The sequence below is a fragment of the Protomyctophum parallelum genome (genome assembly GCF_964188405.1).
Source record: "Protomyctophum parallelum genome assembly, chromosome: 4".
Lineage (NCBI taxonomy): Eukaryota > Metazoa > Chordata > Actinopteri > Myctophiformes > Myctophidae > Protomyctophum > Protomyctophum parallelum.
In genome coordinates, this window is record NC_139700.1 from 22,880,603 (window position 1) to 23,024,781 (window position 144,179).

The window sequence follows — 144,179 nt, forward strand, 5'->3', positions numbered from 1 at the left end:
TGATTTGCCGGCAGTAAGTGACATCACTTACTGCAAATCCCATATATGTCAATGGGATTTGCCAGCAGATGTCACTGTTTCACTGTGTTGCCTGTTTTCATTGTAGCTCAAAAGGCCCAAAAAACCCCAAAGAAAACTTCAGACCACAGAAAATCCACTGAATGTTCAAAGTTCAGGTTTTTTGGGTGTAATTGAGGTCATAAAACCTAAAAGAAAAAGAAAAATAAATGAAAATGAATGTCATAAAACCTTTAAGTAGAGAGAGAGAGAGAGAGAGAGAGAGAGAGAGAGAGAGAGAGAGAGAGAGAGAGAGAGAGAGATTGATTGATTGAAGTATTTATCAACAGATTGGAGAATTACAATACAGTGTATTTCAAGCACAACTGTAATTCTCAAAACCGTTAACTGGACGAGACTGTGGATGAGAGAGAGACGATAAAAAAAAATACAATAGGCCTACTCCCAAGTCTGCCCTGCCCTTATTCGCATTATTTTCTAACAATAAATACACATTACACAAACAACACAAAGTTAAAACACCAACAGTATCAGTTAGGTTATTTAGCTATCTATGTCGAAGACGCACCTTGTCATTGCAGCCATGGCACGTTTAGCAAACGTTCCACTTTTCCAAATTCAGGACCGACGTCTAACCGCAGTAACTGTATGTAGCCCGCCCTATGCTACGTCTGATATCGCAGCCTATAGAGCACCGAAGTCCTGACGTAACTCGCTCATCCCGACGATTCCCCTGGTTCACGGAAGTAGTTTCTCTATGGAGAATAACATGGGGTGATCTTAATATCGTCTACTATAAGCGTTGTGGTCCAAAAATAAACAAGCTGTCTCGGCGTTATTGTCAGGGAGGTGTCTCTGTATCGTTTGCAACAGTCAGTCACTCATATATGATACAGTCTGCTTCTAGCGAAAATCTAACTAATTCAGCAGCAGTAACATTAGCGTTTTCTCTCAGTCAGTTGATTCTTCATATCCATGTGAGTGAAGCGGCCGGGATGACATGTTTATTTTTCAAACACAGTTCTTATATGAAGCGATCTAAAAATCCTCCTATGGTGATTTCAATGCAACTAAACAAATACATGAACCTGGGGACTGACGCCCTCTACTGAAAGTGACGTCAGACTTCGGTGCTCTATAGCGATCACTGAACTCTGTAGTAGACGGCAGCGTCTAGTGAGCTAATCTAGTGAGCTAATTTAAGACTTCCGGTGGACGATCTCTTCAAAATAAGAGTACCCTCTAGAGTATTGAAAAAAAGTTTAATTTGCACATTAAAACTACAAATTAAGCATTTAAATGATGCTATATGATGCTATAAGACACACATTATGTTTCTGTGTAAGAATAAGTAATTAAATCCTTATAATAATAATAATAAAGTTATCTAAATGGATAAATGCTATTCACTGGAGTGCATGGACTTTATAAAGTGGACACTGGACAAAAGACGGCTCCGCAAGGCAACTATCTGGACATACCCACGTGTTCGGGGAGATGTCCTATACCACACCCCACTCTCCGCTAAGTGGGAGAGGTGTAAAATTCACAGCAGCAGACCTTCTACTGGGGTCAAGGCTGACAAAAAGTACCGTTTCCGGACCCAGAATGGACACTGGACAAAAGACGGCTCCGCGAGGCAACTATCTGGACATACCCACGCGTTCGGGGAGATGTCCTGTACCACACCCCACTCTCCGCTAAGCGGGAGAGGTGTAAAATTCACAGCAGCAGACCTTCTACTGTGGTCAACGCTGAAAAAAGTACAGTTTCCGGACCCAGAATGGACACTGGACAAAGAGGCCTCCGCGAGGCAACTATCTGGACATACCCACACGTTCGGGGAGATGTCCTCTACCACACCACACTCTCCGCTAAGCGGGAGAGGTGTAAAATTCACAGCAGCAGACCTTCTACTGGGGTCAATGCTGACAAAAAGTACCGTTTCCGGACCCAGAATGGACACTGGACAAAGAGGCCTCCGCGAGGCAACTATCTGGACATACCCACACGTTCGGGGAGATGTCCTCTACCACACCACACTCTCCGCTAAGCGGGAGAGGTGTAAAATTCACAGCAGCAGACCTTCTACTGGGGTCAAGGCTGACAAAAAGTACCGTTTCCGGACCCAGAATGGACACTGGACAAAAGACGGCTCCGCGAGGCAACTATCTGGACATACCCACGCGTTCGGGGAGATGTCCTGTACCACACCCCACTCTCCGCTAAGTGGGAGAGGTGTAAAATTCACAGCAGCAGACCTTCTACTGTGGTCAACGCTGAAAAAAGTACCGTTTCCGGACCCAGAATGGACACTGGACAAAGAGGCCTCCGCGAGGCAACTATCTGGACATACCCACGCGTTCGGGGAGATGTCCTCTACCACACCACACTCTCCGCTAAGCGGGAGAGGTGTAAAATTCACAGCAGCAGACCTTCTACTGGGGTCAATGCTGACAAAAAGTACCGTTTCCGGACCCAGAATGGACACTGGACAAAGAGGCCTCCGCGAGGCAACTATCTGGACATACCCACGTGTTCGGGGAGATGTCCTCTACCACACCCCACTCTCCGCTAAGCGAGAGAGGTGTAAAATTCACAGCAGCAGACCTTCTACTGGGGTCAACGCTCAAAAAAGTGCTGTGCCTTGGGGCATTGAAATGAAATCACTTTCTCTACGCAAGCTAAGTCAGGTCAAGGAGTTACCTCTAGCTTTGGAATGGGTGTCACTTGTGTGCGTTGATTGCATCTGTCTGTGCATTTATGCATTTGTTTGTCCTGACGAAACTTGATTATTTCTCGACTGTTTATTTTCTCGTATGACACGACATAGAAACTACCTGTGACTACTGTCTTTGTGTGCTGTCGAGCGGATGTTCTTTGCATCAGCTCAAAGGTATAGCCTGCTGTGTCATTCGATTCATTTGTCCAGATATGCCATTTATGATCTTTAAGGATGTACAATGACGCATATGGTGGCCTGTCGAAAAATACACACATACTGGTCAAAGCATACTCATTTTGGTGGTACAGACATAGTCCAGTACCTGCCTGTAGACCCTATCGCAATTTGGTGTTGGGGGAATTTCTCACTTGAACTAAGTCAATGGGTCCCTAGACATGAAAGATCAATGAGGTGCTTGTCCGCCATAGTGCCACGAATGGCGCAATGGCCACATCAAAAATGGCCGCCATCGGCTATGATGAAAATCCAACCTTTTTGTTTTTTAGTGTTTAAGCACATGTAATACATTCATTTTGACTAATTGTGGTGTGTGGAATTCATTTCTGATATTGTTTTGATGATTTGGGGTGATTTTGACCTTGAAAGGTCATAGTCAAGGTCATTTTGCTATTCCACAGACCTTGGCCATAACTTGTCCATTTTTAGGAGTAAGAACAGGAACAATAAGTCTATTTCAACTAAATCTGACTCTTAAAATTAATTTCTGATATTGTTTTGACCATTAGGGATCATCCTGTCATTGAATTATTGATGTTAATGTCATTTTTCAATAATTCGATTATGATTCTTTAGTCGCTTTTACTATATATTTTCATGATTTGTTTTCTTTACATAAACAAAATACATGGGCATGAGAAAAACAACAACAGCACCATATGTGCTGTGTGAATAAGCCCATTGTACAAAAGACTCTGTCCATGGCCCAAATGAGCCAATTCATTGCTATGGCAACCCCATAGTGGAGGTAAGTCAATATATCATAAGAATCGTTCACTTGATGGTACAAGCACCAAATTTGGTACACAAGTGCTTCAGAACCTACTCTCTCAGAAAAGTACGTTGTCCACTTGAAAAAACTAAATGGCCACCATTTTTCAAGATGGCCGCCAAATGAAAAGGGCCTTTTGTGGCAGTTCTGGACAACCGTGGGTCCGACCAACTCGAGACCGGGCACTGCACTCCCTGTGTGTGTGTGGAACGTGTGTGTCGAATTCGGTGAAGTCGGTGGGGCAAACGGTTCTCGGGTTACATGGATTACAGATGTACAGACACACACACAGACTTGAATATATGTCAATGGGCAATGCCCATTGGGTTTTTTTTTAGATGATGGGTAAGAAGAGAGAGATGTGATGTCAGGTGGTGTGGGCTAAGAAGTGGTCAGGGCTAAGATAAAGTATATGAGATGTACAGTAAGTGCAAAGAGAGATGGTGAGGGAGGGAGAAAATGATTTGTACCAATTGACCAAACAGTAGACAGTAGTGTATCACGTTGGTAAGTGAGTATAGAGATGGAAATGTTCTAGCAAGTGAAGCCAGTGTATTGAGAATATGGGACATATGTGTCAGGAGTTATTTGTGACAGAAGGCTACCAGTGAGAGGGAAGATGTATACGATGGTAGTGAGACCAGCCATGCCGTACGGTTGGAAACGGTGGCACTGATGAAAAGGAGGCACAGCTGGAGGTGGCAGAATTAAGGATGCTATGGTTCTCATTAGGAGTGAAAAGGAAGGACATTATCAGAAATTACTGAATTAGAGGATCAGCCCAGGTTAGAAGGTTTGGGGATAAAGCAAGAGAGGTGAGGTTGAGATGGTTTAGACATGTGAAAAGGAGGGATGAGGGTACATTGGGAGAAGGATGCTGAAGATGTAGCTGCCAGGTAAGAGGATGGCCAAAGACAAGGTTTAAGGATGCTGTGAGAGATGACATGAAGGTGGCAGGTCACAGAGGAAGATGTAGAAAACAAAACCAAAAGGGGTCCTCCCCTTTTCCCTGTGCGTGCACACACACACACACACACACACACACACACACACACACACACACACACACACACACACACACACACACACACACACACACGGTACTCTACAGTACACTACAGTATGTTACAGTACAGTATGGTAAAGTACAGTAACGTGCGGTACGGCATGGTACAGTATGATACCATAAGGTATGGTACAGTACAGTATGATGCCGTACAGTACAGTAAGGTACAGTATGATACCATACAGTAAGGTACAGTATGGTACAGTATGGTACCATGCAGTACGGTACAGTACAGTACAGTACAGTATTGTACAGTATGATACCATACAGTAAGGTACAGTATGGTACAGTATGGTACCATGCAGTACGGTACAGTACAGTACAGTATTGTACAGTATGATACCATACAGTAAGGTACGGTACGGTATGGTATCATACTGTACCTTACTGTACTGTACGGCATCATACTGTACTGTACCATACCTTATGGTATCATACTGTACTGTACCATACCTTATGGTATCATACTGTACCATGCCATACCGCACGTTACTGTACTTTACAATACTGTACTGTAACATACTGTAGTGTACTGTACAGTACCGTGTGTGTGTGTGTGCACGCACAGGGAAAAGGGGAGGACCCCTTTTGGTTTTGTTTTCTACATCTTCCTCTGTGACCTGCCACCTTCATGTCATCTCTCACAGCATCCTTAAACCTCGTCTTTGGCCATCCTCTTACCTGGCAGCTACATCTTCAGCATCCTTCTCCCAATGTACCCTCATCCCTCCTTTTCACATGTCTAAACCATCTCAACCTCACCTCTCTTGCTTTATCCCCAAACCTTCTAACCTGGGCTGATCCTCTAATTTAGTCATTTCTGATAATGTCCTTCCTTTTCACTCCTAATGAGAAGCATAGCATCCTTAATTCTGCCACCTCCAGCTGTGCCTCCTTTTCATCAGTGCCACCGTTTCCAACCGTACGGCAAATAACTCCTGACACATATGTCCCATATTCTCAATACACTGGCTTCACTTGCTAGAACATTTCCATCTCTATACTCACCTTAACCTGTTACACTACTGTCTACTGTTTGGTCAATTGGTACAAATAATTTTCTCCCTCCCTCACCATCTCTCTTTGCACTTACTGTACATCTCATATACTTTATCTTAGCCCTGACCACTTCTTAGCCCACACCACCTGACATCACATCTCTCTCTTCTTACCCATCATCTAAAACAAAAGCCAATGGGCATTGCCCATTGACATATATTCAAGTCTGTGTGTGTCTGTACATCTGTAATCCATGTAACCCGAGAACCGTTTGCCCCACTGACTTCACCGAATTCGACACACACGTTCCACACACACACAGGGAGTGCAGTGCCCGGTCTCGAGTTGGTCGGACCCACGGTTGTCCAGAACTGCCACAAAAGGCCCTTTTCATTTGGCGGCCATCTTGAAAAATGGTGGCCATTTAGTTTTTTCAAGTGGACAACGTACTTTTCTGAGAGAGTAGGTTCTGAAGCACTTGTGTACCAAATTTGGTGCTTGTACCATCAAGTGAACGATTCTTATGATATATTGACTTACCTCCACTATGGGGTTGCCATAGCAATGAATTGGCTCATTTGGGCCATGGACAGAGTCTTTTGTACAATGGGCTTATTCACACAGCACATATGGTGCTGTTGTTGTTTTGCTCATGCCCATGTATTTTGTTTATGTAAAGAAAACAAATCATGAAAATATATAGTAAAAGCGACTAAAGAATCATAATCGAATTATTGAAAAATGACATTAACATCAATAATTCAATGACAGGATGATCCCTAATGGTCAAAACAATATCAGAAATTAATTTTAAGAGTCAGATTTAGTTGAAATAGACTTATTGTTCCTGTTCTTACTCCAAAAAATGGACAAGTTATGGCCAAGGTCTGTGGAATAGCAAAATGACCTTGACTATGACCTTTCAAGGTCAAAATCACCCCAAATCATCAAAACAATATCAGAAATGAATTCCACACACCACAATTAGTCAAAATGAATGTATTACATGTGCTTAAACACTAAAAAACAAAAAGGTTGGATTTTCATCATAGCCGATGGCGGCCATTTTTGATGTGGCCATTGCGCCATTCGTGGCACTATGGCGGACAAGCACCTCATTGATCTTTCATGTCTAGGGACCCATTGACTTAGTTCAAGTGAGAAATTCCCCCAACACCAAATTGCGATAGGGTCTACAGGCAGGTACTGGACTAACAGGATAAATTGAACGTTTTTGGAATTCTTGTGCCAGCTCTTAACAGGAGAAGTAAGGTCTGTGGGCTGTTAATTACTTCATATGTTGATAAGCTCTTTTCCTGCTGACATGTTTCACATTGTTCAGATTGAGCAGGTAATATTTGTGCAATAGTGTCTAAGATGCCTTTTTGTGACACGTCAAGTGGCTGCACTATGAATTGTGACATGTTCTTTGTAGATGGTAAGGCCTTGTCACCACATTGAGTACAACTATACAGACTAAGACTTTTCAGGCAAAGCAGGTCATCTCCAAGGAAAGGAGACCGAAGTGTGTATTCTACAAATCTATTTAATATGGTGCATACTTCTGTCCTAGAACATTTCTGAGACACTAATGACACTGATGTGTTGGCTAGATTGAATTTCTCAAGTTTCCGTCTAAATGTTGAGTCCTGCGCTGCTGCTTCTTCAAGCCGTGTGTGACATTTTTTGATAGCAGATGTCTGTTGTAGAAATGTTAGAATTGGTAATGGTATAGCTTCACACATATTGTCATTTAGACTTTCATTGCATAAAACCACATCATCATCATCTTCTTCCAAATTGTCCTCCGTTATTGTTCTGTTAATTGCTTTCAACTGTCCAGGCACAGAATGTACAGATGTCTGTATGTTTTGCTTGAACAACTGTGTGGACACCACACATACTCAACCAAACTACTAGTTTGTGTATAAAATCTAATGGGTCATTGTGCATTCCTAAGGCCAAGTAAGATGCTATTCACTAGTTGTTGAGTGACACCACAGATTGTTTTGCAATCAAATGTGTGACCTGGATTTTGAAAAAACGCTTGAATGAGAGCTGCTAAATTCCCCGGCATAGATGACAACTGAACCATCGAAGTAGGTGTCAATGGTTTCAATTTATCTTGTACTACTTGTAGATGCAGTATACCCACGCGTTCGGGGAGATGTCCTGTACCACACCCCACTCTCCGCTAAGTGGGAGAGGTGTAAAATTCACGGCAGCAGACCTTCTACTGAGGTCAACGCTCAAAAAAGTGCTGTGCCTTGGGGCATTGACAATTATTTAATTAACGAATTAAATAACCTTATTTTATTCTGAAGGCAACCGGATGTCTTAAATTAGCTAGCTCTCAGACAGGAAGTTCTAAATTAGCTCATAAGACGGAGCCAAATATCTGTCTGAGAGTGGAGCCTGCCTGGCAAATGACATGGGGGGTCCTTTTTGTGGGCTTGGCCGAAAGTGGGCGTTACCAAAAGGTGGGCGTGGCCATGGCCGCCAGAAGTCTGTCAGATTTTGACAGCTTCAAATTAGTGTTAAACATAATATAACCCAATTGACTCCAGTCCTCTCTGTTTAATATATCTATAATGAAACTATATAAACTATGCATATACCATGAAGTGCTATGACTACTAGCTCTGGTCCATAGCTCTAATGCGTTTCATTTAGAGCTATGTTACTCTAAACTTCCCCGCTCGCATGAATGCAGACCAGCCTCTACTCTTTGGCGTAAATAAAAAGAACGTTTTTGCTACACATAAAAACAAAGGCGAGTTGTGTCATTAGAAAGCCTACTTTGGTAATTGGTTCTAGTTCTAGTGAACAGAAATAATAAATAAATAGACTTGGTAACCTAACTGTAGGGAGTGCAAACACATTAAAGAACCTGGGGGTTATCATCTATGAAAAGGCAACACAATGAGCAGAAAATAAAAATGAACCATGTAAATACAACAAATTGAGCAGAGCACTGCAGGGAGTTGAACCCCATTCCGGTAAACCAGAAGTACCACAACCAGTGCCTTGGTTTTTGTTTTGTTTTACGAGGTCCATTCGTTGAAATGTAAATTTTGCATTGCAACGGTAAAGTAATTTCACAATTGACATTGTAGGCAATAATTAATAACGGTATGGCACCAGGCCAAAGCCATGGGGATAGAGTATGTTTTGCACTCTGAGTGAGTGTGTGTGTGTGTGTGTGTCCGTCAGTTTGTTAACAGCTAATCTCCAGCACCATTAACCCGGTCGATGCCAAATTTTGCACACACACTCCCTGGATAACAACGATGAACCTCTGTCCCAAATTTTCCAGAACGGCCTGTATAGCACCACACATTTTTGTATGCCCTCCGAGACTATGGACTATAGCCTTTCGCTTTTCCGCGATTTAACCTTTTTTCAAATTGTGAACAATGATGAAGAATCGCGCACTATAGCATGCCACTTAATGACCTTGGGGTCATCAAGGTCATTGATATTGATCAATAACCTTGAGCAGTATAAATGACCTTCAATAAGACTAGTAAATGACCTTGACCAGTATAAATGACCTTGACAAGTACAAATGACCTTGACCAGTATAAATGACCGTGACCAGTATATGACTGACCAGTATAAATTACCTTCATGAGACTAGTAAATGACCTTGACCAGTATAAATGACCTTTAGAAGACTAGTAAATGATCTTCACCAGTATAAATGACCTTTAGAAGACTAGTAAATGATCTTCACCAGTATAAATGACCTTGACCAGTATGCGGTCCGTGACCATGGACTATAGCCTTTTGCTTTTCCTTGATTTTCACCTTTAAAAAATCCTCAACAATGATGAAGAATCGCACACTATAGCGTGCCGCTCAATGACCTGAGACCATGGACCAATGAATGAAATACAACACATTGAGCAGGGAGTTGAACCCCGTTCCGGTAAACCAGAAGTCCGACACCAGTGCCTTAGTTTTTGTGTTGTTGTTCATTTAAAGGTCCAGGTGTGCATACACATGTGCCCCTGTGTGTGTAGGTGCATGTGTGCATGTGTGTGCACGCTTCAATGACCACTGTTGGACCCAATGGCGATCAAGGACCTCAGGGAGCCACCCATAATTCACAACGGTCACAGCGAACTCTGTTGCATCACAACTGGTGGCCAACAGTCGTAACCAACACCGCCACGACCCACAGGAGAATACCATCGCACAGTGGTATCAGACCAACCACAATCAGCCAGCCCTCAAACCAAACCCTTCGACCTAGAAGAACTCAAAACTGCAATGGGAAAGTTGAAACCCGGAAAAGCAGCAGGGATTGATGACATACTGGCAGAAATTATACAGCACCTGGAACCTAACGCAAAGACCTGGCTCGTGGGGATGCTGAACACATGCATGGCACAGAAAACCATCCCTTCTGTCTGGAGAAAAGCCAAAGTGGTTGCAATCCCCAAACCTGGCAAAGACCCATCATCCTCAAAGAGCTACCGACCCATTTCCCTCCTCTGCATCACCTACAAGAGAGGCTGCTACTCCAACGCCTCATACCACTCATAGACACCAAGCTGACTAAAGACCAAGCTGGTTTCCGTCCCGTCCTGTGCTGGACAGAGCTCAACCTCACCCAACACATTGAGGATGGGTTTGAGGGAAAACAAATAACTGGAGCAGCAACTGGAGGGCGAAGCAAGCACGCAGGCAGCTTGTGCCTGCCTGCGTGCCTGCCTGCCTTCCTCATGTGGAAGCTGCATAGTTGAGTTTGTGTGTGTGTTTCTTTTTCTGTCTTTCTTTCTTAGGACGAAGATCAAGGTAGACGCCGTTGGAAGGCTCAACACAAGCCGATGCCCCTAGAGATCCATCCCAAAGCTTCCCTCAGGGAGTCCAGCAAGCCAGCTAGCCAGCAAGCCCGCCCAGTCAGCCAACGCAGCCAGCCAGCTCCGCCAGTCAGCCAGTGTAGAAAGTCAGGCTGCCAAGCCAGCGCACATCAGCCCTTGCAGTCAACCATTGTAGCCATACCAGCCTTGCTCAGTCAGCTCAGCCAGGCCTCTCTCGAGGCCTGGCTCTCTGTCTGCCTGGCCCGGTCTGCCCCGCCCTGCCTTGCAGCAACAGAACCAGCCTTGCTGGCAAGCCAGCCAGCTCAGAATACGAGCTCAGCAAGCCAGCGCAGCTGGCAAGCACGCAGTTAGTCTAAACCAGTTTCAGACTGGCAGGCCAAGGCAGACAGACAGGAAGACCGAGGCGCCTAGGCAGGCAGACAGGCCAGGAAGGCAACAAAGTGCAGGCAGGGGGACTGTCCGGCCTAAGGCTGCGCTGCAAGGGTTGGAGCCTGGCCAGCTCCTGCTGGTCTAGACTGAGTGGCTGTGGCTGCACAGTAAGGCTGCGGTAACCTAGTCTGGGCTTGCTGCTGCACTGGCTTGCTCAGCTCGCATTCTGAGCTGGCTGGCTTTCCAGAAAGGCTGGTTCTGTTGCTGCAAGGCAGGGCAGGGCAGACCGGGCCAGGCAGACAGAGAGCCAGGCCTCAAGAGAGGCCTGGCTGAGCTGACTGAGCAAGGCTGGTATGGCTGCAATGGCTGACTGCAAGGGCTGATATGCTCTGGCTTGGCAGCCTGACTTTCTACACTGGCTGACTGGCGGAGCTGACTGGCTGCGTTGGCTGACTGGGCAGGCTTGCTGGCTAGCTGGCTTGCTGTGCTCCCTGAGGGAAGCTTTGGGATGGATCTCTAGGGGCATCGGCTAGTGTTGAGCCTTCCTATGGCGTCTACCTTGATCTCCGTCCTAAGAAAGAAAGACAGAAAAAGAAAGACACACAAACCCAACTATGCAGCTTCCACCTGAGGAACCGAGACGCGAGAAAAGAACTGAGCGTCACTTGGGATGGTCACAAACTCTCCAACCATACCCACCCCATGTATCTTGGAGTTACACTGGACAGGACACTCTTCTTCAAAAAAACACCTGGAGAACACAAAAGCCACGGTCAACACCCACAATAACATCCTGTGAAAACTAGTGAACTCCCAAGTGGGGCGCAGACCCACAAACAATCCGTGCAACTGCCATGGCCCTGTCTTTCTCTACAGCTGAGTATTCCTGCTCAAGCTGGAGCCGATCACGTCACACCAAATTGGTCGACACAGCCCTAAATGACACCTGTCGCATCATCACGGGATGGGTCAAGAAAACACCTGTCCCGTCCGTGCCTTTATGCGCTAGCCGGCACCTCCCCCCGCACATCAGACGACTGTGTAACGCTCAAGATGAATGGAAAACACAGGAGATAGACAGTGAAGTCTGGAATGAAATGATAGAGAACACCTCACACACACAGTTTCCTTTCGTGGCTGTTTACATTCGAGGGTCGCCGGTCCTCTCAAACGGAACAGTTTAACGTCATGCCCAGGACGAAAAGATATAGAGAACACCATAATGACAAATGACAAATAACAGCAGGAAGGCATGGGCCACAATCCACCGTCTTGGCAAAGACCACACCACCCATAATTCACAACGGTCACAGCAAATTCTGTTGCATCACAACTAGTGTAGGTATTGGATGGAGCCCGCACACCACAGGTATAAGAAAGACGTGATGCAGAGGAGGGAAATGGGTCGGTAGCTCTTCGGGGATAATGGGTCTTTGCCAGGTTTAGGGATTGCAACCACTTTGGCCTTTTTCCAGACAGAAGGGGTGGTTTTCTGTGCTGTGCATGTGTTCAGCATCCCCACAAGCCAGGGCCTTGAGTTAGGTCCCAGGTGCTGTATCATTTCTGCCAGTAGGTCATCAATCCCTGCTGCTTTTCCGGGTTTCAACTTTCCCATTGCAGTTTCAAGTTCTTCTAGGTCGAAGGGTTTGGTTTGAGTGATGGCTGATTATGGTTGGTCTGATACCACTGTGCGATGGTATTCTATGTGGGTCGGTGGCGGTGTTGGTTACAACTGTTGGCCACCAGTTGTGACCAAGACCGCCACCAACCCACAGGAGAATACCATCGCACAGTGGTATCAGACCAACCACAATCAGCCAGCCTTCAAACCAAACCCTTCGACCTAGAAGAACGTGAAACTGCAATGGGAAAGTTGAAACCCGGAAAAGCAGCAGGGATTGATGACCTACTAGCAGAAATGATACAGCACCTGGGACCTAACGGAAAGACCTGGCTTGTGGGGATGCTGAACACATGCATAGCACAGAAAACCATCCCTTCTGTCTGGAAAAAGGCCAAAGTGGTTGCAATCCCTAAACCTGGCAAAGACCCATTATCCCCAAAGAGCTACCGACCCATTTCCCTCCTCTGCATCACCTACAAGCCTATCCCGTCACACCAAATTGGTCGACACAGCCCTAAATGACACCTGTGGCATCATCATAGGATGCATCAAGACAACACCTGACCCTGTCCCAACACCTGTTTACATTCGAGGGTCGCCGGTCCTCTCGAACGGAACAGTTTAACGTCATGCCCAGGACGAAAAGATATAGAGAACACCAACATGACAAATAACAGCAGGAAGGCATGGGCCACAATCCACCGTCTTGGCAAAGACCACACCACCCATAATTCACAACGGTCACAGCAAACTCTATTGCATCACAACTGGTGTAGTTATTGGATGGAGCCCGCACACCACCAAAAAAAAGAAAAACAACATACTATAGTATGCCCTCCGTGACCATGGACTTTAGCCTTTCGCTTTTCTGCAATTTAACCTTTTTTCAAATCCTCAACAATGATGAAGAATCGCGCACTATAGCGTGCCACTTAATGACCTTGACCAATATCAATGACCTTGAGCAGTATAAATTACCTTCAATAAGACTAGTAAATGACCTTGACCAGTATAAATGACCTTGACAAGTACAAATGACCTTGACCAGTATAAATGACCTTCACCAGTAGAAATGACCGTGACCAGTATATGACTGTGACCAGTATAAATTACCTTCATGAGACTAGTAATTGACCTTGACCAGTATAAATGACCTTTAGAAGACTAGTAAATGATCTTCACCAGTATAAAATACCTTTAGAAGACTAGTAAATGATCTTCACCAGTATAAATGACCTTGACCAGTATGCGGTCCGTGACCATGGACTATAGCCTTTTGCTTTTCCTTGATTTTCACCTTTAAAAAATCCTCAACAATGATGAAGAATCGCACACTATAGCGCGCCGCTCAATGACCTGAGACCATGGACCAATGAATGAAATACAACACATTGAGCAGGGCACTGCAGGGAGTTGAACCCCGTTCCGGTAAACCAGAAGTCCGACACCAGTGCCTTAGTTTTTGTGTTGTTGTTCATTTAAAGGTCCAGGTGTGCATACGCATGTGCCCCTGTGTGTAGGTGCATGTGTGCATGTGTGTGCACGCTTCAATGACCACTGTTGGACCCAATGGCGATCAAGGACCTCAGGGAGCCACCCATAATTCACAACGGTCACAGCGAACTCTGTTGCATCACAACTGGTGGCCAACAGTCGTAACCAACACCGCCACGACCCACAGGAGAATACCATCGCACAGTGGTATCAGACCAACCACAATCAGCCAGCCCTCAAACCAAACCCTTCGACCTAGAAGAACTCAAAACTGCAATGGGAAAGTTGAAACCCGGAAAAGCAGCAGGGATTGATGACATACTGGCAGAAATTATACAGCACCTGGAACCTAACGCAAAGACCTGGCTCGTGGGGATGCTGAACACATGCATGGCACAGAAAACCATCCCTTCTGTCTGGAGAAAAGCCAAAGTGGTTGCAATCCCCAAACCTGGCAAAGACCCATCATCCTCAAAGAGCTACCGACCCATTTCCCTCCTCTGCATCACCTACAAGAGAGGCTGCTACTCCAACGCCTCATACCACTCATAGACAACAGGCTGACTAAAGACCAAGCTGGTTTCCGTCCCGTCCTGTGCTGGACAGAGCTCAACCTCACCCAACACATTGAGGATGGGTTTGAGGGAAAACAAATAACTGGAGCAGCAACTGGAGGGCGAAGCAAGCACGCAGGCAGCTTGTGCCTGCCTGCGTGCCTGCCTGCCTTCCTCATGTGGAAGCTGCATAGTTGAGTTTGTGTGTGTGTTTCTTTTTCTGTCTTTCTTTCTTAGGACGAAGATCAAGGTAGACGCCGTTGGAAGGCTCAACACAAGCCGATGCCCCTAGAGATCCATCCAAAAGCTTCCCTCAGGGAGTCCAGCAAGCCAGCTAGCCAGCAAGCCCGCCCAGTCAGCCAACGCAGCCAGCCAGCTCCGCCAGTCAGCCAGTGTAGAAAGTCAGGCTGCCAAGCCAGCGCACATCAGCCCTTGCAGTCAACCATTGTAGCCATACCAGCCTTGCTCAGTCAGCTCAGCCAGGCCTCTCTCGAGGCCTGGCTCTCTGTCTGCCTGGCCCGGTCTGCCCCGCCCTGCCTTGCAGCAACAGAACCAGCCTTGCTGGCAAGCCAGCCAGCTCAGAATACGAGCTCAGCAAGCCAGCGCAGCTGGCAAGCACGCAGTTAGTCTAAACCAGTTTCAGACTGGCAGGCCAAGGCAGACAGACAGGAAGACCGAGGCGCCTAGGCAGGCAGACAGGCCAGGAAGGCAACAAAGTGCAGGCAGGGGGACTGTCCGGCCTAAGGCTGCGCTGCAAGGGTTGGAGCCTGGCCAGCTCCTGCTGGTCTAGACTGAGTGGCTGTGGCTGCACAGTAAGGCTGCGGTAACCTAGTCTGGGCTTGCTGCTGCACTGGCTTGCTCAGCTCGCATTCTGAGCTGGCTGGCTTTCCAGAAAGGCTGATTCTGTTGCTGCAAGGCAGGGCAGGGCAGACCGGGCCAGGCAGACAGAGAGCCAGGCCTCAAGAGAGGCCTGGCTGAGCTGACTGAGCAAGGCTGGTATGGCTGCAATGGCTGACTGCAAGGGCTGATATGCTCTGGCTTGGCAGCCTGACTTTCTACACTGGCTGACTGGCGGAGCTGACTGGCTGCGTTGGCTGACTGGGCAGGCTTGCTGGCTAGCTGGCTTGCTGTGCTCCCTGAGGGAAGCTTTGGGATGGATCTCTAGGGGCATCGGCTAGTGTTGAGCCTTCCTATGGCGTCTACCTTGATCTCCGTCCTAAGAAAGAAAGACAGAAAAAGAAAGACACACAAACCCAACTATGCAGCTTCCACCTGAGGAACCGAGACGCGAGAAAAGAACTGAGCGTCACTTGGGATGGTCACAAACTCTCCAACCATACCCACCCCATGTATCTTGGAGTTACACTGGACAGGACACTCTTCTTCAAAAAAACACCTGGAGAACACAAAAGCCACGGTCAACACCCACAATAACATCCTGTGAAAACTAGTGAACTCCCAAGTGGGGCGCAGACCCACAAACAATCCGTGCAACTGCCATGGCCCTGTCTTTCTCTACAGCAGAGTATGCCTGCTCAAGCTGGAGCCGATCACGTCACACCAAATTGGTCGACACAGCCCTAAATGACACCTGTCGCATCATCACGGGATGGGTCAAGACAACACCTGTCCCGTCCGTGCCTTTATGCGCTAGCCGGCACCTCCCCCCGCACATCAGACGACTGTGTAACGCTCAAGATGAATGGAAAACACAGGAGATAGACAGTGAAGTCTGAAATGAAATGATAGAGAACACCTCACACACACAGTTTCCTTTCGTGGCCGTTTACATTCGAGGGTCGCCGGTCCTCTCGAACGGAACAGTTTAACGTCATGCCCAGGACGAAAAGATATAGAGAACACCATAATGACAAATAACAGCAGGAAGGCATGGGCCACAATCCACCGTCTTGGCAAAGACCACACCACCCATAATTCACAACGGTCACAGCAAACTCTGTTGCATCACAACTGGTGTAGGTATTGGATGGAGCCCGCACACCACAGGTATAAGAAAGACGTGATGCAGAGGAGGGAAATGGGTCGGTAGCTCTTCGGGGATAATGGGTCTTTGCCAGGTTTAGGGATTGCAACTACTCCAGCCTTTTTCCAAACAGAAGGGATGGTTTTCTGTGCTATGCATGTGTTCAGCATCCCCACAAGCCAGGTCCTTGCGATAGGTCCCAGGTGCTGTATCATTTCTGCAAGTATGCCATCAATCCCTGCTGCTTTTCCGGGTTTCAACTTTCCCATTGCAGTTTCACGTTCTTCTAAGTCGAAGGGTTTGGTTTGAGGGCTGGCTGATTGTGGTTGGTCTGATACCACTGTGCGATGGTATTCTATGTGGGTCGGTGGCGGTGTTGGTTACAACTGTTGGCCACCAGTTGTGACCAAGACCGCCACCGACCCACAGGAGAATACCATCGCACAGTGGTATCAGACCAACCACAATCAGCCAGCCCTCAAACCAAACCCTTCGACCTAGAAGAACTTGAAACTGCAATGGGAAAGTTGAAACCCGGAAAAGCAGCAGGGATTGATGACCTACTGGCAGAAATGTTACAGCACCTGGGACCCAACGCAAAGACCTGGCTTGTGGGGATGCTGAACACATGCATAGCACAGAAAACCATCCCTTCTGTCTGGGAAAAGGCCAAAGTGGTTGCAATCCCTAAACCTGGCAAAGACCCATTATCCACAAAGAGCTACCGACCCATTTCCCTCTGCATCACCTACAAGGCTATATGAGAAGCTGCTACTCCAACGCCTTGTTGCCACTCATAGATACCAAGCTGACTAAAGACCAAGCTGGTTTCCCTCCCAGCCGCTCCTGTGCTGGACAGAGCTCAACCTCACCCAACACATTGAGGATGGGTTTGAGGGGAAACAAATAACTGGAGCAGCATTCAGAGATCTCTCTGCTGCCTACGACACTGTCCAACACCGCACAATGGTCAGGAAAAGCCTCCTCAACAACAGGCGCTTCTATGTCCAGTTAAATGACCAGAGGAGTAAATGGAAAGCCCAAAAGAACGGCCTCCAACAAGGTAGCGTGCTCGCCCCCCTCCTTTTCAATATCTACACAAACGACCAGCCACTAGGGGTGCAACGGTTCAGTTAGACCACGGTTCGGTTCGAACCTCGGTATGGGGGCCACGGTTTCGGTTCGGTTTCGGTACAGTAAAATAAAAAAATCACACATTTGTGAAGTGAGTGGTGCAACTCTGTGTGGGGGTTCCCGGGGGGGGGGGGGGGGGGGGGGGGGCAGGAACGCGCCCAGGGTGCCGGGCCGGTTCCGAAATGCCGCCCCGTGTCCGAAACGGCTGAGAAATGACAGAGTTCTGTGTGCCGGTCCCTCTACTGTACCCTCTACTGTACTGTACTGTAGCCTCCTGGCACACACAAAATCATCATATATACAGTTAATATGTGCGTGTGTTTGTGTGTGTTAGGTTGCAGGTACAGGTGGAAAAACAACCATGCTGCTTTCATGCTCATACCCACACACATAAGTCCAGGGACTGGCTTGCACCAAAAAAGTTTATTTATAGCATTTTCTTTTATTCTTTTTTTAGCATATATTATTTTATTAGGCATTTCTGCCTTTTCATTATTTTAAAGGGGGGAAAAAACCTTATATTGCTATTTTAATGTGCCTCATCAATATTATGTTCAAGGGAAAAATAATGCACCTATGCACTCACACGTGGTGCAGACTCACAGCACATGCAGGGAGGAGAGTGGGGGAGAGAGGGGAGGAATTCACAGCAGAGTGCCGTGTCGCACAGAAACATTTACAAAAGTTTACAATAAAGATCTCTGCATGCGATATTATGCTTATATTATTAGAAGAAGGGTTTCTATCTACAGTCATGGATTGGACAGGAGTATTTTGTTGGGACTTTTCAGACGGAATATTCTTCTCCTGCTCCGAAAAAACAACGAGTTGTTTTTGCTCTCTCTCTCCCTTTTAGCACTCAAACAGCGAGTGCAGATGCAGAAGCAGATCTGAACAAACTTAAAAAGATGCGTGCTTAGAAGCCTGTTCATTCGAGGTTACTCCGCTGTGTGTGTGTCTCTGTGTATGACGATCAATAATTATTCCACAGAGAGGTCTTTTCAAGAAGTTGTTTAAAGACGAGGGCTGGATTCTCCTCATCATGCCGTCTCTCTCTCTGTGTGTGTGTGTGTGTGTGTGTGTGTGTGTGTCTGTGGGGGGGATAGGGGGTGGGCCGACAGAGTGCTACACTTCTGTGACCGAAAGAGTGCTAGACTTCTTAGTAGGACGGTGTGTGACCGATAGAGTGCTAGACTTCTAAGTAGGCCGGTGTGTGACCGAGAAATACATTCTTCGCAGCTGTAAGAAATTAATTAATGCAAACCGAAATAGCGCGGTTCATTAGAGCGTATTGAACCGTGCATGCCGTACCGAACGGTTTCGGTTTTAAACCGAAAACCGTTGCACCCCTACCAGCCACTACCCAATGCCTAATGCCAGCGTTTCATCTACGCCGACAACCTCTGCATTACGACCCAACAAGCAGACTTCCAGAAGATTGAGTCTGTCCTTGAAAGTGCCCTCCAAGAAATGTCAAGCTACTACAATACAACCACCTGAAACCCAACCTATAGAGAACACCTCACACACACATAATTTCCTTTCGTGGCCGTTTACATTCGAGGGTCGCTGGTCCTCTCGAACGGAACAGTTTAACGTCATGCCCAGGACGAAAAGATATAGAGAACACCAACATGTCAAATAACAGCAGGAAGGCATGGGCCACAATCCACCGTCTTGGCAAAAACCACACCACCCATAATTCACAACGGTCACAGCAAACTCTGTTGCATCACAACTGGTGTAGGTATTGGATGGAGCCCGCACACCACAGGTATAAGAAAGACGTTCTTTGTTGAAATACTGACAGCGTTTCGATCCATTTGATCTTCATCAGGTCATGTGTACACAAAACATACACTTTTATACTAAGGGAGTGCCCCCATTAAACAATCAAAATACCACATTTTGGTGCCCCTCCCATCACTGCAGGTGTGACACGTCAACCCTGAGTGAGTAGGTGGGGACCCAGACATATTGATGTAAATATAGTCTGTTCAGAAATTGTAGTGCCTCTCATAGAGCTTGTAGGTGATGCAGAGGAGGGAAATGGGTCGGTAGCTCTTCGGGGATAATGGGTCTTTGCCAGGTTTAGGGATTGCAACTACTCCAGCCTTTTTCCAAACAGAAGGGATGGTTTTCTGTGCTATGCATGTGTTCAGCATCCCCACAAGCCAGGTCCTTGCGATAGGTCCCAGGTGCTGTATCATTTCTGCCAGTATGCCATCAATCCCTGCTGCTTTTCCGGGTTTCAACTTTCCCATTGCAGTTTCACGTTCTTCTAAGTCGAAGGGTTTGGTTTGAGGGCTGGCTGATTGTGGTTGGTCTGATACCACTGTGCGATGGTATTCTATGTGGGTCGGTGGCGGTGTTGGTTACAACTGTTGGCCACCAGTTGTGACCAAGACCGCCACCGACCCACAGGAGAATACCATCGCACAGTGGTATCAGACCAACCACAATCAGCCAGCCCTCAAACCAAACCCTTCGACCTAGAAGAACTTGAAACTGCAATGGGAAAGTTGAAACCCGGAAAAGCAGCAGGGATTGATGACCTACTGGCAGAAATGTTACAGCACCTGGGACCCAACGCAAAGACCTGGCTTGTGGGGATGCTGAACACATGCATAGCACAGAAAACCATCCCTTCTGTCTGGGAAAAGGCCAAAGTGGTTGCAATCCCTAAATCTGGCAAAGACCCATTATCCACAAAGAGCTACCGACCCATTTCCCTCTGCATCACCTACAAGGCTATATGAGAAGCTGCTACTCCAACGCCTTGTTGCCACTCATAGATACCAAGCTGACTAAAGACCAAGCTGGTTTCCGTCCCAGCCGCTCCTGTGCTGGACAGAGCTCAACCTCACCCAACACATTGAGGATGGGTTTGAGGGGAAACAAATAACTGGAGCAGCATTCAGAGATCTCTCTGCTGCCTACGACACTGTCCAACACCGCACAATGGTCAGGAAAAGCCTCCTCAAAAACAGGCGCTTCTATGTCCAGTTAAATGACCAGAGGAGTAAATGGAAAGCCCAAAAGAACGGCCTCCAACAAGGTAGCGTGCTCGCCCCCCTCCTTTTCAATATCTACACAAACGACCAGCCACTACCCAATGCCTAATGCCAGCGTTTCATCTACGCCGACAACCTCTGCATTACGACCCAACAAGCAGACTTCCAGAAGATTGAGTCTGTCCTTGAAAGTGCCCTCCAAGAAATGTCAAGCTACTACAATACAACCACCTGAAACCCAACCTATAGAGAACACCTCACACACACATAATTTCCTTTCGTGGCCGTTTACATTCGAGGGTCGCTGGTCCTCTCGAACGGAACAGTTTAACGTCATGCCCAGGACGAAAAGATATAGAGAACACCAACATGTCAAATAACAGCAGGAAGGCATGGGCCACAATCCACCGTCTTGGCAAAAACCACACCACCCATAATTCACAACGGTCACAGCAAACTCTGTTGCATCACAACTGGTGTAGGTATTGGATGGAGCCCGCACACCACAGTTATAAGAAAGACGTTCTTTGTTGAAATACTGACAGCGTTTCGATCCATTTGATCTTCATCAGGTCATGTGTACACAAAACATACACTTTTATACTAAGGGAGTGCCCCCATTAAACAATCAAAATACCACATTTTGGTGCCCCTCCCATCACTGCAGGTGTGACACGTCAACCCTGAGTGAGTAGGTGGGGACCCAGACATATTGATGTAAATATAGTCTGTTCAGAAATTGTAGTGCCTCTCATAGAGCTTGTAGGTGATGCAGAGGAGGGAAATGGGTCGGTAGCTCTTCGGGGATAATGGGTCTTTGCCAGGTTTAGGGATTGCAACTACTCCAGCCTTTTTCCAAACAGAAGGGATGGTTTTCTGTGCTATGCATGTGTTCAGCATCCCCACAAGCCAGGTCCTTGCGATAGGTCCCAGGTGCTGTATCATTTCTGCCAGTATGCCATCAATCCCTGCTGCTTTTCCGGGTTTCAACTTTCCCATTGCAGTTTCACGTTCTTCTAAGTCGAAGGGTTTGGTTTGAGGGCTGGCTGATTGTGGTTGGTCTGATACCACTGTGCGATGGTATTCTATGTGGGTCGGTGGCGGTGTTGGTTACAACTGTTGGCCACCAGTTGTGACCAAGACCGCCACCGACCCACAGGAGAATACCATCGCACAGTGGTATCAGACCAACCACAATCAGCCAGCCCTCAAACCAAACCCTTCGACCTAGAAGAACTTGAAACTGCAATGGGAAAGTTGAAACCCGGAAAAGCAGCAGGGATTGATGACCTACTGGCAGAAATGTTACAGCACCTGGGACCCAACGCAAAGACCTGGCTTGTGGGGATGCTGAACACATGCATAGCACAGAAAACCATCCCTTCTATCTGGGAAAAGGCCAACGTGGTTGCAATCCCTAAACCTGGCATAGACCCATTATCCACAAAGAGCTACCGACCCATTTCCCTCTGCATCACCTACAAGGCTATATGAGAAGCTGCTACTCCAACGCCTTGTTGCCACTAATAGATACCAAGCTGACTAAAGACCAAGCTGGTTTCCGTCCCAGCCGCTCCTGTGCTGGACAGAGCTCAACCTCACCCAACACATTGAGGATGGGTTTGAGGGGAAACAAATAACTGGAGCAGCATTCAGAGATCTCTCTGCTGCCTACGACACTGTCCAACACCGCACAATGGTCAGGAAAAGCCTCCTCAACAACAGGCGCTTCTATGTTCAGTTAAATGACCAGAGGAGTAAATGGAAAGCCGAAAAGAACGGCCTCCCACAAGGTAGCGCGCTCGCCCCCCTCCTTTTCAATATCTAAACAAACGACCAGCCACTTGAAACCCAACCCATCAAAAACCCAAATATGCAGCTTCCACCTGAGGAACCGAGACGCAAAAAAAGAACTGAGCATCACAAACTCTCAAACCATACCCACCCCATGTAACTTGGAGTTACACTGGACAGTTTAACGTCATGCCCAGGACGAAAAGTTATAGAGAACACCAACATGACAAACCCTACACTTAAACCCTCTATATTTAATAAAAAACAATTCTGGACAGGAATCCTGTATTGCAGGGGTGCCCAAAAGGTACATCGTGATCTACCAGTAATCACAAAGGCTGTGCAGGTAGACCATATGGCATGCCCCTGTATATAATCTATCACTTGAATTAAGGTGACTTGACACCAGCTCAAATGTTGCACACAAACATCAGTAGCAAAAGTACAAAGTTATTGTGACAGTAATAATTGCTATAGTGTGTGTTCAGTAACAGGAATATTCCTGTCTCTCCAGCTCTTTAATAAATAGAAAAGGGTTTAATCAGGAGTTGTAGTAGCCACAGGATAATCTAAGCGGTGGATATTGCTCTTTTCTTCATGTCTTTATGTATGTAAATTGTCTTGTTGTTTGTGTTATGTCAAATGCGTGTATATGTGTTCTGCATATACTTGGCTGCTGTGTTGCAAGTTACTGAACACACACTATAGCAATGATTACTGTCACACTATAGAGCTATTTAACACTGTTACTGAACACACACTATAGCAATGATTACTGTCACAATATAGAGCTATTTAACACTGTTACTGAACACACACACTATAGCAATGATTACTGTCACAATATAGAGCTATTTAACACTGTTACTGAACACACACACTATAGCAATGATTACTGTCACAAAATAGAGCTATTTAACACTGTTACTGAACACACACTATAGCAATTTTTACTGTCACACTATAGAGCTATTTAACACTGTTACTGAACACACACTATAGCAATGATTACTGTCACAATACAGAGCAATTTAATTTAGGTAACCAAATTGACCCCAATAGTAGATCTTTACACTCTCAATAGTTCAATTGTTGTTAAGCATCTGCTTAATTTCCAAAAAAAACTACACAATTAGAGAATGTAGAAGATTGCTACTTTTGATCCTTTGATTATATAATGCTGATTGTAGCATAGTGGTTAGTGACTGAGCTTTGTTAACATGAGTGCCGGGATCGTTTCCCACCAATTTCAAAGAATGTTTGTTGCTTCGTGCCAATTTTCACAGAATGTTTGTCCTTTTACCTACCAAACAATACTATTTTCACCTCTAGTCGATTATTTATTCAGCGTTTGAGCCACGGACCACCATTTGAGGCCATCTAGTCTCTCAGACCCATTTGAGCCACTGACCACCATTGTGAGAGTCTATTAATGTGAAATGGTGGTCCGTGGCTCAAACATGTTATCACTTTTGAAGTTACTTGTTGTGTTTAGATATGTAAATACTACTCTTTAAAGCCGTGTTTCGGTAGTCGAGTGGGTACTGTCGACGGTTAGTAAACATTGAGGCCGGGCATAGTTGTTTATAAACCTTCGACACTAACCATTCGGCTACTGAAACACTGTTTTACAGTTTCGTACAAACATCATATATAAACATCATAACAAGTAACTTCAAGTGATAGACGTTTGAACACACAAACAACAACAGCGTTAAGTATTAAATAACATTTAATCACTTACTTGCTCCGAAGACGGACCCGCGATGGTGACGTGGCACGTTCCAAACAAACACTGACCAAACCTACCTCCACGCGTCTCTTCCGTATTTGAGGGCGGCGGCACTTCCTTCCGGTGTGAGGCCACGCCCGCGAGATTTAACCGCGAATCTATTGTAGTCCTCTTACGTTACATCCGGGTCCCTTGGTCCCATCCGCTTCTAATGCAAAATAGCTACATATGAACGCGTGAATCTTTTTTTTTTTTTTTACAATAACGTTATTTGTCAGAAAGGAAGCCATTGAGGGTTAAAATGGGTCTTAATGCTTCCAACTCATATAACTGTCACCAACAACACTTTTAATGATATTACATGAAGCAGACAGCCCTGTGATGAAACCTTTAGCATTACACTGTGGTTAATAGGTTTTTATTCACAATGGAATGTTATTGTACTCTTAATATATCATGGTGTAGCACAGCACAGTAGATTCATATTTCAATCGATCTGGGATGTTAAAATTGTGCAAAACTCTGTTCAATGAATGGCCTCTTCTGCTACATTAAACATTACTAAACATTAAACGTTACTTATACCTGTTATTGAGACTCCTATAGAGCATGTTGACATGGATAGCTTGGTTAGTAGTATCTCTGTTAGTTAATGCAGTTTGATTGATTCAATTAATAGCCTATTTTATTAGACAAAAATGTAGAACAGTAGTGTCATAGAGTGGAAAATGCCATTTGGTTTAATGTCACAGAATGCAGTGCCACGTAGAGCAGCATGATAAATGGTTAACTTTATAGTGTGTTCAAAAATGGCAGATCTGCAAGTTCAGTGTCTTGAATGAGATGTGCTGTGAGTTTGCATATCTGCTATTGTCCAGCATAGGACCGTTGCACAGTGAAGTATAAACAAGGCTTTAGGATTTATAAGTCGTTTTTAGAATATAATAGAATATTCACTCCAGTGAATAGCATTTATCCATTTAGATAACTTTTTGATGTTATTTAATTACTTATTTTTACACAGAAACATAATGTGTGTCTTTACAATAACTGTAATGTAATAATAATACTAATAATGTAATGTAATAATTATTAATTAAATAACCTTATTTTATTCTGAAGGCAACCGGATGTCTTAAATTAGCTAGCTCTCAGACAGGAAGTTCTAAATTAGCTCAAAAGACGGAGCCGTAGTAGACCTACTGACGCTCAGGCAGCACAAGTTGCACAACAGCCACATTTTCTGTTCGGGTTCCTCTCGAGGTGATCTAGGTTCTAGGCAGGGCAGGCCCTTTCATGAAATAGTATCTTTCTCCACTAGGGAGCAGCATTTCTTCAGTTCCTCCCCTTTACTCCTTTGGTGAAGACTGAAGAGTATTGTCATCTGACCATCTTCCTTGTAAAAAACAACAAAGATGGCAGAGTACTGTGCAGTACACAGGAGCAGATTGGAAGATATTGATAAACTTGTTTGGGGTATTAAGTTGTAGACCTATATCTGCTGTTCAGAATCTCTTTCTGATAGTGAATTTGTTCAATTGGCTTTTGATTTAGGGCGGCTATCAGTTTATTATGAGAACTCTTACAACAAAAAAACTAAAAAAGCTAATATTCAAAGCTGCATTATTCATGACGGACTACAATTTCTACACTCTTTGTGCATTCTTAACAAAAACAAACACAGGAAAATACTTTGTTCTTCAGTGTCTGTGAGACAATGAATATGAATAGCCTAATTAAAAAAATGTGGAGTTCCTTGAATGGTGCCAATCCAACACATTCATCTGTAATATTGCAGAGTGAAGTAATGCATCATCTTCCACTGGCAACCATATTGCTCATCTGGTGCTGATTACCTGTGCATTACACAAACATTGTAGTATCTCACCAGATATAAATAACACAGATCTGACATAGTGGATGACTAGTATTATACAAGAAATGAAAGACCTAGCTCGAATTGAGAAACCAGAGGTCCCAGCTATGAAATAACTATGTCAGGGAAGATACCTTGTGCAAATTGAGACAAGTAGCCAATCCTCTTTAAATAACTTTAATGACCTTAGAAATTGATAAATGAAAAAGTACACAGTATAAAATGTTATTCCCTGCTGCGGTCAAGGGCTGCATAGAAGCAAATGTATACTTTGGCGAGTGTCGTGCAACATGTCACTGACGAGAATCAAATGATGCATTTCCAACTTTCAAGTATCGACAGACTTCTTTCTGTTGTTAACGGTGTCAACAGAAATATTTTCAGGTGAAAATATATCATTTTTAATCAAAGTATAAATCTGTCTCAACAGCATCGTTACTCTGACTGCAACCTCGCATCATTTCACTTCTCTCTGAATATGTTGCAACACCATTCCACAAATATCAATGTCATGTGTGAGTCACCAGGATTCCATATTAAATCAATTTGCAGTATAAAATGTAAAATAACTGACAAGTTCCTTTCATCTGTTAACAGTATGCATTTAAATATCATGCAATGACACTTAATGAATCATATTCATTATCCTTTGTATGGAGGTATTGGTGCAAATGCATGCAAAGTTAATGGGTTGTTCAGAACTGATTTTACATCAGAGGGGCTTACATAAGTTCTGCAGAAATCATAGCAGCTGTTTGAGTTACTTTACTTTACAGTCAGTTCTTAAAAATAATCTGCACAGCACATTACACATTTGGATAAATTCTCTGACTTCCAATAGTTACATATAGTTATAAAGATATATTATTTCTTTATTTGCATCATCTAGATAATGTTTTTTATGCTTGATGATGTATCACTTAAAACCAGAAAAAGAAAAAAGTATATGAACAACTAACATAAAAATGTCTCCAGTAACCAGCTGGCAGGCAAACAGTGGTGTTGCCCTTAATTCTCTCCCCAATAGCCCGAGGACGGGTGAAATGGAGTGACACATCAAGAGTAGAACAGTCAGTACTGGGTCGTAGGTTTACACAAAACAAAACCATGGTTTAAAGGAGAGAGAAACTTGGTAACACTTTTGGCTCATCTTAGAATGTAATGTAACACTAGTAAAAAGCATTCAGAGTGTGTACATTTATTGTACATTTGATGGGAGAGATGTGTGTGTGCTAGTGGAGATGCTGGGCACAGACTTTCATTCACAGCAGCATTAGGGTCACACGGCATTATGGTGGCATGCAGCCTCACGCGTTGGAATCTTCATCTGTCACACTGGGGTTGGGGGAATATGAGATCTCTTTGAAGAACTCGTCGTCTTTCAGCATGCTCTGTTAACGATGATACAAAGGGGGCGGGTATATATTAATTACATACCTATCAGTCTGTGTAACAATGGGACTCCCGCTATTGCTGAGCCTGGATTTCGATGGGCGCTGATGGGATGCTCGTTTTACAGCGCCGGCTACTACTAGTAGGGCGGAGGACCTCACAAAAACTATGCCCAAACCTAAACCTAACCATAACCTCACAAAAACTATGCCTAAACCTAAACCTTAGGTCTTACCGTCAGGTTTTGGATTCCTTCTGAAAAAGCTCCAATCTGCCGCACAGTTCCCTCCGAGTCCTCCATCTGCAAAAAGACACAGCTCCAACATCAATAGGGATAGAACTACTGAATATTTCCATAGTGATTATTCTATCAATTATCTCTCTCTCATATATATACACCGGATATATATATATATATATATATATACACAGATATATATATGCCTCGAGCCTGACTTAAAGGCCCTATGTGGAGGACATTTGACCTTCCTACCTGCTCTAGTCTGTCAAGGTCATCCTCATAGATCTGTAACTCCACAAAGCCCTTCTGAAAGCCACGTCCCTTTGGCATCTCCACATCCATGGGACAAACGTATTCCTCATTCTCTTCATGCTTCTTCTTCCTCAGACTTCCAAAGCTCCCAAACGTCAGTTTCCTTGGCTGGTTAAGGAAAAATGTGTTCTTTACTGTAGTGCAAGTGCTAACACAGTACTGTGTTCAAGAGTAGTGTGTCTTATGGCTCTTTTCCACTATAAGAACTAAGGAAACTGTCCTGTGACATGTAACATATTTCACAGGTTTAGGACAAAACATTTTTATTTATTACGTATGTAAAAAAAAAACATAAACAGATTAGGTTATGGAATGTTCTGGGTTACCCTTTGAATTGGAAAAGAACCACTAAATGCATAACTTACGACCTACCTTGACCTTGGCGGTTGCAGTGAGAAGCACGTAGTCTGGGTTCTCCAGGCATTCCTGTTTGAGCTGCTGTGAATCTGGGCCCACCAGCAGGTTGAAGTGGGTGGCGAGGTGGCGACGCAGCAGGGTCTTGTTGGGAGGGATGTTCAGCAACAGGGCCATAGTCTCCACGTTAAAGCGGGGCTCCAGGACCTAGGGGAGGGTAGGAGTTATGAGGCGTTAGCATAGGGGTTAGTGACCCAAAGTGGGCTCGCAGGAACTTGACTCCTCAGACACACATACAGCTCCAACTGACCAAAAACCAGCAGCAACACAGGAAAGACAACACACACACACACACACACACACACACACACACACACACACACACACACACACACACACACACACACACACACACACACACACACACACACACACACACACACACACACACACACACACACACACACACACACACACACACAGCCCTTGCAGAAGCACACAGAAGTGATTTAGCTGTTCATAAACAATATCAAATAGTTAAATATAGCAGCCATGAATGAAGTTCTATGAGCGGATGGGGGGCTTAAAATAGTTTTTGTAACGCTGGGATTACTGGGTCATTTGGTTCCATTTGTACCCTCTCAGAGTTAAATGAACGCTGGTAAATTGGCACTGGAGGGATCACTGAAATTGTAGCTGTTGTAGCGTATGTGCTAGCAAACACAATAAGCCCCCGAATCGGCATTTGAGTCAACAAACAAGCACAACTCAATACAAAATGTTCGGATCGTAATGTAACATTAACGAGCGGCGATGCCACGATGGAGAGAAACACATGGTCAGTGGCCAAAGATAAAATGAAGAGCTGGATTAAGAAAATCTGTTAGTTCTGGCAATATATTTTGGCAAAATATGATTCCGTTTACAAATGTGTGCAATTTGAAATTGCGCTATAAATAAAGTGTGGGATTGCCCCCAGGGAAATCCCCCCAAAATGGGGTCAAGTTTGAGAACCCCTGCTTTAGCGGACTCTAGCTGGTTTCTGAGGGAAAACCTAGTGAGATCTGGTTCTCTTACCATGAGGCCTCCATGCACGCCACTGCCTCTCAGATTGGGGGCGTACTCTGCCAGGTCAACAGACCGCAGCCATTCCATCACTCTGTGGTTGGTCCACTGGGAGACCTCAGCTGGAGAGATGTTGTTCTGGAGCCACAGCACATAGAAGGATCAGAAGCAGCTTTATTTGTCACATTACAGGTTTACAGGTGGAAACATGCACATTTTGTAGTATGTATTCTGTGAGAACCGAGAGAGGATAGAGGTCAAGTGAGAGAATAAGGGAAAGAGATATGATTAGTAACTTTGACAAATGAAATATGAAATGCATTGTCATAATTCTGGACGCATAGTTGTGTAACATAAATTTAAATAACTTCCATTCTTCAGCATTGTGGCTCTTTTGCTGAAGAAATGTTGAGGTGCAATATTTGCAAATTGTTCTGCAGTTTTGTGTTATTGCAGACAGTGAACCCACCTCATCAGAGGGTCTGCGGCGTAAACAGTTGGGTTCAAAGGTGTTGAGTCGCAGCACCTGGATAGCTCGTTTGATACTGAGGTGATGCAGGACACTCCCCACTTTCAGGGAAAGCAAGTCATCCTGAGGAACACACAGAAACACAGACCGTATTCAATAAGTGTGAATTAAAAACAAACAAGCAAAAAACAACAGTAATAGACCACTTCTACATCCGGGTACTCACTTCCATAGATCATTTTCCAGGATGATTACAGTATGTGACCAACACCTACATATCATTGATAATACTGCAGTGTTTACATGACTGGAATACGCCCGCCCATACGGCATATAAAAAATGAATGGATGCGTGGGAAGCTGGGAATAATTGCAGTTTGAAAAGATTGCCAGAGGCTGTGAAAACTGGATTATTATGAGGGTCAGACCAGACCATTTCCAATTATATAAATTTTATACAGTCAGTACACTCTGTGCTGCCTGATGAGAGCTGACATTGGGATCATCAGACCCACCCATGTGATCTGAAGACATTTGACAGCTTTAGTTACTAGTTACGTCAACAATTCAAAAATAGGTGATCTACAAGCTCCCAACACATTTCATTGTGACTCGTTGTGAGCTTGTAGATCTGCTATTATTCATAAAGAGTACTTTTACTTTGATATTGTAAGTATATTTTGACTCCAACACTTTGTACTTTTACTCTGGTATAAAGCTTGGAATACAGATGTTTTTCTTGTACCAGAGTATTTGTATATTATATGGTATTGCTACTGAAGTAAAACAAATAAGTGTGGTGAGTACCACTCTCTCAGCACTCAACACTGTCATGTAGTGCAGCATCCAGCATGTCTCACTCTCTCGGCACTCACCACTGTCATGTAGTGCAGTATCCAGCATGTCTCACTCTCTCAGCACTCAACCACTGTCATATACTGTAGTGCAGCATCCAGCATATCTCACTCTCTCGGCACTCACCACTGTCATGTAGTGCAGCATCCAGCATGTCTCACTCTCTCGGCACTCACCACTGTCATGTAGTGCAGTATCCAGCATGTCTCACTCTCTCAGCACTCAACCACTGTCATATAGTGCAGCATCCAGCATGTGTCACTCTCTCAGCACTCACCACTGTCATATAGTGTAGTGTAGTGCAATATCCAGCATATCTCACTCTCTCAGCATTCACCACTGTCATATAGTGTAGTGCAATATCCAGCATGTCTCACTCTCTCAGCACTCACCACTGTCATATAGTGTAGTGTAGTGCAATATCCAGCATATCTCACTCTCTCAGCACTCTCCACTGTCATATAGTGTAGTGCAATATCCAGCATGTGTCACTCTCTCAGCACTCACCACTGTCATGATATACTGTAGTGCGGCATCCAGCATGTGTCACTCTCTCAGCACTCACCACTGTCATGATATACTGTAGTGCAGCATCCAGCATGTGTCACTCTCTCAGCACTCACCACTGTCATGATATACTGTAGTGCAGCATCCAGCATGTGTCACTCTCTCAGCACTCACCACTGTCATGATATACTGTAGTGCAGCATCCAGCATGTGTCACTCTCTCAGCACTCACCACTGTCATATACATGTAGTGCAGCATCCAGCATGTCTTACACTCTCAGCACTCACCAGTGACCACTGTCATATAGTGCAGCATCCAGCATGTCTCACTCTCTTTGCACTCACCACTGTCATATAGTGCAGCAGGCGACCATCCACCCTCCCCTCATCGAATTGGGTCTTATACTGAGGCAGGCCAATGTCATCCAGCCATCCTGAAACGTGATGGGTGTTGTTAGAGGGAAGATGATAGTCTAATCAATTTACTGATGAAGATAATAATACAGAACTGAGATCAGCCTCCCTTTAACAGTTGTTCCCGCTCACTTGAAACCCAGTTTTTCTGGTTGTAATCAAGGGACAATTAGAGCGCTACAGTTTGTAGTCCTAAAACCAGGAGTTCACAATAGGTGCCCTCTGGTTTACAAAGCTTTTTTGTTTTTTGACTTATACAGAAAATAAGTTTCATTTATTGTTCTATGACATAAATTACCCAGTTAATATATGTGTAATAACTGTGTGCTTAGTGTTTTTTACATGTATTCATAGCAAGTGAGTATTTCATAAGTCTTTGTTTACTAGTTTATTTTCATGACAGAGGTCATTTCCAGGTTGACATGCAGACTGCAGAGGCATCAAATGGGGAGACAGGGAGACACCATTTTAAAACTCTTCATCTCTACTGACTGGTGGTTGTTGGTACTCACTTGTCACCCAGTTGTAGTCCAGCTTGCCCTTGCCGTCTTCCTCTTCTGAGCCCAGGGCCTGCAGGGCCAACTGCAGCTTCTTTCTGTGCAGAGGGTGTTTTATGCCGAGCTCCTAAACATACACAAAGGAGAAGAGAGGAGAGTATTACACCAGACAGCCCCGGGGTTATGCACGCACGTGGTTAGCCTAACAACAAGCGTTATTTCCATCCATTTCACAGACCCACTCCTCTCCATTTTGCAGCGCAGCACAAACCGTTGCAGAGAGAAGCAGGAATCGCTGGCCTGGCAATGATCGTCATCAAAAGAAAAGACTAAAGAAAGACTGAGTGAATGTATAAAGCAATAAGAGAGATGGAAGATGGGAAATGTACTATAGTGTACAACCCTAGGTTGACAACCCATCTCATAAGACACTGATACCGAAATACATTTCTTTGGTGGAAGCAAAGATTTGAGTTAAAAATGTTCGCTCTGAAAGATTTGCGCCACATTTTCACGATTTTTCATGATAGAAGATCTACAAGCTCGTAAAAGCTTGTAGATCTGCTATTATTCAATAGCTAAAGTATAACATAATGCTTAAAACACCAAAAGGGGTTCCCGCCCAGAATGGGTTAATGTGGCGTATGTACTGTAGTTTCCGTACCCTCTCCAGGTCATGTTGTGATGCCTGTAGCAACGTCTGTCCAGAAGAGATCCAGACCCGGCCCATGTTCACATATAAGCCAAGACCCTGCTCCTGTAGCCAGTCACACACCTGATCCTTAGACCAGCGCGCAAATGGAGCATCCAGGTCACTAAGAAATACAAGGACAACATGCAAAAACAAGGGAGGAAAAAAAGGAAGAAAGAAGAGCCTGATGAAAACAAAGACAAAGTACGAATGAGTATTCTTGACCACATGATGAGTCAAAGCTTTCAAAGGTTTTAAAGGCAGTCCTACACTTGGTTGACCATCACAAATATACTATATTTAGCCTTCTGCTTCATAATTTAGACTCCTGAGGTGTTTGACATGTAGATAAACAACCTTTTTTTTAACTTTAAGTCAGACATTGACGATAGTCTTCTTTGTTAGGTCTCTGAATCTTATGTTGAAGTGCCGTATTTCCCAAACAGGCTCATGGCTCACTTATATTGTAAGCACCCAAAAAACAAATCAAGTGATGACTCCATAAAACACTTTACCCGCATTTTAATCAAATATTCTACGCTGCCGAGATTGTTTTATTACCTTTAGAGCATACGCTGAAGTATATTTTGATCCGTGAAAATCCGGCGAAAAATTATCCGTCCGTTTGTTTTGATAATCAGCACCATGATGGTGAGGCACAAGATCCGCCTCTAAGAGGCGTTGTAGTCCAGACAAACCCCCACAATTTCCCAGAAGCCCTAGCAGCCCAGCGCATGGGTTGATTTCCGGTTTCGTCATCATAACGTGACGGCCTCGTCACCAGGTCCGCGACAAAGCCGCTGTTTCTTTTTAATTAAAATACGGCGAATTAAACACATAAAACAAAAGGCGGGTTTAGCGTATTAAGCAGAGTCCATCGTTTGATTAAACAATTAGCGGCCGTCAAACTGTTCATTCATTGTATTTTTGTATGTTTGGGTTCCAGGGAAACCAAATTCCAAATGTCTCCTTTGAGTCTCATAGCTGAAGGAATGTGGGGGTGCTGTGCAGTGTGTACACAGCAGAGAGAGAGTCCACACATCACGCTGCTTTTCTTTATTCAAGGTGAATGCACACACTTACTTGTTGGCCCCCTGGAGGTCACGGGACCAACCCAGTCTGGGGCCTGCTGTGGCTCGCACTCCTCCCCGCTTGAACTCGCCTTCTGATAGGTTGTCATCCAGATTGAATGTGGTAGACTGACTTCTTTTCAGCCTGAATATGACACATTGAAGTGTCCAGTCAGAAGAAAACTAATCTCTCTAACTGTTTACAAAAATAATCTCTCCGACATTCATATTGAACTAGAAATCTGTTTATTGGCCATGCACTAACATACAGTATATCACACACTCACACTCACAGTGTGAACAATGGAAGTGTAGGTTATATACTATGAGATAAGGCATGTACATGATCATTTTCATCTACTTCTTATTCTTATAGAAAGGATCATCCATCAACATCAATCAAATATATGCTTACTTTCCAAAGAGCTTCTTAATGCCCTTGGCTTTCTTCTTTCCCTCTGGGGTGGTTGGGAGTGTGTTGGTGCTGTCGCTGTTGGCCGACCTCTGAGGCATCCCGGCTAAGTCCAGATGGTCAGTACCTGGTTGGTCTGTTTCAGCTGTACAAAACAAGCAGGGAATCAGACATCAACATCAACATCAATCAGCGAGCGCCAGTGTGGGAGACATGCAGGGATCGGAAGTGATGGGAGGCGTCACTCAGGGGTCTGGAGCTGCGATCATCAAAACACAGACCGTTGGGCATATGAGAACTGGGGATGGGGTGAAAGCCGCGATACGCTGCCTGATATGCATGCATATTAAGTGAAGAACATTTAGGGACATATTAGAGCCTGTAAATGAACATTGCCGTTTCATTTGAAATTAAAGAAAGTTGGCCAAAGAGGCCAAAGGATTTTCTGCAGAGAGAGCCAGTAAAAATAAAAAATAGATTAAAAAGGGTGCAATTTTACAGTTGGTAGTAATGACTGGGGACATGACAAAGTGTTTTGAGTAAAGACAGAAAAAAAAGACATTACAGAAGCAAACATGCAGGCGCAGACACACAAAGATAAACATACGACACGTTGTCTGTATGTTTCCAACGGTGCTTGTTAAAAGCAATTTCACTCGGAAAACCTGCTTGTGACAAGGGGTGTGGTTGCTTCAGCTACTGCAGCTACAGTATACTCAAATGAGCACTTTAGGGAAGGATGTAGATGGTCTTATTTATGAGGGTGATTTCCGTAGTCTCCTGATTTACCCCCAGAGAACTACTGCAACCCTAACATGCCCTACGGTCCCATACTGTACCTAGCATAGGTGCACTTGCACTCCGGCTGCGGTCTTCACGTGTTACACAAAGCACACACGACACGGCCCAACACAATAGGAACAAGATAGAGGGAAAAGATTATCAAATGGACGACAACAACTGAGACAGGGGGACTTAGAATGGAACATACAATTACATGTAGTCCACACAGAAAAGGCACACACATAGACGCAAGGCATACAGTACACCACTACACGGCAGCTTCCATAATTAAATGAGGACCACAATTTGCGTGGGCTGAAAATTACGGTCCTGGGAACACATTATGTCATGGGTGTGGCTTCAGGAAATGCTGAGAAAAAGCTGTCTGTGAAAGAAGAGAAGTCTTGAAAATGAGAAAAAGAAAATAATCACAAACATGTGAAAAGTAAAATAATACGTAGACATTTGTGTCGCTTCAAGGTAAACTCCAAATAGTTTTTATTGACAGGTACTGTATGTTGTATGTTGTCAATGTTCATGAAAGGAACATTGACGTGTTACAGTATAGAAACATTTACAAATGATTTGCAACTATTTGCTGTATGAGGATGTGCATAAATAAGCTACACATTACACACATACGATATGAAATAGAAAGCACAATGCATCCACAATAAGACGTGTTAATATTGTCACTGCAAAGCTATCTAGTCTCTTACCGAGGTTGGGGGTGCTGGCTGTCCTCTTGCCCCTCTTGAAGAAGCCCTTCCCAAAGGATGAACGGGCCTTTCTTGTTCCAAAGGCATCATCGTCTGCAGGTGAGACCGAGGGTGGCAAGGTGGCAGAGGGACCCTTGGGTGGCTTTTCACTGACTTTACTGATCTCTTCACTGGCATTGTTCTGAGAGAAAGGAAAACATTGCTAACAAATAGCAGATATTTACAAACATGCTGCACTCCGAATACAGGACAAAACAGTTAAGATGCATGCTGTACAACTAGATGCCAACTAGTCTGTCACGATAAGCAAACTTAATTGCGTCACCTTCAGAGTGAAGGTACAGTGGTTTTGAAGACAGTGTGGCCTAAGAACGTGATGAAAAGAATACCTACAGTTAAAAGGAATGTTTTAGTAGAACTGGACAGCTTGCTTTCATTACTGGCCAAGCTCACACAGATTAAAAATGACATAATAGAATAGTGTTATGTCTAATTTATACTTGGTTGTGCATTTGTGTCACGCACAAAAAAAACAGCCTTCAAGTTCACTTGAAGGCTCACCATTGTGAGCTTGCAGATCTGCAATCTTATAAAACAGGCCTTATTGCCAACTTAATGAGTAACAGGTGGACACTTTCAGAATGTAAATGCATTCAAGTATCCCGTTATTTGTAAATGTATACACTCAAACATTACATGTACGCTCAGGATTTGACTGTGAACAAAGTATTTTACCTTTTCACTAGTGATGCTGTCCAAGGGGTCCGGGCTGCCAGCCTTGGTGGTGTCTGGAGTGCTGCAATGACAATAGACCACCACTGAGCACAATGCACACCTCAGTCAGGAGGACAATCTGTCAGTCTCCAAATTGCCTCGGGGAAAGTTGCGAGTGGGTGAGATCCAGAGCTACACGCTCTGACACGCTCCTTCACACATACTCGTGTAACATAAATGTGGGCTCAGGGGACAAGGGGTTGCAATTTTGACACTGATGAAGGCCTGCGCGCCGAAACGCGTTTGTCTGTCTGGTATGACTGCTGCTGCGGAGCACATTCTTTATTAATAAAGACTCTTACTCGACTGGAAGTGCGGATTTAATTCATCTTCTATAGGCTCAGGGGACAATTCCTCACTCTCTGCACGACTGTAGGGAATGGACAGGACAAGCATTGGCTTGCAGCATAGACGAGCTGAGAGCTACAGTCAGTACAATTTATATATAAAACACACAAATAATGAGAAGTTCCTCTCATCAGTAGTTTTAGATTAGATTTGTCATTAACCAGATTTGGGTAACTGTGTGCCTGATTTAATACAAATGATATTGCTGTGGTCTACGTCTCGTCTTCATTAGACATTATAGGCTACAGCGGAGAGTCAGGACAGACAATGATCAGACAGAGAACAAAGGTGGAAAATGGCCTCTAGGGATGGTCTGCTACAACCACACATTTATTTTATTATTATTCTTTTTACTTAAAATAATAATAATAAAAAAATAACCTGTGTTGTTCCAATGGATCTGCTGGAACCTGTTCCGATACCCCGTCTGTATCATAGCTGGACTTGGCAGAGGGGCTGGGAGTGGGCGAGGGCACGTCAATCATTCCACTGAGGCTGTCCAGCTGAACAAGGATCAGAGTGAAAACACAGGAAGGAGGGCAGCCAATATATTATTAACAACTCCAGAATGTTGCATCACGTCTTGTCAACTCCTATACAGTGGCTTAGTGATAAACTGCCCTTGGGGCACAATTAGACAGCAGTTAAATACCTAAAATCATAGAAGATGGACACAAGGCACCATTAAATTAATTAGATTCAGTTCACACATTTGCTTTAACACCTTTTTCCACACTCTGTTGATTTTACACCAGTACTTTCTCCAGAAACATAGCATAGATAACATGCAGTGCAATCATTTATTTTATTTATACGTTTATTTAACAGGGACAATACAAAAAACAATGTATCAAGTTGTAAAAACATGAAACCGTTGCAATGTATATGGGTTTGTAGGGATGTGCATTGTGCGTGGAGCCTAACAAACCACACAACCCCTCGGCGGCCATGTTGATTTGGGTGTCATGCAGTGCTTAAGAGGGAGAGAAATCTCACCTCATACATCCTGCACCAACTATTAAAGAAATGGCATTCGCTCTCACATTCCTCCTTGCAATCTGAAACAGTTCACTCACGCAAACGTGAGTAAGTCTCTTGCAAAGCTGGCAGTGTGTCTGAGTGTGAGAGCCAAGATAATCAATGATGTCACCAAAACACTATCTGGATTGATATATATTGAATTTGATATATAGATATCAATGACCAAGAGAGCTAACTATATGTACATCATGCTGGAACGGAAACAGGTACGATTTTACTGAGAATAAGGTTAGAAATACGTTTAGGGTTAGGAATAGTTTTACTGGGGTTACGTTTAGGAATAGGGTTGGGTTTAGACATAGTTTTACTGAGGTTAATGTTAGGAATAAGGTTAGGTTTAACCGTTTAAGCATAATTTACTTTAGGAATACCACCTAAAGGAGTTCCACCGGCTGTACGCCCGAGGCGAGTTGGTAAAGGGGCGAGTTGTTTGGTATTCGCTGGAACAGAGTGTGATTTAGCCCAGGTGCCTGATTTTTGTTACTTTATTAAGAGTGAAAAGAAAAAAATAAACTCTAATTACAGTATATGATAGATCAATGTTGGAAAACTTTAGAACGACCGATTGCTGCCGTCAGGGGCGTAAGGTTCTTATAACGTCAGTGAGTGCTCCCCAGTCCACCCCCCCCCCGAGTTTTTTTCTTCTTCGTTTGGTACTTTATTTACAGTTTGCTAATGAAGAGTATACTCTGAATATATTCTTTCAAATGAGGTTTGGCCTTATAGATCAAACATACATGCTCAGTTTTTTAATTAATACATTTGCAACTATTTGAATAAAGGTTGTACACATCAGTGAAATTAACCACTGGGAAAATCCCTAATTGAGAGAGTGCAAGCCACCACAGCTCATGAAACATATAGGCTGCATGGCTAACAGGGCTTAGTGTTTATACCCTACCATATCTCTCCTTTCTCTGGCTCTATGACTTATACGCCCATGAAAAATGGAAAATATAAATTTCATTGATTGTATACCATTTGGAATTATACGAATCGGTTGAGATTTGGCTGATTATAGCCAAAGTTAGATATCAACTTTTTGCGTGACTGGCCATTGGGACTGTGGCGGCGGTGGTGGCGGTGTTTTACCTATACTTGTGAGGACCTCTGCTTGGAGTGCGCACCGAAAAGTAAACAAGTTTACTTTACCTCCTCACTGTCCTCAGTGTTTGGGTCGGGAAATGTAGGCCTGTATCATGTGTCTGCTGTCTGCGTGCATATAAGCGCTGCGCGCTCCAGTGAAATTGTGCGGCTTGAGAAAAATTTGTTAATTTGTGTTGGATAAGGGCTTATTGGTGGGTTTTCCGCTAAATATTAAGGACTGGTTAGGGTGTGTTTTAGCCGGCGGCAGCGGCGGCGGTGCCAAATTGTAGCATGGACTGGACAAATCTCTTCTTGGCTTGAGGTGGCTTCATCATAGTAGTCAAATGGAAGTAAAGCCTGTACTGTACTGTATGCAACATTTATACTCTCTACCTGGCAGCAGAACAAAAGCCACCTTATTAGCATTTGAATGAATGGTCTGTTCGCCCCAACACCTCAGTGGCCCAAGCGCCCCCCCACCCCCCCGTAAAGGTGTGTGACTACGTGACAACATGACCAGGGGGAGGGGATATTCAGTCTTCATTTCAGTGGGTGCATATTGGCTTATTATTTTGCCAGTGGGTGTCCACTGTCTAAGCTATTGGGAACTCCCGGAGATGACGCCGTTGGCTGCCGTGATAGTTGTCCCTGGCTATATTTGTGGACTGATTGATCCGATTTTGACCAACTGCTCTCCCAGCAGGGTGGGAGTTTTCTTCATCTATTGACAACTCCATCTAAAGTCTGATACTGTGACATAATGTGCTACTCCTGTGTTACCTCATCTGGGCTCTTCTCTCTCACTTCCACAACACCAGCAACTTCAGGCAGTTCAGTCTCCGCGGCGACAGGGTTGACCGTCGACATGGAGATAGGACTGTCACTGTGACTCTCATCACTCTCACCATCTTTGGCTTTCTCTGGATTGGAAAAAGAAAAGAAAACTCAGCCCACAGACGAAATTTGAGGCTATGCTCAATGTGGGTCACTGAGAGTTTAAATACACAATGGAATCAGACATTGATCCTTTGAATACATAAAGGAGCCTCTGCCTCAACTGAGCCAGTGACCGAAAATCTAAGTAGTTTAACCTTTCTTTCCTTGCACAGACATCACCATCTCCTGGACCTTTTTGTAGCGCAGCAGCGACTGCTTCAGCTCATCGATCTTGCGATCCTGTGGATGAAGAGGCAATGGGATGGTGGAGGTGGTTGCTTGACAGCAGAGCAGAGTCAGCGCAGAGCGCTGAACTAAATGTGAATAAAGAGTGGAAAAATAACCTGGGCCACTTACCTTCTCCTCATTGGCTACCATAAGCGATTCAACTGCCTTTTTCATTCTCTGCACTTCCACGTCTAGTGATGAGAAGACAAGCATTTCAGACACAGAGCAGAGCATGTGTGGATCTGGAAACTCCCTGATGGAGTGAGCCTGGACACATATTGGTATACCGCAATACATGTTTGCCATTTATGCCAGCTTCAGTCTCTCACACATTTAACTGGAGACTTGATGTGACATTGTTTATCTAAGTAGAACATTTTCACTTTCCATCATGCACAGCTCTTTAGAAGAACATTAAAGAGTACGCATCCAACATTAGCAACCCTGGCCTGGGGAACAACGGTTTAGCTTTCACTAGTGACCATTTAAAACATCAAAGTTTACTTTTAAATGGTCACTTTCTTATATTTTCTACAACTAAAGTATCTTTTTAAGAATATGGTTTTCAAAATAACATACATTTATTATAGGTGCCCAGTGCCCACTGCCCAGAGTGGCCAAGTTTGTGCAACAGAGTCACGTGCAGTAAATGAAAACGCTCTACCATCATGAAAACCCTGAAGTATGTGGCAGAGACTACAGATCATAGCTCTCACAATAATGTTATGTTATGTTATGTTAGCTAGCATGGCACACATTGGGTGCTGATGTAAGGAGGGAACGTTTAGAGAAGTGAGAGGCAAGTATAAGGAGAGTTGTTCAGGGGTACAGTACAAGAGGTGATTATTGTGAGGGTGGGGTGCACAGCCTGCACGGGTGACAGGGAGGAGCAAGAAAGTGGATGACACAGTAAAACCATTCATTCTTAATTTTCTGTTTGAAAAACAAAAAGCGAACATTCCTTGTTGATGTTTCAGATTGGGCACATTTGACATGACAATAAGAGTTTGGGATTCAGTCTCCTTGGTGCTAATAATGCCTAATTTATACTTTGTGACACAACAGTGCCAAAAATAACAGATTTTCAAGCTTGAAATTAAGTATGACAAAGTATAAATTATGCTTAACAGAGGCACTATTTTTAAACAGTGAGGTGGAGCACTGGGCCTCCATAGACAGTCAGTTATTAGCACTCCAATGGGTTATAATGGACAAGCAGGGGTTCAGGTGGCTCATGCCCAAACATGCAAACAGGGGACAGATAATGAGGTGCAACAATAAACAGGCAGGCATTAAAACCGCCCTTACGTTTCTCTTTCAGCCTCTTTTTAAGAGTTTCATCTGGATGAGAGACTAAACAGGACAGAGGAGTTATGAAACAAAAAACTATTGGCAGATTTCTGGAGGATTTCCCACCAGTCTGATCTGTAAACATGCCTGACTTGTTTTCATTAACACAACAATATTCATTCACTATGTCTTTAACCACTTAAACCCTATGTGATGTATTGACATGCGCCCCCCATGGGTCTATCAGGCCCCACAATGCTCTCCTCTACACCAATATTTTTTGGCAAAGATCGCCAATCTACAATCTCACAATACATAGTGTTGCAAACTTGCAATGTGTTGTGAGCTTGTAGATCTGCTATTTTTGCTGCACCAGAAGAGGGATATTAGGACTTAAGTGGTTAAGTCTTTTAATTTACTTTCGCGAAAATACATTGAGTTTAATCAAGTGCTGAGATTTTTTTCTTCTTCAGGCAAAGACACCTCTGGTGAGCCCACCTCTGTCTGTGCCGTCTGTACTGTTGGAGGTAAGGGCTTTGAAGCACGTCTCGTCCTGTAGTCTCCTCAACTCTCCGTCCCTGCCCTCCAGCTGCCTTCTCAGCATGGCCAGCTCCTCCTGTTAAACACAAGACACAGAAAACATCAGGCCTGATGCAAGCAACCCCCAACCCCACTCCCCCACACACACACACACACACACACTCAATCATTCACCACTACAAACAAACCACAACACAAACATTTGAAGGATGCCGACGAGGCAGCGTGTGGTCTGGTCGCACCTGGGCTGTGGGGCAGGGAGGGGTCAGCTAGTGCTGATATCTGGGAGAGGGGCTGACGAGAGCCATTATGCAATACACAGTACACGGTTAAGCAACCGGGATGCAATCAAGCATGGGGACATTCACATTCAAAAGTAAAAGAAAACAGATTTCTTATAAATTCTTCATCCGTAGGACAAGGTGAAACAAAAATGAGAAACAGCAAAACACACTGAACTGAACTCTTGCCAAAAGAGGGCAGAAAAGCCACAAATTAAAGCATACCTGTGGTTTGAAGGATGGAGCCCAAAGGAAGTGGGTTTTTTTTTTAGCACACTTGATCTTTTCTTTTGACTCAACCCCCAAATAAAACATGGACTGATTTCATTTTATTTATTTATTTTACAAAAGTGACATTTGATATTTCCTTCTAGGGGCGAAAAGGCAATGAAAAACAACAACAGAAAACAGACACTGCACACTAGTTTAACATTCCTTTGGGAGGAGGGGGGGGGGGGACAGGAGCCAAGGTGGACAAAAACATAAAATAAGGCAAGCACAACAGGAACCCTGAGGGAAGCAAACCTTCATAGCCTGGAGTTTGTGCTCCTTCCTCTGTTTCTCATACTGCATCTGGCCCATTTTGATTTTCAGGCTAGAAAGCTTAGCCATTACAGACTAGCAGTAGAGAGTTCAACCAGAGAAGAGAGAAAATAGAGATGTGAGAGAAGTGAAAGATAAAGATATGTTTATGAGACGACGGTGAAGAAAGAGGGAAACCTGAGTCAAAGTCAAAGAAAAAAAAAAAAACAGACCACATTCCGAATCCATTTCAGGATAACAAAAAGGAAATGAATGGAAACAATAAATACTTCATATCTTCATTTATGACTATGGTGATTTTATTTGTAGAGCACTGCATGCAATCTGGGAATATGATGAACCACCAACTGACTCACCTTTGTAGTTTTGAGTTTCTTTTCATACTGTAATCTTTCACTATCCATCTCTGTCAGTCTGTACCGTAGTTCATTAATTTCAAGAATCAGGTCCTGAAAGCAGAAAGACTGTATCACAGAGAGACACCCGGAGGACAAAATGCAGCACAGAAATGTGTCGTACAATACACCAGATAGCTACTGAAATATAGCCAGCACATGGATGACTTAATCAATAGCAGTTCTTATGAGTCTGTAAACCTACAATCCACGCTTTAACAGGCCAGAAAGGACATGGTTTTCCACTGGCATCTTTCACCATCGACCGGCACCATACCATTTTCATCTAATTTCATTGAGGATGTTTTTTTTTTTTTTAATTGAATCAGATTGATTGAGTAAACTGAACTGAATACAATATTACAGCCAGAGGAGCATGGATATAAGAATCTGTATTATTTGCTTATAAATTAAGCAAACCCGAGGCAACCTATACAGTAGTATACATGTTGAGTTATGCAGACGATCTCAAGAACATTATAACCAAACATCCATGACTGATAAACCAGAAACCACATTGTAGCTTTGACAATGCAGTGACTTAATAACAGTATTATAGTGTCCTCTGGACACTCTGGTCCTGGAATTCTCATATCCAAGGATTTGCTTGGATATGAGAATTCCCGAAGCAGCTGTACAGATCAGATGAGATGAAGGGAAGCTGCTGGTGGATGGGGTGGTGGAGGGATGTGGAGGGGGCGTTCAGCGTACCCTGAGGCACGGACAGCAGCCCGTTGTTCCAGGGGACTGGGACACACGGCTGCACTGCTACAACAACAATCATGTGTTTGAAAGCTGCCCAAGTGCTCTGCACGCTTCAGCTGGCTCAGGAAATTATCTCTACATGAGATTGACATCTCTTTTTTTTTTTTTTTTTTTAAACAGTACTTCTCTTTTCTTTTTTGCATGGAATTCAAGCTAAAAATACAATCTCATGTTATCAAAAACAAACAAGCCACAGGATTTTATGCACCACAGCTGCGTTGATCACATCCTGCAAAACAAACAGTGAAGTCACACACACACACACACACAAGCTATCCCACTAGAGGCTGACATTTCCTTGAAATCCAACAATCACTTTTCTCATTCAACACACAGCTGCTTTGAAACACATGATGGCACAAGGCTTCCCTCCTCCACACAGGTGCACGGCCAAAATAATGTGATTTGAGTGTTTTGGTGTGTGTGTGTGTGTGTGTGTGTGTGTGTGTGTGTGTGTGTGTGTACTGTGTGTGTGTGTGTGTGTGTGTGTGTGTGTGTATGTGTGTGTGTGTGTGTGTGTGTGTGTGTGTGTGTGTGTGTGTGTGTGTGCTTGTGTGTGTGTGTGTGTGTGTGTGAGGGGGGGGGGGGGGGGACTGTGTGTTTAGCAAGGAAAGGGGGGAAGCGGGGGAAACCTAAAGAGACAATGAAAATTCCTGAGGATTTAGCACAGCATACCTCACTGTCTCTGAACCTGTCATCAAAGTCCACTCTGTCCTTCTCCATGGCATTGAGCTTCAGCTTTAGGTTGGACACCTCAGACATCAAGTCTAGCTTCTGGGTCTCTAAGGCTGATCTGCATACCAGTTCCTGCAGTGGTGCAGAAAATGTACAGTGTTTCGAAAACACACACCTAGTACTCAAAGGACCATACCGGTGGTCTGGCATGTTTATCTCAATCTACCACGATTCACTACATATTACTGTCGACCATTTCCCCAAACACATCAACTTGCAGAGACTTCAAACATGCTTGAGGTAGTGATCTAACACACAAAATGTTATTGTGCCATTAAATTTGGTTAAAGTGATCACAGTCAGATTGATTTGAAAAGTTGTGGTTAGGGAACAGTCAATAATGATTTATGAATTAAATTGATATGCCCATAACTTCTCAACTACGCAATGATATCTAGCCAGTATTCAGGTAAATTTGGCAAAAGATTTATATCGATGCAGAAAATATTAAAAATAAGTTAAATCAAACCCATTAACAGAAGAATATCTACTGTATGCACGTTGCGATATGTCTGAAGCTGTGAATAGACAATAATGCATTGGCAATGGTATAGACGCATTCATAGTAAAATCATGAGTGTAAAATGAACACCTGACAGTGTACAGTACCTGTTGCAGCATCTCCTCAGTGGCATTGAGTTTCTCCCTGTGCTCCTCCAGACACATGTCCAGGTCCCTGATCTTCTCCCCCTGAGCTTCCACCTGGTCTGTCAGCACACTCACCTGGACAGCACCAAAACCTCAATATTATCTTTTCAAGTTTAATGTACTTTATAGTTAACTTTTTATGTATAGTAAAAAGTGTTTTAAGGGTCAAGCAAAAGTCTCAAGCAAAAACGGGACTGCTGAAAGCTACCTGAAGCACCAGTGATTCTTTATCACTCTCTAGTCTGGAGAGTCTTTCCTGGTAGTGGTGGTCTCCCCCGCTCAGCGAGAGGTGCCCGTTGGACTACAGGGAGAAAAGAGAAGAATGAAATTAATTTAAACAATCGATATTGATCCACACAGTCTGCTTGGATGGGGTATATAGTATATACACAGTATGGCATGATTGTGGAAGGGTCACTAGTGGCAAAGGAGCCATAATGCATGTTCCAGTCAACAATAATTCCTGTGGCTTCTCAAGAAATCAGTCAGATGATCCTTAAAGGAGTTTTTATGTATAGTAAAATGAGGTTGTTGATGCCTTGAAATGTTTTCGTCGCATTTCTAAGCCACTAATTTGATGAGCGGCAGGAGTCTCAAAAAGTCTCCGACCAAAGAGTCTACTATCTCCATGAGTTCACGGAGTGTGTAATTGATAGAAAATAAGTAATTTCTTGGATGAGCAACTCCTTTAATGTTTCACTGCCCGATAGTAATCCTACATGAAAGCCTTCTCATGATGCTACGACTGATTTATTCTCCACCAGCAGCACCGTACATGGCTGAGAAGGCGGCCTGCTTACAGACTAGAGTTCTGTGCACATTACACATAAACTCTGGCATTTGCCTGGCAGTCAGCCCATTATTGTCCCAGACAGCATGCTGGTTCCCAGGACATGAGTGTGCTTCTCACTCTCAGAGCACCCTCGCAGTGACATTGACAACACCTGCAATTCGTCTCTCATTCCCAGGCCGCTCGGCAGAGAATACCAGTGATGTTCTTGCTTAGTAAACAAAATGGTTGCCTACTTGGGTGTAATATTTGGCACTGCCCTTCTTCTGCACTTGTTGGGTTGCAATGTGGTATTGAGTGGGCTAAATTGAGAAGCAAGACAGATGTGCTAAAGCTTGTTTGCATTCCGAGCACATTTTCTCCCCTATCATCTAAAAAAGATATATAATTTTAATATAAAAAACGATTTTTGCATCTGCCGCTTGAGATGACCTGAGATGACTTGATTGATTGACATCAAAAAGGGCCTGTCAGCTCAAACACACAATGCAATACTTGTTGTTGCGTACAATCATCAGTAGCAAAGTCAAATAGCAAAAATAAAAACCAATGGGATGATAGTTTTATTTGGTGGGTATATGAGCTGGTCGTTTTGAAAGTAGCTCTGAAGTAAGAAAAAAGTGTGGGCAGCCCTGGTATAGATGATTATATATATATATTCATTCCGTGGGTAAATCCCTGTAGGCTACCCACATATTGGTAGCCTATTACCTATATTAGCCCAATATTGGCGTTACGCATTTCACTTGAATAATGTTGTGTGCGCACGTGCGCGTGCGGAGAAAGACAGTTATTTAATGAAACTCAAGATTATAACGTCCTGTCTCGCTGCCTCCGTGTATAGGCTGCATGGCTATTCCTGTGTGTGTGTGTGTGTGTGTGTGTGTGTGTGTGTGTGTGTGTGTGTGCGTGTGTGTGTGCGCAATGAAAAGTACTCGGCAGGCGAAATGGCGAATTCGAACGGTATAATTGTAATTGGCACAAACCAAGTACTGTGGAAGAACAATATTGATGTAACTAAGAGATTAGCTGAGTGAGCGATATTTAATATACAGAGATTTAGAAGGAATAAGCAAAATCGTGAGGTGAGAATTCCTCTCCTTCCTTATTTTTTTCCTCCTGCGGACAGGACTGTTAGGGAGACTCGGAGATCAGAGCAGCACAGGGGAGTGGCTTAAAAGACGGGGTAGTAGTTGCCAGGTTGGCGAATTGTAAGCGAGTCGTAGTGTGTGTTGAATGGCATTTGAATGGCATTTGTGGGCTTGTGAATGAATTTTCTCACATGTAATTTGTGCTCACTTGCATATTGCGAATTTAGCGTGGTGAAAGGGCAACAGTGTTCCGGGGGTGTGGGTGCTTGGGGCGATAATGTTTGTAGTAAACAAATGCATTGCCGCCGTGAGTGTGGACGGGAGGCATCTTTGGTGGCACTGCAATGACCAGTGTTTGGCGGGTGGTGTTGAGTGTTGGTGTTGGGCGCGATAGGAGGAGATAGGTCCCGAACACTGCGAAGGTAAGTGTGTGACGTCACTGCCCGTGTGAGTGTGTGTGGGTGTAGTGTGTAAGATGGTGTTGTGGGTGTTGCAATAGCGACGTAGTTGTTGTGGCTTTGGGTTTCTTGCCATGTGTTGGGTACAAGTTCTCACTTGTTAATATAGATTGTATTCATATTATTAATACTACCATTGTAAATGTTCACATTACGCTCATTCATTGCATATGTCTTTTCACAGGGGAAGTTGTTGCCAATAAAAAGTGAAATCCACCACAGTAATTCTACATTTAGAGAGTAAACAAGTCCTCTAAATCTTCACGCAGCAACGCAAGATCCCTATATTTACACATTACACAGAGGAAGAAAACAACAGTAATGTGACAAAAACATACTCGGAAGCTGAAACTTTATTAAACAGGAAAAGGCAGCTAAAACGCTATGCTATATTATCCTCCCAGACACATTTTTCATATGCAGCCTTTGGCTGAAATTGTTACCATACTAAGATCAACCAGCTATGCTATCAAATCTGTTCAATTTCATTTGCAGTCTGTTGTCTTGCTTGATCTCATCCCAATGATATAATTCTGACATGCAAGTGCTTTTCTTAGTGTTTTCTGTGTGCTGAATCCTACTGCCTCACTTGCCACTGCCAGTGAAGAGTACCCACCGGGAGGACGTAGTCATAGAGCCTCTGTCTGGCTCCTCCCACCCAACACTCCCTACAGGTGCGTCCCCAGCCCGTAGGAGTACGTGACTATGCTCAGTGACAAATATCACCCTCGCCACCCAGTTTCCCTGCTCGATGAAGCCAATTGCACCGCTGTGGATTCAAACCCCTAGACTCTGTGGATGTGGGCAGGTACTTTACCACTGTGTGACGAGCGCATGACATGCATGTGTTAAATGTCTATCAGCATGAGTGTTTGTTTTTCTCACCAGGTGGCCCTGCAGCCATTCAACCAGACTATCGGCGGTGGAGTCTGGGATTTGACAACGTAGACCTTCCCTCTCCTCTGTGTCCATCACCTCCAGAACACTCCTCAGGTCCTCTAGAAGGTGAAGTGCCCGCAGGCTCCCCAAGAAGGGAGAGGTGGGCGACTGGCAGTCAAACAGGCCATTGGAGTAGTCCAGAGCCTTGGAGCCTTGACAGCAAGAAGGACAACAGGTGGAGGGTGAGGCACAGGAATGAGAACGAGACAGGTAGGTACCACATCTGCCTACAGTGGATTGATCCACTTTCATCATACAGTGATGTCACAACACACTGTGAGCTTGTAGATTGACACAGTGACACACGACAATGGGATGAAGTGGTTAATGTGTGTGAACCACTACACTGGGGTGCAGCTAAGAAAGAATGCGAGCTGGTGTGTTGGCTCTAGGTAGAATCAGGTCTATCTATGGCTATGCCCCCTTCATGTTTATATTCATACGGAAGCCATGTTGCTCTTACATCATACTCTCTGGGGCTTAGGAAAGCCCCTGAGAATAACGGTAAATTAACCACTACATACTGTGTTTTGTATGATAATGATTATGATAGTGTTACAGTATGAGATAGACAGAGATATGGAGAAGGACATGCAGCAAAGAGCCTCAGATCGGATTTGAACCCGGGCCGGCTTCCTAGGACTGAGCCTTAATACCATAGGGCCGGGGGTGGCCCTATATACTTTGTTGACTGGTGTCCCCAGGGGGGCTACAGCACTGGTTCCCACCTTTTTTGCTTCGTGCCCTGTTGCGCACTTGTAGATCGGCTTAGCTATGTTCACTACTTTTTACAAATGGGTCCCGACCCACAGTTTGGGAACCAGTGATCTACTCCCTACTTTTTCCCTCTTTATACAAATCCTCTATATAAATAGCAGATTTACAACAAGCTCACAGTCACGCCTTGAGTTGTGAGCTCAACACCAGTGAATAATCCTACAAATTGAACACAGCGCTTTGAATGGGACTCAGTTGGCCACATGGCCACAAGCCACCGAGCCTAAATGAGGACAGAATAAATGCTAAAGCCTATCCAAACGTGGACCTCAGGACATCATGTCTTCTGATGGCTGATGAAAATGTCAGGTCTATGACAGACAAATAGCATTACCCTGGGTCCAATTGCTGCAGACTACTTGCTTCAACACAATCTGAACTTATTACAGGTTTTTAGATCTGACAACATAAGCTGAAATCTGTACAGTTAACATCCTCACAGTGCGATTTAACAGCGGGAGAACAACAGCACAAATCTCCTAGTGGGCGTTCAACTATCGCCTCTTCGAACTGCTATTGCCGGTAATTGTCCCATAGACAAATAACGCACTCCCAGAAAATACACCAGGCTGTCGCCCACTGTTAAAATGCACTGTCAGTGTTCATTTATCCAATCAAATGATCCATTTGGTTACATTTTGTAACCTTTACCTGCTATAATGCCATCCATTTGCTCCAGGGCAGCTGCCAACATGTCACTGGCGTCTGACATCATCTTGAATCACTGAGTCACCTAGGATGAGAGAGGGCGAAGAAAGAAATGAATCACACAAGACTGAATTTTAGCTATATAAATATTTACTTGAAATGCTTCCCAAACTCCAGTAAGGGACAACTTGTCCCTATAGGACTGCACAAGTAATACAAAGCAATCTTTTTTTAATCTCTCTCTCTTTTTGAGTGGTGCAACCACTCCAAGGAACAGAACGTCCCTATGTTTAGAGTACCACTAGGGGCAAAAGGGGCGCTGTTGTGCTAGAAACAGAGAGAGAGAGATAGTGTCGCCTGCTAATTACAGAGAGAGAGAGAGAGAGAGAGAGAGAGAGAGGGAGAGGTGTCTGCTAAATGCTAATTCCCCCACACGACGGTAACTCTGTCATTTCTCGACTGTTTCGGACACAGGCCGGCTCGCCTGAACCGGGCTGGCACCCTGGGCGCGTTCCTGTGGGTCTGGAAGTTCAGGGGACCCACCGGGGGCCCCCACAGGGAGTTGCACAACTCAGTTCACACGGGTGTGATTTTTTTCCTCACAAGTATGTAATCGTGAAAATTGGCACTTAATTCAAACTACTTTTTGCTCATCTCCCCACTGTTACACAATGATTAATAACCCAGAACACCAGTCTGTACAACCTATCTCCCATCCATCCATCAGGCTCACAGCAGCACAATAAAACCACATTTTTGCATACATTACAAACCAATTACCACAGGCATTAAAGGGCCACTTCACCCTTTTTGAGATGTTTAGGAAACAAGAAACACTTTCCTGGGGGTTTTATGTGTTTTTACTAGATATTTTATGTTAATGACCAAAATTTGTCACGAGAATGTGGTCTCACTTCCTTCCTGGACTACAAGTCACACCTCCATGCAGCCTCCATCCCGCTCCACAAGGAGGGGAGGTGCACCAAAGCATTATGGTCATTGTAGGAATTCAGCAATCCAGTCAAACCCTAGTGGCCTAGGAACACACAGACTTATTTTTCTGGTGATAGGGTGCAAATTTCAAATTGTGCTACTGTTATCTACTACAAATACTATTAACATTGAGTGACTGCAGTTTCTTCCAGCGGTGAAATGTCCCTTTAAGAAAATGCTAACATCTGTTGCCTGACGGCAAAAATCATCACTATCAATAACCATGATTAATTTAATAGGTCAACAAGACGTGTGTAACTACCAACTATAATAGACAGCCTCTATTCTAGTTCATTGAGGTGATGTGTAACAAAGGTCAAAACATGACAGAGGCAAATGTTGGGAAAGTAATTCTTATGCACAATGCAGGGCTACATTACACTGTGGCAAAGGGACACAGGGAATGAAACATTTTAAATTATAAAAAGCTCACTGTTTATTTTGTGTTTCCTATTTAATTGACTGAACATTCAGAAATCATGCCACCACTGTCTTTTGCTGTACTTGTTGTGGGTATACTAATATCAAGGCCAAAAGAAGAAGCAAAGAAAGAAAAGCAAGGTCATGCAACAAAAAGGAAATAACACCAAGATTGTTATGACTTCAAACCGTGACAGCCTGGTGCCCTGATAATCAAAGTTTAGGCTGCCCGAAGAATGAAACACTAGGGATGGTCTGATTGTATGTCGCGAGCCGCATATACTGTAGCTTAGGTATCAGAAATGGTCTGACTTGTAGTATATCTCATATAACCGAGGTATCAGGAATGTGAGTAGTGGACCGACATTCCTTAATGTGCTTTCTTCGCGGTGACATAGGAACACCCCTTGCATAATCAGAATAAGCACTGTACTGAAGAATAACTCTTAAAATGTTATCCAGAGCAGCAGAAATTAATTTTGTCTGAGTGCAGCTTTTGACAAATAAGTGAGGCTCTGCACCCAAGAATTAGGCCACCACTGCAAAGCATTGGTTGTCGTTTGTGCCTAAATACAGAGTTAAGTCAGATCGCATCCTTGGCCTCTTATTGCTATTGATTGTAAAACAAGGTGAAATGGATATTGTAGCGGCAAGCAACAAAGTGGCGCCAAAAACGGCTCATATTATTGTTTTAACTGCAAACACATTCACATTTGTTTCCGTTGTCTGTGTGTATGGAATTAAATCAATGTGCTCAAAAACTAATATGGATAAATGAGTTGAACCATTCGAGACACCATCACATTTAAAATCTGGGTATGAGGTGTGACAACGACAACATATTGTGTTTGTGCTCAGGCATCCTCTTTCAGATTTGGATCATTGGACAACACATTTTGGAATATCAATTAGGCCATTTACCTCAAGTATTGGCACAATGTTGGCTAACAGCAGACAGGACACTGCATGCTCTGTTGGGAGTTGAGTGAAGATTCATTTCAGCGGCCCAACTCTGGACATCAGCCCAAACAACACAGAAATGCCTTTCTCTAAGAGTCTAATCAAAAGACTGTGTTGTATATTCATAGTAAGCACAAATGTGCCCGTGCATGAATCCACACACGCACACGCACACGCACACGCACACGCACACGCACACGCACACGCACACGCACACGCACACACACACACACACACACACACACACACACACACACACACACACACCCCTCTCTAATCAGCTACCTCACACCCTGGGAGGGTGCAACACTGGAACACGGCATCATTTTCAAATCTTTATGGAAACCACCCACCCACCTAGCACTGTCATTTCAGCATTCTTGTGGTCAGACCCTCCATTTTTTGGAAAGTAAGCATGCATGAAAACAGCAGGATTTTCACAGCTTACAGCAGGATGGAACAAGATGAGGACCAGTCAGTGTGCAGTCTGTGCACAGTTGTTCCATGGTGAAGGCATTCAGATAGCCAATGGGAACAAGCTGCTCAAAGCTATATCTGCTGAGCTCCGACTGACATTTTCAAAGAAGCATACAAAATTACTGTGCCTACTGCCTAGGTATATCTAGCTTATCTCAAACATGTTTTATTAGGAGATATATGCCCATACTGTATATATAGCCATAATCACAGATCCAACTGCTATGACCATATGGAGTCCGATTATGCGCATATATTGACACCAGGGATCTCCTTCTGGGCAATGGGCATAAAAGGGACATGGACAGATACAGATATATCCATATATGGGCATAAAGGGGACATAGATGAACGAAAGCAGTAGTTTGTAGCTCCCAGAAGCAATTTTTAGAGGTACAATGTTTCGACCCATGTGGGTCTTCGTCAGTAATACAGGTATAAGGATATATAGGCTAGTATACAGGGATATAGTAGTAGTAGTAGTAGTAGTAGTATAGGGATATATAGTGTATCTCTCAAGGTACAGTATATGTATTATAATGTTTACTGTATAACAAGTAGGTATCACAGTGTTTGGAACTAGAAGGAAAGCCTGCAAGCCAAGGCCTGCCTTAAAGTCCTGATTCAGCACAACTCTCAGACAGATAGTCAAGTCAAATAGGGGTAAGGTTAACACATGGCATTCAGCAAACACACTTCAAACAGATACGTGCGCCCTGACCACTGACCAGATGTTGCCTCTCAGAGACCTGCTATCCACTTGGCCCCTCCGCAGCACCACCAAAGTGTAGAACCTGTGTCAGAACACTTGATGGCTATTATTGCATTACTATCTGATTGTTTGACATGGTTAATGTACCACAGGTTAATTACTGTACACTGTGTCCATTTGAACAGCAACATCCATTTTACACCAGTAAGGGCGAAAAGCGGCCTCGCCCTAAATGGTGAGATCTCGTGCACGCATCCGCCTGGGTGACGGCAGATTGCTGCGCGAGCGCTGGCGCTTTGGCATGAGGGGTCAGATCTAGCCTGCCGCAACCAGACTTCATCTGCCTGCACTGCATATTGCCCCCAGGGAGATTATGATGTCACGTGATGTCATGAGGAATGACCATAATGGAGACATGATGTCACAAGGCGTGACCATATATGTAGACGTGATGTCACGAAGCATGGGAGATACAGGTTTTCATAGTAAATGCAACCTACGGACGCAATTGCGCGCCTAGTATACAATCCATTTCTAATGCTATGTTTACATGTCTCTAACCTTGCCATGCCATTGTGTTGTGTTAATAACTTGTGAATAAACACAACAGACAGAAGACCAAGCTGAGTGAGCTCCCGGCTAACAACACACATACGTGTGTATCATGCAAAGCTAAAGGTCCCTCAATGTAAAAAAATAAATCACACTCGTTTTTGAAGTGAGAATGTGATGTGACAATAAAGTCACAAATAAATTCTGATTCAATTCTGAGTGGCTGCCACATGACATCACGGGGGGCACACACAAAGCCACGTGTTGGAGCGGCTAGCACTGTTCAAAAAAGAAAGAAAATAAAACATGCCAGGATTACATAAAGTACATAAAGAGAGGCTATGAATGAATCTATTTCAGCATTTGTTTGGTAACATGGATATAAACAAAAGTAGAGTTGGCCTGGCTGGCCCGTTTTGTACCAGCGACAGCCGACAGGTACAAGCTGCAATCACAAAGAGATCTCAACAGGAGAACTCAAGCAGGCATCACTGTCATTGTGTCTCTTTCTATACGCACCACTTACAGCAGCCATAAGAGAGGGTCATTGTTCAATCTGCCAGGGCATTTCAATAGGATCATGTGAAGAGGGGAAAAAGGAATGGCTAGAGAATGCATTGCCACACTACAGAAAATGCCATTTGAATAAACACCTGCCCCGGATACTCTTTTAATCCCCCTCCCCCCAGCACAACAAACCCAAATCCTCATTCAAAAACAGGCTTGCCCTTTAGAGAAAGCAGGCGTAAAAACTCACAGAGGCATGCAGAGAGTGGTGAGGGAGACGGGGAAGAGCAGAACTCTCTAATGGCTTTTCAAATCCATCACAGTTCTAAACCCTTCAGGCAGGAGGGGAGCAATGAAACCCATCCTGACCGGTCTCCAGACTGCTGGATTACTCCCGGCATACAAAGTCTTGTTCCTCCCTCTGCCCATAACTGACTGATAGAAAACCCTGCTCTGGCACACGAAGGGAAAAAATACTGGCTTCGGGGCCACTTGTCTCTGAAGAAAAGAAGCATTTATGGCATCCATGCAACTACGTCGTTTCCAAGGGCTTGGAGAACCGCACTGAGAGACGAGTTGCATTGGTAGTAAAAAGCTCTGGGAGTGAGGAATTTACAATGCTGGGCTGGCACAAACCCTAGTTTGCACTACTGTCTTCCACGAAAGAAGACAATAATAGCGTTAATCGAGGAGACTTGAAAATGAATCTAGCTCCTACAGTACATACCGTCTGTGAACAAAATAAATTCAGGGGGCTGGAATCCGTGTCTAACCACATAATGACATTCTCTTGCTCATAATTCCATGTTTTGAGCCATCTAACGTCTTGACTAAATAATCCTTTACTTTCATGCATCGTTTCCAAGACAGAACAGTCAGTCTGTTTGACCCATCTAATTCTGGCTTTGATACGTAATGCTATTCCACTACAGACAAGGCATGTTTTATACTGAAGACTGGGGGAAAGTTTGAACACTGCCACTGGGGAAAAGTTTGAATGACAAAATATAACAATGCTGCAGTCATGACTTCTTAACTATGCATAGAATGCTGGAAGAATACCTCTCTTACCACCACCGGTGACATCCAGACAATTCAATGTCAAAGAGTGCCAAAGCTAACCATATTACATTAACAAATAGGTGAAGACAGTGGTCAATGGGTTTTTTCTGGTGTGGTTTGTGTTTGTGTAACTACCTGTAAGGAATCGACATATGCCAATGAACAAATTGCTTGAAACTTGTACAATATAAAACCCCAACACAAATAGCTCAGTAGAATTACCCTGTTGTCTCTTGGCAGCAGATATATTTGTGGCATTCACTAGTTGCCTGTGGGGTGCTGCTCTGAAATAACCTGCAGCTATTTATTTATAGACCTGTGTGAGCTCAAAATATTTGATTCAAAATGTTATACTGCCTAGGTACACATCAAAGGGGAAACTGGGGTACAGACCACAAAAAGGGGATTATTTCTCTCTATGTATAAAATAGGCTGATTTGTGGTCAAAAAAATCCACCACAGGCAGTAGTAGTAGTAGTGGGTCCAGTATACGTAAACAAACTGGGGTAAAGATACTAGCATTGAATGTGATTAAACTCAAGCCTTTCTTCCTGTCAATATGCATTGCAAATCCACTAATCCTCCAATAACATTGTAAAATACCATATATTCTCAAATTATGCTATTATATTTATACACAGCAGTTAATTATCTATAAATATGCCTCTTTGTAGGCCTACAGTTAAGTGTAGCCTACTACATGACAGAGATGTGGAAATTGGAAACTTCCAACAAAAAGAGCCAGATGTAACTGTCCGATGAAACGTGGCTAATAATATGTATCAATGATATTAATGTGAAGAAACAACCAACCGCAAATTACAATATATATTACAAAGAATAAACCTTTCTCCTATAATGAGTTTGCAGTGTTGGGGAGTATTAAGCTACATGTAGCTGAGCTATGTAGCTGAGCTACATTTTGCTGTAGCTTGTGGTATTTTAGCTACATTCATATTTGTGTACCTCGTCAAGTAGCTCAGCTACCTTTTGGGTCATTTTTTGTAGCTTAGCTACTCAAGTTACAAGCTACAATTTTGGGCAATAACATGAAAGAAATATATTAATTTTGACCATTGGTTGCTGTGTTAATTCTTGTACTAGAACCCCCTTTGAAAAATCAAGGACTGTTCCTTTTTCTGATTGCTTTGAGGGCATATCAGCACTTGACAGCTGCCTCTAATTGGCCTCTGATTGGCCCTGGTATCACAGGGTGGGAGGGGTCTCCCAGGGGGGAGCAGGGGTCTCCTAGAGGGGAGGAGGGGTCTCCCAGAGGGGAGCAGGGGGAGGAGGGGTCTCCCAGAGGGGAGCAGGGTGGGGGGGTCTCCCAGAGGGGAGCAGGGGGAGGAGGGGTCTCCCAGAGGGGAGCAGGGGGAGGAGGGGTCTCCCAGAGGGGAGCAGGGTGGGTGGGTCTCCCAGAGGGGAGCAGGGTGGGAGGGGTCTCCCAGAGGGGAGCAGGGTGGGGGGGTCTCCCAGAGGGGAGCAGGGTGGGGGGGTCTCCCAGAGGGGAGCAGGGTGAGGAGGGGTCTCCCAGAGGGGAGCAGGGTGGGGGGGTCTCCCAGAGGGGAGCAGGGTGAGGAGGGGTCTCCCAGAGGGGAGCAGGGTGGGGGGGTCTCCCAGAGGGGAGCAGGGTGGGGGGTCTCCCAGAGGGGAGCAGGGTGGGGGGGTCTCCCAGAGGGGAGCAGGGTGAGGAGGGGTCTCCCAGAGGGGAGCAGGGTGGGGGGGTCTCCCAGAGGGGAGCAGGGTGAGGAGGGGTCTCCCAGAGGGGAGCAGGGTGGGGGGGTCTCCCAGAGGGGAGCAGGGGGAGGAGGGGTCTCCCAGAGGGGAGCAGGGTGGGAGGGGAATCCCAGAGGGGAGCAGGGTGGGAGGGGAATCCCAGAGGGGAGCAGGGTGGGGGGGTATCCCAGAGGGGAGCAGGATGAGGAGGGGTCTCCCAGAGGGGAGCAGGGTGGGAGGGGAATCCCAGAGGGGAGCAGGGTGGGGGGGTATCCCAGAGGGGAGCAGGATGAGGAGGGGTCTCCCAGAGGGGAGCAGGGTGGGGGGGTCTCCCAGAGGGGAGCAGGGGGAGGAGGGGTCTCCCAGAGGGGAGCAGGGTGGGAGGGGAATCCCAGAGGGGAGCAGGGGGAGGAGGGGTCTCCCCGAGGGGAGCAGGGTGGGAGGGGTCTCCCAGAGGGGAGGAGGGGTCTCCCAGAGGGGAGGAGGGGTCTCCCGCATGTACATTCTCAATTTAACGCTGAAAAATAAAAAGTAGCTGAGCTACTTTGAGCTACTTTTTCCATGTAGCTGTAGCTTTACAAGCTACATCTCTCCAGGGGTAGCTATGTAGCTTGATCAAGCTACTGCCATGGTGAGCTACTTGTAGCTTTACAAGCTACGCTTTCAAAGTAACTTGCCCAACACTGTGAGTTTGACAGAACATAAATGCAACGCTGGGCTGGCACTGTCGGAGTGTTAGAACGTACACTCTTTTTAGGAACCCGTGGTGAGCATTGCATTGTTCCAGTGGCGATTGGCCAGCAGAGCATCCGGTGGATGGTTGGATGGTTCATCTTTATCCACACCACAGACAACTATCCAGTGGGGCTGATGATGACGACAGCGGTTGCATCAAGGAATAATATAGTATATAAATAACTATTCAAAAACAACATATCTGGGCAACTTTACCTTTTTCCAGTCTGAATTAACTGGTCTATGTGACTGTCAACACCTAACGCAAACCACGACTGTGGAAAATATCACTTCAAAAATGTATAGTAGCCTATATAAATTAAAATGTACTTTGTTGGTCTATGTAGTATATATGTGTAAAAAAGACGTGACCTCAGGCAATATGGTGAGTACCAAAATGCGAGGGCACAAACTGGGTTGTGGAAAAGTTAACTTTCCAGACGTAAGACGTTACATGGGTACATATAAGCATATTAAACACAGAGTTAACGTACGTGTTGTAATAACGTTACAACGTTGTAATTCAATCACAGCAGCCTCGCTTCGACAGTAGCACAATCGAATGTGCGACGCACATCAAAATCATGCTGAAGTAACATACATACTTAACTTACCGACAGTTTACTCCAAAAAAATCCCAAACTAATGTAACGCTGCAAACAAAATGACAAAAACCCACAGCTGCGTTGTTTCATACACTTCTCCAACTTTTACAAGCATACCCACGAGCCGTCCACATCCCTACGCCATGTCCAAGCGAACTGTACTGACACAGGGAAGTTGGGATTGGAAAGTTGAAACGTCATCACTGGAACATCCCGCCCTGCTCCCGACTGCACTGCTTTGGGAAAACCAGAGCCATAGAAGTTACGACATTGAGGGGGCAGAAAACTGAGCGCTCGTTCATGCAGCCTGGAGAGTGACGAGCTGGAGTTTGTAGTTTGAAATATTGTTTTCAACGAGTGCGGCGCAAATATCACCAATGTTAGTTAGGCATGTGTGCAACTAGCTCTGGTCTATAGCCTTACTGTTCCTTCGATTCTGCCCTGCAGTAGAATCGAAGGAGCAGTAAGGCTATGGACCAGAGCTACGTGACAACTGTTTTAAAGTATTGCACAGTGACTGACAACTAAAGTCCCTGTAATGTTTATGTTGTTCTATTACTAAAGATCATTAGTTATCATCTAATATTACTTTAAGATCATTAAAGCTGGGCTGTTGCCTGAGTCCAATTTTGATGAATTGAAAATGGTGGGCCCCATTGTAAACAAGTGTAAAGCTTTGTGGTGGTGTCGTCCACTCACAGTTAACACTTAACAGTTGTTGTATTGAGTATGAAATGTACTGTAATTCTGCAAACTGTTAATAAATCATGACAATCAATCAATGCATTCTGCCAACTTCTGGTCCAGGACTTTGTTACTGTTCGCTCTTCACTAGCAGCAAAGAGAGCAGTCTATAGAGAAGAACCGCCATTGGACTGGCCCCATGAAGTGAACGGAGTTGTCGTAACTATGTCTTACTCTTACTCTATGGCTCTGGCCTGGGGAAAAAGTCTGCACTCTGCATCCCATAGCCCGAACAGATGATCGCAGTGTAATCGGCTCCATACGCTCGTAGCTCTGGTCCACGGCAGCAAAGGCTATGGACCAGAGTTAGCTCACTCGTAGTAACTCTATGCTCGCTGGTTGGCAAACTGGCCCTGCAGGGCACAGACTTGTAGGGGGCAATTTAGACGTCACCAGGCTTTCCACCTCAGTGAGCTCCAGACTCCCGAGCCATTTTTACTCCACCGAGTCGGCGTTTGATTGATTGATTGAAATATTTATTAACAGTTTGTAGAATTTACAGTACATTTTAAGCACAAACTCAATACAAAGACTGTCAACTGTGAGTGGACGACCCAATTAAGCATTACACTTGTTTACAACAGGGTCCACATTGTTCAATTCATCAATTCATCAATTCAATTCATCGTGAGGTCGGCGGAACGAGGGTGTTTTAAGGCGAGCATTCCGGATACCTTTGACTTTGTTACAAAGTAATGAAATTATAGGCTACTATTAGCAACAACAACACTGGCAACTGTATTCGTTTTTATTCCCATGTATAATATTTCAGAAGGAAACAGGCAGCCATCTATATAACATGTATTCATGTAATTTGTAAACCACCTTTAACAAACAAACAAAAACATACACAAATAAAACTAGCTAGCGGTCGCCTGACAACTAACTTTACTAGCCAATCACATCCCATTCACCCTTTGGGCCATGGGATTTAAACTACGGGAGTGCGGCATCCTCTTTGTGAACGAGCCCTTTGGTATCCTTTCTTTAGTGTCTGGGAAGGGAAGTGCACGACATCAAGTGGTCTGTATGAGTTCTAACACCTACAATCTCTACAGACTTGCCAGTTGCCACCATTTATTATTGATTGAATGATTGATTTGTATATGATTATTTCACGGTATGCTGTGGTTCATAGCTCTAATGCCGTGCAATGGCATTAGAGCTATGGACCAGAGCTAGCAAAATGGGTACATTTCAAACGAAAGTACAAAAACGGCTGAGGATAGAACCAGAAAAAGCACAAAGACTTGTTTACATATTGGGTCCACCATTTTCAATTCATCAGAACACTTCTATGAAGAAAAAAAAGGTGAAAAGGGGGGACTTTGACTGTTTTTTACAGGCCCAGTTTCAAATTGCAACCGCTAGCCTCTTTGAGAGCGGTTTTGAAAGAGTATAGAAAGTGCTTTACAGAGCAACACAGAAAAAAGAAAAGCAAGGGCATAAATCAACATTAAAATAATGTAAAAACAGTGAAAAAGTCAAAACAGTGGGGACATGAATAACATAGATTATAAAAATCACACCCGTGTGAACTGTGAAGTGAGGGGCGCTCTTATTATCATATGTCAACATACAAGTAGGCTACTGTAGAAGTAAAAGTACTGAAAATGTCAACTGTCAACTCATCATACATAGCCTACATCATCTCATTCTCAATCAATGGCATATTTCCCACCCAATCACGCCGGCCAATCACAATTTGCGTCCTCACTTTTGTCTTCAATGTTTGTGTTTACACAAACACTGCATAGGAAAAAACTAAAAGCAAGAGTGAAAAAATAGGTCTTGAGTATAGAGGCTGCCTGTAATGTACCAGTATTAATTACATCAAGTACTGTACAATTTAAGGTATTTTTTGTATTTCCAGTTTCAGTACTTTTACTTCTACAGTAGCCTACTCAACTACATCTCAGCGATAAATATTATTTTACTCCACCACAATTATTGGAAAACTTTAGTTGCATGTTACTTTGTACATTTTGATTAGCCCTATATATATATTATATAGAGACCTACATTGAACTAAATAACTATAGGCCTACATTTCGGCCATTTGAAAACAGCCGATGTACAAGCTCACAATGCGTTGCGATGTAACGCATTGTGAGCTTGTCGATCTAATATTTTCAAACGATTTTTATACATTTTGAAAAGTTGTGAAATGGGACATTCGGCATAATAAGAAGCATGAAGTACATTTTGATGCTTTTGTACATTTTTAATGCCAGACTTTTACTTACTTTTTTAAATACAAAGTTAATACCCCATTGCACATAAAAACGACTCCAGGGTGTCCAATTGTGGCACTCCATCTTTAAGTTGCCACACTAGCATTTAACAGATTGTACCTGTATCACCGGCGTAGGGTCCATTGGGCCACCGGGGCCGTGGCCCAGACTGTTTAGAGCTGGCCCAGTCTAACTTTGAAAAGACGGGAGCGAAAACACAAGAAAAACAACAAGAGATAGCTAACATTGGCAGCCCTTCACCCCCTGTGCATGCAAATTACTGTTAGTAGCCAACCACAGCAAGCTGCCTTTTATTTGTTTTAAATTGTCCCCACTCCCCAGCAATACGGCAAAACCACTCACCTATGCCGGAGTTGCGCTGACCGGCATAGGTGGAGTTGGAGTAGTGACAAATAAACCATCTCTTGATTCTTGGGCTTGCTGGCTAATCTATTCAAATCATTCAAATCTATATATATGAATAGATTTGTCTGGAGTCTGGACCCACGGAATCAGCAACTAAATTGTATTTTGTTTGTATTTGTGCCGTCACTGCCGTGGGTCATATTATCAATCTCTACCTGTAACATTTGGGAACTTTAGCTCTTGTGCTTTCTGAGACCCATATAGGCCTACTTTCATGGAGAAGAAAGAATAATATAACAGATGATACATTACACTAGGGCAGCTTTGCTGCTTGCATGGAGCCCTAACAAGAGAGACAAATGCAATTTTACAATTTCATAAAATTATGGTTTATTACTTAGGATGACAGTGTATAAATACACTTAGACACAGAAAAATGGGTTGATTTTTCGTGCTGGTGACTGGGTTGGAAAAATAGCACCATAACTGGTACATTAAAGAATACATAAAAGGACCAATGCTGTACAGCAATGGTTCTCAAAGTGGCGTTACGAATCATTTTGGTTCCATTTGTATACTCAAAAGGTCATGTATTAAAGGTCATGTTACTGTAGCATAATACAATGGTTAATTCCCAAACCTTTTAGCTCAAGACACAAAATGTTTGCCCTAAAAAGCCTCAACGTGGTGTGAAAACATTTTTTCTAATTTAGTGAATTTCTTTGATTATTTTCTATTTTATAAATGAAATTCTTTTTGAAAAATGTTTGGATAAATGTATGCATTTTTGTGGAAATCTATGGAGCCCCGAGGGGACATAATATGGGTATATATTTTTCAGGGGTATTTTATTTATCAAGGGTCACTTTATTTAATATGACATAGTGTGGGTATATAACTTTCAGGGGTACCACGTGTGCCCTCGGGGGCTCCGTAGACATCTTTAGATTTTTTATTTATTAATGACAACATTAGGAAGCAAAGAATAAAGGAATATTCACAAAAATCGTTCCACAACTGACAAATGGGTCCCGGTGGCCTAATCATGTATACCAATGTGGGGGGGGGGGGGTCCTTGAAATTACAGTACTACCAACCAATCACTGTCTGTCTTACAGTACTACCAACCAATCACTGTCTGTCTTACAGTACTACCAACCAATCACTGTCTGTCTTTCAGTACTACCAACCAATCAAACTCGAACACCCAACAGAAACAAATCAAATCAAATCAAATCAAAGTTTATTTATATAGCACATTTTCAACGACCAAGGTCGAACCAAAGTGCTGGTAAAAAAAAAACAGAAAAAAAGGAGCAGAAGAAAACATATTAAAGCAGAAGAAAATAATTAACGAAAGGCGTAAACCAAAACAGATCACAACAAGAATGAAACAAAACAGCAGCTCTTGCTTTTCCATACAGATTTTGTAGACTGTGCCAAAGTCTAGGAGTGAGTAAACCTTTCACTGGATCACAAACCATGACACACTTTGTTATGGAAACCGCTGACAGGTTGATTCTTGACAGTTTCAGTCCAAACGTATCTGGCATAATCACTCGGAAAATATCAGAATTCAGCTTACGCTTGTGTCCCTATAAAGCAGGGTCCCTCTTCAGTGGCCTCTCTACCTTCACAGTGTTGGGGTCACATTCCAGCATCTCCCTGATCCATTCATCATCCAAAGCTCCCTCGATGAACTCCTCTAAGCTGATGACAGCTGGACACAAGGCATCGAAAGGAAGGCAATTTACAATAACAAATCAGGCCTTTAGCAGATGGTCTTTTGCAGAGCAATTTACAAAGTGCATCAGAATAAAATGGTTTGAACTGTAGATATGTATAGGGGTGACAATATGTTGCTGCCAAGAAAACCAGTAAGTACCACCAAGATAGCAGAAGAATAGAATTCTGCATTATGAGTAAAGTAAGTTTATTTTTATGCAAACTATTTTATACTTTTACTGAAGTAACATTTTTAATGCACAACTTTTACTTAGTTTGTATGTACTGAGAAATGCTATTACTGTAATACTTCCTCACCATTATTGTCTTTATCCAACCTCATAAATATCCTGTTGGTGCACTCTTCAGCTGTAAGTGGGTTGAACTTGGTAAACGCAGCAGCCACGGTCATCTTATACACAGCCTGCAAGCAAAATGAGATCAAGTTTTACTATAAGATATGCAAAAAGCCATATAAGTAGGCCTACGTTGGACAGTTGTTTTGAATCTCAAAATGGCACTGAAATAGGGCTGCTATAGTTCATCAATCTAATCAGTTAAATCAATTATAATTACATCATATATATGTTCAATCGCTATTTGCTTCTGCTTTTCTCACTTCAGCTTCACGTGCAAGGGAATTGCATTGTTAATGTATCCGTTTTTGTACAAATGACTGTTGATTTATTTTATAGCATAAATAACAGTACTTCTTCCACCAGTAAATGGTAAAAAGGTTAATAGTTTGTATTGAGACCTGCTTTATACTGTAACACTATGCTGTTGGTGCACTCTTCAATTCTAATATCAGTTTGCAGTAAATGTAGAAATAATGTAGAAATACTCAGGTTACAAGCAAAAGTCTTTTGTACATTTGTAAACTGTGAGCCTACCAACCTTCATGATCTCCAGCATTTCCTCCCGGGTGATGGCTCCATCGCTGTCTTTGTCATATAGCTTGAATGACCAACGCAGCTTCTCCACAGAGGAGCCTTCAATCAGCATGCTGATGGCCATGACATACTCCCTGAAATCAACCACCCCATCCTGGAGACAACCACCTTCATTAATACTTGATTTATTTGCATATTGTTGATTTTTTTTTTTTGTTGTTGCTGCTGGCTTAATTTCAGTTTTATAATGATTTCAGTATGTCATGGGTATTGTGCTGTAAAGGGTGTGGTCAAATAACTGTGTTTTTGATAAACATTAAAATAGTCCAAGCATATACACGGTTTACCCCATTATTGTCCAGTGTGCGGAATATCTGCTCTGCATACTCAGCTGACTCATTGCCCACTGTCCCATTGCAGAAATGCCTTCGGAACTCATGCATAGTGATCAGTCCACTTGGACATTCATTAATAAACTTCCTACGACAGAAAGAGACCAGAGAACAACAGACACAGGATCATGGCCCAAATAACAGAACATATTTATCTATAAATAAGCTTTCTTCTTGAAGAGCAAATTGTGTACCTGAGGTCCAGATGAGAAATTAAATGCATTTTAACCTGAAGGGAATTGAGGTCATCCTTTAACTTGACCTTTAGAGATTAGCTTACGCCGTTGTTTATGCCGTGGTGGCGGAGTGCCAAAATAATTAGGCTTACCCACTTTGTAATCTTGCTTAGACTGTTTACTCAATGAATGCTCCATCCATTGTTTTAGCTCATTTCTAGTAATGAAAAGTTATGTACATCATTATATGGATGTAATAAGCAAATATTCTATACATTATTTGTTTAAAATGCCCTAATAGTAATTAAAACAGTTGCATGTCTGGTCCATGTGGTAAATTAAAAGACATTCACCAATATATTTCTAACAGCTACAGAGCTAGAAACCACTTAAGGACCATAATATTGTTTCTGGATCTTCTTGCTCCATTCTCTAGTAAATTCTAACCTTCAAAATGCAATACATCTGTTGCACTCAAGCAATTGTGCATGTAGTAGAACTGCATTAGCTATAAAACCCTGGTAATAACAGGGCTTTCACTTAAGTCTCCTGAAAAAAAGAAAAGAAAAGGAACAAAATGTTGAATTCGAAAGAAAAAATAACTTACCTAAACCATTCATAAAGTTTTGTGACATATGATTCCTCTCTCCTGCAAGGCAGAGTTGCTGATTGCCCCATTTCTTTACTAAATAATGGCTCTGCACTTGCTGCTGACTTTATATACTACACACACAACAAATCCCAGCTTATGCTACACTTTCTTAATTACACTTACCCATGTCACATTTGACAAATTAATGAAACCTAATCTGCTTGTGGGGAATAAACAGGATGGGTATATGAGTTGAAATAACAGAAATTACTGTATTTTGTATCGATTGAATACTTTATTAATCATAAATGTAAAGGTGGTACAGTCATACATTAAGGCTAAAAGGATAACACAAAAATTCCTGGGGACTTGTTTCTATTGTGGTCCTATGTATTCAATGAATCAATATAGCATAACACAATAATACATGTCATCAACAAATACAAAAGGGTTAACCTTAACCCTCATAAAGCAGGTGGGTTCATGATTGCTGTCTACATCTGCTTGAAAGAATAAACACACACGTCACACGCATATGGGCACACACACACACACACACACACACACACACACACACACACGTACGTGCTGCATGTACCTTAATAAAAAACATTTCATTCAGAAAACAAAACATCTTGTTTTCTATTTCAAATGGGAAGGAGAAATGGACTTGATTGAGTTCAATCAAAGTTCTCAGAGCATCCATGGCCTACGTCTCTCCATATATGGGCATAAAAGGGACCGACGTGTACAACGGGTAACAACTGGTATAGTGTCGCAGTCCCGCCCCCTTTCAGATCAACGAGGGCACCAGGTAATAATTTGACGTTTGAAAAAGTATTTATTTTAAGACATTTAAGCCTCTTGACAAATCATGACTATAAACACATTTTTTGGGGCCCGACAAATAATTAGAAAGAAGAAAGGGGCAGGATATAACACTTTTTTTGTTTTTCTTTATTATTTATTCGGTACCCAAAAACACAAGTTTATCGTCATGATTTGTCAACTAGGCTAAAATGCCTTTAAATAAATACTTTCGCTTACGTCTATGGGGAAAATGAATGGGGAATTATTTCCTGGTGCCCTCCGTCGTTCTGAAAGGGGGAGGGACCAATCTATTGCATAATTTAGTAGGGCATGCATTACCAACTTGTTTTGTTTCCGACTTGCATAATTTCTGAGTAGTATTATAAAATAGCAGCGAAAACCAATGAATATTGTTGATAGGATATCATGAATAATCATGAATCCCTAATGTATACCTACAGTATATAGTCTATATAATTTCCTTTGAATGCATGTTTTTATCTGCTGATGCTTATCAGCTGATCTACAGCTCACCATTTATGAATTCAGGAGATTGATTGCCCAATGTACATTTCTGGCCAGTTTTAGGACTGATTGAAAAGTGTTAAGGATCTCCATTTGTGATTGGCAATTATTTTGGACTCAAGAAACCAGACAATCTAGATTTCTTAAAGTGTAGCAAAATTATCTCAATAAGGAGAGTTGCTGCACCAGGGACTCCTATACGGCCTGTGGTCGGCGGCTAATTATGTTATTATCTATGTAATACGGTGTTTTGTTATTAAAAGAGCAAATTTTTAATATAGCCAAGCAGCCTGTATCAGTTCTACATGTCTAACATTTGTAACAAACCAAACTACTTCGGTTGAGAATTCAGAAGCTGCTTCTGTAGACATAAGTGGGGCATGTATGCATTAGGAGGCACAGCTCTAAATGTTAGGTTAACCAATATGGCCGCGTTGACGTATCGCTCCAGCAGCAGCCAATGCCGTACTATTTACATGTACTGTATTTATCTATGGTCCTCCCGATAAGAGGCTCCTCAGTCCTCACCGACATGTGAGCCAGTAGGGGCAGCAGTGACAGTACTACACACTATGTGAGGGGATTTTGGGGAAATCAAGAATTGGCAAAACTAAATTAGGGGGGAGGGTGGATATTTGATGATTTTAAAGAAAGAAAAGCAAGTGTGTATATGTCTGCCTTTGTTTGTGATACACCAGCATGTGAAGGAATAATGGGTTTAATAATAGTATAGACCAGAGAAAACAAAGTTCAAGAAGAGCCATTTAATGCACAAAACAAGGCAATCATCTGCCACAGTAAGGGCGACCATCGCTGAATGGGTAGAGGCCGTCTGGCCCAATTATGCAGCAGGTCGATGGTTCGCGCCCTGGTCCGTTTAAAAATGCCTGTGAGCAAGACACTCCCGGTCCACTGTATTAATAGCGCTCACTGCTCCTAAACTTTAGAATGGGTAAATGCAGAGGAAATTGTGAAAATGTAGAGTGAGAAAATACACCACAGGAGTGGGCCTTTTTCCTTATACATTAATTTTATCTTGCTATTGTTGAGCACTTTGTACGGTTTTGAAAAGTGCTTTATAAATAACATTTTATTATTCTAGTTAGGACAGTAGCTAAATTAAATTCTTGTTAGCTTGCATTATGGGGTTTTTCCCACATTGTTTTATTCCACATAGGTATTTTTGACAAGTAAACTAGTGTCCGTTGCTTTGGGTCATAATAGTATTCATACACCAAAATGCCATAACGGTCTGATGAAGTCCTTTGATGATCTATGGTAGCAGTTCATCATTACACTGGATTATCACCACTTTCTCTGCACTTGGTATCACAGTTTCCATTGGATTTGATGCACTGTTGTGTGCTTTAGCAGCCACCAAGGAAGTTAGGAGGAATTGTCATGGGGTCATAATCTCTGAAAAATATGCATAATGTATACTGGAGCTGGAGCTTTGATAGTGGAAGGTGACTGGAAGATAAGCACGTTTCAACTCTCCCACTATATGCAGGCTGATGATATTTACGACAACACCTCTTTCTAGCCATGAGGAAACTAATGTACTGTCTATCTGGATGAAAGGACAACTCAGGAAAAGAATATGGTCATGAGCAAAGTTCCTGTCGTTACATGGTATGGGAATGGCACACACACACACACACACACACACACACACACACACACACACACACACACACACACACACACACACACACACACACACACACACACACAAATCCTCTGTGTTAAAGACATAAACGGATGACATAAATAGATAAATGAACAATGAGGACTTTACTGTGTAAGAGAAAAGAGGTGCACAGTTGAAACTTGAAATTCTTGGAATGTCAGTGCTGCATAGCTAGCCCCTTAAATACTATGCACAATCATTAAAACAATTGAAAATGTTGCTGAATGTCACAGAGTGGACGAATAGGCTGTATATGCATATTGGTAGATTAAACAATCTCACAAAAAATGAAAACCAAAACTATGGTTTATCTACAAGAATTATAAGGCTGAGAATAAGGACCTGCTAACCTTACCATATCCCCCAAAAGTATATTGATGGAAGTACATAAATCAGAGGATACAGTACTGCTACAGATGATCCAGTACTGCTACACTGTTCCCTGAGTAACCACCTCCACTGTTCTCAATTCAGAATTCAACTAAAACCTCTATTGATATAATGTATCATCACTTCCCTACAAAACCGTCATTTGAAATGTCTTACATCTGTCGGGGGCCCCATCATGGTCAACTTTCAAATTGACTGTGTGGTTGTTACAATTTAAAAAGTATACAAATACATCAACAAAATATCTTAAAATGATATCCAGGTAACAGTAAATTATACTGCGAGCTGGTTCTAGCTGTCCAAGAAACAGTTGCAGCTGCCCATTTGAAATTTTAACATTTACAGCTGGTGAGGACGAAAAAAGTGTGCAGGTCGACGGTTGACTGCTCCTGAGATTCTATGGAGGTTTGCATGCAAGTGAAAAAAATAAAAATCTAGAAGCGTGACCTACCCTTTCAAAACAAGGGGGTATAGTGGTGTTTGGAACAATATCAAATCATCATCTATCAATGACAGTGTATCAGAGAGTGTGACTGCTGGACTGTTTCAGATAAAGATACCGTCTGTCAGAACATACTGTAGAGTGTAACGGTTAATAGGCACCTCTCAAAGGTCTGAGGTCATGGAGGTGTGGTCACTGTATTACTGAGAGGTCATATTAAGATCACCAGGCTAACAATCTCCTACATTGGTGCCTTTCATTCATTTTAATTCAACCTACCTAGTCAAATTACAACCTTCAAAATAAGAAAGGAATCAGTGTTTTTTGTTAGTGTTTTTGCATTGTTACTCCCACCCTTTGTTCAAGTATAGATAAGGGAAAAATAAACAGGAATCCCAAGCCATTCATTTACTAGTGTTTATGCGTTCTAATGTTTGGCTGAGGGTTATATTAAGTAATTGCTGTGGGATGACTGAGCAAACCAATAGCTGTGCAATCTGAGGTGCAGCCCACTGGGGGGGCCCTCGGATACAAGAACATGACTGAATGTGAAGGAGTTCCATTGGCCATATTCAGACCGCAGCCATCTTGCTACCTAGGTGATACTTCCCATAGACAGCCCATTCATCCAAACAGAAGTCCCATCTAATTATATTAAACGATGTCAAAATCACCAACATTGCAGCTCAGGGAAAGCTTGAATTATCCTCTTTCTGTGTGTTTGTTTCATAAAAATCCACCGTAGACATTTTATGAGCTACTTCCTGTCAAGAAATTCCTTGCATGTGATTTTTTGAGTGGTGCAACCACTCCAAGGAACAGCAATGTCCGTGTTAACCACCTATGTGTGTGACTATGAGTAGCAGTAGGGGCAAAAGTGGCGCTGTTGTGCCAGAAACAGAGAGAGAGAGATAGTGCTGCACTGTTGCCTGCTAATGAGAGACAGAGGGAGAGAGAGAGGGGGCAGGGGGAGAGGGAGAGGGGAGTTGCAACACTCAGTTCACACGGGTGTGATTTTGTTTTGTGTTGGGAGTTTGGAAGCGCTCGTTGAATATCACTCAATGGCCCATGTACATTTGTATGTGCACATTCAAAACAGGTGGTACACCTGTTTTGAATATGCACATACAAATTTACAGATTGAAAGAGGATAATTCAAGCTTTCCCTACAGCTGCAATGTTGGTGATTTTGATGTTGTTTAATATAATTAGAGAGGACTTTTCTGTTTGGATGAATGGGCTGTCTATGGGAAGTAGCACCTAGGTATCACCTTGCTGGCAAGATGGCTGCGGTCTGAATATGGCCAATGGCAGGTAGACATTTTAGAGACACAGCCTAGAAATGGGACCCCCTTCCCTCTCCTTCTCCTCACTGGAGGTGGGGTAGCCGAGGTGTCCTGTATCGTCATGTCTTTCAGAGCACTACACAGCTTATTACAAAAACACAACAAATAAATACAAAATAAAAAGTGTCTTTTAGAAAAAACAACAAACTGATTGCCGCATCTTTGACTAAGCAGTCCAACAGGTCAATTGTGAGGTCGGATGTTTATAAGGTGTCAACACCTTGAGGCAGGGTTTTATAGAGACCAGCGCATCTCCTCAAAGTCCAAGTCCTCACCCAGGTTGGCGTCCGTCTCCAGGAGGCTCATGATCACAGCCATGGCAGCTTCGTCGTTGGTGAGGCTACCAAGACCAGAACCCACCATGCCGTCAAAATCCATCTGAGAGCTCTCCCCTGAAAAGGGAGGGGAGAAGACAAAAAAGTGAGGAATGTAGAACCAACCACAAAATGGTTCATAATAATACATATAACTTACATAACATTAGACTCATAGCATAGAAATTGCCCAAGTAATTTGACACTTCTGCCAAACTTTACTCTCCTAAAACTGCTGCTTCATTGTGCCTTATTAGTGTGGTTGCCAGAGGCAACCAGGATATAGTAATTGCCCAACTTTATTTCATATAAACTTTTTAGGCTCCCTGTGACATCATCATGATAATTGTACTGTACTTGCAATTTCCAAGAATTGCGCCTTTCTAGTTGCCTATGTCCTCAGCCTATCAGAATGCTTGTTACAATGGTACATTCCAAAATGCCTTAAGCAGAAAGTGCCTTTAAGTCAACTTTTTGACTTGGGCAGAAATTATTTGTTTATGTAACAAGCATCTTATAGGCTGACAACATTGGCAATAAGGCAGGACGAATCAGCAGTGTTAGGAAAGTAGAGTTAGGCAGAAATATTATTTCCTACAAGCTGCCATTAAAAGGCAGATAAACGAAACTTAGGCAAAATGTGCATTTCTTTCTCATGATTGCCTAGTCACCTAGATTGCCTAGGTAGAAAGTGATTTTGTATTCCTTCTCGTGTCATTTATGCTATGATGCTAATGATAATGTACTCTTCATCATGCGAAGAACAGTGAAAATAGCTGATCAATTAAAGCTCACAATGTTGTTAGCTTGTAGATCTGCTATATTCTGTAATTTTTTTAATGTATTATTATTATTAGTCTATCATGTCTAAAATAGGGATGGCCGGTTGAAAGTGATTCAAATTCACATCTCCATATGTAGCATATAAAGCAAAAAGGAACATTCCTATAAACATTCCATCATCTGTCATAAATTAATTCCAGAATCACCCAACAATGTTCCAGCAGATTTCAATTTGATCACAGATAGAATTATATTGAAATATGATGCTTATCTAGATTGAATGTTTCATTTTAACTACAGTTTTACTGCCAGAGGAATGTGTCCCCCAGATGTGAACTTGAGGCTAATAAAATATCTAAACTGAGACTAGACAGCTGTTTCTCAAACACATTAAGAGAGGGACTAAAAGAGCAGAGATTATATCTCTCTTTTCCTTTTCAGATGAAAAGCCCATTGGATTCAAAGGTTTTGGTGTCAATTCTTTACAAAATAATATACACAACGTGCATTGGTGGCGAGATCCTTTGTGCCCTGAGGCTACACTGTCCTACCACGACACTAAGCTTTTTCAAGTGGATGGAGGGAGGGTACCCATGAGTGTTTCTCCTCCAGAGAATGGCACACCCTGGGACTCATCTTCTGAATTTGATGTTGCTGGCATTTCCACATCCGTCGACTCCCCATTTGGCACCTAGAGACCAAAAACAAGGACAAATTAATTACAGTACGCCCACGGACATGTACACACAATAAACATTCAAAAGACTTACATTGTTACTAGCTTGACTGTGAGCTACTGGGGACTTATCCTGCAGTAGACTGAATGGGCTGGCATTGCCACTCGAAGGAGACGAGTTCATCCTAAAGCAGACAGACAACAGACTGAATGAGTAAAACCTAAATAATGAACCCTAAATATACAGTGGGAGGGTTTGGCTTCCTCAACAGTGCAGAGAGACTGCAATTAAATTCAAATGCCTCATATCCATCTTCCAAAGTAGGCTACAATGTCAGAATAAGAGGCATGTTCACAGAGGAGATTGTGTGCACGTGTGCACATCTTGTACCTGTATTTAGGACACGTGCTGGACATCAAGGATGACACACAAATGAATAGTCTAATCAGTAGGCTGGAGTGAAGTCCATCTTTAATGGCACAACATTTTGACCTTATACTGTAGGTCGTTGTGGAAGAAAATATATGGTTGCTCTAGAGGCCTTCCACACGAGAACGGCTCGGGCTGTTACCCGTTCAAGTTTGAAAACGGGATTAAAGTTTTGAGTGTCCACATTGCGGTTATGTTAATTATGCATGTAGTCCAGACGAGAGCGGTAGAGCTCCGGACACCCAGAGAAAGCTGTGTGTAGTGTAGGCTATATATTATGCACGGCCTGTAAAATGCATATATATGTGGCATTGTGGCATAATCATTCAGTAGACATGGGCATACTCAACTGTAGCTGATGTTTTTCTTTCTTTTCATTACAAATCATTACAAATGTAATGATTTTACATAGGCTTACTAATATTCTCATATATCCTCTTCTGCCAGAAGTAGGCTACAAAGTAATGTATACATAAGCATGAGATTTGCAGGTCTTAAAGCTCACAAGGGGCGGCATGATGCATTGTGAACTTTAATATGAGTGACTTTGGAGATTGAATATATATATTGTGCGCAGGAATGTCAGATAATTGCTCGTTAATAGATGGATTGATTCCAATTTACAATTACAATTTAGGCATTTAGCAGACGCTCTTAATCCAGAGCGACTTACAATAATCAAGAACAAAAGCATGGGAATACACCACAAAAGCATTTATCATAAAACATGCGTAAGCTAAGAAAGTAACAGTGGAATATCTATATTATGAGACTATACATATAAACATATAAACTATATATATATAAGTAACAGTGGAATATCTATATTATGAGACTATACATATAAACTATATATATATACTACTATGCTATACATATGTACTATGGCGTGCTATGACTATATACAATGCAATTATAGTGCCGTCTACATAACATGCTATAAGTCTGTATCAGATGCTATCTAAGTCTACAGAAATGCTATCTAAGGGGGTAGGGTAAGTGCTATGGGCCATGATTCCACCTGCTGCCTGCACATCGCTAAACATTGCACATAGGCTATACAAAAGTATGAAAAAGAGGAATTAGAAACTGTGAAAACAACTGTGAATATGGACAGTAAACCCACCCAAGAAGACGAAGCACTTTGACGAGGTCCATGCGTGCTGTGTGCAGTGTGCACTGCGCAGTCAGACCTGCATGCCTGAGAGGTAGGCTACTGACAGACAACGCGGTGGCTGTGCTGCCTATCTTTATACTATAGCCTGGCTATATACTAATTTATTCTACACTACACCATTAGTAGGCTAACAATAATGTAGATCATCCGTTTTTTTCTTGTCTTTCCAGATTGGTAATCACCATAATTTATATCTGTTCTCCAAAAATAGCTCATCTACAAGCTCACTGCATGGCTGCAGATCGGCTATTTTCGGAGAAGAGATTTATAGACATTATATTATTAAGCTTTAAACCAGTGTGCGGATGTTTTTACCTTCTTCTCCAGAATAAGAGCCATGTTGTCAGTCAACAACAGTGTTAAGTGTTCAGGAATAGTGCTTGCGGAACAAGGATGTTACAAAGAAAAAGCAAACGGAAAATGGAAAAACACCATTTCAGCCTCTCTCTCTCTCTCTCTCACCTGTTGTAGTCCAACAGCTCGTTGGCAATCTGGGTCCCTATGCTTCCAGCATAAATCATGGTACCGGGGGTGGCAGAGACTCCTGGAATAATTGGTAGAAGCTTTTTGCCATCCTCTACAATAAAATAAAATAGTTCTAATTTAGTCTTTCTAAGACAACAACGCTGAAGAAATATACATTTTCCACTTAAACAGTTGAACTAACCATCACAGGTCTTGCTTGGTTTCTCAAGCTTGATTCCCGACTGGCTTGTTAGAATGTGGTCATGCCTTTGCATAGAATGGAAGAAATAATATGTGGTGAGCTGAATAATACACATTTATCACACACCAGGTATATTATGATTGTGTATACAGTATAATAATATTGTTCATGCACAGAGGCGAAGAAGAGGAGAAGGTGAAGAAAATGTTGAAAAATGCTTGTACTCACGATATGACTGTATTAGTTGACACAATGTATTCTACTTCTTTGGTCCAGGGATTTACAAAACTAAACCACTGACTTTGCAGAGTGACAAAAGAGCTATTTTTCATTTTGAACTTATAGCAGTTTGTTTCAATTCTTTCTTTACTCCGTAGCACTGAAGGAAAGAAAAGAGTCCTAAGTTAGAAAATGGAACCAACAAACATATGCTCCAGTATTTTCCATGTGTTATGCTGTACTGAAATCTAATGTAGAACAAAGTTTATATCCAATCACAATGATTTTATAATCACCATGATAATCTTGATTCAATGCTCTGCCCAAATACAGTTTGCAAGACCATTGATGTAAAATATTTATCTTATACTGTTTGGCAAGAGTAAGTCATGATAAGAACACTATTGATAGATCAGAAGCAAGAAAACAATGGATGTGAGATGAGATCTATGAACACTGGCACTTACTTACCTTTTCGATGACTATCAGCTAAGTGTGGTAAATCATCTTGATGGAAGTACTCATAGCATGATGTCCCAAGTAGTTCCTGGGGAAGATATCCTAGAATGGTTGTCGCTCTGGTAGTAAGAAGGACATATAAGACCACATATCTTAATTGATTTCTGTTGGACTGAATTCACAACAGTAATCCAAGAACCAAGCTATTTTGTTGAACTTTGCATTTGGTCCACTGAGGGTTCACATTTACAGTATTTATGTATCTATGATAGTAGGTGAATCCAATAATTAATTACTTCATCATGTAACTCATTACGAACCCCACAATAACTATCCTATCAACAAACACCTGCTTTTTTGGATAATCACAGTATTCATTTAGCATAATATCCTTTTTTCTGTAGCATTCACAGACACTAATACCGTAGGTCAAATTACATTATTCTCATCAGCACAAAGACACATCAAACAGGCTTATATGAATTTAGACTAGTGATGCACCGAATATTCGGCCGCAGAAAATATTCGGCAGAAAATGGCTAAAAATGCATTTTCGGCCTATTCGGTTTCGGCCCGAATAGGCAGAAAATATATCACTGAATAGTGTATGCAATTAATGCATTCAAAAGAGCTGAATACATGTTTTATGGACCCATAATAGTGATTATTATTTAAGTTAAGTTTTGCCATAACCATTTATTTTGCCATAAATCAGGTAGCTTTAAGGTACGGCCATGACAGCAATGGTAGGAAAAAATATATATAATATTAATCATATTCGGAAATTCGGTATTCGTTTTTCGGCCAACTGTTTCCTATATTCGGTATTCGGTTTCGGCCAAGAAATTCACTTTCGGTGCATCCCTAATTTAGACCTGTTCAAATGATGCTTTCACAAAGAAATAATGATTCTGTGGACAAGATGACAAATTTGTGATTCAAATATGACGAATCAAACAGGGACAGGATCATATGCTGATGAGATGATGCAACATGAAAGCAATGCACGATTGACATGATATGGAACCCACTGAGCATTTCTTTAGTCAAATAGACGTCTAATATATATCTAAATGGCTGTCTAATTAGACAACTATTGCTCAGTGGGAAGCTATTAAAAAAAATCTGCACTGGGTATATTTCTAGTGCTCCTCTACTCTGTAACACACTTACCTTAGACCTAGCAGAGGTAGAGAGAGAGAGAGAGAGAGAGAGAGAGAGAGAGAGAGAGAGAGAGAGACACACACACAGACAGACAGACAGACAGACAGACAGACAGACAGACAGACAGACAGACAGACAGACAGACAGACAGCACAATGGAAAATGTAAGATGTTAAATAAGGAAGAAGCACAAGATGACCGCTACCTTTGATCAACAAAGGTGAACTTGCCATCCATGGCACAGCGCGTGATGAATTCTGTGGGTTTAACCCGGACCTCCCCATTGATCTGAGGGGAGGAGTGGGAATGGACACGGCCCACTGCCACCAAGCAGCTGAAATGGGAGCTGTCCTTTTCCGGGTCGCCCTCGCCTTCTGTCCCCAGTTGGCTGGTGGGCCAGCTGCGCATGTAGCCCGTACAGTGGACTGTGCAATACTTCTGAGACTCTGCACAAACATGGACACAGATTACACCAATGCTAATTCACGTGCAATGATCAATCCAATTCATAATTTACAATTGTTATCAGAGTTGTAAAATAATTATGTCAAATCAACTGACAATTATTCCAATCCAACAGTGCAAATTGCAATGGTGGGCTCCAATGTGAATTGGATGGATACGTTCTCTTCCCTACCTTTCTTTTTTGAAGTGCCAGCTGTAAATTCCTTGTCCTCGACTTTGACAGTGATCTTGTTGTACTTCATGCGGCAGAAAAAGGAGCGTCGTGCACCGGAACACAGACGTGATGCTGAGACTGGGAGGTCAGCCTGCACCGCAAGACCAGCTACGGACAACAACATGGTGCTAATTACACAATTGTTTATTTTTTATCATGAACACAGACCAGCTGGGAACAAGATACCAGTGTTAAAACATGAACCACACACACACACACACACACACACACACACACACACGCCTTACTTTTAGCATCTATTAGCCGTTCGCGAGGGAATAACTCAGAAGCTGAAAGCTGCTCCTTTACTTTGCCCATATCCTTAGGGTGAATGTAATCAAATAGACTCTGTCCAATCAGCTCCGACTGTAGAAAGAAAAAGAAAATCTATACATTCTAAGCAAATTCCATGCTCTTCCTAAGAAATGAGTCGTCATCAATTTTTGACCTGAAGCAATTCCAGGTCAAAGCATATATTTTTTGTATAACCCAAGATAATGGACCCCAAAGATACAGTTTTACGAAAAGTAGAAGCTGTACCTGACTGTAGTTCAGTATCTTTGTGATGGTCTCTGAGACAAAGACTATTTTTCCACGATCACAGCCTACCACAAACAGGAAGCCATCTGCAGCCTGGAGCGCCAAAATAAAAAAACAGGTTATTTAAACTTAATGTAAGTACGTTTTGGTTTGTGTTTTCTTTTTTTTGTGTGCAAATCGGTACACATTGCCTCAGGAATCATGTGATGAAGATGTATCAGAGAGAACTTTTCAGATTCCATTCCGATTGGCTACGACTGGCTTCCAAAGATTGCGGGCCCTGGTTAGGCAGACCTGCACTCTGAGGAGTTCACATCAAGTTTTTGTCAAGGCTTTACAATTTATTTTTATTAGACCAGGCACACTGACAAACACACTCCCTATGTTTAAATTAGGCTGCTCTGGACGGGTGCTACACCAGGACGAGCACATCACCAACAAGCGTCTGTACGGGGCATTACCAAGTGTAACAGAGAAGATAGCAGTAAGGAGGATGAGCTGGCCACTGCCACCGACACCAAGAACTCCCGGACAAAAAGCTTGTACTGTGGGAACCAACACACAGGCATTGATCGAGAGGACGTCGTCCCACACCGACCTACGTGGACGTACTAAAGAAAGATGCTGGTGCAGAAAGCACAAATGACCTGGACAGATGTATGGAGAACCGAGATGACTGGAGACGCCGATGGAGGGCTCGTCTGAGGACGACGTAGAGAGAGCTCTTCACAGCACTACTGCTTTTTGTGTTGCTGGGCTTGCTTTATTTGTAAAAGAAATGTTCTTGCACATGTGCTGCCCAAAGAATGTGTAAGGAAACATTCCCTCCTTACTGGTCTACCGGCATGCACACTTAAGGCTCTCCAATTGATCCAAAATGCCACAGCTCGCTTGGTCTTCAACCAGCAATTAGCCCTTCACTAAGTCCCTCCCCAAGTTCCCAACCCATCCTTGTCGAATAGGCACGTTAGCAGCGAAGAAATTTGGATTGGCAATGGACAATCGCTTTTTGGGGTGGGATTTAGTGAAGGGCTAATTGGCTCCCGGTCGCTGCCCGCACAAAGTACAAAACTGCTGGCATTCAAAGCAACCAAAGGTATGAGGTATGGCACCACCATATCTTGCAAGTCTGATCGAACCCTACAAACCCTCCCGCGCGCTCAGATCAGCCAATGCAGGGAAGCTGGAAGTACCTTCACTAGTACTGTGGAAGTACCTGTAGCACGCCATAGCACTTGCCCTAGACGACCTTACAGGCGTATGTAAACTGGCTCAACTTATGTAACTTAGTTAGCATTTTATGTGTAGACATACCACTATATAGTATATACAGTATGCATAGTTTCATTATATAGAAATTCCACTGTTCTTAGCTTACGTATGATTAATTTTTATGTATATGATGTATTACGTTTACATTGTGTTTTTTGTTCTTGCTTATACTGTAAATTGCTCTGGATTAATGCCTAAATTGTAAATTGTTTTAAGATATAATAATGGATAATGGAATGGATTTCATGTACTAAGTGGGGTAGAAACATAAATTTCAAGGAAACCTGCTATGCAGTTTCAAAGCTAAATAAACACAGTAATGTAGGTAGTAAAGCTTAATGAGTATTATGCATAACACGGTTAGGTTGTTCTAGTGGAGGCCATGGCCAGATAATGACTAATGAGCTTAAAATGTCTTGCACTTGACCTTGGAGAAACAGACCTCAGTTGTTAGAAAGAAACACCCTGAGCATGGTTTAAGATTATTTAAAAAGGGGTACCTATGTAATAAACCAATTTTTTTAATCATGTATTAAAATAATAATAATAATAATAATGGATTTTATTTATAACGCACTTTATATTCGTGAGAATCTCAAAGTGCTACAGCAAATGAATAAAATCAAAAGAAACAACACACCATTAAAAACATCTAAAAGAACAGGAACATTTAAAACATAAGGGCAAGGCTATAAAATGCTTTGCTAAAAAGGAAAGTTTTTAGTCTCTTAAAAGTGTCGACCGACTGTGGGGCTCTCAGGTGGGCAGGGAGAGCGTTCCACAGTTCGGGGGCGACCGAGCAGAAGGCCCGGTCACCCATGGTGCGTAAGTTTGTCTTTATGGGTTTGAGGAGGTTGGTGTTTGATGAGCGGAGGGAGCGGGTTGAGGATTGAAGGGTGACAAGTTCCTTGAGGTAGAGGGGGGGCGTTGCCGTGGATGCACTGGTGGGTTAGCAGGGAAATCTTATATTCAGTCCGGAATGAGTTGGGGAGCCAGTGGAGTGAGCGGAGGATGGGTGTGATGTGCTCGTATTTACGCACTCTCATCAGGATCCTAGCAGCGCTGTTCTGAATGTATTAGAGCCTTTGAAGGCTCTTGCTAGGGATCCTGTTGAGAAGTGCGTTGCAGTAGTCCAACCTGGAGGAGACAAAGGTGTGGACCAACTTTTCAGCATCAGGTAGAGACAGTGAGGGTGGGACGGAGTTTGGCTATGTTTTTTAGATGGAAGAATGATGTTTTGCAGAGGTGTTTGATGTGGGCCTCATAGTTGAGGTGGGGGTCCATTTTAACACCCAGGTTTGTGACAACAGATGAGAGTGGAATGTCCTGGCCAGAGAAGGTGTTATGGGGGATGATTGAACCTGGTGTGGGGTGCCGATGAGAATGGCTTCAGTTTTGGAGCAGTTTAGTTGCTGGAAGTTGTGTTTCATCCACGCCTTTATCTCCTCCAGGCAGATGGTGAGTGTGGATGAAGGTGATGAAGATGGTGACGGGGAGGACAGTGGGGCAGCAGAGCGGGGAGGGGTAGGGTCCAGTTTTATGTACAGTTGTGTGTCATCAGCATAGCAATGGAAGGATAATCCATGCCTGCTGATGACACGGCCGAGGGGAAGCAGGTACAGAGTGAACAGGGTGGGGCCAAGCACAGAGCCCTGGGGGACACCACAGGTGACAGGCTGAAAATGAAAGTTTGGCACCAGATGGCCGCCACTGCTATGCCCTAGTATAGAGATAATGTGTACCGATTTGAGTGATGTTCGGACAAACCCTGTAAGAGCAATATCATTTTTATGATGATTGTTTAGCAAAAATCCTTGTGGTGCTATAACAGGCCGTTGTGAAAAATGGGACAGAGGTTCTGCTCTGGTCGGCTGGAGGTTAGCTGCTTACAGACGGACACAAGGACACATACACACACGGAGGGACCTGACAGGGGCGAAAATATAGTCTCGGCCACGCCTTCGAGCTTGCGGATCATCTGTGTTATGTTCGCATTTACATGCATTTACCTTAAGGACGAGGTGTTTGAGTTCCTCATCAGGAAGGAATGATGGCTTGTAGTTTGCTTCAGTAAAAGAGCCAGTGGAACCTGAAGAACAGGGACAATTTCAGGATACATTTACAAGATAAGACACTGCATGCAATAAAGAAATTCACTCTAAATCAGTAAATAAGGGAATGTAGGGTCTGAAATGAACCATTTAGCTGACCAGCCTGCCAGTCTGGTAGATTAATTCTACCCGCCAAACTTCTTTTTTTGCAGAACGAAAATATATAAGTATATACTGTACACAGCATGTTTGTGTTGTATATCATATATATTTATCTGCATTATAACATATTATGGTGGTGAATAAATGTAGTGGGGAGAGCATAGTGGAAAGTGAGCTTTGAAATTCAAATACATTAAACACTATATAGAAAATATATTTATCAACGAAAGGGTCACATTTGTTCCGTGGTGCTCGGGTGCTGTCAATTTGAGCCCCTGGATGAAAGAGTTACCTTTAAGAGATTTGAGGTGCTGCACAGCCATTCTGAGCACAGTGAGTTTGTCTAGCTTTCGTGACATGGGGTTACAGGTGGGGATCATGGCAGACAGCTCATCAATCAGATTGTTCATCTTGTCCCTTCGACGCTTCTCAATCTGACTGTGGGGCTCCCTGCAAAAGGTATCAGATGAGTAATGAGAGCTTATTAGGATGATACTCAATCTGACTGTGGGGCTCCCTGCAAAAGGTATCAGATGAGTAATGAGAGCTTATTAGGATACATACTAAATCTGACTGTGGGTCTCCCTGCAAAAGGTATCAGATGAGTAATGAGAGCTTATCAGGATACATACATAATTTTCTGCATGTATGCCGCAGGTCAAGAGGTCATACAAACTGTAGCATGCATATAATTTCTGAGAATCTAAATATAGTATAGTAGTAGTCAGATATAGTAGTCTGTCAGAGACATTGTAGATGTGGCAGTGGGCATGTCTCCAGCTTGGCTGGGCATTCCAACAAACCGAATGGGCTCTATGTCATAGTAACCTCGCGTCACCAGGCTTTCCACCTCGGAGGAAAGCCTGGTCTGTGTTACAACATTTCCATGTAAACCGGTCTGGCGCGGATGATATCGTTACGTCATGTTGTAGTCATTGCTTTGTAGTCATCAGGCAGGAACCATCATCTGGAACTTCCTTTTCCTCAAATGAAGAACAATAAAAGCTCTCGTAGCCTGCAGCTTTTATTGAGAGAAATCGGTTTGAGGGAAAAGGAAGTTCCAGATTGATGGTTCCTGCCTGATGACTACAAAACAATGACTACAACATGGCGTAGCGATATCATCCGCGCCAGACCGATCATAAACCAGAAAAGGAATGCTGCCCAGGCTAATGCCATAGTTATAAAGGATAGAGGGTGAGCTGCCCCGCCCCCTGCCATTCATTTCAATGTAAGTTGCTCAGTGGCGTTTTGATGCACCCGGAAGAACGGTCTACTTCCGCATTTTTTTAATTTGGACACCAAACTTGTGTCCAAAATGTGGACACAAGTGCTCAATGTTAAAACTCCGCTGCATAGGGTTTACTCGTGATAAATGCACAGGCCTGCCTGCAGTCCCAGCTCTGACCAGTAGGGCCGAGTGCTTCAACATTGGCCAGCCCTTCTGGAGGCTTTCTCTATGCACATAACATTTTGGAAAGAACTTGGGCCCCTTCCCTACTTCCTGTGTGTACAAATGGAACCAAAAGGCAAGGGTCAATTTGGTTCCATTGGTACACTCGAGTTCTTGGGGTGCTTGAAAATAAAATGTTTGAGAACCACTGCACACTAAATGGAACAAAGCCTTAACTAGAAGAAGTGCCCCTCGGGGCACAGGTCTCCACCAGGATTGATATTTGGATCAAATCTGAAGGACTAATATAAAGAAAGTTTTGCACATAAGTTGGCCTCCTGGTGGCGCTCCAAAAGGTAGAATTGACCAGACTGTAAGCATACCAAGTTTTACGGTGCAGTTACTGTATATGTAAAGATGCAACTTGGCCTGTTATAGCGCCACCATGAGAAAATGTTAAGTGACATTTCTTCCGCAGCCTAGTGGGAATATGGGTTGCGCCATTTTGTACAAAACGGGCCACTCCTGAAAACGTTGAAGCCAATCTTAGCCAATCAGGATGGAATATGAGAAATCAAACAGACCCGTCTTGATCACAACCGTGATGTAAGCGCCCCCTCCAGAGATACTGCCGGGTCCTACTTTTGTGTTGCTTTTGTGTCCACATAGAGTTGTATTGTGTCCCTCCGTCGGACTAAATCTGAGACGAAAACAACCACGAAAGTCTAATTTTACCGCTTTCCTTGCAACAAAAGCTACTAGTCTCCCAAACCTCCAAATCTGGCTGTGACAGGCCGTCTGCCCTACACTGACTAAATTCAACATACTCAACCCGGCACACATTCTAAATATGCCCCCGAAATATTGTACTGAGCAAATTATCAATAATAATGATAATAATAGTCTTTATTGTCTCCACATCATATATTTTCTTTGTCATGGACACTTGTACAGAACATTAACTTGAGTTGAAAGCATTAAGATTTTTAAAGCTCAGCACAAGACCCACTTCTACAACATTGCTTTTAATTGATCTATTAGTTGTTTTTATTTTAGTTTTTGTTATTCATGTCCTCACTGTAATGCATTACTGTCATTGCCTTGCTTTTCTTTTATTCTCCATTGTTCTGTAAAGCACTTTGAGCTGCATTTCATGTCATGAAAGGTGCTATACAAATAAAGTTTTATTATTATTATTATTATTAAGACCCATTTTAACCCACAATGGCTTCCTTTCTGAAAAAGAAACGTTATTGTAAAAAGATTCACGTGTTTAGATACCGGTATTCTATTTACAATGAGAAGCGGACGGGAGCTGGTGCCACTTGGACCCGGACATAACGTAGGACTACAAAATGACGTTGGACTTAAATACAGAATAGAGATCATGTGTACATATTTGTGGAGGAGTATTAAAAAAAATGTGTTTTGCATAAGTCGGCTTCCTGGTGACGCTAAAAAGAGCAGATGTGAAAAATACAGGACAATGGTTTACCTTGGGTGCAAAATTTCACGGAAATCACACAATGTGTTCATGATTTGTGACATTTTGTTCCAAACGGAGCAGTCCTGTGAACTTTGGAACCCAATCTTAGCCAAACAGGAATAGGATGGAGTTTGAAAAAGATTAACTGTCCACAGACGGACGGACGGACAGAGTGCAAAAAAAAAAAAAAAAACTCTCTCCTCATGCCTTCGGCCTGGTGGAGAGTGACAATTAGTATCATCGGTAACACCTGTACAGGAAGTAGGGAAATGGCCCGAGGTAGGAAGAGTTATTCTGTGTGCATAGAGCCCAAGAGGCGAATAGCAAGAGTTGCGATCTTTGGTTTATTTCCCGTATCTGTGTAAAGTGGGTGGACACATTATTAGCAGACGGGAAGAATGTTGAAGTCTATTCATTTCCAATGGGAGAGTGAACATGAACACAGCGTATGAACCATTCCTTAGCTCCATGGTCACTGAACTAAATATTGGACCCAATCACCACAAGGCACACAATACTTCCAAGATATTCATACTAAAATCAGGAGAAAATCTACTTTGTTATCGACCTTTCTTCATCCCAGCAACAAACTCTTGCGAGATTTGACAGGAGTCCGGAAGACTCTCTCTGTCCATCTGCAGTCTGACGGACGACACATAGAGGGCTCTGGCCCCATATTTAAGATGTTACAACGTGAAATTATGGACATATTTCACGTTGACATATTAAGTCCCCCCCCAGGATGCAGAACTTGGAGGAATAACATCATGTGGCAGCCATGGACTCTTAATGTTTGTTTAGAGCCTTATTAAAAAAACGTTTGCATGGTGGCACAGTCGGTAGTGCTGTTGCCTCACAGCTAGAAGGTCCTGGGTTCGATTCCCGCTGGGGACGCTGTGGGCACTGGGGGCGTGTTCTCTCCTCCGCGTCATCAGTGTCCATACCCGAGGCAGGGTTGGTGAAAGGGCCTTTCTGTGTGTTCTCCCCGTGTCCCCTAGGGTAGGTAGGTACCCTCACAAAAAACATAAAGTAATCCTGGTCTCTAAACAACCTCCCCCTGGCCAGCCAGGGCGCCTGATGGAGGAGAAAGGAACTGTCTGGAATAACATGTTCCTTCCACGCACTACGTCCAACCGGGAAACCCCCCCCCCCCCCCCCCGTCAGGTGAAAAGAAGCAGCTTGGACTCCTCATGCATAGAAGGAAGCATGAGGTCAGTCCGCTTCCTCCCCCAGGTTGGCAGAGGAAGTGTAGCACCCAGAATTACATTAGATAATTGACACTGGGTGAAAAATGGGTTGCAAAATTGTGGGATAAATAAATATAAAAATAAATAAATAAATAAACGTTTGCCAGCCAAGTCTATGGACTTTAATATTTGTTTAGGTCAGTTATAATGTAATTTGTTTGCAAGACTTTAATGTTTGTTAAACAATTTTTTTTAATGGAATTCTTGATTAAAAGAATATATATATATATACACACCGGTATATCTTCATATTTCGATTTCGAGATTGATGCATGGATGGATGCAGGAAACAAAAATATGTAGGAAAATACACAGTATATATGTTTTAAATTAATTTTCACTGGAGAGGACATTTAAAAATAGAAAATATACCTGAAGCATTTAATCTTTACATGTTGGTCCTCGTCGTCTGACCTGCAAGATTGGTCATCTTCCATATCTGTGTCAAGAATGGAAGACCTGGGAGAAAAGTGACAATGAAAATTAATAGGATAGTCATAGAATGTATTTTTCAATTACATCAATTCAAGGCTGCTGATTACCAGCTTTCATTAGGTTAACAAACACTTAGAAACCACAACTAAGCTTACTGGTTATCAATGCTACCCTTGCGCTTCCTTGGCATCTCCATGCTTGAGGTTATGCCAGCGGCTGAGGTTGGGATCATCAGGTTGAACAGAGAGACAGAGTCGCTTTGGTTTTCCACCACCAGCATATCTTCTGGAGAATGCAGAAAAAAAGCAGGTTGCAAGTAGCAGTGAGGATTAATGCAGAAATAATACTAATACAAATCACTCATACTAGTGCATTTCCTTCAAGTGATTTATTTTAATGAAAGATATTTATATACGATTTTAAACACAAATCAAAACAGTCACAATACAGAGCAATACAAGCATCTGCTTCAATACAGATGGACTGCATGATTCAAGTATGAAATCAACGCTGCTCTGTGACATGAATAGAAATGCTGAGCAAGCCCAGTTGACCTGGATTTTGGATCAAGGTGGCAAGGAGAAAGATCTACCGGTAAGTGATTTTTAAAGTGTTTGGTTAGCTAGGAGGAACAGTGACCAAGGTGACAGATCTGCATTTTTAATCTATGGTAAAGAGATATCAGTAAATAAGGTTATATTGTGGTCATGTTTCAGTGACTACTATGAAGCTCATACAGTAGAGCAGAGGTTCAAGTGGTGGCGTGTGGTCCACTGGTGGTCTATGAATGTATTGCATGTGGTCCCAGGCCATGACATTTTGGGTTGTTTTGGAGAAAGCTGTATTTGTGTGATATGAGAACAGTGGAATTAAGGATCAGGCAGAATTACCAGAGCTCACGATAAAGTATTAGTATTAAATGTTTTGCAACTATGTTGCGATTTGAGAGGTTTTTTCCACACTGACATACCTGAAGAAAGTACGGGGCTAGGTTAGAGCCAGAAAATGATGAGACTCTGTCCCTGTCTACCACTATATCCAAGAATAGACAGACTGTGCAGCAGTGTGCAACTCAAGAATTTTTTAATCTTTGCCCATATCCACACTCAACACAAAACTAAATATTTTATTCTGGATGGTAGTGCCTGGCTCACAAACAAATTGTTTGGAAACCCTTGCATTAGAGTGATCTGTAAGGAAAAACATATAAGAGCAACTCTTCCTCAGGTGACTGAAAATGTCAATGCTAAGATGTGATCAGAGTGCAAGAACTGTATCTGGATCTAGATGCTCACACATGTTACTGATTGTTCTCTCATGAGACGTCTTTCCAAATTATATCCATTAATCACTCCCACTTGTCCCCAAGCTTTCTCCACTCATATTACCAATGACCCAGGGCAGTGTACTCCTATGAAGTATGAAAGGCTTTGATGTCACAGATAAACAGTCATTTTGAGAATTGTTTGTCTTTTAATCATATTATGTTTCTTAATATTGACCTGTTGGCTTACATAACTGCATAAGTAGCAGATTTTCAGCCAGACTGCCATTGTAAATGGTATACATCATTAATAAAGGTACTGGGTCAGTGTGAAGGCTGAATAACTGAACATTTGTCTCTTGTGACATGTAAACATACAAAGAGAAAAAACTCACTCTTGCCACTGTGAGCGACCCAGTACCTTTATGAATGATATTGATCTAAGAGGATAGCCCACCACCACGGAAGTCAGTCCACGGTGGCAACAAGAAAAGTTATTTAAATGCTATACATCAACATCTTTAAACAGTGTGACATATTTGGATACTCTATTGTGTATATGATTAGGGGTAGACACACACATTCAACATGAAACAATATGTCGTAAAACAGTAACATCACAATAATGGGCCCAGCTGTATAAAACAGCACAAAACAGCCATAAAACAACCCACAAGCCAGGGTGCCACTTGGACAAAAATATACAAGATAATACATTAAAGGTTTTATGACATTCATTTTCATTTCTTTTTCTTTTTTCTTTTAGGTTTTATGACCTCAATTACACCCAAAAAACCTGAACTTTGAACATTCAGTGGATTTTCTGTGGTCTGAAGTTTTCTTTGGGGTTTGGAAGCCTTTTGAGCTACAATGAAAACAGGCAACACAGCAGTGACATCTGCTGGCAAATCCCATTGACATATATGGGATTTACATCACTTACTGCCGGCAAATCAGAGCACCTGTTTGAGCCAGAAAACCCCAGATCACAGAAAATCTACTGAATGTTAAAAGTGATTTTTGGGTGCAATTGAGATTAGAAAAGAAGGTCAGTAGACCGAAAGCTTGCAAAAAAATAAACCGATTGTGCGCAGATTGAGTGTGCGGAGCTTCCCTTTATTTTCCCTCATATTCCTTTTGTGGCTCCAGCACCTCCCTAAAGTTTTTTTCAGCAGATGAGCGGTGGTCCCTCTTCTATTTTTGTCAGATTAGAAAACCTAAAAAGAATAAGAACAATTCCAAAACCTTTTTTTTAATGTCACAATCCCTTTAAGGGAAGAATTTAAAATGAAAATGTTTAATTTAGTTTTTTTGTCAGTTTTTTGTAACAAAGTTTAGATTTCATATAGTAATACAAAAAAAAGTCAACTTCCTGTTGATTTTTTTTTTGAAGATCCATTTCCAGATCCACGGATCTAGTCCGGTTTGGTGACGTTCTATTTATTGTCAGAATTAGCTTTGTTTGTGTTCATTTACAGGCTAAAAGAGAGCCCCCAAAGCCTCTTCACAGTACAATGGATGTCAATGAGGAGCATATTTTGAATTATCAACTTCTAATCAATGGAGCAATTCATTTTTTTTCTTTCCCACCTTGAAGTTACATCATGGCAAGGTAACTTAGTCTTACACAACCCAAACCTCTACCAAATCTTTTAATCTTCATGCATGAAACTCATGCATGAAGCCATTCAATGTTTTTCTTTTCAAAATACTTTTATTTAAATATTCAATGACAGAAATCCCAGGGCTAGGCAAATAATTAAAAGACTATGCTGCTGAACACCCCACACCCCAACCAGACAAAAGAAAAAACATTCTCATATCCCAACTTGATAATTAAGCCAATTCCACGTTCCCTTTCCTCTCTACAAGTGCTCCATCTCTGCTAACCCACACAATAGGTAATTGGGAGGATGAAGATAGCCACAATGCTCCTCCGATAGTCGGGCCGTCAAGCCAACCATCTTCTTTTCACCTGACAGTGAAGAGCCCCACCAGGGGGGCAGCCACAATGTTTTTAATATACAATAAAATAAAAAATATAAACAAGTAAATACAAATCTTGGTGGTTTCTGCACATAACCAGCATACTAGTCATTTGACATACATTTTATATAACTGTCACAGATCTAAACATGAACATAAGAGGTATTTACTATTTAGTGCAGTTAAAGCATGCCATTAACTGCACTAAATACAGTGTCAATATGTGAGAATATTTTGTCAGATTTATATCAGATTAGAAGAATGATAACAATTTTAAAGTAGTAGTAGTGTAGTAGTAATAGGCTAATAGTAGTAGTAGTATTTCTTATTATTTCTACAGACAGGCCTGCTGAATAGGTGCTGAGCCTATTTCACTTATTCACAAATGTTCCCCAACTTTATTCGCAAATGCACACATGTAATTTTAAATGCAGCTGCATTGGGTAGCTTCAAGCTTGCACTGAATCATGTCACCCAAGTGAAGTTGAACTTGTAAACACAATTTGCGAGTTGCCACACAAGTGAGATTAGGCAGTTTGTTGTGGTTGGATTGGATAATTCCAAAAGAACGAATGTTATGTTTCCTCTAGGCCCATTATAAATATTACAATAAGCTCATTATTATGGTTCTTAACCGCAGCACCATACCTTCAGTTAATAAACTATAGTTTGATTATTAGCATATATATATATATATATATATATATATGCTAATAATCAAACATATATATATATATAGTATATATATATATATAGTAAAACACTGCAGCAAACTATTGGTTAAATAATAACCAAAATGTGTGTATTAACAAAAACACGCATACTAGTAAACATAATAAATAAGTAGGTCATTTAAACTCACCCAACAACATTCCCCACATTGACTTCATAATAATAAAGGCTCGTCGTCCAGCAGAACAAGGCCTACTGTTAAAAAGTACAACTGATACATCGCAGTACGATGGTGTCGCTCATCAAAAAGAACAGAGCACTAAGCTCAGCGTCGCGATTCGACGTGTTGTTGTTACCTTATTCGATTTGTTGTTTTTGGCGAGTGACACTGACACTATCTTTGCGCAATGCTAAGCTAACGTTAGCTCTAAGCTCGAGCTGTGGCGTGTGTGTGTGTGTGTGTGTGTGTGTGTGGGGGGGGGTATTTATTTACGTCCAAGCTCTTAATGCTTCAATAATAACACCACTCGTCTGTTAGACATAACACACACACACACACACACACACACACACACACACACACACACTCACGACCCCAAGAAGCCATGTGCCGAACGCACCGTGCTGGTCTTCAGACATCAAGGGTGGTCGGTCTACTCTTCATCACCGCCATGGATCAGATCACCAGAAGGAAGGAAGGAACGAGCAAGTTTGCTCTACTGATCTACTGACCCACTTTTGAGAAGCGCAAAGTTGTGCCAGCCGCGGCGATGCTGTGCTGCGCCTGTGTGTGCAACACACGCACAGCTTAAAGGATCTCCTCTCCTCCGTGGCGCCCATCTCTGCTTCGATCACATTACCTGCTTATTATTACCATTATTAAAGAGTTGTTGTGCGGCGCTCAACAACTCACCTGCTGCCCGCTCGTCCGTCAGTCCGTCACCGTCGCCGGCCGCTACATTCCTCGCCGACATTGCTGGAGGAGCCAGTGTGTGACTATAATGTTCACCAGGAGGATTCCTGGATGGGACCAAATTGGCTAGAAAACAAATGCGAGGAGACGTTCGCCTAACATTACATTACCGGGATATTTGCGTTAATTGGCTAGCTAATGGGGGGGCATACGTGAGCCAGTGTGTGGACTGGGACTACTACGTCCATTGTTGTGTGTTGGGGGTGGGGGGGACGTGACTAATCGGAGAAGGTTTGTGCCGTGCTAAACGCGGAAGATGGCACGCAGACTCCCTCTGCCGTCCATATCATATAACTATGTTACTACCATCATGGAATCAGCATTCAGCAGCACCGAAGGCAACCTTTTACTAATAACCCAAGCTTTTAGCTTCAAAACCGCTACAAAGCTGCAATTCGAAACATGGCCCCTGTAAAAAAGTTAAAGTCCCCCTCCCCTTGTTTCGCTTTCTTTTTTAAACTGTGTATATGATGATTTATTTTGTTGCATACAACTTACAAGTGTGTAGAGTGTGTAGAGTAGACTATAGCCTACCTTTGATGACGGTCCCAAATACATTATTACGAGGCCTGTTTAGCTTTTGCTGTGTTGTCAACGCCATATTGTGAAGGAGTCTGTGCTTTTTCTAGGATCTGGTCAGAATCTTTATTAAAAACTTTATTGTCAGATTTACAGGCATAAACAGTCGGTGATTCTTTTTTTTTGTGCAACTGTTTTTGTTATTTCCAGAAGAGAGAGAGGGAAGAAGAAGATGGGGAGCCAGGGGAAGATAAATAGATCAATAAAAACAACGTCTACAAATGTACACATAGTCGGCTACCTGCAGGTAAAACATAGGACATACGGTATGTATATGATGATGTATGATATGTGCTATCGACGTTATTGTGAGAATAATAACACGGGACATTTCTGTTCCTTGGAGTGGCTGCACCACTAAAAAATCTGCGCATTGTAATATATAGTATTAATGTGCAGAGTGTCAGTGCATGTCGACCACTATAGTCAACATAAAGTAACTGTCACTGTTATAATCCACAGGTCCGTAGGTCGATGAGGAAGAGCAAAAGTCCATGTCCAGCTTGATGACAGTCGTTGTAGGCGTATGATGAACCGTTTGTCGCTGGGGACCTGGTATAGTGCCTGATGATGCTCTGAGCTTTGACTACACACTTCTTGTACAGTAGCTGGAGCGCGGGAAGTTCACCTTATGCACTTGCACTCTTTCTCTGACATTGTCCATACCAGGCCGTAGCACAGCCTGATCTAGAAGTGATTGGACTTGTTGTTGCCTAATAGCATTTTGGATTGATTCTACGCTATAACTAAAAAACATTGCATGGATGCACCTGGGACGTATCCTCAGTGATGTATCCCAAGGTCATCAGGGTTTCGGGTCTCTCGAACATCATACCCCTCACTCAGGTGACCCAGCCAGGGTGATCAAGTCCCGATTTACGTCCCAGTAGGCAGTAGCTACACTCGATCAGTCCCATTAGGGAAAAACCAGGGCCACACAAACCGTTGCTCCGGAACTACTCCACCAGTACTGGGAGAACCAGAGTCTGGCATGTGGAAGGACTAGGCTCTGTGGGTTGGCTCCTGTCCGGGCCCCTCCTACGTCTCACCAGGTCCACTCCTGCTCTCACCAGGCCCAGGACCTGTGCGTTGCACCAGACTCCCAGCACCAGGCACTTCATTCAGGAGTGGTGGATTATTATATGTTCCTATTCCATTTGTAGCACATTCTAATAGTGTGTAGTTTGGCTTTAATACTATTCATGGTTGGGTGTCTTTTTCAGATGCAGTGGGCTGACTGTGAATGTTCTGAGAGAAAAGTGGAATGGCTGATGTCAGTGATGAGTAATCTGCAGTGCTGATGCTAATGATGAGCTGTATAAGTACATGTAAGTTAACAACCCAGACCCAGTGTACAGACATGTACAGACCCAGTGAGCGACAGAGCTAGGAGTTGTGACCCACTCTTGTTAGTTGGCTGAACAAGACACAAGCCTTGTACAGCAGTTTGATGACAGCCGTGGTCTCAGACCTTGCTCTTCCTTGAACCTGTGGACTAATGACTATAACAGGGACAAAGGACTTGACATTTTTTATTTGCTCTACCTCATGGACCTACTTGTGGATTATACCAGTGTCAGCCTATTATGTAGAACATTTTATACCTTTTCTCAGGTTTACGTGTAAATGTTTTACTTTGTTTCTTTTTCTTGATCTCCTTTCCCCCTTGCCCGCCACTCTCTTCTTCCCCTTCTTTTCTATGGATTTTTTTTACCCACTCTTTTACTTTGTAAATCTGTGATGTGACAATAAAGCTGATTCTGACAAGTTGAACATTGTCAGAAACATGCATATGTCACTCACTACTCCATTTTAAACACTAGATGGTAGCCAAGGCTTCAGAAACAGTAGGATAAGATAAGCAGTGGCTTATACACTGTTTATTACTGCTTGGACACTGTTTAATAGGTGCATATTTATACAGTATCTGGAAGAGATGTTTTTGAGCAGCTTTTATGAGTACCGATTTTGTGGAATTCGTTCGTATAAGTTTAATTTGCGATAAAAATTGTTAAGTGGACTTGTGCAACACTTGGTCTAATCCTTAAACTGCGCCAGTTGTGTGTGTGTGTGTGTGTGTGTGTGTGTGTGTGTGTGTGTGTGTGTGTGTGTGTGTGTGTGTGTGTGTGTGTACTGTGTGTGTGTGTGTGTGTGTGTGTGTGTGTGTGTGTGTGTGTGTGTGTGTGTGTGTGTGTGTGTGCGTGCGTGTGTGCGTGCGTGCATGCGTGTGCACCTGCTTATACTTGAACGTGAATGGGGGGGCAGCCGATGTGTGCAGAGTTTGTGTGTTATTATATCCACGCGATATCTCATGCAAACTGAAGTTTAAACTTGATAAAGTGGTCTCCACCAGGGCAGGTCAGGTTGTGGCCTGCTGGTGGCGATATAATAGGCCAATGTGAAAAGGGTGCCATTTCTTCTTACGCCTTGGATCGCAATTGGATGATTTTAGGCATTTTGTTCCAAAAATGTGTTTTGCAAAAATCCACCTGTTGGTGGTGCTATATAGTATAGTAGGAAAGCCTGTGAAAGAATTCACGTAAATTGCACGCTGCGTTCATGATTTGAGGCTTTTTGTTCAAAACGGGCCAATCCTGCAAACTTTGAAAGCCAATGTTAGCCAATTAGGATGCAATATAAAATAGGTGCCGGAGATTAGCTGTACACAGACGGATGGACGGACACGCGGACTCACACACACACACACACACACACACACACACACACACACACACACACACACACACAGACGGACGGACGGACGTGCAAAACATACTCTCTCCCCATGCCTTCCGCCTGGTGGAGACAACAATTAGTGCTTGTGTATAATATACATATGGGTATTTGATATTTATTCATAATAAGATTTACCAATATCCAAGACTTTGTGTTGCAAGGACTATTGCAATTTTAAGTAATCTGATCAATAGCATTAACATGAATGCTCCCAAAAGCAAGTTCATACATTTTACATGCACATTCTGTATGCAGGGTAATGTTAGCAGATATGCTGCCTTATGAGCTCCATTGGTACAGAAATAAAGAAAGCCAGTCCCTGTTAATTTCCTGTTACTATAGGTCAGTGGTTTTCAACCAGTGGTCCGAGGACCACCAGTGGTCCTTAAGGGGGTTCCAGGTGGTCCACATCAGCTAAAAAATGACCAAATGTTAACCAAATGGACTATTATTAGATATTGAACCCGTAAAATGACGGGTCCATTTGGTTTCATTTCACGCTCTCAAAAGTTAAATTATTGTTAAACATCTGCAATACTTAATTTACAAGAAGTCTACACAATTAGAGATGTAGAAGAATTGTTATTTTTGATCAACGTTTGCCTGTTATCTCTCTATAGCCTATGAGAGTAAATCTCAATATCTGGTATGCTTTGCTGGGTGTTTTATTGTATTTGTATATGTGTGTATTGTCCTGAATGTGTGCATTGACCTGAGCAAAACTAATTTCCCTTGTGGATAATAAATACATCAATCTAATCTGGATTTCTCAAACCACTGCATGTTTGATGATCTGCCTGGCCATGAAGATGATGGTTTTCCCACACTAATAATTAAAAATGGAAAAATGTAGTTAGGGAAATTTTCCAACACTATTTCATTGATTGATTGATTGATTGATTGAATACTTCATTAGCAGTTTGCATGCAAGCACAGGGAAGTACAGCCAGTACAATAGGATTTGTTTCCATTGGGGTCCTTTTGTACTCAATTTATTGAAAACATTGAATGATAGACAAATATACAATACTATTCAATAATAGAAATGATAGTTGTGATAAGATTATACAATATGCAGTGCTATGTGAGCAGTTAGGATTCACTAACTTGTCTAACTATAGGAATTGGAGCCATTGTTGCCAGTGTGCAGAGGCGGCTAATGAATGTGAGCATGCACCTGGAACTTGATGGCTGTGTCTGGGGTTTCACCTGCTTGCATGTAACACCACAGCAATCCAGCTCCCTCCCTTCTCTCTTCAATGCGACTTGTTGAGCTCGTCAATATTTAATAATTCATCATCTGGGCTGGTTTCAGATTAACCTAACCGGTTGTAGGGGTGGTGCTGCTGGAGAGATGATGAGGGTTAAACTAAGGGGCTGGGCTCTGGATCGCAAGTCCCCCATAGATGCCTCACCAAGAATAGAGGAGCTATGAGATGGAAAGGAGAGTGGTCAATTCAGTTCAGCTGCAAGACAAAGTTTACAACACCTATAGACACTAAAAGCTGGATTCTACACTTTGGTTCACATTTTGGAGTCTCTCCACTGGATCCTATAGGGAGGTAACACAAGCTCCACCTCCAGGCTCTATACCTGCATGGTTCCTTTGACACAGAGGAATACTGATACAACTGACCGTTAACACCATCTGCATTTACTCCCCGCTCAGCTCATCTTCCTCCTCACCTCCTGACAGAGTCCTTTAGTCGCAGCAAAGGGGAGTGCAGAGAAGAAGCCCAACTCACATCCGAGGGACCCCTCGGAACCACTGAAAGGTGGAGCCAGCCACCCAGTGCCCAAAACTTAGGAAGGATGAGGAACAGCATCTAGTGGATTTCTTTCTCCTTTTCTTTCTCAGAACAAAGCATTTCCAGTAAGGTAGAAAGACACTGTTGTGATTTAAACAGCAGCAGAGAGCAGAGTAGAAGAGGACAATGCCTTTTGGAGGGTTAGCAGGGCTGAAGGAGAAGGTGCTAAAGCCTGGAAAGGAGGCGGCGAAGAACACAGTTAGTGACTCCCTTGGAAACCTTCAAAGGTGAGTTTGTTTTAATATGGGATTGGAAGAGCATACACTAGAGTCCTGAGTGTTCATTTAATTCTGGGAGTTACATATGGATACATTAACACTTTGCACTTACTGTGTTCAAGCTTGGTGTGAATGACTCACTTCCAAATACTGATGAATAGACTGAACCTGATATTTTGTTTAAACAATTCACTTTTTATCATTTTCTTTCATAATTGGTCATTATAACTAGCAGATATATATAAGAAAGAGTGCCACACTAAGAGAGCTCAAACATTAGCTGCCAGAGGGATCCGGAGAGCCTTGTAGCGAGCACATTAAGCTCAATATGCTCTGTTCTCAGAGATCCTGAAGATAAATAAATATTTGATTTATTTTGCTTGCCAGTGATGTAATCTCAGAATTTATTTTAAGACACTGATCCATATTTCATATCTGATACATATGTCAAAACGGAAGGTGGAGCCTCCACACATTGTTGTCATTAGAGAGATAAAGCACTATAAGTACACAATTTCCTGTTAAGTGATATTTTCATTTTTCAAGTGAGTCTACAGTGCCATGCACATTAATGAGGAAAATATTTAACATACATCTTTCTCCATTCAGTCCAATACATTGTAATGTTTCACAGATTAATCTAAAAGTGACATAAAAAATGTAATAAAAAAAGAGAGATGTTAATGTCTAAGTATTATAATTAATTAGTAGGCTTTATTCCATATTAGTTTGGTACATGCATCTGTTGCAACTTGCATCATTATTTATCATTTATTATTTATCAAATGCCACAACACAGATATGTCTCACAAGGACATGTTTATTATTGTTACACAAAATACATAATTAAATAAATAAAGGTGTGAGAGACCATGCATGAAAGTCCATGAACAACAAAAAGGCTCACACACTGAAAAATGAACATTGAGGCTCTTTGGATGTAAAAAAAAATCACACGCGTGTGAAGGGCGCTCTAGTCATCGTACACCATTATGACGTAACATGTCTATTTACTCAGACACTAGGATGTAAATTCTCCATTCATTGTCAATGGGAATTTAGAGTTTGTGTAGGACAAAAATAGCCGATTTGCTCTGCAGACACATATGACGTAAATTCTCCATTCATTGTCAATGGGAATTTAGAGTTTGTGTAGGACAAAAATCTACACTAATAGCTGAATAATTAGGAGGGGATAGCGCCCCTCAAAAATTGTCCTTTAACACTGCAGTGTTTATGATGGACTAAGAATTTCTTTCATCTAAGGATGTTCAGTTTTCCTGAATATGAACTTAGGTGTAAATCTGATGCACACAGATGAAAGCATCCATGGATGCTGGGGAATGAGGGTGGAGAAAGTCTCTTATAATGGAACAGGTTTGCACAGAGAAAAAGTTGAGAGCAACATATAGATTGATGTGCTACAACCTTTAAGGCTATTGCTGCAGCCAGTTTCACCTTTTGCAAACAGGAAGTCAAAAGGTGAACCCAAAAGACACAAACACAAATGTACCGGTACACGATTCCTTAAACGCATGCATCGAATGCAAGGTCAATGATTTGCAATGAAGCTAACATAAGTTCAACCTGCGGAAAGTAAAGAATGAATATTAAAATGCATATTATCAACCAAATCACAATATCTTATTCCCTCAGTTCGATTGTTTGTCATATTTCCACTGTAGGAACATAGATGGTGCGAATGCCGAGGAGGAGGACTTTGAACTGACAGAGGATGGGCAGCCTGTAGCAGCCTCACCTCGAAAAGTCCCCTTGTTTGACTGTGGCTGTGGGGGCCTGCCCAAGCGGTACATCATTGCTATGCTCAGTGGCCTGGGTTTCTGCATTTCTTTTGGCATACGTTGTAACCTAGGTGTTGCCATTGTGGAGATGGTGAACAACAATACTGTCTATATCAATGGAACTCCAGTCGTCCAGGTAGGCTACAGTCAAGGATGAATTAATACTATAGATTTGACTCATGAGTTGTTAGGATTGTGCTTTGCATCCATTTTCTTATTATAAGTACAATTGATCCTAATGATAATACTATACTTTAATTGATTATAACAGGATAAAATAGCCAATCTCCAAGTTAATTATCTCATTGAAAAGTCAGTATGCTGTACATCTGTGATATTAACGGTTTGATGTGGTTTGAGGATTAATGAACATCCAGGTAACACTTTCTATGAAGTCCATATGTAATATATAATCTCACTAATTCATTATTTATAACAGTGAATATAATGCATTAGAACATTAGGCCTATTATAATGTAACTCAATTTGACAGTTATATTACACTATGATTCTGGGGGATAAAACAAGGTCTGTAAGTGTCAATTATTAAGTATTATCATACTTGAAGTTATAAGTAATTAAAAAGCTTTATATGTTATGACTATTGTTAATGCATTATGATGCTTATAACTATAATCATACAGTGTTAAAGCTGATTATAATGAATTATAAGTTGTTTATAATGGGTGTTTCATAGAAAGTAGTATCAAATTAAATTTAAAGCTATAATAACACTCACACTCCCGCAGACATGTTGTCTGAATGGTTTTCCTCCATCCCAACCAGATGGCCCAGTTCAACTGGGACCCAGAGACAGTGGGGCTGATCCATGGCTCATTCTTCTGGGGTTACATTGTCACTCAAATTCCTGGAGGTTTCATCTCCAACAAGCTGGCTGCTAACAGGTAACGCACACATGTTTTACAAAACAGTGTAGGATAGTGTTGCTGCTACAGGTGTTAGTCTCTTTCCATGTATTGAGGATTAGTGTGAGATCAATTTATGTGAGACCTATGTCAGAAGCAGTGCTACACAGCCACATTCATCATCATCATCTTTATTTAAACTCAGGAGTACAGTTGAGGGGCAAGCCGTCATGTTCAATGTGGCTGAGGTTACAATAATAGACACAATATTGAATCCATTACAGATTGACAAGGAATGTAAATCAGGGTACAATTACAAAATAAAGAACTTAAACAGTACACAAAACAAGTCAACTAAAACAAAATAACTTAATTAAAACAGATCACACAATCACCATCACTCTGAACTGACCAAATGATGCGGCATGGAGCAACATTTTAAAGACCATTGAACTTTGAAGCTCATTCCAGGAAGTTGGGCCGTTGACAGAGAAAGGTGCATGAGGAACCTTGGCATTAAAAAATCTCATTACGAGAGGTGCGACTGAACTAGGCATGGATACAGATATATGGGACGTGAGAGGAGTCATGTGGTTAAAGGGTTAAAATTGCGTGGTGTGGTGGTGAGCAGTGCTGATGGTACCGATACCAGTCCTGTAATAAAAGCTTCGCAGGAAAAGAGGACACGCCACTGACAGAGTTAATAATGAAAGATCCTGCCTCTGATTTCTGCCTGAAACACCAGACACTGGAATATTACAAGTGTCACTTACACACCGTTTTGGAAAAAGAGCAGGATGGGGAAGGGGGTTGCATATGGGGGAAATGGAATAGGCGCTAAGAAAAGCAGAAATGTGTGGATCCAGTGGAATCATCTTTATCTCAGGCCGATCAAAAGCACAAGCATGAGATCTGTCTAATTATAAGGTTGACTGCCTCGTGCCTTGGACTGCAGCCATTTTGAGCTACTGTCTGGCAATATAGGACACAAAAACACATGATCCAGCTCTAGGAGATTGCAGCAGTGCAGACATACTGTGGATTTGTTCTCATATGACACAGGTTATAAGGTCTGACAATATAGTTTGGTAGTGAAACTTAGACCCAGGGTGCCAGTCACTGTTTGACACTGTTTAAGAAACAGTTACACATGGTCTTGGGAGTCATGTGATATGCATAAAACAGCTTTTTCCATACGGTTTGCCTGTACTATTTAGTCAAGAAACGCCATATATCATGGACGCAATATCCAATCAACTCCAAATTTGAAATGCATATCGAGATGCCTCTATGGGGTGCACCTCCAAGCAAAATGTTGAACTATATACTGTACTGTTAACAATATAGTTTTGCACTTGAGCTTTGAGGGCTCAACTAAGGCTATAAAGATTAAAGTTGTTTATTAATGTGTTCCTCTTCACGTTTAATTGTCTCTGAGAGTCTGAGTGATCACACAACCATGTTGTATCTCTACAGAGTGTTTGGTGCAGCCATTTTCTTGACGTCAATTCTGAATATGTTCATCCCATCAGCAGCAAGAGTGCACTACGGTTGTGTCATGTTTGTCCGCATCCTGCAGGGTTTAGTGGAGGTAAGAAGGTGCACACATTCACAACTCCAATTCAAATATTTCAATGGTTAAACTTCTCTTGTGGGATGAAGAGTGATAATGAAGTTGTGTTTGTGCTGTATACTATAGAATTTAGACCAATTTGGAATTCAACCTTTCAGTAAATCTTATTTTTTCTTTTGTGTACTTCTCACCTGATAGGGTGTCACATATCCTGCATGCCATGGGATGTGGGCAAAATGGGCACCACCTCTAGAACGGAGTCGACTGGCCACAACCTCGTTTTGTGGTGGGTCAAGTATCAGCTGGTCTCTTCAAAATAACAACATTGTAAAGACACCTGAAGCATTGTGAAAATCTCAGTGTGTAAGAAATGTTTTGTACAAACATAATTGGCCAAAACATGGATTATTGGAGATGCTAGAGCCCTTTCTCTTTCTTTTAAATACACAACAACATTGTTTTAGGAACTTACTGTTTCAAATTGACTTTCCTAGCTGGAAAAGGTTCAAATGAGGGACTATTAGGACTTTAGATAAACAAAAACAATATTATTATTTATGAATATAATCACATACTATGGAGAGTGCGTCTTTGTCTGTTTGTTTTGCTGATGCTGCCATTACAACTGGTACCGTGGCAACCTATACTATGAAAAGCTTCTTGACATTGTATGAATTGAATGAAGCTCTGCATGAGCAGTGCTCATCTGCTCTGCCTATTCACCTATACAGTAAATACAGTGTCACACTCTATTCAAAACAAATTTGATTATTAATAATAATACATCAGATAATAGAATATACATTAAAACACCTTCAATGTCATGGACAGCTGAAATTGTGCATTTTTAAAACATTTATTAATTTAGACTTAAAATTCCATTAGGATAGATACATGGTTATTATAGACACATATTGTGCTATATTATTCTGTCGAGTATTGAATGTTAATTCAAAATACAGGGCCATGCAAACTACATTTCAAGTGAATATCATACCTCTTTAAACGAATAATCAATCATAAATACATGAAATATTGCCATGAAAGCGGTACAGATTTTGACTTTTGACGCTTTCTGTTTCCAGGATCTTATGCAGGAGCAGTGATTGCTATGCCTTTAGCAGGAATTATGGTACAGGACGTTGGATGGCCTTCTGTCTTCTACATCTATGGTAAGTTTAACATAAGGACATTCAAGGCTCCGTTATTTGTATCGCACTTTCAACAACAATTCAATGTGCTTTACATAGAACAAAATAAATTTGAGCTAAATAATTTGAATTCAGTCAAATTCAAAGGTTGAATCTTAAGCCCTGTTGTATACTTCATATACAGTAGCTGAAAATAGCTCAAAGTTCAAAACACTTGTTAATAATAATAATGGATTGAATTTTTATAGCGCTTTTCTATGCACAGAGTGCTTACAATGGTCCATTCATTCATACATTGGGAGGCATGAACGTTGTGTCGGTGTGCGTTGTGAGCTTGTAGATCTGCTATTCTTGCTATTTTTGTAATTAAGTAAAAAGAAAAAAACACTACTTCTGGTGAGGTGCTGGAGTCACAATGAAGTACAGTATATTTGAAAAAATAAACTGAGATTCCGCCCACTCAAATCTGTGTAAAATCAGATTATTTATAAGATGCCGAAAGCTTGCTATCGTATAAATAAATAAAACACACTGTCTTCAAATGCAATTGATCGTTTTTAATGAGAATAACAATGTTTCGGTCTGTTAGACCTTCATCAGGTTATCTTGAGATGGGACTAACATTTTTTCTCACCTTCTACAGTTATGTATAACTTTATCTTTATATGTATCAGGGAACAAATTGGAGTACACTGTACGATGTTTGCTGTTGAGCAACAGGCCATTGAATACACTTTGTCACTTTGGTGACATAAAGAACTGCTGCAATGTCATGCGAGGGAGTTAGGGACTTATGGGACATTGCTGTCCTGCACCTGTGCTTAGTGTAGCCCCCAGCTACACTAAGCACAGCCCTATTGGCACGGTGGGTTGCACGTTGGTCTGGCGAGTGGGAGCCCCGGGTTCAATCCCCGCTTCCGCGTAATGCTACAATCTGGCGTAGTCGGCAGGACGTGGATATCCCAAGGGGCCAGCTAGGCACTCCAATGTTGAAGCGCTGGGCCCTAGTGGTAAGAGGAAGGACTGCAGGCGGACCCGTGGATTCATGACGAGGAAACCCTGTGCAGCTGGGCTTATACATTGAGCGCCCGGTTGCACTTCCGCATTTGACCTCCAAATTTTGGAGGTCAAATGCGGAAATGCGCCCAAAAAGGCGGAAATAGGCGGTCCCTCCGGCTGCTTCAAAACGCCACTAAGCAACTTCCACTGACATGAATAGCGGAGGGGGCGGAGCTTCGTGTCAGATCAGTCTCTATCCTTTTAATACTCTATGGGATATCCTCACGTGAGGGACATGAGGGACATTGTGTGCGGCAAAGACTGGGGGGGGGGGGGGTGATTGTAGCCCCCAGCCAAGACCCAGCCCGCAACAGGCCTGCCAATCGGGCTCAGCCCTATTGGCACGGTGGGTTGCGCATTGGTCTGGCGTGTGGGAGCTCCGGGTTCAATCCCCGCTTTCGCGTAATGCTACATTAGCATTAAGTGACGACTGAATTGCTTTTGAACTTCATTAAAATGATTAGTACTTCATTGCATAATCTCATACTTTGTGGTGCCTGTGTCTGACTGGGGTCATTCTCAGGAGATCTTATCTCATGATTAATTGATGTAAATGAACATTTTCCTGTCTGGGTCCTGTGACTAATACTTTGTTCATATTGTTTTAATAATTAAAATTCTTGTGGTTCAGAGAAGGTCTGGACCCATTTTAATGAATCTATCTTACCTCAGCCTGCTCTGTAATGGATGACAAAGCCTTCGGTATCACGATAGCTATATCCGTACATCACAGTAATGAATTTAACACATTATTTACTCATTTTTGTTTAGTTACTTTATATTGCTTTTATCAAAAGGTGTTTTTGGGATCATATGGTATACCTTTTGGCTGTTGCTGGCATATGGAAGCCCAGCTGACCACCCTACCATCAGTGATGAGGAGAGGAAATACATAGAGGCAGCCATTGGAGACAACAGAGAGAATGCCATTGAGGTGTGTACAATAATAATTATAATAATTCTCTATTCAAATGCTGATCATTTCATGCCATTATATTATATATTGGGGTGATAAATGAAATGATCTGCATTGCATGCAAATGACACGCACACACGCATGCACATGCGTGCAAGCACATGTGGTATAGCACACACACACACACACACACACACAATCGCACACACACACACACACACACACACACACACACACACACACACACACACACACACACACACACACACACACACACACACACACACACACACACACACATGCACATTCTGGCTGTATCGCACGGTAGCAGGCATAATGATTAGAGAGACTTTCCCAACGCTACAAGGTCACACATTCAATCAGTCAGTGTGTCCCATTGAAGTGTCCTTGAGCAAGACTTTGAACCTCCACCCAGCACCCGCCTACACTCTGAAAAAGGGTGTCGGACAAATACCTGAAACGTGAATCGAATTAAATTACACACATGCCCAATTGCCCACACACGCAGACACACGCACGCACGCACGCATGCACCCACGCACGCACGCACGCACGCACCCACACACGCACGCAAACACACACCCACACACACACACACACACACACACACACACACACACGCGCACACACACGGCTAGATATTTTGTTTAGAGTATGTGGTGTCAATTCCGGTTTTCTCCCTCAACAGAAATTCAAGACTCCATGGCGCCGTTTCTTCACCTCCATGCCTGTGTATGCCATCATTGTGGCCAACTTCTGCCGCAGCTGGACCTTCTACCTGCTGCTCATCAGCCAGCCAGCATATTTCGAGGAAGTCTTTGGCCTCCCCATCGAGAAGGTTGGACTCGGTCTTGTTTTTCAAACTCTTTCTGACCTGAGATCAGCTTCTAAAAATGTCTTCTACATCCTGACAGTTTTCTGAAAAAGCTGTCGTTCTTTGATTTAAAAAAAATAGCAGACCTACAAGCTTGTAGCGCGCCACTCGGTGGCACGCTATGAGCTTGTAGATCTGCTATTTTTAAATAGCTAAAGCATAACGTACACCAAAAGGGGTTCCCGCCTAAAATGGGTTAATGTCAAGGACCCCCATCAGAAAATATTTGTGCCAGGCACCCAGATACAATATTTATGTTGTTCAAATATATTGCAAATATAATATTCATGAAATATTCCACATGTTTCAAACACTTTCAATATTTGGGGGGAAATAGCAGATCTGCAAGCTCACAGCGCATCGCAATGTGTTGTGAGCTTGTAGATCGTCTATTCTCAAATAGCCCAATGTATATTGCGTTGAAGTGAGTGATTTTCATACTATATAACCTCATTTCACGGCAAACCTCCTGGAGCCCATTATTTACCAATGTGTCCTCCCCCCCTGCAGGTGGGGTTTCTGTCTGCCGTGCCGCACTTGGTGATGACCCTCGTCGTGCCATTTGGAGGACAGCTGGCAGACTACTTGCGTACTAACAAAATTATGTCTACCACAAATGTGCGGAAAATCATGAACTGTGGAGGTATGTGAACGTAGTAAAACAACAAGATTTGGATGCACCATACATGTTGTACATGAATGTGGTTACAATAGATTTTCAGCTAAAACATGGGAAAACAACTTGAAAGAGATACTTGAGCAATAAGGCTGAGATTTCCATTTAAATAGATAATGTGCTAAATAGTTACATAGTGGAACTTTAACATGCTGGAGTGTCATTGCTTGATTCCAAAATAGAGTGATCCTTTTAGTGACTGTGATATTGTCTAACCCTGTTTTCCCACAGGCTTTGGTATGGAGGCTACTCTGCTTTTGGTGGTTGGGTTCTCTCACACACGTGGGGTGGCGATCACCTTCCTGGTTCTGGCTGTTGGCTTCAGTGGATTCGCCATCTCAGGTAAAGTAATAGAGTGTCGTAATAGAGCGTGCCCCCTTTCATGACGACGACAGGCCCAGGAAATAATTCCCCATTCATTTTTCCCCATTGACTGATTGCTAACTTGCTAACCTGTATTCACAGGTTTCAATGTCAATCATCTGGATATTGCTCCACGTTATGCCAGCATCTTGATGGGTATCTCCAATGGTGTAGGAACACTGTCTGGAATGGTGTGCCCACTGATTGTTGGAGCCCTTACCAAACACAAGGTATAGCATGATACATCAATCACCTCAATATTATTTTCGCTAGTGGCAGGGCTCTAAGAAAGGCAATATCAATTGGTCAACTGTCTGTCAGTCAGTCAGTCAGTCAGTCAGTCAGTCAGTCAGTCAGTCAGTCAGTCAGTCAGTCAGTCAGTCAGTCAGTCAGTCAGTCAGTCAGTCAGTCAGTCAGTCAGTCAGTCAGTCAGTCAGTCAGTCTGTCTGTCTGTCTGTCTGTCTGTCTGTCTGTCTGTCTGTCTGTCTGTCTGTCTGTCTGTATATCACTTTAGTCACAAACAACATATCTCAAAAACTACTGGCAGGATTTCCATGGAATTTAATTTCCAACTTGGATGAACCCTGATTTTTGTGAACACAATCATTAGCGGCAGCCTGAAGGCCTGATTATATTTGCTGCGTCCCTGTAGCTGTGGGAATCCATGGATAGCCAATGAGCATATTGGGTTGTCTTTCATAGGATGACTTATACAGATGCAGGTAGCTGGCCTCTTCTCAAACAGAGCGACCATGTTTTTGTGGGCAAGCACAGTCACTGTACATCTGTGCATGTGGCAAGCATAATTTGGCCTTTAGGCACAAATTCTCATTTGCATTTCCAATGCAGTGTCTCAAACTGGAATAGGCAGTTTGCCATAAAACATACTTTCGGCCAATATGTCAACTTTTTTTTTTTTCTTCTTTTTGAGTGGTGCAGCCACTCCAAGGAACAGCAATGTCCGTCCGTTCCTATGTCTCTCACTATGGCTTTAACAACAGGTGCTATAGTGGCGCTGTTGAGTTAGAAACAGAGAGAGAGTGTTGCACTGTTTGGGAAGCTGAGAGTGGGAAGCTGAGAGAGTCAGACAACCAATAGTCAGACACCCACTAGTCAGACACCCACTATAGTCAGACACCCACTAGTCAGACACCCACTAGTCAGACACACACTAGTCAGACACCCACTATAGTCAGACACCCACTATAGTCAGACACCCACTATAGTCAGACACCCACTATAGTCAGACACCCACTATAGTCAGACAACCACTAGTCAGACACCCACTAGTCAGACACCCACTATAGTCAGACACCCACTAGTCAGACACCCACTATAGTCAGACAACCACTAGTCAGACACCCACTAGTCAGACACCCACTAGTCAGACACCCACTATAGTCAGACAACCACTAGTCAGACACCCACTAGTCAGACAACCACTAGCTAGACACCCACTAGTCAGACACCCCCTATAGTCAGACAACCACTAGTCAGACACCCACTATAGTCAGACACCCACTAGCCAGACACCCACTATAGTCAGACAACCACTAGTCAGACACCCACTAGTCAGACACCCCCTATAGTCAGACAACCACTAGTCAGACACCCACTAGTCAGACACCCACTAGCCAGACACCCACTAGTCAGACACCCACTATAGTCAGACACCCACTAGTCAGACACCCACTAGCCAGACACCCACTAGCCAGACACCCACTAGCCAGACACCCACTAGCCAGACACCCACTAGCCAGACACCCACTAGCCAGACACCCACTAGTCAGACACCCACTAGCCAGACACCCACTAGTCAGACACCCACTAGCCAGACACCCACTAGTCAGACACCCACTAGCCAGACACCCACTAGTCAGACACCCCAACAGCACCACTCAGTTTAGACAGGTCTGAATTTTTAATTTTTTAGTGAGAGTGCATTGTTTTAAGGATGTCAATGTCGGTCCGTTCAAACCACTTTGTTCCAGTTGAGTATAAGGAGAAGCATGACCTCTTTGGGCGGGCGCTTGTAGCGATCGCTGGCGGTTAAGCTGGGATGCCAGTCAGAGTCTCAGTCTGACGACATGAGTTTTAGTTTACAGCCAGCAAAACCCTCAGGGACAAGGGACTGATATAGGTATCAACCCCTTAAACTGTCAGTACACACAAAATATGATAACACGTATAAAACACACACAAAATAAGTCCCATTGATGTATTTATACATTGGCTATAGTGTTAACATTGTAAATGTTTCATGTTATACATTCTCATTAAAGGACCACTTCACCACTTTTCAACCTATCTTCATATAATAGGTCCTCACTAATAATCATGAAAAAATGGCACGATTGTTTTCACCTCAGTCTGTGTCTCATAGGAAGGCTATGGGCAGTTTAGAAACAGTCTTCCAGTGACATCATCATTAGGCAGATTTTTTTTTAAACAAATATTTAGATTTTCATTATCGTGAGAACGATGGCTTCCATTTTCGCATTGCAACTTTTCAGGACTAGAAAGCCTGCAGTTTTTATTAGCTTGTATTCCCCGTCGATGATGTCACTGGAAGACGGTTTCTGAACTGCCCACAGCACTCCTATTCTATTTTCATGATTATTAGTGAGGACCTAATATATGAAGATAGGTTGAAAAGTGGTGAAGTGGTCCTTTAAATTATAACAGTATAAGAACATCTGTTATCTGGTATGCATCAGTAAACAAACTGTTTCCCTGTGACAACAGTAGACTCATTGACTACGATTCTTCTCCCCAATGCAGACCCGTCTAGAGTGGCAGAATGTGTTTGTGATCGCCTCCATGGTGCATTATTCAGGGGTCATCTTCTATGCTATCTTTGCATCGGGAGAGGAACAGGAATGGGCAGACCCTGAAACCACAAGCGAGGATAAATGTGGAATCCTTGATGACGATGAGCTCGCTGAAGAGTCAGCGATCGGCAGTGAGAGCATCATGGCACAAAAGAAGTCTTACGGAACGTCAGACAATTCTTCTGGACGAAAACAAGGTTGGAAAAATAACAAAGCAGTGACCATGCAAGGCGAGGAGGATGGGAACCAGCATTGTGCGAATGGGAATTACCAGGACCAGTACCAGTGATAAGGCCTACAGGGCCAGGAACTTCCCCTTCACACATACCTAGAGTTATGGCTGAAGGGTTAAAATGTACGCCTGTGGAACTGTCAGAGACCATCTGAGAAGAGAACAGCGGTCTTGCATTATTTTATAGAGTTTTGTCTGTTCATTAATGTTAATGTGATTACTTGATGCAGAATGGGTCTGTTCAGCCAAACATTCAGAATTATATGCAAAGAAATAAAAAAACTAATCTAACTAACTAACCAATCTATTTGGGATGGGAATTGGAATCCAAATGGACAATAGTGAGCAACCAAAGTAAAAAACTTGAGAACGAATGGAAAAATAAGGTCCACTATCCCTAATCTACATTGAGATTGTTCAACAGAGAAAAATGATCAGAAGAATGATTGATAAAACCAACACTCCAATTTTGTCCTATAACTGACCATACCAGTCTTTGCACTCTAAATCTGAATGATCTGAATCTGAATCAAAGTTGGAATGAAATGTGTGTTGATTCCCTTCAACCATGTAAACATGTTTTGAAATGTCTTGTGTCAGCTATGCAACGTGAAAAGAGATGTGTTTATGAAATGTGACTGGTTTCATTCATGGTGCAGACCACAGTGGTAAAGTGAGGCGCCTTCTTCATTTTGCTTGTACATATTTGCTACTGTCCAGTAATTCCACTAGTTAGCTTCAATAGCTTGCTCTACATTTCTGAGCAGGTTCTAGTATGAACATCCAGTTTCAACAACACTTCCATCATTGTCATTCATGGTGCTGACTGGGAGACCATTCACAGTAAAATGGACAATTCTGGAATCTGTAAATTGATTTTGCTGTGTATGGAGGCAAAATATTGAGTGAATTCAGCATGTCCAATCCAAACAAAAATGTCTGCTAATTTCACATCATGCAATTGTCTGTTGATAATGTATTTATTCTTTTGCTGTTTCTTTCTTTCCATAGCAGTTTATGAATGTAAGACTAAAGTAAAGCAGGAAAACCCAGCGAAGCCCCTGTTTGGAAGCATTTACAGTGATGTGTCACTAAAAATGTAATTAATCTGGTGAATTTACAGCTTTGATTTTCAATACTGTGAAAGAATAGAGAGCAAGCAGGTTTTGCACAGGAAATGATTACACTATTGTTTGGAGAAAACAAAAGATATTGATTTGCCATGCACTTTACTTTAACACTTGCCAGTGTATTACATTATTATTTATATTAACATTTATCATTTAAAAGCATAGATGACCTCAATGGCTTATTATTCAATAACATGAAACGAAAATCTTTTAAAATGTTGATTGAAAAGTTTCATGTGCGTACTCCATCAACAAAGTTAAATTTGTCAGTTGCTTCAGTGGAAAATAAATAACAGTTTGAAACACCTACCTGTCAACTGAATGTACAGTAAATACCCAAATCATTATTCCATCTTAGAAAAAAGAGAGGAAGGAGCTCATCTGTTTGGCCGGAGTAAAAATCGACAACAAGGTGCTCTTTGTTACAACTGGGTGAATTGATGAAAAAAAGGATGAGACCAATAAAGGCAATCTTGTAGAAAAGTTAAAAGCCTTTAATAAAGTGGCTAATGCATTGCAACATTAAAATGCACCTACACGTTGCTGCATTATTTCAGCGTGTTACAATATAATAATAATAATAATAACTAGAACTGCACTCTGTCGAGTGCCTACTTGCTTGTTGCACACTAGTAGGCCATAAATGGCCTACTAGTGCGCAAGCAGAGCATGAAGTACTGTAGACCGCTACAAACTTTCAAATCTCAGCCTCTCTGTGAAAGAACGTTTGCAATATTGAATTATTAGGTATAGTATTTGCTACGTACCTTGCTTTTGGATGAAGACAAGTAGTATTTTGAAGTATGGTAATGATTACTTATGCCTGTTATGGCAGTGGTGTCAGATTACATACATGTATACATAGGGGCATTACCTTTAGTCCACCCGACACTGAAACATGTCATCGTTACGTCACCATCGATAACCAATTATACCCTGGCATTGGTACATATATTCATCACGTCATATGCTCATATGTCTATGTGTATATATGTATGTATATGTAATTTCTGAGTTGATTAGTGGTATAATGTGGTTACTCGGGTGGTTTGATGCGTATGTCCCTTTTTTAATCCACCTGACACTGAAACATATCATCATTACGTCACCATCGTAAACCAATTATACCCTGGCATTGGTACATATCTTCATCACGTCATGGGACATACGCGGAAAACATACCTGCACGGTCTGCTTCCGTATGTCCCGTGCCAGCATATGACGTCATATCTTTTTCTGCTAAGGGACATTGGTACATATCTTCATCACGTCATGGGACATACGCTTCGTAGCATGACGGAAAACATACCTGCACTTCTGCTTCGTGCCAGCATATGACGTCATATCATATGCTACTAAGGGACATACGCATCGTAGCACCTGACTGATAACATTACTTGCACGCTCTGCTTGTGCAAGTAATAATAATAATAATAATAATAAAACTTTATTTATATAGCACTTTTTTAAACAAAGTTACAAAGTGCTTGAACAATCAAACAGCACTAACAACGGAATACATTAATGATGCAATAATAAAATAACAGTAGAAAATGCAAAATAAATCAAGAAGATGCAAAGGCCAGTCCAGTCTTCAGGAGGGTTTTAAAATGTGTTAGAGACTGAGTTAGCCTCAATTCCTCCTGTAGGATATTCCAGAGCATTGGGGGCTTAACCACACCCTTTATCAATTTGGCCTTATTATTATGGGTCAACTTCAGTATACCCTGAATAAAACTTTGTTATACCGAACGTAGGAACACAATACCCCATCTCCACACCATTTTGCTCCCCATGTTTTTGAGCGGTGCCTCCGCTCCAATACGCAGCTCTGTCTGTCTGTCTGTCTGTCTGTCTGTCCATCCATCCGTCCGTCCGTCCGTCTGTCTGTCTCTGTATGTCCGAGCACGGAAAGCAGCAACATTTGATTGATTGATTGATTGAAATATGTATTAATTTAACAGTTTGCAGAATTACAGTACATTTCAAGCCCAAACTCAATACAAAGACGACCCAATTAAGCATTACACTTGTTTACAAGAGCCGGGCCGGGCCACCCCCCTGGGTGTGTTCCTGGGGGTCTGGATGTTGCGGGGACCCTCACACGGTACAGTTGCACCGCTCACTTCACACAGGTGTGATATTTTTATACAGTATTAAAGCTATAGAGGCTTGTTATCTGGCAAAACTAGTTGACAAAATCGCCTGTCTTTAACACGGCTTGTTTATGTTGGCAGGCTCAAATTAGATGACTCCACAGGCTACATCTGCTTTCCATCATGCTGTGGTAAACATCCTTTGTCTTATCTGTCTTCTCCCCAAGTTTACTTAATTCTCACATTTGGATATAATTACTTGAAGCGATTCTTCCTGAAAAGGCTTAAACATTTTGTTTCACATCAAGCAACAGTATAAGTGTCACATTTTATTGTAGGCCTACGTGTCTGAAAAAAATCTGCATTTACAAGGATGACGTGTAGGCCTACCCAGAAAATGTTCAAGGGTATGTACCTGGAGCTTGTTTCTGCCCTTTTTCAGACTTTCCACGAGGGCATAATTGTCAGACAATTTGCCAATTTAATGCTTGTTATTTCTGATTTCAGTAACTCACACACATGCTACTTTAGAAAGTAACTGGGCTGTACAAAAAAATCATGAGATTGATTGATTGATTGATTGATTGATTGATTGATTGATTGATTGATTGATTGATTGATTGATTGATTGATTGATTGATTGATTGATTGATTGATTGATTGATTGATTGAATAAAACACTGTATACTACATGCTACAAATGGATGGATATGGAGAATTCTCTCTTTGATGTAATGGACAAAGGAGTTTAAACTCATCTGTACATCAAGGAATATCATAACTTGGCACATCAAGTTATGTTGAAGTGCCACTGAAAATATGAAAATGCTGGGTAGCAGGTAGCTTACCCAGGGTAGCTTAGTCAAGCTACCCAGCAAAACAAAACAACATACCGGTAATTCTGAAAGTATTGAAGCTACCCATAAAGTATTTGGAAATGCAGTTAAACTAGGAGCTTAGCTTCTTAAAGCTAAGATATACAGTAGCCTACTGCCCAACACCAAACCAATTAATCTTTTTAAATCGCTAACATGCCATGACAAGAAAGTAGGACATGATGAGAGGAGAGTAGAACATCACATTTTAACTGCTGCTACCGGATGGAGATCTGTCTTTGCTTTTGCTGAGGCCAGGCCATCACAACCAACCCATTCCCCCCATGTCTCTCAAAGACAGACCAGATAGTTCACAAACAGCTGGCAACCAATGGCAAAGGTTCTGTTTATTTCAGAGGCACTAGCTGTCTGTTGACTCAGATAGGCCTCTTTGGATGGAGCAACAACCCATCAATGATTAAGCTCTTGTTTTTGGATACATTAAGATTAATAGGCACGCAAGAACCATTACATTGTTAATACATTTCTCATGAGTTTCCCTAATGTATACTTGCCTAATGCCTATAGTAGTGTATGTGAACACTCAGCATCATTACTCTGACTTATTCCTCACAGGTAACTGGATACATTGTTTTTATTATTATTATTTCAGATCAAGAACCTACATTATAGACTGCTAAATACAACTCTGTCTTTAGTTTTTTCTTTAGTTTTTGTCATATTCATTCAATATAATAAACTCAAAATCCTCTTGTGCGTTTTGAAATTGAAAGGTCAACCGGTACAGTGCAGCTGTTGCTGCGATGAGATTCCATATGTAAAACAGTGAGGCAGAATGTTTCCATCCAGTGATATAAAATATAAACCAGAAGACTGATAGCAATGCTCTTGTCCAGTTGGCATGTACTCGTCATGCTATCTGCTTGTGCTAATGACTTGGTGTGATGTGTGTGTGTGTGTGTGTGTGTGTGTGTGTGTGTGTGTGTGTGTGTGTGTGTGTGTGTGTGTGTGTGTGTGTGTGTGTGTGTGTGTGTGTGTGTGTGTGATGTTATTGTATGTGGGAGGGATTTCGGGTCTGAGGCTTCATCCTAGATAAAGAGGGATTTCAGGGGAATGACGGCAGAAAGGGGAGGGGATGTCTATAGACAGGAATGGACAGTTTAATTAATAACCACCATCCCTTCCTCCCTGACCCCAACTGGTCTCACATACTCTCACTGGAGGCCAGACAGAAGCTGCTATAGTAGCCTAAATGATCATTAGCAATATTGATGGTGCTGTAGCTGAAAGCGTGGACATCAGAGACAGGCTGGAGACATTAGGACACACATCACCTAACAGGAGTAAGTATATGACTTAAATATAGCATGTGAAGTAGTGAGAGACCTATACGAATGTGTTATATGTGCCACTGTGGAGAGGCCTTGCTAGAACGGTTGTGTAGGCTGGGGTTTAGAGCTCCTCGTGGGCTACGTACGGCATCCCAGGGGAAATTAATCAATGTTAATTAAAACAAGAAAAACGGCAAATGAGATTTATAACTGTAGTGATTCATATGCGGCACTGTTTTCACGTGGCTTGATTAACCTCCCATGTTCAATGTGGCCTCGTGACTATTTTGTTTCACCACAGAGGCCATACTGTACGTATTAAGGCTTCAAGGGAACTACATTTCAAATATTTAATATTTTATTTTGTTATTTACCTTTATTTGATAAGCAGCAGGGGGAGATTGTGTAGCCTATTTGAGTGCGTAATAGCAAAATACATATATGTTAACACCTGTAACAGAGAGCATTGTCTCAGTAACACAGTGTCAGCCAGGGAGGTCTTTTGCACCCAACATTCAACATTCCCCCCCACATGGATGCGCAGCGTGTTAACATCTCCATGTGGGAGAGAAGAGGCGTTGATGTAAAAACTAAGTACAACCTGATGTTTAATTACCTTCCAGTGGAATCCAGACATACAGTACATTATACTTCTATACTGTAGCTTCACATAGCTACACGTCTAGACAAATGAGAATTCATATGAAGCTCTTAAAGAGTGGAGACAGAAATGCCATCACTCACACCTCTCACTAATATTGTTCAATGTTTCTGTTTCAGTAGTGGACGAAGGCTTCCTGCTGCTTTGCATCCGATCACGTCTTGTTCATTCTGAGTTGGGCCCCTGTCACCCTCCTGGATGAATGAGTGGGTGGGCCACGATGTCAACGTGGTGGGACCATTACAAATCCCACCCAACGATGGATTCCCCTTGTCAGAGAGCTCACACTTTTTTGGTAAGTCTAAGTTTTGGTACGTGACCTCAGGTGTACTACTATTATGACAACCTCTGACACACATAGACTTGTTCTATGAGTTAAGAGCTGATATCCCAATGTCTAATTTATACTGATTAGGTATTACATATACCATTCAGTAGCCCCTAGAGGCCAGTGAGCTTGTTCCATTGTCCAGATGTGAAAACTTCACACATTACCAGCCTTCTACCATAGTGATGCAAGGAAATGTGACTGTCAGGTTAATGAGTAGCTATGACAACCTTTGCTCCCCTTGGCACTCCTCAAGCAAGTGTCGAGCTGTTCCATTACAGAACTACAGTACTACTGTTCCAGAGTGTTTATAGAAGGGCTTCTCATCAAAGGAAGCAGAGAAAACATGTTTAACGACGATACGTAAACCAAAGGTACGAGCAAACGTAGAGCTTCAGACTAGTTGGAATATTGTGATCAGAGCACAGAATAACCATATGGGTTCTGGGTGACACTGAGATGGCCATGGTCCAGACAAAGTCCTCAGGAGGTCAGTTTATTAATTTGGTTTGATTCTGAACAGAATTTAATGCTATATGGGATTCGACCTTACAGATGACAAGACATGTGTGTTTTGCATAGATGTTAAGGCTACAGTATTTGTATTTGTTTTGTCATTACCCTCTCCTGACTGAAATGCATTATGTCATGAATGGTTTTGAGTCTCTCAAATGATGTGTTAACAATTTACAATTTAGGCATTTAGCACTCTTAATCCAGAGCGATTGACAGTAAGCAAGAACAACACATAGTTCTACTTTTCACCATTGAAATATCTGTTTGTAATGACCGATAGCCCTTTGTCATTTTACAGTGAGAGTGAGTTGTTAATCATTTATAGGTTTATTACTATTCACTGCTGTATCATTATCCAAGGATTGCAGCTTCTGCTGGGACACATTTAATATCATTGAATGAAATCTTCACTGGAAATCCCTCACTACATTTAGAAAAAGATGGACTACTTCCTTGTGAGATGTCCCCATACAGTAGTTTCACCATATGCTGATCCTGTCATAAAACAGACGGATGGTGTTAACCTCCAAATCCCATGATGAAATTCACACAATAACATCTTAAGCATTCACTTAACTCTGAGAGTTGAATCAATGCTCATTATTTTGCTTTGCAGCTGTTGTTAACTACAGTTAACATTGAACTTGTAGATCTGTTATTTTCCCTGTTCATCATACAACAAAGCATGATGGGCTTAAGTGGCCAACACCAGTGGTATTCATCTTATTTCTCTTCCTCAGACATTCTGGCAGACCAAGGGAGTCCACTGCTTCAGGATCCAGACGTTTTGCCCTTCACCGGCTATCCCAGCATGCAGTACTCATCTATGGAGCCGACCATGTGCTCATCACCATACTATTCCACTCACAATTACTACCCCCAGTACAGCGGAGAGGATTGGTACTCACACACAGGGATGTACGAACTGAGGAAGGGGCCGCAGGAGGTTACCTATGCTGCTGAGATGGAGGAGGTAGCTCCTGCACTACCTGCAGGGTGCAAGAGAACCAGGCAAATGTCTCAAGCTGGAAGGATCAAAGGGGAGGAACTGTGTGTCGTGTGTGGGGACAAGGCATCCGGTTACCACTATAATGCTCTCACGTGTGAGGGATGCAAAGGTAAGGTTGTCCCATTATTGAGAGTCAAGTCAATCACATTTACCCTGGCACACCTATTTTGGGCAACTCTCCCTAAAATAAAATAAAATAAATCACACCAGTGTGCCTGTTGCCTGTGATTGGTTAGCTGATTTGCTCGTTTGCATATGACGTAACTTTTCCCTTCAATGTCAATGGCCTTTAATTTACGTCATATTTAGCAGAATTCTGACCTAATTTCTCCGTTCATTGTCAATGGCAAATCTTGAGACGTGTGGGGACAAGATTTAGTGGACATTTGACCTGAATTCCCCTTGCATTGTCAATGGCAAATGTTGAGACGTGTGGGGACAAAAGCTGTTTATAGAAGGGGCTACCGCCCCTTTAAACGACCTATAACATAAAATTCAACTTTTTCTAAATATGTGGTGTTTTTTGGGCTCCCTATGTATCTTCTATCCCCACAAATATGCAATTTTGAACAATCAGGCTTTCTCATATAGGGCTTTTATGAAAATTGCTCTCAGGAACAGCTCAACTGATTTGGTCATATGTGTGATGTCATCAGTATACTTTGCATAATTCCTCCTCTTCTTCAGTCTTCAGTTCCAAATTTGCATTCCACTATGTTTACAATGTTCACTATTGTTGTTTTTCCAAGCTTGCATGGAATCGAAACAAGTCTGGGTTTATCTAGCATCAGCATTATAATGACTCAAATATTAAATAGTATTTAATGTATATGTGTTAGGAGTCAGGAGAAAGTTTGTGTTTTCCTTTTTAATATTTTTATTGGTTTTTGAATTTTTTTTCACATACAGTTACAAACCATTACAAAGGACATACTTTGCCTAACTGACATAACATATAAACAGAGAAAACAAACAATAAAACAACAACATTAGGACAGGGGGGGGGGGGGTTCCTCCATTTCCTCTACACCATCATTCACACCATACCATAGGAAGCAGAACCAAATGAAAAACAAGCAAAAAGAAAAACAATCCAAGATAACCCGAATATTGCACCTGTCTCAAGCCCATTCACATACAGTTTTTTTTTTTTTTTTTTTTTTTTTTTATCCTAGATCTGTCCAAACAATGGGGCATTGGGCTTTTAGAAGGATCCGAGATATTTCAGTAGGGAAATAGTCTAATAGTGGGGCCCACACCTCCTGAAAGGAAGCGTCGTTGCCTCTATGCATTGCACAGAGTCTTTCATGGGGTAGCACACCAAAGATCTCTCTATACCACATTTGTACCGTTGGTGGCTTATCCTTAATCCAGTTTATCAGAATGCATTTCCTGGCTGAAAGTAGAAGTTTATCAAATAGTTTAAATTGTAGGGGTGTCAAATGAATTTCTTTTGATGGGAGTCCCAGTAAGAAAGCTCCCGGATCCTTCTTTATTCTCATCTTAAAAATGTCGCTTAACTCACGTGCCACTTGGCCCCAGAACCTGGATATGCACTTACATTCCCAAAAGTAGTGATAGTAGTTACCCAGATCTGTTTGACATTTCGAACATAAAGGAGATATTGAACGGTCCATTTTGTTTAGCAACACTGGTGTGATGTGTAATCTGTGAAGAATTTTATATTGTGTTTCTCTTAGTCTGTTACAGGTATAAACCTGTAACATAAAAAAGTTTGTGTTTAATAATAATAATAAATTTCTTACAATAAATGCAAGGCTCTGGCCTCCTAATGAGCCAATTGATTGGCATGACAACCCCAGTCGTAGCTAGATTTGGCATATCCCCCATACCTCATGCCAAATTCCCCTGCCATTTGATTAGGTAGTCAGTCCACTTTTAACAGTCAGTTTGCACTTTCAGACATTTCACACAGATTGTCCACAGACATTTACCACTGCACAAGGAATTTCCAAAACTGCCAATCCCCCCCATATGCCCTTATATTGGCATGTCCATATACTGATAACATCAGGGATCTTATTCTCCATATAGGGACAAGGAAGGACAGACAGATATAGAGATCTCCACAAGGGATACAGGCAGACAGACAAATACAGAGATCACGGGTGCTATGACAATAGAATAACGGTCATTGCATAACAGGGTGAGGAATGCATTCCCTACTTTCATTGTTCCCAAACTGCATAGTTCCCAAGTAGTAGGCTGGTGCCCATCAGGCACAGGTCTAGTAATTAAAAATCACACCTGTGTGAAGTGAGGGGCGCTAATATAGGCTATTAACTATAACTATAACTATGATTAGGTGATGTAATCATGTAAAACAAACGGTGTAAAACAAACATTACATTCTCTTTATTGTTAATGGCATTTAATGTTTGTGTTAGGAACAAGATGACGTAAATTTTTCCTTCATTGTCAATGGAGTTTTTTAAACAAACATTGAACTAAAAACAAACATTAAACCTGTATATAGCTCCCCTCAAAATTAGTTAAAATATCAGGTCTACAACCTTGACTATTTTTGCTATTCACCATAAGATTTAACCATAAGTGGTTAAATCAGTTTATTGTTAACCAGTATAGAATGCTTAGCCTTACATGAACTAATAGGTCCCAACAATGAACAACTAAACTCTGATGTCTTAGTTAAATTGTATGGAAAATGTATTTAATTTAATTTTTGAAATAATATAATGTGATATTACTTAACCTGGCTTCCCAGAAAACCAGGGATACACGCATAGTTTAGTAATAGGCCTTTATAAGAGACTCAATTTTAAAGGAACAATATAGCAGAATATAAGCCTAATAATAATAATCTTAAAAAGTATTGAGCAGGCGATTTTGTGTGCAGGTATAGTTATTGCACACCTGTTATATTTTGTGAAATACATTAAAACCCAATTCCATCAACTGTTGGTGAAGTGTCATATACTATATGTTAATTTGTGGAGTAAGTAGCCAGGAGGCTGGCTGATTAAAGGGACAATATTGGTTCGGGCTGGCCTATAGCGGTCTGGGCACCTAGGCTGCTAATCCAGCCTGACAGTGTGTCGCATGTGTTGTACTCTATACAATTTGTTCTTTGTTTGATTAAATGTCAAAAGAAAGATTACTCATATACAATACACACTTCAAGTCAGCTGTCACTATACTTGTAACGATGAACTACTTGACGCAGATCCATAAAGAACAAAGGAGTTGTCCTTGAACTTTGAAACTAGTCAAAAGCAAGAATAACTTTACAACCCGTCTTCATGTAAAAACAAATCCACTTCCAGTATAGTGGCACGCCACCCAAGATGTGGCCTCCAGCAGCTCTCGCTGACGTTTGTTTTATGATGCCGTGGTTTTGCTCTTGTTCCTGCCGAACCACAAGGGGAATGGATATGAGTGTAATTCCACACTGTCAGGTGGGACAATACCAGAAGTGCAGCCAACGGTGTGCCCTGCCATTTGCCTGAGAATTGCTTTAGGTCTTGCTGCCCTGGTACAAAGGCCAGATTGGGTTCCCAACTGCCCTCTCAGCTTTCTGCTGTACTATGTGGGGGGGAACTTGAGCTGTGCAAAACGCTAATGTCTTTCATTGTGCTTAATGTTCTATGTCAGAATGTCTAATAAATGTTCCCAAGTGAGTGCATGTGGGTCACGCACTGCACTCACTTGGGAACAGTATACTCTGGAACATTGCCAGGTGGGCTTGGGGGATCCTATCGATACAATTCTTGGAACATATTGGCCATTTAAATGTTCACTGTTATCGTCTTTACTGTAGTGTACTCAGATTACATTAGCCATATCCATAAAAGCCATAAAAATGACATATCGGTATCGGATCAATCGGTTTTCACCAGCAAAATAAATGAAGAATGTAAAAATTCATCAATGAGTTCAATATAAAGTGTCTAGTACCTAGTCTAGAACAAAAGCCAAATAAAATACGATGTAAAATCTTAAGTAATTCATTCTGTTGTGAATACAGACACTTGGAAAAGAGTATAGGCTATTTATTGATTGATTGAATACTTTATTAACAGGCTTTGGGCCAAGCCCTATATGGCCTAGGCTTGTTTCCATTGTGGTCCTCTGTATAATATCGGGACTTGGTCAGAATTGGTATCGGCAGATATGATAATCGGAGATTGGATATCGGTCATAATTTCACAATTGTGCACCCCTAATATATAATATATATAAATATATAACCACGATTCATAATATATACTATCTCTTTATGTTCTTTACTTCTTTTGTGTATTCTATTTTTAAGTTCCTAAATGTCTTTCTGTGAATGTCATGCGACAGAGCATAATTTAGGCATAAATCACACTCATGATAATGAAACATTTTGCTAACCATGTTCAGGCTTCTTCCGACGAAGTGTAACAAAGAATGCTGTGTACAAATGCAAGAGTGGAGGAAACTGTGAAATGGACATGTACATGCGCAGGAAATGCCAGGAGTGTCGACTGAGAAAATGCAAAGAGATGGGCATGCTGGCAGAATGTGAGTAGGCTACTGTTGGCATACTGTAAGATAGAGGACAGTTGAATAATGTCATCATGAGCATGGAAATCAAGCAAACGTTAATTAATTTCACAAATTTCACAAAATCTATAGACATACATACAATCTTTATTGTAGTCACTTTCAACCTGGCGTCTATATTTTGGGCATGCTATCATAAGTGATACATTTTATTATTAGCGCCCTGCAAGTAAACAGAGGTGTGAGATTTTGACAAAACAATTGAAAACCTAATATTGGGCTCTCTGTCTCTCCAGTTCTTTAGTAAGGTACACCAATCAATTATAGGAGAAATAACTCATTCATTAGCTCCAATTGTATAGTGTTCCAGTTCCAGTATCCTGCTGTATGAGGTATCTCTCCTGATTGTGAATTTTACATTCATTAATGTTCAAAAAAGGGTCAAATGCCTATATTCCCATTGCAATTATTATTATGGAAATAATTTGTCAATTGACAATGATTATTATGGGAATAATTAGACAATTATTTGAGCAAAAACTTAAATCTCTCACAGCATCTTAATGGTAAAACAAAATACTAATAATAGCCTACAAAATTACTCACGTGGAAAATGTATTTAACTATTTCTTATTATAGTAGCCGTAATTTAATGATCTCATGTTATCCTGAAAATACACTTTATAATCTTTTTTGTTTATTTGCCCGTTGTCCTGGGCTGAGCAACTGGGGAAACTGGCAGGAAATCAGGAGTGTTATTTTAACTTTAAAACAAGTAAAAGAAACTGCATACGCTCAGAGTTAAATGAACACTCTGGATTTACTGTGTGTATTTGTAGTTGCCATTGGTAGATAGTAGGACAGAGGGAGCTCCTGTTGCTCATAAATAGTGCAGGGAAGTTGTGATGAATATTGCAAGGTGGTTTGACGGGTGTGCCGGTTAGGGTCCTGGAGTTCTGTATGTGAATCTGAGACATGCAAGTTTTGACGCGGTTGACAGCTGTTTACATAGTGTTTACTTGAGTTGGAGTATAAAAATGTAAATTTAATGGTCAATTTGTTCACAGTAATTGTATTACATTTTGCTGTGTAGATTAGAATCACTGCTGGGAAAAATAATAATAATACAAAAACAGTTGTGAGGTATTTAACACATAGTGTAAGGTTTTTGTCACTTTTGGCAGGCTTGTTGACAGAGATCCAGTGTAAATCTAAAAGGCTGAGGAAGAATACCAAGGCCTCCCCTGGAGAATCCACTGGTGATGACACAGAAGGTACAGACATTGGAGACAACAAACAGGTTACCTCCACAACCAGGTTATCAAAGGTAATCACAACCTGTTGCTTTCTCCAGATGGGACACAGACAGTCACTGGAAATAATGTTCAAATGTATTTGATGTGGATGATGACGTAAAAGCCTAGCCTGGCTAATAAGCCAGACTAATATCACACAACACTGTAGTTTTTTTGTAATTTATTTTGCCAACGGCTGATTCGGTCTAGTTTATTAGCCAGGCTAGTAAAAGCCCTCACTGACTGTGTTTGGGATTATTCTTAATCTCTTAACCTTGCACTTCATAAATATTACATCGGTTCTAATGCCTGCTGAGGTAACTGATAGATCATATAACACTAATGCCCCAACTTTACAAATTGTGACAAACTTATGTTGTTCTTTTTCATCCAGGAAAAGGTTGAACTCACTCAAGAACAGCAAACGCTATTGAATTTCATAGTAGATGCATACAACAAACATAGAATTCCTCAGGATATGGCCAAAAAACTGGTATGTTACTCTTGACAACATGTCAGTTTTTCATTGTGCTTTCTTCTGTTTGTAGTTCAAGCAATGAGATCTCACACCACGACCTATATGCTTGGTATACAAGGGGGTATCATAAAGTTAATATCATTTGCCTGAGATTAACAGACACAAAACGCCACTGTTCTGTTCACTAGCAAGGACCACACCACCAATGACGTTTAACAGATTTTATTGCTGGCAGGGGAAGAAACAGATCATGAACACAACATGGGAAAACATGACATTGAGGGTGGCGACGGCCACCAACGACGAACTTTAAGTCGAGATGGGGAGGCCTCGGGGGTCCGGCATGCTCCCGGGCACGGCGAACCCCCGTCAGGGACCTATAAAGGAGAGGGAAAGGTTAGAGAGGTGACCTGATTGGAGGTGGCTTGATAGAGGTGGAGTTGGCCGGATTGGAGGTGTGGTCCTGCTCCTGAACTTCAGCTGTGAGCTCCATGTAGCATAGATTTCTGCTGGTGGAGCTTATGCAACTTTTGCCTTATCAGCATGTCCTCTGTCTCACTGTCTCAGCCTGATCTCCCTGTTTCATTGACGTGTGTTCATATTGTCTACCCAGCTCCAAGAAGAGTACAATGCAGAAGAAAACGTCCTCCTACTGACGGAGATGGCAACGAGTCATGTACAAGTCCTTGTGGAGTTTACTAAAAACATTCCAGGTATAATAAATATATTTTGGGTGGAATAATATTTGACTACATCAGTCGTATGCCTTTATTAGTAGCCTAAGATTATGATTCTTAGATCTCGCTGTTGTACACACCAAAATCCATAGTCTTAACCAGATGAACCCTACAATCCTTATTGTCGACATGTCATAATAGGTGAAAATATACAACCATTCTGTGAAATACCAGATCTGCAAGCTCACAGCCTGTTGCATTGCAACGTCACGTGTTGTGAACTTGTAGATTTGTTATTTTTGGCAAAGAGATTTGAAGGACAGCAAGCTCCAAAACCGGATGGGACCAAGTACAGACGATGTACACTACTGTATAGGTATAGGGTTTACAGTAAAGTGGTTAATTTATCTGAAAGCGTAGAACTGTATACAGTACAGGACTCAGTTATATGTTCCATGCATACTACAGTGCAGTATGGGAGTGGATTGATATAGTGATATCAGTGGTTACTGGTAGCAAAGGCCATAAGGTGTGTGGTAAGGTGTAAAGAATGGTACTGTATGGTCTCTCTGGCAGGTTTCTTGGCTCTGGACCATGAAGATCAGATTGCACTGCTAAAAGGCTCAGCTGTGGAGGCCATGTTTCTGCGCTCGGCTCAGGTCTTCACCAGAAAAATGCCCCATGGACACACAGAAGTGCTAGAGGACAGGATACGCAAGAGTGGTGAGACCACCTAGAAGGAAACATTTAATGATTTGCTACAGTATAATAATATTATCACAGTTTAGTACGGTAATTTTGTGTACACAAATGGCCTTCAAGATCGCATGACCATCACCAAAATACAGTCACAATTGGAATTGGTATGACAAATATATAGACAAATATATTATGACAGATATAAAGTTACTTTATTGTCATATTGACGTTATGTAATCTGTACCTTACTTGAGAAGGCTTTACTCAAGACTAGAAAAATCCTTTCATTATACTTTCTACTCAAAACTTTATTTTCCAAAAAGACTTGTCACTCTAGAGTCTAGAATTCACAGAAGGGTTATTCTTGGGAAATTATTCGCAAAATTCACACATCAGGCAACTAACAAACCCAGCACAACAATAATCCAATCCTCTTATTATCATACAAGTATCGTTCAAGTATTTTATCTCTCGAGTATCGCGCGATGTCTGACATCTTTCTACCAGCCACTTACATACAACAGGTGTTATCCCCGTGGGCACAATCGTTATGCGATGCTTAACCTATAGCACGTCTCCCACCAATTATGCCGGCCAATCACAATTTGTGTCTTCACTTTTCTGTCCTCACTTTTGTCTTTAATGTTTTACTTTTACTTGAGTAAGGAATATGTCACTTCTGCTACGTCTGTAGAAAATAAATACTCATATGTTGATGTGTGACCTTCAGAGACCTTCAGCCCTCTTTTCCATCTCGTGCAGCAGACATCAGTGACATCCTGAGGGGTCAATGTGCAAGCTGAAACACCCAAGTCTAGGCAGGTTTATCGTGCATAATTGATTCGCTTGCATCTGATGATGCAGCTGGGAGCTGTGTTCTGACCTGTTGATTCCAGCCTGGGTGTGGATTACACATGCAAGCCGACCCTTGTTGGGTACAGTTTCATTCTGTTGTGAGTCTGGGCACTGTCTTATGTCCGTAGAGGAGGTTTTACCAGAATCTACCACAGCTAGCCTATCAGAAATATGCTGTACCTATGTTCGGTATGCTGACACGCATGACATGTATCATAATCATAAACTAGTACATCTCTCCTTTGCAGCCCACAATGTTTACTTTGTATGATGGCTTTACCCAGTATTGAGTCTATACATTCACATTCGTTGCCACTGTTTTATGAATTAATGTAGGCCAAAGTATTTAAAAGAGTGTTACTTTCTGGTGCCTTCTGAGGTGTCTCATTGACAGACCAGAGTGGACGGCTGAATTGATAGTTGCAGGGACTCAGGGAGGGCTGGAGACATGATTCCTCCAGTGCAGGTCTGGTCTAAATTGTAGGGCTGAGAAATATTCACGCCAAGCTGCCAGAGGAAGTTATTGTTCCTTATCGAAGGGTGCTATTGTTGCACATGTACTGAATGAAATAATTTGAGAAGGCTATACTTTGAAGTTATTTTTTAATCCAATGAGTAGAGAACCATGAATACTTAAATATTCTTGTGATCTCACCTCTTCCTTTAGAATATTTCACATATCTATATTTACAGCAGATTTTCTCTAAGTGAAACAGATCTTTCCCCAATGCTTCTGCTGATGGATAACTGCCATTAAATATTCACTGTTGATAAGTCTGTCTGTCTGTCTGTCTGTCTGTCTGTCTGTCTGTCTGTCTGTCTGTCTGTCTGTCTGTCTGTCTGTCTGTCTGTCTGTCTGTCTGTCTGTCTGTCTGTCTGTCTGTATGTCTGTCTGTCTGTCTGTCTGTCTGTCTGTCTGTCTGTCTGTCTGTCTGTCTGTATTTATCTATATACAGAGATGCGAAACCAGTTGAACCAGTAGGCTACCATAGTACCAGTATTGAGGTTAGGCAGACAACACACATTTGAGTGTAGCTGCATTGGGAACTCTTTATATTGTTATGGCTGAGTCATGGTGACATGGTGTCAGAGGTCGGCAGAAGAAGTACTTCTCAGTGTACACTGTACAGTAGTGTACTTGATATAATCCAGTTGCTTTTGGAGATACAGGACAGACTTGGGAGGAGCACACTTGATCGCTATGAACTGTAAATGCGCCTACTCTTTTTTTTTAAATATCATGGCATAAACACGTGTATATCTTTCTGCAGGTATATCGGAGGAATTCATCACACCCATGTTCAATTTCTACAAAAGCATTGGTGACCTCCAGATGATGCCAGAAGAGCATGCTCTACTCACGGCCATAACTATCCTGACACCAGGTCAATATCAAATGTCCTTATACAGATATTCTGTTGCCATTGTTTGATATATTATTTAACAGTCAATCAAGTCAATTCTTGATAACCAAATCCTTGATTTACAATAACAGCCAGAAGAAACACATTTGTTCATATAAACTACTACTCCTACTCCACACCCACAACACCAGAGGGAGTTCAACAAACCATGTGCAACCCAGATTCGGCACAAACAAGGGACTAAATTAATTTCACTCCTATGCCTCAAAATGTGGAACACCCCACCAACAGTCATTAAGACATGTGAATCCTACATATATACATACATATACAATACATTTGACTCCTTCAAAACCGCTCTCAAGGGAACCGCAATTCGAAACCCCCGTAAAAGTCTGAGTCCCCACCCCCTTTTCCCTCACTGTATATTTTCTCCCTTTTTACCTCCTTTATGATGATTTCCCGTTTTGTTTTTGAGGGGCGCCATTGACAAATTTACGTCATTTGTAGAAGGTCCTGGGTTCGATTCCCGCTCGGGACGCTGTGGGTGCTGGCGGCGTGTTTCCTCCTCCGCGTCATCAGTGCCCATACCCGAAGGCGGGGTTGGCGAAAGGGCCTTTCTGTGTGGAGTTTGCATGTTCTCCCCATGTCCCCTAGGGTAGGTACCCTCACAAAAAACATGCAGTAATCCTGGTCACTAAACTGCCTCCCCCTGGCCAGCCGGGGCGCCTGATGGAGGGGAAAGGAACTTGTTGGAATAACGTGTTCCTTCCACGCGCTACGTCCAACCAGGGAAACTCCCCCTGTCAGGTGTAAAGGAGCAACTTGGACACTCAGGCATGAAGGAAGCATGAGTTCAAGTCCGTTGCTCTCCCCTTGTCCCCCATATATGGGAACTAGGTTGGTGGAGGGTGTGTAGAGCCCAGGATCACATTAGATGATTGACACAGGGGTGAAAAATGGGTTACAAAATCGTGGGATAAAATATATATATATAAAAATAAAAATAAATGTAGACGAGCAAATCGGCTAACCAATCAGATGTCGGTGGGAATGCTTGGCCAATAAGGGACTACCATTCTTGATGATGATGTACGATGATGTGCGATGATGATGAGCGCCCCTCACTTCACACGGGTGTGATTTTTTATATAGAAGTGTATATTTGTAGGTCTCTAAATGTTCTGATGAATTGAAAATGGTGGACCCTATTGTAAACAAGTGTAATGCTTTATGGTGTCGTCCACAGTTAACAGTTTTTGTATTGAGATTTGCTTCAAATGTACCTATTCTGCATACTGTTAATAAATACTTCAATCAATCAATCAATCCTAATATAGACTGAATGCTGTTGTTCCATTTGTGTTCTCCTGCAGATCGACCATATGTGAAGGATCAGCTGGCGGTGGAGAGACTACAGGACCCCATGTTGGACGTGCTGAGAAGGTTTTGTGCCCTGCAGCATCCACAGGAGCCACAGCACTTTGCCCGTCTGCTGGGGCGGCTAACTGAGCTGAGAACACTCAACCACCACCATGCAGAGATGCTCGCATCCTGGAGGATGAGCGACCACAAGTTCACACCGCTCCTCTGTGAAATCTGGGACGTACAGTGACGTATGATGGGGCAAAGCAGCTGGGATAGGTGGAGTGGGGAGAGGGGTTTTGCCAGTGGATGGATGGACATAAGGTTTAAATGAACATTTCAAGTTGAGCAACAATGTCATGCTCCTCCTCAGTGTTGCGCTTTAATACGTATAGGCTATGTAATCACTTGGTGAAAAACATGGGACATTTTGCCTGAGGCTTACCAGACTAAAACAATGTAATATAATGTTATTGATATATTGACTCCAAGGCCAATGAAGTATATTTAACTAATTGTATTATTTTATTCTACTGAGTATTCTTTTTCTTGGCTTATATTACAATCTGATGTAATGTATGTTTTGTTCTACAAACTCAGCTTCCAACAAAATGTGTTTATTACTGAAAATGCAAACGTTATATATTCTGGTTTATTTTGTTTTTGAAAGATCATTGTTCAAACCACTATATGCCTAAATAACACCTGGACATTAGATACAAAAGTATTTCTTGTTCCTCATCCACTTTGATGGAACAATTATCACATTAAAACTGTCGTGAACTACCATGAATCAAGTTAAAGGACAACTTTGGTTTTTTACAACAAGGGCTCATTTATTAGTGGGGGGTGTTTTTTGCTTCTTCTTTTTTTTAGGCTATTTTTGTCCACGCAAGCCCAAAGTCATGGAGATCAGGGTAGAACCTTTGCCCAAAAATGTTCACATCGTCCTGCTGTTATACTATAACAGGACGCTATAACAGTTGGCCACGGTGGCCGAACGGTTTGCGGAGCAGTCTTGATACCAGAAGGTCACCACTCACCAGTTCAAATCCCCGGACCGGCACGTTAGAATTACCACCGCTGAAGTGCCCTTGAGCAAGGCATTGAACCCCTACCATGAAATGTTCTATGAGCAGGGTGTGGCTGTATACAAGCATCTCGAGCTTAGTCCACTTCCCTGGGTAAACAAAGAACTTTGCTTTGCCGAACACATCAATGTGTGTCCCTATGTATACGTACGTTTAGAGCTTCACACTGAACAGCTGCATGATGTGAAGCTGGGTTTTTAATAGCCATTACGTGATTTTGGTTGTGACAGTACAGTACAGTACAGTCAGTGACAGTACAATACAGTACATTACAGTAGAGGGACCCCCTGGGGACCCCCACATGGTAACTCTGTAATTTCTCAACTGTTTCCGACGCGGGGCGGCTCGTCGGAACCGGGCCGGCACCCTGGCCGCGTTCCTGTTGGTCTGGAAGTTCTGGGGACCCCCACACGGAGTTGCACCACCAGTTCACACGGGTGTAATTTTTTGTATTACTCAGATGTTGTCCAAACATCACGCAAATTGGTACACATTATCTCTATATAGTCATGTGATCGAGACATCTATCAGATTTTTCATATTCCATCCTGATTGGCTAATTGGCTTCCAACATTTGCAGGCATGGTCCGTTTTGTACAAAATGCCTCAGATCGTTAACGCAGCTTCCGATTGCCGTGAAACTTTGTACGCACATCCCCACTAGGTCAAGGATGAAATGCCACAGAATCCAGTGAAAAGATGTTGATTGGAAGACCTACAGTTTAAGAGTTAACTTGAATCTGCCTGTTATAGTGCCACTGTGAAGCTTGTTTGAAAAATGTATGCTGGCATTTTTCAAACCAGCTTACTGTGTAAAAAAAAGGAAAAAAAAAAAACAATTACCCGAATACCACCGCCCCTCCCTCAGTTACAAATCACAATAGAACTTATAGAAAGCAATACTTTTAATTATTATCATTACAAACTAATAAAAAAAACAGTTGTCCTTTAATGTTAAAATTAACATTAGTGTCTTTATTTTGAAATACAATATTACTCCACTGGGTATTTTCCCACATTACAAGAAGAACATGTTCTTCTTATCTAGAATACTCAAAAAGCAGACATAATACACATACTGCATCAATTTCATCAGGTTGGTACATGTCAATTTCTGATTGTGGTAAACCTGTATAGCAGGTGGTATGTAATGAGCATCACATAATGCAGTATAAAGAAAGATACTTAATTTGCAACACAAAGTATTTATTAATATAACATAATAAAAGTGATTAAGTATATGTATAAATCATGTTCTTACATCTATCATCATATAAACTATACATTATGTACAAATTATTTCCATGTGATGACCCAAAAACATATTTTGTTTCTGTATATTTTGACATCTTGTGTCAGAACATTAGGATGTCAGGTCTTCCACCAAAGTTCTGTGTCAAGGATTTTTAAAGCTTAAGCAAAACCAAATTACACTGATTAATCTTCAAATTTGGAATATAAACAATAATTTTCCACTATATGTTTATATTTTCACAAATAACTGCACTATCACTAAACACATAATGTGCATACAGACAACTATGCTTTCTATGAAAACTAGGAATAAATACAGGCACATAGCTCCATCTAGTGGAATCATTTGACAACATTATACATCCACCTGTTAGAGAGTATCTTGTAATAAGTGAGTAAATATGTCAAAATGCACAAATTATAGGAATTGTATTCCTCTTTTTTATCAACAGAATGAATCTATATATAGATACACAACTTAACGAGCAAAATGTGGGACAATTATAATAAAGGTTTAGATATTTTTTTTCGTTAAACATAGCACCATGGAGGGGTCAGTGTTTATAAATGAGTTCTGTCCTGGGAGGTGGTAATCGCGGGTGGTTCAGCTTCAGAATACACCAGGAAGCCAGAAAAAGTGGTGTATCTTCCCTGGTTGCTGTACACAGCGTAGCGCTCATCCTGCTGACTATACAACCACACATTCTCCCCCTGCCGTAGAGACAGGAGCAAGCTCTGGCTCTGCATCTCCCTGCGCTTTGACGTATCCTCATCAAACACCATGGCCTGCACCACCCCGTGCCCTGTCATCAACTTCACAGAAACAGCCCGGCGAGGGTGCTTCCCGACGGTGAAGGCAAAGTAGTAGGCCCCGGGGAAATGGCAGGTAAACAGCCCAGAGGTTTTGTTGAAGTGGCCCCCAATGTTAACATACTCCACATCAAAGGTTAGTGCCTGCTTGTCCTGCTGCTTGCCGCTTTGTCCCAGGACTGTGGATGTTCGTGCCACTGAGAAGGCCGACCTTGGTTTCTCAAGTGTTTGACCACTGGTCCAGCGATCCCCCAGAGGGGGACAGTCGGGATAGAACTGACCAGGTGGAGACAAGTGGTTGTCAACATAGCTGGTTGTGGAAATGTCAGGATAGACGAGGTAACCAGAGAAGGTGATATAAGGGCCGGCATTGCTGTACAGAGCATACTGAGGACTTGTCTGTAAAAGCAGCCACACTGTGTCCATAGCTTTGAGACTGATCATTAAGCTTTGGCTTTGAACTTTCCTCCCTTTCTTGCGGTAATCGTCAAATGCTATAGCCTGCACCTCCTCCCCATTCTTTACGAGTATCACAGACAGCATTTTCTTTGGAAATTTCCCCATGGAATAGGAGAAGTAGTAGGCCCCAGGGATTCGACACCGGAAGTGGCCTGTATCTGGGTTGAAATCCCCTCCTGTATTGACCAGGAGCCGATTGAAGGTGACCGCCTTCTGGCTGCCTCCCTGTACACTGTTGGTCCGTGTAGCAGAGAATGCAGAGCTGAGTCCCGTTGTCACTGGAGGAACACTGAGGGACATAACTGATCCCACGCAGGTGATCATACCAAATAAGCAAGCTATATACCAGTGACTGCTCCCCTGGGTAACGCCACCTGGAAGATATAAAAGAGAAAACAAATCACTCTTATGTGACATAACTGAATGAAAGCAAGAGGTTTACTAGAACTGGACATTTGTGTCATTTCTTTACATTCTTTGCAAAGCAATGCTTTTTTTTAAATACAAAAATACCAGTATCAAAGATTGATGAATTCACAATTTTGACTGTGTCTTCTGCGTATCAGACAAAAGATTAATATTATAATGCCACATGGGTCAGCTAATATATGTGTGGATGAGGAAGTCTGGCTGTCTGAGCCCTGTCAGGACGGATCCTGCCGCTCAAATCAAACACTCAGTGGAAGCAAGAGCCCCTCTAATTCAGCTGGTATTGTCTGTTCACTCTGTGCACTGAGAGAAAAGGGCTAGATTAAGCACTGCACTGGTTCATCTGTTCCTGTGTGTGTGTGTGTGTGTGTGTGTGTGTGTGTGTGTGTGTGTGTGTGTGTGTGTGTGCACTCAAAATTCTGAGGGAGAGAGAGAGAGAGGGAGAGAGAGAGAGAGAGGGGGAGAGAGAGAGAGTGAGTGAGTGAGTGAGTGAGTGAGTGAGTGAGTGAGTGAGTGAGTGAGTGAGTGAGTGAGTGAGTGAGTGAGTGAGTGTGTGTGTGTGTGTGTGTGTGTGTGTGTGTGTGTGTGTGTGTGTGTGTGTGTGTGTGTGTGTGTGTGTGTGTGTGTGTGTGTGTGTGTGTGTGTGTGTGTGTGTGTGTGTGAACAATGGAACATGTTGGAGGGTTGGTGAGGTGACTGGGAGCTAGTTTTGTAAACACAGAATGCTAAAACACACCTAATAAAAAAGTGCATATTAAAGCCTTGTTATTACATATCCCACAATGCTAGTGGTCATTTGGGGAGGATGGGTGGAATTTGTGGTCATTTACAGCTATCATTATTATAACAAAAATAATATGAACTTGAACATGGGTTAGTTTTTGTGCCTCTGTATCTTGCTTTTCCTGTTTTTTCCCCTAATTTTGAGGAAATGACTTGTTTTGTTTTCTTTGTTTTGTTTTTGTCCCTGTATTTTGTGTTGTCTCTGTAGTCGACATGACTGCATCACTGTGGTGTCCACATGAAAAAATTATATATACGTATAAAAAACCTTGACTGAAGATTTTATCATTTGCTGGTGTGGTGGTATAATTTATTTAATGTTTTATGTTTTCCTTTGTTTGCTTGGTCCTTTTTTTACTTTGCTTTTAGCACTTTTTTATTTAACTTACATGCTTTTATATATTGCTCATAAGTGTTTACCTAATCTATAGACAAAGTGTTTACATTAGAATAAAAATGGTTGCTTTTGCTTTTGATGGTTAGTAAACAAGTGGAAACCTCCCAGCTGTACATGATCAATATTTATAGGCTTGGCATTTACACCTAGTAGTTTGTGGAAGTCTATCATGTTGTCTTTGCTATACATATTCCATAAACGTCTAATAACAGCTATTTAGTGCTTAACAACAGAGTTTTGTCTGTGTCAAGAAAGTGGAAGAATGAGGTTGGAAAAGAAGAGACAAAATACATGGCGTTTATATCATCTTTTAACATTAATTCAATAATATTATGTGTAATTTGTTAGGTGTGAAAATATCTCTTCATTGATCTAATACATTGTGACTAACTCAGTATAAAGACAAGTCACACAAAAATGTAATTAAAGAATACTGATTACATTTTAGTTTAACTTTATAGCCTACAGTGTAAGTCAACGTAAATATATCAAATTAGATATATCAGAGAGTGACAGGTTAATACCACACAGGTTTCATAGTAAGCTCTCATCTGCTATTCTGTGACCTTGGGAAATACCAAGATTTATGTCAAAAGTAAATTACATATTATACAGGCAGTTCTGCTTCAAATATTGCCCATAGCATACATATTTCAACTTACCTGTTCGGCTATGGCGATGCACATGATGCATAACTGTAGTCAGCTGGACACCTCTCTTGTCCATTCTTTCATAAAGCTCCTGTAACTGTTCTGTTGATGGCCAGGCCAGCCCTCTACTCTACGGTCTACCCTGGGCCCCAGTTGGAAATGGGTTTTGTCCATACTCCATAGGAATAGACTACATCAGTAGGAGGGGCTATTCACCATGATGGCTTGTGGAGATATTATTTGTGTTGTTTTATCTATAGTCAGTATGACATACTGTTTTGGTCCGGATCAGTTACATTTTGATTTACAAGAACAAAAAACATGGTATTAAATACTTAACAAATAGTCATCATGAATCTATCTAAGGAAACTATGTGTATACACTAGACTAGAGTGCTATATGTCTACATAAAGTCCTATTTAAGGACCATGTCCTGCCACATGCAAAGCAAATGCTGTAACGATGTGCATTAAGTAAATTCCCTCTTGCTGTGATATTAAATACATTTCTTATTCACATGGAATGTAGCCTACCATGCATTTCTATATCACAGAGCCATTCTAGGGCTAAAACTAAAAGTATACAATATCGAATAGAATCAATACATTATATTATAGACCACCATGGAAATTTGATTTCTTTCTAGTTTATAATATAGTAGATATAGTAGCCTAGCTAAGATATTTGTTCATTTTTATATTTGCAAATGTACAATCCAGACCTGCAGGTTTCATGACGCATGCAGACCGGAAGACGCGTGTGCTGTCAATGCCAACGAAAGAGGAGAAGCATTGAGTTACTGCTAAAGCCCGCATTAAAGACAAGATGGCAGGACTGCCCCGCAGGATCATTAAGGTACATTTAGTAACAGTGTCACACTGTTATTTTAAAAATGGATGTTCTGTGATTAACCACATACAGTCCACATGGCGAAGTGGAAAGCACGCAGTCTTGAGTTTTTCTAGTAGCCAACGGTAGCATTGCGCTGGCTAAAGTTACTTCCGTTTCGTCCTGTTAGCTAAACCCAAAAGGGCTGCTGGGTTAAAAATACATCAGCGCTTTAGAAAAATGGCTGACTTGTTGATGATCTGTTAAAAAAAACATACTCTAAACACGAGACTACTAACTTCTTGCTGCTAGTGATCAGATTTGGGGGGATATTGACAGGCTAGCTGGCTATGCTAACCATGCTAGCTTGACAGCCAGTTCAGTTGTGAGTGCGTGATGAAAAACCAGAAACACAACAGCTAACAGGTTAACATTAGCCATCAGCTAACGCTAGCAGCAGGTACTCCCTTTTTATCTCACTTAGTATGTTTTCCCAATACCTATTGCGTCGGTCAGTCTTAATATTATATGTTGCCATGTTTTAACTAGGCTTCAGTTTAGTAACGCGTAAGTGATAAACGTTAGGTGTCAGTGCAGACTTTGCCGCAAGGCCTTGGCTCAATGGCTTTGTGGGCCAGCCGTTGCAAGCAACGTTAGCCAGTTAGCTCAGCTGGCTAGTGGCTATGCCTGGCTGCAGTGGCTGGCAGTGGCACTGGCTGATAGTAGTTAGCTTAGTACGCTAATAGCAAAGCTGAGGGGCGAAGTTGCTTAATTCATTCATTGGTATGAAATTGTATCATTCCCAAGCATTGAATCGTGTGACCTTCCCTTTCCACAGAAATATCACTCTAATGTCAATACAACCACACTATACCTTATATTATATTCATAAGCATTAAATGCATTATTACCTTGAAACCTTATTATTGATCTTGTGACTTGTCTAATCTAGACAGAATAATCAATACATAAATATGGTGTGACTTGCATGACAACAATATAAGCAAAGCGGTATGTTTGAACATAAAATTTAGGATAGGCTCATATGATATATGCATCTGATTATTTGACAATGTTCAGGCAATTGTCTTCAGACATCTTCCAGTCCTGAAGATATTGAATTAGTGAAGGGCATTGATTATTAAGTTAATCACTAGGAAAGTACTAACTGTTTTTTTTTTATAGTGTTAAGAATGAGTTATGAGTTTTCGTTATGCTGTCCCTCCTTTGGCAAATGGTAAAAAGCCCTTGTTCTTTTTTCCATGATAACTAACCCTAAAAATATATATTCCGTATTGCATGTATCCATATATACACAGCCATAGCCCCTCTCGGGACCCTACGTAAAGCTTTTCTGAAATTTTTATGAGTTTTACGTAGGGTCCCTGCTCACTACTGTATTTTCGTATGGAAATCCCTGGACACGGATGTAGAAATTCTCTCTAAAATATGATCTGCGCCAAGTGACGGCATTATTTTACTTGAGTTATTCTGAATTCGGGAACTTTAAGTAGCTATACATCCCGCTGCGAATATCTCCTGTGGCGCGGAAGCCGCTAAGTATTTTTAATCTTTGTTTGACCGATTTGGTCGCTTTATTTCTTCTTGTTTGTTTACCGTTTATTGTACCGCCTCCCGGTGTGCGGTTGGCTTGTGCGGCTACGTCCCTGCCTCTGATCTGCTCTGTCATAGCTATAGCGCCACTAGCTAGCCAGATAGGCGGTACAATGAGGTGTCAATAAACAAGGAAGGAAGAGATTAATCCAAGCTTCCAAATCGGGCAAACATAGATTAAAAATACTTAACGGCTTTCGCGCCACAGGAGATATTCGCAGCGGCATGTATGGATACTTATACTTCACATATTCAGAAAGCCTCACACTGAATAATATCGTCATAGAGCGCGGGGAGCCGCGAAACATGTTGTTTATGTTTTTAAATGGGTGCGTCCCATGTGGCATGGTAGTAGTGCAACAGGACCCCATGGACTGGGTCGAACAAAATGTCAGAAACTTCAGTACCATTGGGTTCTGCTTGGAGGGCTAACACAGCCATAAAGTACTGGATGCATTTTTGTGGAGGGATCAGTCTCAGCAGTATTCTAATGGGAATTAAGCCATGATGCACTCTCCTAAAAATGAATTGCTGCAACCTGGGTCCACTCTTGTCATCTAGTATCATATCCATTTGTAAGCTCTGCCAGAAAACGGGCATTTAGACAAATGGCAGTATAATATTCTAATGGGAATTTAGCGATGATACACTCTGCTAAAAATGAATTGCTGCAACCTAGGGTCCGCTCTTGTAATCTAGTATCATATCCATTTGTAAGCTCTGGCAGAAAACAGGAATTTAGACAAATACCAACACTTTTCCAAAGATTCACACGGATGTGTTCGACAGGATGACATTCACAGTAGCACTAAACACATGTAGACTTCCTTTTAATGAATGTATTCGGACGGAACACACAAATTGACAGATGTGATTACAAATGACCCCGCAGGCCCACACCAACATATCTGTCAATGTGTGTGCCCCCATGCCTATGTGGTCATTGAAAGAAGTTTACACATTCAGTGCTGCTGTGCATGATGTTCTGTTGTCTACACAGAATGTTGTCCTTGTGAATCTTGTGGAAAAGTGGAGATAATTGACTAAAGATATAGATATTAAGATACTACATGACAAGAGCTTGATCCCCAAGTCGCAGCAATTCGTTATTGGGTGTGTACATGTACACAATGGAGTGCTACAAATGAGGATGCGATGTGCGGACTGGTGCCGATATGGATCCCTCCATGAAAAAATGTAGTGTTCTATGGTTGACTGTTTATATGGAATACATACAATGTATGGATGTGTTTTAATTTAATGTCATAGAAAGGGCCAGGGCCACATAATTTATCAATTTTCGAAAGGACTTATGGACCTCTGCTAAATGAGTCATCAATGTATCCTAGATGCATAGTTAAAAGATAAGGGTTGTTCACTGTTCAGGTGTAGAAAGTGAAGGATGTCATAGTAGACCATACACGCTGAACAATAAATGTGAGTTTGGTGATAAAATGGTGGGAGGCCTGGGAACAGCTCTCGTGGCCCTAGCCCCTGAGCCCTTTTTGAGCGTGTGACTGGGACTGGGAGCCCCTCTTGTCTGTGTTTTCACTGCATGGTTTTGTCTGTGGGTTATCTGAAACATTTCAGGAATCTCGCCCCTAGTTTCATTCACGGAAATTGAAAAAAAAAAAAAAAAAAGCAGGAGAGGTGGCCCTGGGCCAACTGAGTTGACATGGGTGTCTTATCAGTGAATGTCTCTCATTGTAGTGGGTACAATAATGGCTGCAACAGCCTGCTACTTGATGATAATATTTTGTTACTAGTAGCTGTATCTCTTTTTCTATATCCGTCCATGTTTCATAACTGCTGTATGCCATAACAACTGAATCTTCCTGGATGACTAAAGCTCCATTCCTACTATGTACATAAGAAATTATGTAAAATGTTTTAATAATGACCTACTGTCTGTGTCTCAACTCCCAAAGTTACAGGCATTAGGCAAAGAGTCCAAAGACAGGCCACCACTGTTCAGAAAATAGTTCTTCTGAATGAAGGCATGCATGCCTGCAGCCTGACTGTAGTTAACTTGATGAACGTGCCTTTCAGGTGTCTCCCCCGTCTGCCTCATGCATACCACAGGCCATATCAGGTAGTCTACTCCCCTGTCACACTGAAGGTGTGTATTTCTGCAGGTCACCTGGCTATAACCCTGAGCTGGCGGTAGTCCTGCTGCAGTAGTTGATGGAAATGCAAGTAATCGAGTCTCCTGTGGCGTAGTGGCTGGCTCAGTGTCACCTCTAGAAGCCAGTACTGCAGCAAGAGCATGCTAGGACACTAGCAACAACAATAATAAAAAAACAAGCAGACTACAATTACAGCTCTTGGCAACCATTCTATTTATTTCAGCTTAATTATGACTCAAAACCTTTCACAGCCCAAACGTTTTTCCTTTCAATGACATAATTTGATTTTAAGAATGAAATTAATTCTGGAGCAACATATCAAAAGTTAACATATTATTGACATGTCAAAATCATATAATTTTTTTTTTGCAAATTGCAACTGACACACGCGCGTGCACACACACACAATTGGCTTAAACAGGGGTATGCCATTGATTTAAAACGCAAAGTAATAAAATACAAATTGGTGGTAATTGGCCGTGCTCACCAAGTTATCTGAAGTCTGAACCTTTTATGATTGGAACAAAGAAGTGTTCATATTTTGGTTGTAAGTACCGTAGCACATTTTTTAACATTTAACATCTATTCTACACATCTAAATTGTTTATTAAAATGTAATGTGATTAATTTGTTAATCACATTAATTGATTATTGTTACCTAATTCCGGCACAACAGTGTTTCTTTATAATTGTTTGAGATTGCAGCATGTATTTAAATATACACGGAATCATGTCTTTAAAATAAATCACAGCATCAAAGTCGATTTGTCACACACGTTACCGCAGTGAAAGTTGTTCTCCGCATTCGACCCATCTCTTGGAGCGGTGAGACACAGCCAAGGAGCGGTGAGCTGCAGCGGAATGAGCATAGAAGTGCAGTGCCACATGTATAAGAATGACATTTTCTAGTTCTACTAGTGTCACAGCCAGGCATCAAATAGATTTGTCATACTTTCCTGACCAGTGTATGGTATTAAAAGACAAACAAAAAATGTAAAAGCTGAGCTGCTGGTGTTATAAGTCACTGTTGCAATGTATGGCATTGTCTACCCTATAAGGCAGTATCTCTAATATGCACTTCAGCACTTATGCAGTTGGCCGGCTACTTTGACTAAGACTGTCTTTCTGGGTTTTAATACTTAGGCCCATAGGATAATCAATGGGTGGGAAATAATTGCCCTCCTATAGATTAAGCTTACTGTACCTTACTGGAGGACCTGATGATAACAATGTGGATGCCTGCACAGATTTATTTATTTGTTAGGGAAAGAGCACATAATAAACATCCATACGAAACATACCGTGAAGCAAGCTTGTACATCTATTTTTGAAAAACCTTGAAATTGTTTTTTTTTAAATGGAATAATTTAGAATTATTAAAAAAATCTTCTCTTCTGGGTTCCTGGCACAAAACATCTTCAAATTGCGGGCCCATGGCTTGGCCAAACATCATTATAATTCACTCAATGTCTGAGTGAATGTCTGTCTGAAACACTGTTGTAGCTCCTTACTGTCTGCACTCTGCACCAATCGCTCCGACTTTTCACACAGGCATTGACCATAATATTACGGAGGTCCTTACCCTTTTTTCAATTTTACAAATTATTGATTAATAATAAATTTATTAGTGAATTAAAAATTCCCATCGACTTACATGGGAAAATGTGAAAACTCACATCAAGTCTTTTCCTCTCAGAAACCGTTGGAGGTGAGGTTCATAATAATTAATGTAATAAATTATCAGTTGGCCTCATGGTGGCGCTATAACAGCCCACTTTACATTTTGCCTTATAACTCTTGCACCATAGGTCGTAAAATCTAAATGTCACTTTCCCTGGATTCCTTGGGTCATGCGGCATGCCGCATATCCCCATATAGACCACACACATTTGCGTCAGGATAGATTCTCTGCCATTTTAACTTTTCTTCAAAACACTTTGTGCAAATCTCACAAAAACCGGTACACATGATTTCTGGACATATCCGATTAACAGTTTGACTGCGGAAAACGATTTATCAGACTTTTAATCAACCCCCCTTCACTGCCGAGATTGTTGTATTACCTTTAGAGCATACGCTGAATTATTTGGGCTTTTAATCCGCGAAAATCGAGCGAAAAAAGCTTCCGCCGTTTGTTATGAACGGCTGGACCACCCGCCATCTTGGTACACCCGGAAGACGCAGCACAGGACCCTCCTCCATGAGGCGTTGAACCCCATTCGTTTACATTGGCCTCAATTTCCCAGAAGCCCTAGCAGCCCACAGCATGTGACGATTTCCGTTTCCTCATCAAAACAGATGCATCTACACTCTTTCTCTGCGGCGAAGACGGATTTTCTTTTTAATTATTACATTGCGGCGGATTAAACACATAAAACAAAAGTCGCGTATCTCCGATATGGCAGCGACATTAACCTGGAGTAATCCATTCAAAGCACGGAAACTGTTAAAACACCACAGGCAGAATTTTCATAGTCTGTATCGTTCGGCTGTAATCGGCTTTCAAAGTTAGTGGGAGGGGCCTGTTTCACACAAAATGACACAAATCGCAAACGGAATGTCCAATCCACCCCAAATTGCATTCACATGTCAAGAGTGGTTTTGGGTGCGTTCGGAAATGCGCCCTGAACTGGTGTGCTCTCTTGTCGTTCGTTTATTCAGTGCACTCGGTGCGTTGTCGTTCGAAAATCCAGTGCGCTGCGCACCGGGTGTGCCGAGTGCCCGCACTGAGCGACCCTACCCTGAAGCTGGGGTTGTCCGGTGTGATTCATGTGAATGCGTCACAGCTGTGGTCGTTCGTAAATAAGGCACACTAAACGCACTCTGTGACGTCACCACCCACCACACTCAACAAACTGACCACATTCCCGGTGCGCATTTCCGAACGCACCCTTAATCAACTGAGAGCCAGATAATTTGAATTTTTTTTATTGCAAAAACATGCTTTTTGGGGGATAAATCCGCTTGCGATAGCGTACCCTACGTGCGCTATAGCAAGACAGGACAATTTCCTCCCAATCAGTAATGTGATCTTTTATATCGCATTACCCACACTGTACATAATTTGGTGTTCATTCAGAACGGGTAAGGTCTAGTACATATAATTTTAAGGGCGCTTGCTAACACAAAAAGGTTTGAGAACTACTGAAGGCATAATTAAGTGCAGTAACTGCAGTTAAGTGCAGTAACTGCAGTTCCTTCCTGTATGAACAATATTAGGATCTTAAACCCTTTTTCTGCATCTGCTTCTTTCATGTTTACCAGGAGACTCAGCGTTTGCTTGCAGAGCCTGTCCCAGGTATCAAAGCAGAGCCTGATGAAGGGAATGCCCGCTACTTCCATGTGGTCATAGCTGGACCTCAGGATTCGCCTTTCGAGGGGGGCACATTTAAACTTGAACTCTTTCTCCCAGAAGAATACCCCATGGCTGCTCCTAAAGTACGCTTCATGACCAAAATATATCATCCCAACGTAGACAAGCTGGGAAGAATATGTCTAGACATTTTGAAAGGTAAGCACTACCTATGTATTCCTCTAATATAAAGAAAACTGTATGCTTTTCTTTGTCTTACTCTTAACGCACTAGTCTGTGAAATATAAGCTATATCGGGTCGTTGTTTTGAAAGCCTGGTTCATACGCTTATTGCGGACAAGTTCGTTAAGATGGTGATCATTATGTGGATTGCCATTTTGTTGTTTACTCTAACAGGGTTGGGTTCCTCCCTGCATGGGGGAAAAAAGGTCTAGATTAGTGGTACTGGTACTGTAAGTAACAACCTGTTGATCACGATCGACATGTCAAAGGGACACAGACTATCTGGGTGGGGCATTCATTTCCAACTTGTATCGTTCCAAGTAGGCCAGTGCCCAACAGGCACCGCTGTAGAGGCTCCAACGGGCACCGCTCTAGTATATCTATAAATGCACCAAGTTTCTGTATGTGTGTAGTGTATGTACGTACGTCTGTAATCCACGTAACTCGAGAACCGTTTTCCCCACAGACTTAAAATTTGACACACGCGTGTGGATACACTGTTCTCCATGTATCTATTTGGGACTTAAATTAATCTCAGGTGGGACGGTTTAGGGACTAGAGTTTTTGCACTGAAAATGTGCATATCGTGCGCACATACGGGCAGCGCTGCATAAATGTTGCAGCGGCACCGGCAACACTTCAGCCACAAACTATTACTGCAGAGAGAAACCTGCAAAACAGGTGCAGCAGTCTGTACCCTCATGTAGCAGTCAGAAAAATGCTGTTACTTGAAGACGGGAAATAGATAATAATAAAAATAAAACAAGGGGGAAGAACAGGCAGAGACAGACCTTCACGCAGGCTCAGTGCTCCCTGCAGCACAAGGAGATGTCCCTTTACCACATAAAAAAACGTTCATATGACAAGTCCGTCTAGAGTTTGAATGAACAGGTATCAGTCAAAAGGGAGACATCAAAGGACCCACTTCTACACTCTTGCTTTTAATTGATCTTTAAACTTTTTTTGTTATTCATGTCCTCACTGTATTGCATTACTGCTATTATTTTTAATGTTTTATGCCTTGCTTTTCTTTTCTTTCTTTCTCCATTGCTCTGTAAAGCACTTTGAGCTGCATGTCATGAAAGGTGCTATACAAATAAAGTTTTATTATTATTATTTAACAGACAAAAATTAATATAATGTATGTAAGGAAACTCGCAAATAAATACTGTACATGAAACGGTGGCTCTCAACAGCCTGTGGATGTTGTGGTGGATGTCTGACTTTCTGATTAAACCAGACACCCAAAGAAGGACTTGGTAGAGAGATGCAGAACGCTTTGACCACGTTCAAGACAGTTATATCTCGTGTTGTGTTTTATAGCGAACTAAAGACGTTGTATCCCCACTCAAAATGTGCACTTGCCCGGTCGGGCAACCTGGTAGAAAACTTCACCTGCCCGACCATTTTATTTACCTTCCCCGGGCACATGGGCAGGGTTTAGTGTCAACCCCTGCTTATGAGTCCATTTGGTTCCATTTGTACACTCTTGAGTTATACACCTGTACGGGGCTATTTGGAAACCCTCTCAACGACACTTTGAAACCCCCTGGTGTTTCCAGTGAGCCTATATGCACAATAGCAGCACCCTGACTGACCAGAATGGAACAGAGCCTTCATTAGTATCAGCGGTAACACCTCTAATGGAAGTAGGGAAGGGGCCAAAATTCCGAAATGGCATGTGTGCATAGAGCCCATTCAGTGTTGGTGGTGTGCTGCCCTAGTTTGAATTGATCATGGCGAAATCCCTGTGTAAGTTTCTCTGAACACTAACACTATGAAAAGACGATGATTGTGGACACTACAAGAAGCACAACGCCATAGAATTATAAAGCACTGTGCTGTTACCATCAATGGTCACCATGGCACTGCTGACGGGTGCGGACTCAAATGTCGATGTTTGTTTACAGACAGTGT

General features: G+C 42.2%; 8 protein-coding genes across 19 annotated transcripts in view; 3 read left to right on the forward strand and 5 right to left on the reverse strand.

Moving 5' to 3' along the window:
• Positions 1 to 720, reverse strand: part of endouc (endonuclease, polyU-specific C) — a 10,870-nt gene extending 10,150 nt beyond the window's left edge. The window contains exon 1 of the mRNA XM_083763159.1: positions 587 to 720. Within this exon, the coding sequence (XP_083619285.1) occupies positions 587 to 603 (17 nt within the window). The 5' untranslated portion in view covers positions 604 to 720. The remainder of the gene's footprint in view (positions 1 to 586) is intronic.
• A 25,664-nt stretch (positions 721 to 26,384) lies between these two features.
• On the reverse strand, positions 26,385 to 59,210 carry ppfibp1b (PPFIA binding protein 1b). 6 transcript variants are annotated; one of them, XM_083763768.1, is made up of 28 exons: positions 59,064 to 59,210; positions 53,894 to 53,959; positions 50,319 to 50,400; positions 48,837 to 49,042; positions 45,821 to 45,913; positions 45,574 to 45,687; positions 44,905 to 45,036; positions 43,426 to 43,518; positions 42,204 to 42,321; positions 41,724 to 41,768; positions 40,545 to 40,606; positions 40,343 to 40,427; positions 40,032 to 40,171; positions 37,506 to 37,627; positions 36,738 to 36,798; positions 36,003 to 36,204; positions 35,340 to 35,372; positions 34,504 to 34,645; positions 34,102 to 34,233; positions 32,992 to 33,142; positions 32,343 to 32,454; positions 31,762 to 31,850; positions 30,055 to 30,177; positions 29,598 to 29,723; positions 28,539 to 28,727; positions 28,107 to 28,274; positions 27,849 to 27,914; positions 26,385 to 27,612 (listed from the first exon to the last, which is right to left on the reverse strand). In XM_083763768.1, exons 3-28 carry the CDS (start codon positions 50,380 to 50,382, stop codon positions 27,529 to 27,531), a joined length of 2,952 nt encoding a protein of 983 aa, XP_083619894.1. In that variant the 5' UTR covers positions 50,383 to 50,400; positions 53,894 to 53,959; positions 59,064 to 59,210; the 3' UTR covers positions 26,385 to 27,528. The 6 variants fall into 6 exon arrangements, with proteins under 6 accessions (XP_083619894.1, XP_083619896.1, XP_083619893.1 ...); XM_083763770.1 differs by lacking the exon at positions 53,894 to 53,959 and having other exon boundaries at positions 36,003 to 36,183; XM_083763767.1 differs by lacking the exon at positions 53,894 to 53,959.
• A 4,783-nt stretch (positions 59,211 to 63,993) lies between these two features.
• LOC310857011 (guanylyl cyclase inhibitory protein) lies at positions 63,994 to 66,262 on the reverse strand (the record flags this gene model as incomplete). The annotated part of the gene is made up of 5 exons (XM_083762604.1): positions 63,994 to 64,118; positions 64,442 to 64,547; positions 65,021 to 65,170; positions 65,364 to 65,496; positions 66,192 to 66,262. The coding sequence occupies 5 exons, from the start codon at positions 66,260 to 66,262 to the stop codon at positions 63,994 to 63,996; spliced, it is 585 nt and encodes a 194-aa protein (XP_083618730.1).
• A 4,940-nt stretch (positions 66,263 to 71,202) lies between these two features.
• Positions 71,203 to 91,603, reverse strand: bmal2 (basic helix-loop-helix ARNT like 2). Of its 7 annotated transcripts, none has more exons than XM_083763721.1 (16): positions 91,369 to 91,603; positions 86,689 to 86,818; positions 86,471 to 86,557; positions 82,265 to 82,422; positions 81,769 to 81,848; positions 78,488 to 78,580; positions 78,196 to 78,313; positions 77,906 to 78,055; positions 77,474 to 77,714; positions 76,117 to 76,223; positions 75,655 to 75,805; positions 75,427 to 75,491; positions 75,222 to 75,303; positions 73,247 to 73,337; positions 73,068 to 73,167; positions 71,203 to 71,771 (listed from the first exon to the last, which is right to left on the reverse strand). In XM_083763721.1, the coding sequence occupies exons 1-16, from the start codon at positions 91,427 to 91,429 to the stop codon at positions 71,614 to 71,616; spliced, it is 1,872 nt and encodes a 623-aa protein (XP_083619847.1). In that variant the 5' UTR covers positions 91,430 to 91,603; the 3' UTR covers positions 71,203 to 71,613. The 7 variants fall into 7 exon arrangements, with proteins under 7 accessions (XP_083619847.1, XP_083619845.1, XP_083619848.1 ...); XM_083763719.1 differs by having other exon boundaries at positions 71,204 to 71,771; positions 75,222 to 75,336; XM_083763722.1 differs by lacking the exon at positions 91,369 to 91,603 and adding an exon at positions 91,076 to 91,329 and having other exon boundaries at positions 71,204 to 71,771; positions 75,222 to 75,336.
• A 5,038-nt stretch (positions 91,604 to 96,641) lies between these two features.
• Positions 96,642 to 109,190, forward strand: slc17a8 (solute carrier family 17 member 8; the record flags this gene model as incomplete). Its single annotated transcript, XM_083762731.1, has 12 exons — positions 96,642 to 96,778; positions 98,455 to 98,707; positions 99,358 to 99,476; positions 100,914 to 101,028; positions 101,209 to 101,296; positions 102,096 to 102,182; positions 104,018 to 104,154; positions 104,846 to 104,995; positions 105,542 to 105,674; positions 105,939 to 106,049; positions 106,173 to 106,300; positions 108,852 to 109,190. Exons 1-12 carry the CDS (start codon positions 96,678 to 96,680, stop codon positions 109,188 to 109,190), a joined length of 1,761 nt encoding a protein of 586 aa, XP_083618857.1. The 5' UTR covers positions 96,642 to 96,677.
• Positions 109,191 to 115,385: 6,195 nt separating this feature from the next.
• nr1h4 (nuclear receptor subfamily 1, group H, member 4) lies at positions 115,386 to 128,535 on the forward strand (the record flags this gene model as incomplete). Its single annotated transcript, XM_083763255.1, has 9 exons — positions 115,386 to 115,482; positions 116,772 to 117,149; positions 121,430 to 121,570; positions 122,737 to 122,879; positions 123,242 to 123,340; positions 123,939 to 124,038; positions 124,579 to 124,725; positions 126,828 to 126,941; positions 128,297 to 128,535. 9 exons carry the CDS (start codon positions 115,386 to 115,388, stop codon positions 128,533 to 128,535), a joined length of 1,458 nt encoding a protein of 485 aa, XP_083619381.1.
• A 2,656-nt stretch (positions 128,536 to 131,191) lies between these two features.
• Positions 131,192 to 132,223, reverse strand: c1qtnf13 (C1q and TNF related 13; the record flags this gene model as incomplete). Its single annotated transcript, XM_083762732.1, has 1 exon — positions 131,192 to 132,223. One exon carries the CDS (start codon positions 132,221 to 132,223, stop codon positions 131,192 to 131,194), a length of 1,032 nt encoding a protein of 343 aa, XP_083618858.1.
• A 2,681-nt stretch (positions 132,224 to 134,904) lies between these two features.
• Positions 134,905 to 144,179, forward strand: part of ube2na (ubiquitin-conjugating enzyme E2Na) — a 12,308-nt gene continuing 3,033 nt past the window's right edge. Inside the window, exons 1-2 of the mRNA XM_083762590.1 lie at positions 134,905 to 135,014; positions 141,992 to 142,238. Coding sequence (XP_083618716.1) covers positions 134,985 to 135,014; positions 141,992 to 142,238 — 277 coding nt within the window. The 5' untranslated portion in view covers positions 134,905 to 134,984. The remainder of the gene's footprint in view (positions 135,015 to 141,991; positions 142,239 to 144,179) is intronic.

Bases quoted from the DNA above. Each gene is read 5' to 3' on its own strand.
- ppfibp1b (XM_083763767.1), bottom strand. From the start codon at position 50,382: ATGATGTCAGACGCCAGTGACATGTTGGCAGCTGCCCTGGAGCAAATG. The intron at 41,769-42,203 runs GTGGGCTCACCA...TGTCCTGTTTAG, and splicing joins TACAGACGGCACAGACAGAG to TCTCTCATCCAGATGAAACT. The intron at 28,275-28,538 runs GTAGGTCGTAAG...TTCCTTAACCAG, and splicing joins CTGCAACCGCCAAGGTCAAG to CCAAGGAAACTGACGTTTGG.
- bmal2 (XM_083763719.1), bottom strand. From the start codon at position 91,429: ATGTCGGCGAGGAATGTAGCGGCCGGCGACGGTGACGGACTGACGGAC. The intron at 86,819-91,368 runs GTGAGTTGTTGA...TGCATTCTCCAG, and splicing joins GACGGACGAGCGGGCAGCAG to AAGATATGCTGGTGGTGGAA. The intron at 78,314-78,487 runs GTACAGCTTCTA...TTCTTTCTACAG, and splicing joins AGATACTGAACTACAGTCAG to TCGGAGCTGATTGGACAGAG.